The sequence below is a fragment of the Cornus florida genome, unplaced genomic scaffold (genome assembly GCF_030987335.1).
Source record: "Cornus florida cultivar Cherokee Brave unplaced genomic scaffold, ASM3098733v1 CherokeeBrave_3.0.0_Hap2_Chr04, whole genome shotgun sequence".
NCBI classification, from domain to species: Eukaryota; Viridiplantae; Streptophyta; class Magnoliopsida; order Cornales; family Cornaceae; genus Cornus; species Cornus florida.
This window is the reverse complement of record NW_026775574.1, coordinates 79,852,326-79,996,504: the sequence shown is the minus strand read 5'-3', so window position 1 is coordinate 79,996,504 and position 144,179 is coordinate 79,852,326. Positions and strand designations below refer to the sequence as shown.

General features: G+C 34.7%; 7 protein-coding genes and 3 pseudogenes across 7 annotated transcripts; 7 read left to right on the top strand and 3 right to left on the bottom strand.

Annotated features, from left to right (window-relative positions):
• The first annotated feature begins 28,217 nt into the window (after positions 1-28,217).
• On the top strand, positions 28,218-30,134 carry LOC132302281 (mitogen-activated protein kinase kinase kinase 20-like). The gene has a single exon (XM_059799127.1). It carries the CDS (start codon positions 28,943-28,945, stop codon positions 29,867-29,869), a length of 927 nt encoding a protein of 308 aa, XP_059655110.1. The 5' UTR covers positions 28,218-28,942; the 3' UTR covers positions 29,870-30,134.
• A 14,503-nt stretch (positions 30,135-44,637) lies between these two features.
• Positions 44,638-66,822, top strand: LOC132303623 (CSC1-like protein At1g32090). Its single transcript, XM_059800959.1, has 11 exons — positions 44,638-45,592; positions 52,081-52,233; positions 55,129-55,264; positions 58,402-58,503; positions 58,720-58,839; positions 58,996-59,076; positions 59,299-59,639; positions 60,740-60,985; positions 63,836-64,160; positions 64,784-65,017; positions 66,123-66,822. Exons 1-11 carry the CDS (start codon positions 45,279-45,281, stop codon positions 66,501-66,503), a joined length of 2,433 nt encoding a protein of 810 aa, XP_059656942.1. The 5' UTR covers positions 44,638-45,278; the 3' UTR covers positions 66,504-66,822.
• Positions 66,823-71,206: 4,384 nt separating this feature from the next.
• On the top strand, positions 71,207-76,912 carry LOC132303622 (4-coumarate--CoA ligase-like 6). Its single transcript, XM_059800958.1, has 6 exons — positions 71,207-72,530; positions 74,157-74,346; positions 75,188-75,333; positions 75,629-75,696; positions 76,375-76,477; positions 76,592-76,912. Exons 1-6 carry the CDS (start codon positions 71,430-71,432, stop codon positions 76,703-76,705), a joined length of 1,722 nt encoding a protein of 573 aa, XP_059656941.1. The 5' UTR covers positions 71,207-71,429; the 3' UTR covers positions 76,706-76,912.
• Positions 76,913-79,147: 2,235 nt separating this feature from the next.
• LOC132305586 (U2 spliceosomal RNA) lies at positions 79,148-79,286 on the bottom strand (annotated as a pseudogene).
• Positions 79,287-81,953: 2,667 nt separating this feature from the next.
• LOC132305588 (U2 spliceosomal RNA) lies at positions 81,954-82,083 on the bottom strand (annotated as a pseudogene).
• A 2,671-nt stretch (positions 82,084-84,754) lies between these two features.
• Positions 84,755-89,502, top strand: LOC132303619 (plastidal glycolate/glycerate translocator 1, chloroplastic). Its single transcript, XM_059800956.1, has 8 exons — positions 84,755-85,146; positions 85,235-85,550; positions 85,922-86,183; positions 86,297-86,412; positions 87,314-87,423; positions 88,096-88,273; positions 88,503-88,632; positions 89,281-89,502. The coding sequence occupies exons 1-8, from the start codon at positions 84,826-84,828 to the stop codon at positions 89,429-89,431; spliced, it is 1,584 nt and encodes a 527-aa protein (XP_059656939.1). The 5' UTR covers positions 84,755-84,825; the 3' UTR covers positions 89,432-89,502.
• A 2,561-nt stretch (positions 89,503-92,063) lies between these two features.
• Positions 92,064-96,304, bottom strand: LOC132303621 (phosphoribulokinase, chloroplastic-like). The gene is made up of 5 exons (XM_059800957.1): positions 95,668-96,304; positions 94,219-94,303; positions 94,054-94,138; positions 93,291-93,535; positions 92,064-92,667 (listed from the first exon to the last, which is right to left on the bottom strand). The coding sequence occupies exons 1-5, from the start codon at positions 96,201-96,203 to the stop codon at positions 92,416-92,418; spliced, it is 1,203 nt and encodes a 400-aa protein (XP_059656940.1). The 5' UTR covers positions 96,204-96,304; the 3' UTR covers positions 92,064-92,415.
• Positions 96,305-98,847: 2,543 nt separating this feature from the next.
• On the top strand, positions 98,848-100,316 carry LOC132302280 (AT-hook motif nuclear-localized protein 17-like; annotated as a pseudogene).
• Positions 100,317-104,901: 4,585 nt separating this feature from the next.
• LOC132303618 (putative disease resistance protein At1g50180) lies at positions 104,902-108,084 on the top strand. The gene is made up of 2 exons (XM_059800955.1): positions 104,902-105,760; positions 107,858-108,084. The coding sequence occupies exons 1-2, from the start codon at positions 104,943-104,945 to the stop codon at positions 107,925-107,927; spliced, it is 888 nt and encodes a 295-aa protein (XP_059656938.1). The 5' UTR covers positions 104,902-104,942; the 3' UTR covers positions 107,928-108,084.
• A 5,157-nt stretch (positions 108,085-113,241) lies between these two features.
• LOC132305186 (disease resistance protein RPM1-like) lies at positions 113,242-117,231 on the top strand. Its single transcript, XM_059802863.1, has 5 exons — positions 113,242-113,450; positions 115,394-115,799; positions 115,952-116,387; positions 116,468-117,063; positions 117,178-117,231. The coding sequence occupies exons 1-5, from the start codon at positions 113,242-113,244 to the stop codon at positions 117,229-117,231; spliced, it is 1,701 nt and encodes a 566-aa protein (XP_059658846.1).
• The last annotated feature ends 26,948 nt before the right edge of the window (positions 117,232-144,179 follow it).

Sequence of the window (144,179 nt, the reverse complement as noted above, 5' to 3'; positions counted from 1 at the left end):
TTATTTTCTACACCAGGCTAAAAATCCTTGATCCATGGACTTCCATTTGCCAAACTTGTGAAATAATGGTCAAGAAGTTAGGATTGATAACCTAAAAGTTGAAAATTTTGAAGGTAATGTTCCTTCTAGGAGTCAGTGTTCCAAAGGTAACAATCATAGATGAGTGGTTTGAAATTCCCTGGGGTAGGAATTGGCATTCAGATTATGGGAATGAGGTCATCTAAGCTTAATTGATGAGGACTCTATCCAGCTTCCTTGAGATGTTAGCACATCTAAAGCTCCCATTAAACCATATATAGAAGAAACCATTAAATCTTAGGTCTTCAAGCCCATTAGAGTTAAGGAAATATTTGAATTCCAATATACCAGGTGTCCATCTTAGAGTTCTAGCAAAAGAATCATTAACATGAAGAAGTACATTGAAGTCACCAAGAAGTATCAAGGTTCATTGGTGGTTGCATTCAGGTTAAGATTTCTCCACAGTGCCCTTCGATCCACAGCAATGTTAGTAGCATAGATGAAAGAGGCTTTACACTTTAGCTTCAGGTCCTTAAGGAAGATAGTACAGGTTATTGCTTGGCTGCACTCATTGGAAGATACAATCTCTAATTTATGTGAGTCCCATAAGATCCAAACCCTTCCCAAAATAGATGAGAAGTAATTGCATTTGATTTACCACTGGGGAGCAATATTTTTATGCACCAAGGTAACATTCCCACTGTTAACTTTGGTTTCTAAAATTGCCATGAGAGACAAGCCATTATCTCTAATAAAGAACCTAATCTCTTTTTGTTTGAGGGGAAAGTTGAGCCCTCTTATGTTTCAAGCTCCCCAAATCATTAAGATGAGGTTTTCAGGCTGTGTATACCTCTATACCCTTTGAGGGTGGTCAAACCTTTAGCAATTTTTGCCCTTTTGTCAATCTTGGAATGTTTTGAGTGAGTAGGCTTCCATGGTTTCATTAATCTTTCCACTGTAGGTGAGAATGCTGGATCATTACAACTTGGTAGGGAGTCTCCATCTGATGAGAAGGCAAGCTTTACTGAGTATTGTTTATCTTCATGCACATTCTCTTCTGTGAGTGCTTCAAATTGGTTAGAAGTTGCAACTGTGGAGTTGGGGACTAGCTTCTTTCTTGTGGTTTTAAGGTTATAGGGAGTAAGATCAATTACAAAGTTAATGGCTTTTGTGTTTGCTGCTGTTGCACCTGAATGTAGACTACTTGTGTGAGGTTTAGTAATGGGAAGGGTGATTAAAGATAATTAGATTGTCTTGTCAGAAGGGATGACTGTGTTTATCTTAGCTAGGACACTATAGTCAATTGAGGTAGAAGTGGGGATGACTTTGTTCATCTCAACTGGGACACAATGGTCAATTAAGCTAGAAGTGGATGCATCTTTAACATTCTTCTAAGGGCTAGATGGTGAGAATGGGTTGGGATGGGCTTATAAATAGACCTTCCATTACTCTTGGTTACAATGAGCCAGTTATTTGATTCAGTGTGTACATTCTTTGGGCTGCCCTTATTGTAATACCCCTAATTTGCAAAAGGATATAATTGGAATTTAATTATTTATTTCATGTGCACATTTTGTTTTAATTATTTGATTTCTTAGTTATTGTGTTTAATTGCTTATTTGAATTAATTGTTTATATGACTATTTAGAGTAACTTGTTTATTTCAATTATGTGCTGAATGATGTGTGTTATGTTGTATGAATGATAGGTGTTTATTTATAACTTGTTTGTTAGGAATTAAATGGTTATTTTATTTAGGTTTTATTTTATTTTAATGGTTGTGGATAATAAGAATGGACTGTCCAATTGAGTCACATGGACTACTTGGATATGCCACTTAATGGGTATGGATATTATCCGTGGGAAGTAATGCATATAGATATGGGTATATATGTATTCATGAATGTTGTTAGTTATTATCATTTTTTTTAACAAATATTTATATAGTTATATTTATCACGTAGCAGTTTATATAAAATATATGTATATCTTATATTTTCTTTTCTTTTCCTCTCCTTAGGATAGCTGACTTATTATTGGTTCGGGATTATGGTTAGCCTATGATATATATATATAAGGTTGTGTCTACCAAGGGTTTAAGAACCCTATTCACGTAATAGTGGAGGCAGAGAGAAAGAGCAGAGAGTTTGTAAGAGAAATGAGAGAGGATGAGGAGAAGGATTAGCCAAGAATCAAGGCTGAACCAAGGAAAGGAAGAAGCGGTTATTCGTGGGTTGAACCAAGGGTAATAGAGGGGTTGAAAACAATCAAGAGTTGCTGGAAAAAGTAGGAAGAGGAAGTTAAGGTTTCAATTCGAAACCTAAAAGCAAGTTCTATATCTTACTCCTTCCATTAGACTTGTGTTCGGTGCATGCTTAGATAATCTCCAAGACTTAATCGGACATTAATTGAACTTGCTTAAATGTTAATTCAGTGTTTAAACTTTAGTTTTGTGTTTTTAACTGAAGTTGATTTATTGCATAAACTGTTTCATTACTTGTGTTGTAATTATAATTAATGATGCCTATTATGTTTAAACAAATTTCTGGTTTTGTTTTGGACATAGATTAGATCTTAAGAACTGCATCAAAGGATTATAAAGAGGTTTAAACATCGCCGGAAGCGAGGAAGATGAGAAGTTTCGGCATAGGGCTCTTAAAGAAGGAAAGAGTCGGCTCCATGGAAGTGGGAGCTGGCTTCCTTAAGCAAATAGCTAGTTCCAGGTGATGGGGAGCCGGCTCCCTCATGAGTAGAGCCGGCTCCATGTGATGGGGAGCTGGCTCCCTTTGTGGTGGAGCCTGCTCTACATTTTTTAGAGCAGGCTCTCTTGTTTTGATGCGTAGATGAGGTGTTTTTAGGCACTGTTTGGATGTTTTGGGGTTTCCAGAACTATTTTGGGTTAATGAGGGGGATTTTAAATAATTTTTATGACATATTAAAGTCCCTTAATGCATAATTTATATCTATATGCTAATGGTTTGAATAGTATTAAAGTTTAAACAAGTTTGCATGCTGTTAACGAATATAAAGGATTTAATTGTTTAATCTTATTTTAGCAATTTAAATGACTGTGACATGATTTTTAAATCTTATATTGGATACATAATATAGTCATATGCATATCATATTTTTATTACGCTTATTCTGGATTATGATTGATGAAATATTTATTTCTGTTTTATCAATTATTGGGCTAATTTATGGATTATATGCACCGGTATGGGATGGTGGCATATTAGGGATGGATTAGCTTAAAACGCTAAGTTTTACCTATTCTGGAATGAGGGGATGGATTTACTAAAATGTTAAATCGTATTTATATTATCTATTTTACAAATTATTGGATTTTAATTGATGAGCAGTTTATTTCTGTTTTGTCAATTATATGGATTTTATGGATTCTATGCACCGGTATAGGACGGTGGCATACTAGGTACAGATTAGTTCCAAATACTAAATCATACTTATTCTGGAATAAAGGAATGTATTAACTATAATGTTAAATCCTACTTATATGTCGTGTCAAGGCAACGAATAGTTGAACGGCACTACTTTGGTTTTGGATGGATTTATATATATATGTATATATATAATTATGGTACCACAATATGAGCTTGAGTCTCAGGATAGATGGTTAGGGAACGTATATGCAATGGGATGCAAAGCTGGCTATGATGGTTGGATTGGTGTACCCTTTTAGGTCTAGGTACTCATACCCACTTCAGGTGCGTTTTGCATGTTGCCTACTATTCAGGTTGAGACCGCCTTGTAGTCCAGTGAGAGTCCTATAGTGTGTTTATATATATATATGGACTATGTAGTTATTGTTGAGTTGTCTAGGATGTATCTGCGTATCGAGTCTCTGCTTGGACTGTAGTAGAGTAGAACTTGTCTATGGGCCTGACTCACCATTATTTTTCAGGTATTCATCAGGAGTAGGGATTGTTCATACTGAGCAGGGATTGTCTACTTCATTCTTCTGGATTATATACATAGGAGTTCCCTTTGTGATTTTTGTATCTAGTTGTAGACCGTTGATTATTCAGTTTTGGTTTTCCAGGGGTCGATATATATAGATTCCCGAGTTGTAATTTAAATTGGAGGATTACTTGTATCAGAGGAATTTATTAATGGAAGTTTATTCTGAGAAATTGTTAGATTATCATTTTAGTTTCTTTTTAGCAGTTTGTTTATTCTTATTGATCATATTTGTATTCTGTGTTCAATAATTGCCAATTTGTTTTTGATATCCTCAGGTATTCTGGTGTGGGCTTGGCCAACCCTCATTCGGAAATCTGGGGGTATCACACTTATCTACCTACTTTGCACTATAATCATCATCATTATGACCAAAAGATAAGCATGAGCTACACTTTTGGGGAATCCATGGACAATAGACTCTAATGGTTTCCGTCTTGTTCCCTAGTCTCACCAGGAAAGAGGTTGGAAGTGGGGAAACAGGGGTAATTTCAACATATATCTTTGCAAAATTAAGCCTACTCCTATCTCTGGTGATCTCGTCTATATATAGGGGTTTTCCAATTACATTACCCACATATCTTAGACCTTTTGGGGACTAGTATTCAAAGGGAACATTGAAGAGCATGACCCAAATTGCTAGTGAGCTTGGTGAGGTATGAGGGTTAGTTGAGTTACCTGAATCCTGCTCCCATAATTTAAGACTAATTGGTTTACTTGCTAGGTACCATTGACCCCTGCAACTATTCTTTCATAAGTCTCAATGCTATCAATTTGAAAGAAAAAAGTACCTTTTGAGTTGGCCACCACTTTCTTGAGTCCTCTGTTGCCCCACAGCTTGTGAGTAGAGCTTGAGACCACCTTAAATGGTAACCTTCTCTGAAATGATCCTATAATACAGCGCTGCCAGTACTCAGTTCCTTCTAACATGGTATCTTCTGGTGGTTCTACTAGCACTAAGTCCTCATTGTAGATGGGTTCGTGGTAGTAGAGGTTCCAATCCATGGATGGAGATTGCGCAACTACAGCCTAGCTTGGTTGATTCTTTTCATTGCTGTTACTTGTGGTGGTTGTGTTGTTTGTGTGGCGGTTAATATGGTTTACATGATCTTGGGATTGTGGTGGGATCCATTGGGAGGGCGAGCTAGGGTTATGAGAGAGATTTGGGTGTGGATCTTCCGAGGGTAGTGAAATATGTGATTGGGCCAACTTGGTAATTTGATCCATGCTAGTTGGATCGTGACTGAAGTAGTTAGGTTTCAAAGTGCAAGATTCAGTTGGGTTTTGACTTGACTGAATCTGTGGGCTTTGACTTGACTGGCCATGCTGGGATGGTGCATGAAAAGGAGTTGAGATCTTGTCTGTATCTGTTTCCCTCCTTCTCAAATTTGAATTTGACGGGGGGTCAATCTTTGCTGATGGAAGGGTGAGGTCAGCGTTATATTTATATTTATTTATGATAAGTATTTTATAAAAGAAATTAGTAATATTGGTTTAGAAAACTTAAATAAGGTAGTTCTGTTGTATTAGGAAAAGGAAAAAAAAAAGTAGGTTTACAATGCGAGGTTCACTCCAATCAAGATTCTAAATATTACCTTTGATTAAACTATACTACCAGGCAGATAGTACAAGAGACTTTTTTTACATGGTCTCGGACCGTTAAACACTCGTCACACACAAGCAATTGTGCCAATTTTATTCAAAATTTTACTTGTACTGTCAATATGACTATCTAATAATTTTTTGTTACTCCCTCACCATTGGTCAGAGTACCCAATATTTTCCCAAAGAAAGGAATTCAAACATTAGAAATTTGCTTGAATTTTCTCCCAACTCTTAATATTATATCATATATAAAACTTTCCTTATATTAGGAAAACATATTCCTTCTCAGAGGCGAAAGGCAATTACATTCCAACTTATATTTTAATTTACCGTTCAAAAAATAAATGAATAAATAAAACATTCCAACTTAACTTCAAATGAAATGTCCGGGTAAAGCTATGGGATTTTGATTTTTTCAAACATTTCTCATAAATATATTGGTTCCATAAGAATTTATTTTTTTTAAGTTATAATTTGGCTAAAATATACCCTTAAAAACCTCCGGTAATTGGTGAACATGGGCTACTTAAAATATTGTGAGTTGTGTTTTCCAATTAGTTGTCCCAATCAAGGATGACAACCATTTCTTGGCTTGGCTTGTAGGGTAAATCAAATCATCTGATTTAACCTTGAAAACCACCTTGGGAAAGGTTTGATCCCTCTCTTTGGTTTTTCCAAGAGAAGTTCGGATGATTTCTCCAACTTGGATTATAGTGAGTACCATAAGGATTGTTCCCTTGGTTCACAAAAGATGCATTGACTTGTTCATTAGGTTCATTTTGCACTTGTCCGTAAAGACAATAAGAAGTAGAATGAAGACCACTAGAACAAGTCATACATGTTTCATTTGATGCACGATGAGAATGGTTAGGGAAGGAAAATACTTGGTTCGCCGAGTTTTGGTTAATCAAAAATTGATCAAACCTTTGAGAAAAAGACTTCAATTCGGCAGCTATTTCATTTGAGTGGTCGACTTGATGTAAGCCAACACTCTTCCTACCTTGTGAATTTCTACCATTCTTGAATGATAATGTTCTATGCAAAGAATTTTCACTCATGCTCTCATAAAGACGCCACACGTCATCCTCATGCCTATCAATGTATGAGCCACCCATGGAAGCATCAACCATGCCTTTGTAATTGTCCGATAAGCTCTCAAAGAAATATTGAACTAATTGCCATTTGGGCATGTCATCATGTGGACACTTCCTAAGCAATTCATTAAAGCGTTCCCATACCTCATGAAATGTTTCTCCATCCCCATGTGAAAATTCCCGAATTGAGGTTCTCGTGGCATTGGTCTTAGAAACCAGATAGTACTTCTTCAAGAACTCTTGTTGCATTTCTGCCCAAGAAGTGATTGAAAAAAGCCTAAGATTGTTAAACCAATTCTTTGCCTTATCTTTTAAGGTGAATGGAAAAAGTTTGAGTCTTAATACCTCTTCCGACATATCCGTATATTTTACGGTGGAACATACTTCAAGAAACTCATCCAAATGCTTGTAAGGTTCTTCACTTGGAAGTCCATGATAGTTAGGAAGCATTTGAATGGTTTGTGCCTTAATTTCATAGTGATGTGCTCTAAATGGTGGAAATTGAATACATGTGGGTGCATTATATTCATTAGGCACATAGTGATCTCTTAAAGCAAGTGGAGGATTAGCAATTTGAGGTGCAACATGGGCACCATGATTTTGATTTCCTTGAATGATGGGAGGTTGTGGAGCATACATTGGCCTTGGCATTCCAAATGGAACTTGGCCTTGTTATTGTTGTGGTTGGTGAATGAATGGCCTAGGCATGCCTAATGGTGCTTGAATGTTCTCATGATGCACATTTGGATGAAGGATACCTTGTTGGTTTATGTGACCAAGGTCCTCTACATTCTCTTCATTATGGCCTTCCATTGATGTAATGGATCGGGTAGAACTAGGATTTCCTCTTCCTCTAGGATTTCTAACTACAGATTCAAGATGCAAATCAAAAGGGACAAGAATTGGTCTTAATGATCTACGACCATGCATGCACAAGGTGAAAACACATAAACACAATGAATGAACAAACACTTCAACTTCACAACAATTTAATGAAACTTCCTCCAGAAACACTTAACCCATACTCCTATGCTTTAACAACAATGATGCAAAGAATAATTAAAAAAGCCTCCACGCGGGCTCACGATTTATCTAAGGAATTAAAAACAAGCCTCCACGTGGGACGGCGATTTAACTAAGGGATTGAGTAAGAAAAAGCTCACAAAGGTCCTTTAGCACTTCAACTCCAAATTTATAGCTTAGCTTAGCAATTTTTTAAAATTTTTAGCATTTTTCCTTGCTTGCTTAGCTCCTTTGCTTGCCTCCTAGCTCAATGCTCCTTGTCAAAGATGAACAAACACAATAAGTAATCAAAAGAAAAATAAAAACTAAGTAAAGACACGATCAAAAGAGTACTAATTCCTAATTGATTCCACAAATACGACGTTGCCTAATCCCCGGCAACGACGCCAAAAACTGGTGGTGCTCGTCGTCCTACACCATCAAGCTTAAGAGGGAGTATGCATTAAGGTGAGGGCCAAGTTTTACATTTATAAAAGCCACTACTACCTTCACTAAAAATATAGTTAGGGTGAGTAGGGATCGTCCCAAGGGATTGGAGTCGTACTAGTTTATGGAATCACAATTAGGGTTAGTAGGTCTAGTGATCAAACAAATGGTTGGTTGGTTGATTAAACTAGAGAGCAAATTAAACTAAATAATTGAATGCAATAAAGAGTAAGTAAGAGAGAGAGATCTTGGGGTTTAGAGGTCACCACCAAGCAATGCTTTTCTACACCCTTAACTAGTGACTAATGAGGGAAATGTGTGTTGCAATATTGATGTGTGTGTGTGTTTGGTTAATTCAATTAGCAAGGGTGACCAATTAAGCAAACATTGTCTAATCAACATGTGAAAAGCATAATATATCTAGCAATTAAGTATATATTGTCTAAATAGCATGTGAAAAGCACAATATATCTAGCAAGTCATTAATCCTTTCATTAAGCTCACAAGCCAAATACACCACAAGGTTAGAGACATATGCTACTTGCATTCAAAAGTATAAAACATCAAATAACAAGCATGGATTGTCCTCCTATCTAACAACTATGCTACCACTATACTACAATTAAGCTAATGACATGAAATTAAACTAATTAAGCTAAGGAAGAGGCACAATCCATCAAAAAATGAGCATGAACCATCTAGAAAATTACAAAAGCATTCCTTTAAGCACTATGTTTTGACAATCTCTAGATCTATAGCATTAATACACATAGACATGCATCAAAAACACAAGAAATAGAGACAAACACATGAACATCTATTATAGCATACATAAACATATGGATAGAATGAAATAATTAATTGGAAGCATTAGACCACATAAATCATTGAATAAACAAGATCTATATATATATAAGTGCCAAAACATGTATTACAACACTAATCCCTCAATAATACACAAAATCAAGATGTAGAAAGCATACTTGGGGCTAACTCTAGCCCCATGAGGTTGTCTAGCCACTCATGGTAGTGCTTCTCCAACCCTCAAGGGCTAACTCCATGGTAGAGATTTGATCCTTGGTTGATGTAGAGTCTCCAATGGTGTCTCTAGCCTCCTCCTCCTCTAAGCTTGCTCTCCAAGAGTTCTACAAGGTATGAGATGATATGATGTGACATGAGGTCCTCCCATGTAAAAAAGCAATCCTTATCCTTATATAGGTAGGTCAAATGACACCCAAAATGAGCTGGGGTAGTGCACAAAATATTCCCCAATGATTGGATAAAGGACAACTTTCAATGAGCTAGAAATTTAACTTTTTCGCACTGGAGGAAGTTCGATCAATCGAACCTTAGACTTGGATCGATCGAACATGGCTGAGATCTATCGAACTTAGGCTGGATCAACCTTCACTGGTGGTGCTTTTTGGATAAAGACAAATCTGAGATATTTTGAAGATATTTTTGGGAAAAGGACAAAAGTGGTTGATAGAGTGGTACAACTAGATAAGATCAATCATTTGGATAAGGACAAAGCAGTTCGATCGATCGAAGAATGATGTTGGATCGATCGAACTTTTAGGATCTCTGAAGATATCATCATAACTCTAATCCATCTTGAAGTGCTGAGATCGATCATGTTGGATCGATCGAACTTTAATCTGAGATCGATCGAAGATGTTAATTTCCACCTTTTTCTTCCTTTTGCTTCCACTTGGCTCCTTTCTTTGATTTATCCCAGAATTGCTTCATATCTGCTCTTATTTGGCTGAGTTAGCTTATTTTCGGGATAAGTGCCTGAAAATGGAAATAATACGAAATCAATCTAAAATGGTAAAGTAAGATAGATAAAGGTACTAGAATGCCTAAGCTTAAGGGGTTTAAATACGCACTTTTCAGCGCTCATCAGCATGAGTCAGTCTTCGATATAGACTTCTTCTCCCAGTCTGTTCTTACCAAAGCAGCATACAATGATATAAACCGGAGGGGCATCTCAGCCATACTAGCCCCTGTCACATACCCAATGTACCCGAGGTTGGTCCGGATGTTCTTCCAGAACCTCTGACCTGCCCCGAGTAACTTGAGGGAGCTGCAGACTACCATTGACGGCTACCCCATCCGTATTAATATGGAAACTCTATTTAGATCATGCCGATGTCCACACGTCTGCCCTCCCGATCTCCGGACTACATATCCTACTCTGTGGAGGCCTTCTTATGCAGATATGGCCGTGGCACTCACAGGTCACTATGTAGGTGGCGAGACTTTCGCCACTCGGACTTATCTGCCAGACGACCTTTGGTTCTTCGATTCGATGCTATTTCGAAATGTTTTCATGGCCGGCCACAAGATACGGAGGCGCGGTGACTACCTGACAGCTCTGTACACCTTCTACACAGGGCATTGGCTATCCATTCCTACGCTCATCTGGAGCGTTATGATGAAGTTGTATGTTAATCATATCAGCAAGGCCAAGCCCAAACGGGCTAAGTATCTCCCATTCGGCCATCTCATCACACAGATTCTGAGAGACCAGCGCTATCCCTTCCAGCCACGGAAGCGTATTGACTCTGAGGCCTACACATTCCAGAAGAAAGAGTGGGATAAGAGCTATAAGGCTCTTATCAAGAGTCTACAGGACGATGCTGTAGAGGCAACTGAGGAGCTTGAGAGAGGAGGAGATGAAGTACGCAGCAGCAGCTGCAATAGCAGAGCAGAGCAGCCGGCGAACGATGAACCAGTCAATTCGGCTGCCATGCGTATGGATATTGATTTGAAGCAGCCCGTAGAGGACCCGGAGCATCACTTTCCAGTTTAGTCGACCGTTCATGATGAGGAGCAGGCTCAGGATCATCATTCTCCCACTCCAGCAGCACCTGAGGCTTTAGTTCAAATACCCAGTTTCGGAAAGCGTCTTCAGACTTTGGAGGATGGCATGGTTTCCATCTGGGCTGATATTGCTTCACTCCGTACGAATGTCATAGCCGCATTGCGAGATCTATCCAGAGACATCCGCGGAGCACGCCGTGCCCGTCCTTCCTCCTCCACTTGATATTTCCATATCTTCTTCTCCTATTATATATCTGTGATATCTGCCATATTTTTGCTACTGTTATATACTTGCAGCCAGCCTGTTGGCCTAGACACTGGATGTACTGTACTGTACTTTATTTCTCTTTTATGCATACTTTGTTTTTGGATGTCATATATGCGTATTAATATATCTGTCTGTGATTGACTCTATCAGGTGCATCCCAGTGACTTCATTGAGAGAGAGAGTACTGTCCGAATTTTTCAGGTCCACCCTTTTCCCTCTCTCCTTACTTCAATTTCTTATCCCATTTACACTTACATGTCCACTGTGCACCTATTATTATCCCCCTTGTTGTCTAATGAATTTTTATCTAGTGCCATCTTTTCAGGACCACAGTTAATCCCAAGTTTAGGGGGGTTATGCCACTTACTTTGGATACTTGTGTCCCGGCCATTTTTTGCTTAGCTGCACTGGTATACTCTTTCCCTTTGTTCTCTTTGCACATTGAGGACACTGTACCATTTAAGTTTGGGGGGGTAATGGTGTTAATTACAGTATTTGCTTTAATTTCAAAATTTTGAGCATGATTTGTGTATTTGAGGAATTTTCTATGATTGGTCCACAACTAGCTATGATTTTAATCTTTTGAGGACTATATTGCTTAAAATTTAAAAATTGCTTGACTTGAGAGTCCAATACTCCTTGTATGCCTTGTGAATGCCATTTAGGAGTAAATTTTTAGAAAAATTGATATCTTGCTTGCACTTGTGGTCCACATCATCCTGATTTTGTGATTGTTTTGAGATTCACTCTAGTATTATACACTAGCACAGGCGCACACTAGCATTCATTTGTGGGGTACATGCTTTGTTGATTATTGAATTGGTTATATCCCAATTGGGCTAGTAGTGCATTGAAAGTTTTTATTTTGATAAAGGTGGATAACAACTTTTCACTAAATAGCCGGGATTCTAACCTCATCAAGCACTGAACTTCTTGCGCCGAAAGGTGGAGGGCCCAATCTCTATGTTAATAATTGTTTATTCAAAAAAAAAAAAAAAAAAAGTTGTAAAAGTAATAAAAAAAAAAAAAAAAGTGAGGACTTCTCCCAAAAGGTGAAAAGTAGGAAATGATTATATAGATGTTGTCTTGATTTGTAGCCTAGTTGATTTGAGCTTGTAAGTCCTTAGGGGTGTTTGAACACCTAGTGCCCTAAAGCCGTCTGGTTTAGAAGTCATTGACCTAACGCTCGACCTCATGGATCACTAGAAAGCTTAATAGATCAATACATTACACTATGTTTCTATCTTTGATCCTTGGGGATATAAAAAAAAAAACGAGTGAAAAGAATAAGTGCACCTAGATGAATAAAGCGTTAATAAAAGATCTACTCTTTGTCTTGATGATCGGTACTAGATTTGTGTGCTAGTTTAAGGATAAGGATGTGATCATTTCTTTAGTTGGCTAAGATAGCAACATACTTGATGCCAGTCCACTCAAAAAGGATTCTAGTGTTGTTTTGATTTACATGATCATTTTCTTGATGTGTGGAGGACTATACTTGCTTGCTTGATGTTAAAATTTTGGGAGATTGCTTGGAAAAGGTTGAAAAATTGCATACTTGAGGTAGTTTTCTCCCAATGCTTGTTTGCAATATTGGTGCCTCTTTCATGATATTGAGCTTAATTTTTGTGGGTATCATTTCTGGAAACCCTCACGAGACTTCACTCGTCCACTAGGGGTAACCTAAGGGTTTAAAAGGCTTGTTGCATATGCTAAATGTAATCATGTTCCCTACAAAAGTGGCGTTATCCGTTTATTGCTTTCTAATTCATACTTGTATAGTTGTTCATTTCATTCCTTTACATTCTAGTTCATTGCTAGGGACTAGCAATATTTAAGTTTGAGTGTGTGATGAGCGCTGAAAAATGAGCATTTAAACCCCTTAAGTTTAGGTATTCTAGGACCTTTATCCATCTTACTTTCCTATTTTAGATTGATTTTGTATTATTTCCATTTTCAGGTACTTATCCCCAAAATAAGCTAACTCAGCTAAATAAGAGCATAATTGAAGCAATCTTGAGAAGAATCAAAGAAAGGAGTAAAGTAGGAGCAAAAGGAAGCAAGTGGTGGAAATTCAGCAAGTTCGATCAATCTTAGGAAATATTTGATCGATCGAAAGTTCATCGATCTAGACATTTTAAGATGGATCCAAGCTCTTTTGTCCTTATCCAAAGATCCCACAAAGTTCGATTGATCCAACTTTCTTTCGATCGATCGAAAAGATTCCATCTTATCCAGTTATACCACCACACCTACCACTTTTGTCTCATTCCCCAAAATATCTCAAATTTGTCTTTATTTTAAAAGGCGCTGCCAGTGAGGATCGATCCAACCTAAGTTTGATAGATCTCAGCCATGTTCGATCGATCGAACTTCCCTAAGTGCAAGAAAATTCAATTTCCAGCTCATTAAAAGTTGTCTCATATCCAATCATTGGGAGGAATATGGGTGTACGAGCCCAGGTCATTAGGGTGACATTTTAACCTACCTATATAAGGAATATGAGCCATTCTATATGAGAGGAGACATACATACACTAGAGACACATTTTTCCATATCATATTCTTAGTGAGGAAGAAAAGAAAAGAGGAGGTTAGAGACACAAGCTTGGAGTTCTTTCATCAATCAAGAAAAAGAACAATCTCTACCATGGAGTTAGCCCTTGAGGGTTGAAGGACACCATCCATGAGTGGCTAAACATCGTCTTGGGGCTAGAGTTAGCCCTAAGCATGTTTTCTACATCTTGATTTATGTATTTTTTAGGAGATTTGTATTATGATACATGTTTTGACATATTTATATACATAGATCTTGTTTATTCAATGATTTGTGTGGTTTAATGCTTCCAATTGATCATTTCATTCTATCCATATGTCTATGTATGCTAGAATAGATGTTCATGTGTTTGTCTATAGATTTTGTGTTATTGATGCATGTCTATGTATGTTGATGCTATAGATCTAGAGATTGTCAAGACATAGTGCTTAATAGAATGCTCTTGTAGTTTATTTGATGGTTCATGCTCATTTCTTGATGGATTGTGCCTCTCCCTTAGTTTAATTAGTTTAATTTCATGTCATTAGCTTAATTGTAGTGTAGTTGTAGTTTAGATGTTAAATGGGAGGACAATCCATGCTTGTTGTTTGATATTCCATACTTATGAAAACAAGTAGCATATGTCTCTAACCTTGTAATGTGTTTGGATTGTGAGCTTAAAGAAAGGATTAATGGCTTAGTTTGATATATTGTGCTATCCACCATGTTGTTTAGACAATATATACTTAATTAGTCATCCATGCTTGTTGAAACAACCACACACACACACTATTGTCGCAATATATGTTTTCCCCCTCATTAATCATTCATTAAGGGTGTAGAAAAGCTATGCTTAGTGGTGATATCTAAACCCCAAGATCTCTCTCTCTTATTTTCTCTCTATTGCATTCAATTGTTTACTTTAGTTTAAATTGCATCTTAGTATAATTCAATCACCAACCAATCTTTTGATCACTCGACCTACTAACCCTAATCTCGATTCCACAACCTAATACGACCCACCAATCCTTTGAGACGATCCCTACTCGCCCTAACTATATTTTTAGTGAAAGGTAGTAGTGGCAAATTATAAATGTAAAACTTGGCCACACTCATCTTAGTCCAACATCACTTTTGCAAACGTGTGGTTCGACGACAACACCAATAAACACGTCCTAAACCATATTCTCTTTTTAGATTCTTGTGTAATAAAATACTTTTTTTAAATTAAAAAAAAACACTAAATTTAGTACCCATTTACAGTTGTGATTTGAAGATTTTATTTATTTTATATATAATACATGATATATGCATAATTTTATTTGGGTCAACTTTGAACACCAATTGAACAAATGACATCAAATTTGGACTTTTGCACAACAAGTTATAACCATTTTTCCTTTTTCTCTTTTCTAGCAACAACAACACAAACAAAATGACGCGATTGGATGAGAAGGAAGAATAAGAATTGTGATCGGTTGGTCAATCATACATCAACCTTCGCAATAGCACGAATCATTGTAAAATAGGGCTATTGGTCGGGTAAGTCGAACCACTGGTACTGCGCTAGTCTTAAGGCAACCTAAGTGTCTAGAATTGTTCTTAGAATGATAAGGGGTAATAAGGGTTTGTTTGATGGTCACTAAACTAGGAATTCAAATGTGCATAAAACAATAGTGACTTGCAAGAATTAGATGAGATAGAACAATAGAGAAGAGACTAAGGAAGAGACTCCACAACCATCAATAAGCATGCTAGGATATGATTTACTTAGGGGAATAACATATATGTATAACCATGGGATGCAACAACACAAATTATTACATTCCCTTCAAGAAATTTATGAAATCAATAGGTAAGAATAACCTATCAAAGCATTGCATGTTTTGGTTACCTAAACTAGGTTGTAACCTTAGACATACTCACTAAGCATAGAGTTATCAAGCCCTTAATCACATAGTAGAAGCACATGACATAGAATCCAAGAATAATCTATCAAAGGAAGATCCTAAGCAATAGATTATCAAATCTCCTAAATATCATGCCATTAACAACACTTCCATAAACTCCATTCCATTGTCACTATGAAAATGTAGCAATATAATCATAGGAGAAAAACCATCTAAGACAAGATATTTAACTCAAGATGATTATGTATAGGTATTGAAATTCATTACATCAAATGAAGAGCTCTAGTTCATGGAAGGATTACATACATATATTAACCACCAAATATAAATCAAAACAAAGCAAAGCTTACAAAATGGAGCTTCATCACCTCCCTAGAGGAGGTTTAGTTACCCATGGTGGCCCTAGATGAAGGAAGAAGCAAGGCTTTCCCCTCCATTTTCGAGCTTCCTCCTTGAAGCTTCAAGAACTCCTCCTCTTTGCTCTCTTCTCCCTCCTCTAATCTTGTAGAATGAAGCTTTCTAATTTTGTGTGGCTCTCCCCCCTTTATCTAGATAAGAAATCCACCCAAAAAGCCCTCTCTCTCCTCCAAGAAACATCCCCAACCAACTCATAAAGGAGAGCTTCCAAAGTAGGTAAAATCTGAGCACAAGTGGGCTGTGTCGTGTAAAATTCTGCCCTAATTTCGAGTGCTCGAAATAGGGCCTCGAGCACTCGAAAATTGGGCAAAATGCCCTATGCTTGGTTTGCTCTGCCCGGACCTACTTTGGTAAAATGGCCATAACTTTGTGCTCCAAACTCCGAATGATGAAATGTTTGAAGATTTAGAAAGCTGATTCAGAGATCTAAAAACTTCATGTTTTGGTGGAGATCCAATTCTCAAGTCTGATTGGTCGAAATTGAAGATCAAGGCAGAATTTCATTGCTGCCAGGCAGTTCTGCGCACCTCTGGTAACAAGGCCATAACTCTCTGCTCCAAGCTCCGAATGACAAACCGTTTGAAGATTTAGAAAGCTAATTCAGAGCTCTAAATCTGTCATGTTATGATGGAATTCCAGTTCTTGAGTTTGGTAGGTCAAAATGGTAAACAAAGTTTGGGCTTCACTGCTGCCAGAAATTCAGCTTTTGAGCACATTGTTGATCAAAAATCCACAAGGGCTTATTTTTGCTCCCTTTTTGCAATTAAACCTGAAAATGCATAAAAACACACAAATGAAGATAATCTGCAGAATTAAACAAACAACGGACTTAACTAATGCAATTTAGGGCGCTTGAATATACAATATTCGGCGCTTATCACACCCCCAAACTTACATTTTGCTAGTCCCTTAGCAAAACTATAATGAAAAACTTAATGAAAAGACAACCATGGGCATGCTACTACAAAAATATCATCCATGGTAAAATGAGATATATACATAGCTCAAAAATAACTTGAAACAGAAAAAGAGGTGGAGATAGGGTCATTGGGAAGACTACCTTGCATATATGAAGCATTGATACTAAACACATTTCAACATGCATGTATCAACATCATAGTCCATATAAATAACTCAATTTTCATCTCTTAAATGGAAGTCAACTCTAACTTCAGTGAAAGTGGATTGGATTCTCAACATGCGGCTTTTACTTTCTTTTCCAATTTCCAAGCACAAGTTTTCAAATCATTGAATTCCCCTTTAAATGAGGTCCCTAAGGCATGATTTTATTTACAAGACAACTTTTGTTGCTTGTTGACAATTTATTGTAACTCATAAGCGAAACATAGAATGGTTGTGCAATGCTGAAGTCCCTTAAGCTTTCTAACCAACCTATGTAGCAAGCGTTAGGCCAACAGCTCCCAAACCAGATGGCTTTAGATTGTTAAGTGTAGAGACACTCCAAAGGGCTTAATAGCTCAAGTTGGAAAGGCTACAAACTCTAGCAAACCATGTTTATTACAATATTTTTTTGAATGACCGTGCAATGTTTAAGTCCTTTAAGCTTTCTAACCAACCCTTGTAGCAAGCGTTAGGCCAACAACTCCCAAACCAGACGGCTTTAGGGTGCTAAGTGTAGAGACACTCCTAGGGCTTAATAGCTCGAGTTGGAAAGGCTACGAACATCAACTGGTCATTATTTTCTTTCTTTCTCAGTTTTTTTTTTTTTTTTTTTTTTTTTTTAAGACAACTTAAATCATGCCAAAGATATTCATTTATCAGGTTCATCAAATCAAATTAACTAGGTCAAGGTCAAGGTCGATCAAGTTGCATGCCTCACAGTTTAGTTTCCAATGTGCATTGTGAAGCTTAAAAGAGTGTCAAATCCAGCAAGAATCTAATTGAGACCTTTATACAGACTAATTTGAATCCACATGATCATTTCAACTCAAATTTTTCTTTATTTTCAAAAATGTCAATTGCTTCTATACACAAGGTATTAAACATATGCTTCATCTCCAACTAGTGTCAAGTTATACTATCATTGCTTAGCAAAAATTATGAAACCAAAAATGTCCTAATGCACCCCCAAACTTGAATGTCACGTTGTCCTCAATGTGTGAAGACAAGTGAAACAAAATAAGAGCAGAGAGGGTTAAAGAACAATAATACCAAGTCGAGTGAGGAAGGCAAAGGTTTCCATCTATGTGAATGTGCAAGTGCTTCCCCCAAACTTGGACATGAAGACCTAGCAAAACATAACTAATATACACATGTAAAAGCATAGGTTCTTAAGAAAAATCAAAACAGAATTAAAAACACTAACCTGAATTGTAGTGCAAAATAAAAATCCAAACAAAACAGAAATGCAGACATTAGCCACAAGTTTAAAATGGATAGCAAAAGAATGCCAAAAGCGTGCCATTTTTTTTTTTTTTTTTGAATGGCATGCATGAGGGTGTTGTGGAGGAATTGAGGATAGGGTTGATTGAGTGTGAAGGGTGGTGGGTGGTTAGGGAGTGAAGGTGCCGAGAGAGAGATGATGGCATGCATGGTGGGGTGAGATGAGGAAGTTTGGTGAGGTTGGTTGGATGGTTGGGAAAATAGAGGATGCCGAGAGAGAGAAGGCTTGTGTGAGGGTTGGTTGGTGTGGAGTTGGTTGAGTGTAAAGGGTGGTAGGATGTTGGGAAGCCGAGATGTGAAGTGTTGAGTGGTGAGGTTAGGAGGTTGGTTAGTTGGTGGCTGGTTGGTTGAAGATGATGAGGGGTTACCGAGAGGTTAGTTTGTGGGTTGAGGTAGTGGAAGTTGATGGTGCATGCAAGATACCGAGAGAGTGAAGTTTGTGGTAGCCGAGATTGGTTTATGGTGGCACCTGCATGGTCGCATACATGTATGGTGTGTGGTTAGGTTGCTTGGGTTTCATGAGGATTGCATGGTGGAGAGGGAAGTTGGTTTGTGACTCGGTTGGATGCATGGTGATTCATGCATTGTGGTTGCTTGGGTTAAGAGAGAGAGAGGAAGAAAGTTGGGTGGTGAGAGTGAAGTTGCCGAGAGAGAGAAGGTGAGGGTTGGTGAGGATGTGGGAGCTTGCATGCATGATGGGTGGTTTGTTTTTGGTTGTGAGTGGGAGAGAGATTGATGAAGGTTGCATGGTTGGCATGGTTTGTTGTAGAGGGGTTGAGGGTGGTGGACAGGAGGTTGGAGTTGTCTGCGAGGGCTCGGGATGTTTGGGCTGAAGGTGGAATGCAGTTGCGAGCACTCGAAGCTTGGCTTCGAGTGCTCGAAAAACAAACAGAGAGGTGGGCATGAGTATGGGATGAGACAGAGAGAAGGAAGGGTTGTGGTTGCATGGATGTGCATGGGTTTACATGGTTTATGGGTGGATGCCGAGAGTAAGGGAGTGTGAGGTTGGTTGGTGTGATGATGTGTATGGCTTGCAAACACGGTTGCTTGCTTGCATGGTGAAGTGGAGAAATGCCGAGAGAAGGTTGCATGGTTGTTGGCTTGGGTGAGAAAGAGATTTCAAGCACTCGAAATGGGATTTCGAGTTCTCGATTCGAAGACAGAGAGTTCGGTATGTTGGGTTGCAGTGGGATAGCAGCTGCGAGCACTTGAAGCTTGGCCTTCGAGTGCTCGAATTGGAGACAGTGGTTGCAGGATGTTGGGCTGAAAATTTAGAGCACTCTAAATGGAAGCTAGAGTGCTCTAAATGAAGGCAGTGAGCTTGGGATTGATGGTTCACATTTAGAGCACTCCAAATAGGAGATAGAGTGCTCTAAATGAAGGCAGTAGCTTGGGATGAGATTGGTTCACATTTAGAGCACTCCAAATGGGAGCTAGAGTGCTCTAAATGAAGGCAGTAGCTTGGGATGAGATTGGTTCACATTTAGAGCACTCTAAAATGGAATTAGAGTGCTCTAAATACAAGCAGCAGCCTCGGAATGATGGTGGAGAAGTTTGGAACAATCCAAATGGAAGCTAGAGCGCTCCAAACTTGGGCAGTGAGCATGCAAAATTGGTGTGGTAATTTGGAGCAATCTGAATGGGATTTGGAGGGCACGAAATTGGCTCAGTAGCTTGGAAATGAATTGGCACTTGGAGATTGAATGTTTCAGCCAACTTGAATGCATAGAAGATCTTGCATGGATAGATTTTGAGTGCATGGATGAAATGGATTGAAATTTTTGCATGGATGGAAAAAAATTTCAAACTTTGCACTGCACACAATGCATGTATGAGTTTAAGAAAATTTTCAAGCTTTTTGCAACATGATGCAAAATGGATAGAATTCTCAAAAATGAAAATTTTAAGCATAGAGAATTTTTGAAAATTTGCATGTCAGTCCTAAATTCAAGCCATGCATGGAAAATTTGAAACTTGACACATTATTCCAATCCAATGCATGGATGGATTTTGAGAAAATTTTCAAGCCTTAGAACATCTCTTCAATGCATGGATGGGATTTGGTCTCTTCAAATGCATGGATGAATGTAGGAAATTTTTTTTTTAAACCTTGCACTTCATCTCCAATGCATGAAAAATTTTGGGGAACCATGATCCAACAATGCGTTGAAAATGAGAGGTTGTGCACATGAGTTGCATGCCAAAGATCCTATGAAATTGCTCGAAAGCGATGGAAATTTTCGGGAATGAAAATTAGAGCTGAGAAGGTCTAAGAGCCATGCTAAAATTGTGGAACACAATTAAAGAGCTTGCCAGAAAAATTAAACTTTTGGCTTTTCTAAACCGTTTTCCAGAAAATTTCAAGGCACGAGCAATTGAAAAGATAGGGAAGCCTTGAAGTAGAAAGAATTGCTCCCCATGGGTGCTAAATTTAACGTCGATAACTAGATGCACCGAGATCAAGTTGGTCCTCCTTACCCTATACCATGTCTCTCTAGAGAGTCATATTTCCCCAGATAGGATAATTCTTTTAAAAGCGGAGGAAGACTTTGAAGACAAAAGTAGAAAAGAGGTAACGGAAAGACCTCAACCCACTCTTCATCCTCAATGAAGAACTTTGGATTATGGGGCTTATTTGGATCATAGGAAGATGGAGTAGGTGAGGGTGCACCTAGCAAAGGCTTTTGAAGGGTCATATTGAGCACGGGAATGCTCGACAACTTATCCTTCAAAATTTCAACATCCTCTTCACACTTATCCGGCGGTTTGGGCTCAACAACTTGAGACAACTCAAGTGAGGGAATGAGATGAGATGCAAGCTCCCAAGAGAGTGATACATTTGATGTTGCCCAAGGAAGAGAGTGAATAGGTGGAGGAATATCAAGCAAAGAATTCACCTCCCAAATGGAATTGGCAACATCAAAATCCGCATAATTAAAATGAGCTAAGCATGTTTTTAGAGGATCCTCCATTAAAGGAGGTGCATCAAGCAAGGGATTATGTAGGGGCTGTGCTGGATTTTTATAGGATACAATCTCATTATCATTATTTTCCTTATTTTGAACCACAATTACTTCATTTTGATGCGTGGCAACAACTTGATCTTCAACCACCATTTCATCATTTTCATATGTGATGACCACTTGATCATTCTCATGATGAAAGTTACTAGGAGTAATCTCATCATTCATAGAATTTTCTTTTGGATTGGCCACGAGTTCAATGGAAAATTCTTCTGCATTTTCATGATTTAGAGCATCAACCATTTGTTGAATTTGAGCTATTTGGTCATCTAACTTTACTCTAGATTAGGAATGAAAATGAGTAGTGGATTGCATGCCAACAATGTCATCCAACATTTGCTTATTGGACTCCATCATTTGCGTGTGGAAAGACTCCATCATTTGTTCATTGGCAGCAATAAATTCATCTAATGAAGACGGTGGACAAGGAGAAGAGGGCGGGAAAGAATGATCATTGGGTTGAAAAGGTTGCATATGAGATTGTGGGGTTGAATTTCCTATGTCATGCCACAAGAAGTTTTGTTGGTCTCCCCAACCCGAGTTATAACCATTGAAGTATGGATCACTACCCGGTTCAAAGAAATTTTCATTTGGTTGCTCTAGATAGAAGTCCGAGAATTGTCTCGTTAGAAGACATTCTCTTGTATGATGTGTATGACTAGAGCAAAATGCACAAAACTCATGTGGTGTGTAGAATTGAGTTGGAAGATAACTACCCTCCATCTAGGACTTAAACATCAACAACACACAACATAATCAACACAACAATTCTTTATCATCAACTCCACATACGATGATCTCTTTCTCCTCAATTATCAACAAGATAGGAAATAAATGGCCACAAAGAGGACCGATGCTTTGCAATATAGTAAAACAAAAATAGTCTCGACATGGGCTTCACAAATAAATTAACTGCTTCTAAGCTTAACACATGCACAATATCCACAATTCGAAACTAGAAGTCACGAGACTTACCTGGGGTCCTCTAGACTCACAATTTGCTAGCATTCCCACGGCGAGCTTCGAGTCCCTAGGATCTCACTTACAACTTAAAGATGATTAAAACACACAAGGAATATTCACAAAACACGATATTAACAATCAAACTAAAATTAACCCTAGAACTTTGGTCGCTAAACCGTTTACAGTCCCCGGCAACGGCGCCAAAAATTGATCGGTTGGTCAATCATACATCAACCTTCGCAATAACACGAATCATTGTAAAATATGGCTATTGGTCGGGTAAGTCGAACCACTGGTACTGCGCTAGTCTTAAGGCAACCTAAGTGTCTAGAATTGTTCTTAGAATGATAAGGGGTAATAAGGGTTTGTTTGATGGTCACTAAACTAAGAATTCAAATGTGCATAAAACAATAGTGACTTGCAAGAATTAGATGAGATAGAACAATAGAGAAGAGACTAGGGAAGAGACTCCACAACCATCAATAAGCATGCTAGGATATGATTTACTTAGGGGAATAACATATATGTATAACCATGGGATGCAACAACACAAATTTTTACATTCCCTTCAAGAAATTTATGAAATCAATAGGTAAGAATAACCTATCAAAGCATTGCATGTTTTGGTTACCTAAACTAGGTTGTAACCTTAGACATACTCACTAAGCATAGAGTTATCAAGCCCTTAATCACATAGTAGAAGCACATGACATAGAATCCAAGAATAATCTATCAAAGGAAGATCCTAAGCAATAGATTATCAAATCTCCTAAATATCATGCCATTAACAACACTTCCATAAACTCCATTCCATTGTCACTATGAAAATGTAGCAATATAATCATAGGAGAAAAACCATCTAAGACAAGATATTTAACTCAAGATGATTATGTATAGGTATTGAAATTCATTACATCAAATGAAGAGCTCTAGTTCATGGAAGGATTACATACATATATTAACCACCAAATATAAATCAAAACAAAGCAAAGCTTACAAAATGGAGCTTCATCACCTCCCTAGAGGAGGTTTAGTTACCCATGGTGGCCCTAGATGAAGGAAGAAGCAAGGCTTTCCCCTCCATTTTCGAGCTTCCTCCTTGAAGCTTCAAGAACTCCTCCTCTTTGCTCTCTTCTCCCTCCTCTAATCTTGTAGAATGAAGCTTTCTAATTTTGTGTGGCTCTCCCCCCTTTATCTAGATAAGAAATCCACCCAAAAAGCCCTCTCTCTCCTCCAAGAAACATCCCCAACCAACTCATAAAGGAGAGCTTCCAAAGTAGGTAAAATCTGAGCACAAGTGGGCTGAGTTGTGTAGAATTCTGCCCTAATTTCGAGTGCTCGAAATAGGGCCTCGAGCACTCGAAAATTGGGCAGAATGCCCTATGCTTGGTTTGCTCCGCCCGGACCTACTTCGTAAAATGGCCATAACTTTGCGCTCCGAACTCCGAATAATGAACCGTTTAAATATTTGGAAAGATGATTCAGAGCTCTAAAAACTTCATGTTTTGGTGGAGGTCCAATTCTCAAGTCTGGTTGGTCGAAATTGAAGATCAAGGCAGAATTTCATTGCTGCCAGGCAGTTCTGCGCACCTCTGGTAACAAGGCCATAACTCTCTGCTCCGAGCTCCAAATGACAAACCGTTTGAAGATTTAGAAAGCTAATTCATAGCTCTAAATCTTTCATGTTATGATGGAAGTCCAGTTCTTGAGTTTGGTAGGTCAAAATGGCGAACAAAGTTCGGGCTTCACTGCTGCCAGAAATTCAGGTTTTGAGCACATTGTTGATCAAAAATCCACAAGGGCTTATTTTTGCTCCCTTTTTGCAATTAAACCTGAAAATGCATAAAAACACACAAATGAAGATAATCTGCAGAATTAAACAAACAACGGACTTAACTAATGCAATTTAGGGTGCTTGAATATACAATATTCGGCGTTTATCAAATTGTAGAACAAGAAGACACAACCAAGAAAAGGAGTGGATAAATATGAGTAAATGCTCTATAATATCATTATCAAAAACATAATATTCAAAGTCTGCTTTCTACTTTACATCAACACCTATAAATATAAGTTTTCATCTTCAACATTACATTAAGGAGGCTTCAACTTCCAACTTTCAACACAAGACTTAAGGTTGACAAATAAATTAAACACAACTTACTAAACACAAAATGCTAAGAAATACAAAGATAAGTAGTCGGAAAATAAGTCTACTATTCCAAGCCACTTCCAAGATAACCGTTGATCTTCCCGTTAAACCACCGCCACCTCAGCCTCCATAATTTGTTGACATGGCTGCCATGTTTGCACTACATCATCCTCCCCAGGTGAGAAAGAACTCGTCCATGAGTTTGAAACAAATTGCCATGAAAAAATCTCGAATACAACTTTCCATCCTTCTTTATTATTTTATGCACTCGAATAAAACCTATTAATCTTTTTCTACCAACAAAGAATACATTTGCAATAGATTTTCCATGCCTTCTTTTCAAGGTGAACAAATTTGGGAAACATGATTGAACGCTTCCCGTGAAACAAAATTTAAACCTTTATCTTTACTTCCGTTGCACTCCTTTTAACTGTTTCACGCTCCGTGAACTCTTTCCAAATTTTGTCATAAAAGTGAAATTGATGTTCTTCCAACTCCTTGCATGCCAAAGTAGGAGTGTCGTCATGTTCTTCTCTTTTTTCCTCCATTGTTGTTGTGGTCATAACATTTTCATCATTTTCTTCCGTAAACTTTGGCAAAGCGAGAAAATTACTACCCTCCTCTTATGAAGTTTTAGGGGTTCTTTCCTCTTTACTTGGTAAGAGAACAACTTCCACTTTACCCATTTTTAAAGTGTAAGTGTTCTTATGACCATCATAGATGGCATTTCTATCATATTGCCACGGTCTTCCTAGGAGTATGCATGTGACACACATCCATAGGAACAACATCACACCATACTTGATCATTATAATTTTTGCCTATAGAAAATGAAATAAGACACCTTTTAGAGACTTTTACCTCATTTCCTTTCTTGAACCATGCAATCCGATAAGGCTTTAGATGAGGCTCGGTTTGGAGTTTGAGCTTGTTCACCATTTCTTGTGAGACGATGTTTTCACAACTCCCACCATCAATAACAATTGTGCACACTTTGCCTTGCGATTTGCAATGAGTCTTGAAGATATTAGACTGAAGCCAATCTTCATTGGATTCAACTCTAGGAGTGGCAAGTGCTTTTCGGATCACCAAACTTTCGCTTTCTTCGAGTTCAATTTTTTCACGTTCCAATTCATATTCCTCGTTATATATGGGCTGATTTGAATCATAAAAGACTTCTTCATCGTTGTCTTTATTACCAAATGCCACACGCGCATCAAATTGCCTCTTTGGACACTCGTTGGAACGATGCCCAACTTGGCCACATTTGAAACAAGAAATTGGATTGTTGCGACTAGATTGAGCTCCTTTATGTTTAACAGGGACTAATTTTCTAGAATTTTTAGTCACATTTTCGAACTTCAAATTAGTTTCTTCACTATGAGAAGATTCACCTTTTGAAGGAGGATAAAGGCTATGAACATCAACTGACTTTTAAGGACCATTACGAGCAAGCTTAGCCTCAACTTTCAATGCTAGTTGGTAAGCATCATTGACCTTCCATACTCAATGGATTTCTACTTTATCGCAAATTAAAATTTTCAACCTACTAACATATTTTGAAACAAGTTGTTCTTCAGTTTCTTGAATGTCATTCCAGGCCATGAGTTTGTAAATTTTTTCGGTCTAATCTAACACACTCTTTGAATCTTGGTGAAGGTTGTTAAATTGAGAAAAACAACTTTATGCAAAATCCAAAGGTAGAAATTTCTCTTTAAGCCTAGACTTCATTTCCTCCCGAGAAGTAATTTTAGGATTTCCCTTGCGAAGCCTCATCTCTTGAACTTTGTCCCACCATGCCGAAGCATAACCTTGAAGCCTTGTTGCCACAAGCTTCACTTTTTGATTCTCGGGTGTTTCTTTGTAATCAAAGAATTTCTCAATGGCACTAAGCCAATCAAGAAACTCTTCCGGCTAAAGAAGACCATGGAACTCCAGTAAATCAAACTTCACATCTTCATAATCATGATAGAACCTTCCCAACCATGGCCCGCAAGATTGGTAAAACAGTTCTCATCGGACTCGTCACTAGAAAACCCACACTTGATCTACCACGCTCGCATTGGCGTTCCAGCTGTAAGGTAAGTTGCTCAACTTGTCTTCAAAGTGCTTGAAGTTCATCATCTCTTTCATCCCTCAAACCTCCCACCATACAGTTGCCATTTCTTCCTCTAACTCTTCTACCCGCCATGAAATAAGAACAATAAAAGTCGGCCCGAGAGCTAGCGTAGCGCAAGCTCTGATACCAAATGACGCGGTTGGATGAGAAGGAAGAATAAGAATTATAGAACAAGAAGACAAAACCAAGAGAAAGAGTGGATAAACAAGAGAAAATGCTCTAAAATATCATTATTAAAACATAATATTCAAAATCTGCTTTTTCTTTTACGTCAACACCTACAAATATAAGTCTTCCTCTTCAACATTACATTAAGGAAGCTTTAGCTTCCAACTTTTAACACAAGAGTCAAGGTTGACAAATAAATTAAACACAACTTATTAAACACAAAATACTAAGAAATATAAAGATAAGTAGTTGGAAAATAAGTCTTCTATTCCAAGCCACTTCCAAGATAACCGTTGATCTTCCCGTTGAACCACCGCCACCTCAGCGTCCAAAATTTGTTGACATGGCTGCCATGTTTGCACTGCATCATCAAAGAAATCGAAAAAAGAGCCAAATCTGATTGCATTTCACCTCTTTAGAGTTCTGCAAGAGCATGGGCCAATCGATTACCATTATGTCGAACACGTGAAAATGAAACCTATGAGAATTTTTGAAAAGCAAACTGGTTGTCATAAATCATAGTGGAAATCTCAGTAAAACAAGAGTTTGTCCCCGTCAAGGTATCCACCACTAACCTGGCATCTGATTCAAAACATACAACCTGAAAATTGAACATTTGAGCTCAGGAAATAGCATTTCGAAGGAAAATTGTCTCAGACGCTAGCACCAGGTCGGAAAAGGTTAAAAATCACTGCCTGAACAATGGATCCAGAAGAGTCACGAAACACCGCCCGACCTCCTCCTAACATGGACAGCTTATAAAAACTAGCAGCATCAACATTACATTTTATAACCCCACCATTACCAAAGGGCGAACCCAACAATCCAGAGATGAAATCTTTTGTGGGTTTGGAAATATATTCCAACATTTCTGTTGCACATTCATGAATTCCCAAAACCGACCCATATCTAGATTTGCCACCATAAATGGATTCCAAACTAACTTCTCTTTTTTTTACTTTTTTTTTTTTGGGTTGTGATAACTCTCAAAGTAAGTTATATAGTGACTTTTCCCCAAATAAATAATTAAAAATAAAAAAATAAAAGGAAAAAAATTGTAACAAGTGAAACCAAAAAATTAATATAAAAATATTTTTATATTTTTTTGGTATTCAATAATTAAAATAATTTGACAATTTGTGTATATTTGAGTAATTAGGTTGGAGGTGTGTTAACTAACTCATTTAACACTCAACCACTTTATGACCCGTCATAAATGGGTTGATAATGGGATATTGACTCAGTATTGACTCGCCCATTCATGATCAGCCCAAAACCCATCCAAACCCACCCCTAAGTTTAGACTCAGAAGAAGATGACAGTGAAAGCATCCAATACAGGGTTAGGCATGGTTTCACACCAACTTCTAACAGGAGTACTCCACTTCTCAAATCTTCTTTCTTTGGTGATCCATGGAGGTACTTACAGTATTTGTGTGTGTAAAAATATAGATATACCCTTTGTAATCATTACAATATTTTTGTGGGTCTTTTGGAATCATCTTATTTGAACATTTTATTCTTCAATCAGATGTAACGGTTAACTATAGATAATTAATTTATTTAATTTATGTTGGATGTGAACCATTTAAGAAGCTAAAATTAATTAAGAATTTGGGTTTTTGTAAATATGTTTGTTTGAATTATTGATTCAATTAATGAGATTGATGAATTAAAGATGTGATGTTTTCAAACAACTAGCCGCATATATATAAAGTTACTATTATAATTTACCAATTAGAAAGGAAAAAAAAAACGCTACTATTATAATTGCTTGGGATTCAAGAAAAATACTAAATAGGAAACTAGGGCAATCTCCTTATGATACGGAAATTATAGATGTTGCATAAGACAGAGACCTTATAGGAGGCGGAGGCAAAAACTAGGGCAACAAAATAGGAAAGTAACTAGTCAATCTGAGAAGTTATTATTATTGCCAACGTAACAAAGTAGTACAATACTTCTTCACGAAATTAAGAAAAATACGTACTAGATCGAGAACAGACTACGGAGAGATGGAAAGGGAGATATCGTGGAAGCGAGGAAGAAGATTGGGAATGGGCAGATTTGGTGTCGTTTCATTAGCAGAGGCATATAATGAAGGTAGTTGCAATCCTCCATTGTTGATTGCTGTGAAAACTGCACAAGTGTGTCTCTCTGATTCACTTCGCAAAGAAAGAGAACTTCTTCGGGAACTTGAAGGTTGTCCCTACGTTGTTCGCTGTTTTGGGGACGAAGTTTCGACAGAGAATTGTGTTGAACTCTACAATATAATGTTGGAGTATGCATCGGGAGGAAGTTTGGCGGATTGTATCAAGAGCTACGGTAAAGGATTACCCGAATATGAAGTTAGACGATACACAAAGAATGTGCTGATGGGTCTAAGTTATATTCACGAGCAAGGTTACGTTCACTGCGACATAAAGCCCCATAATATCCTACTTGTCAGTGAGGAAGAAGAAACTGCCAAGATTGCAGACTTTGGGCTTGCTATGAAAATTGAAGAGAAAAGAAGCCCCAAGTTGAGAGGCACACCTATGTATTTGGCACCGGAGTCGGTTCGTCATCAAGAGTACCTACCTCCTTCGGATATTTGGGCACTTGGGTGCACTGTGTTAGAGCTGATTACGGGGGCAACGCCATGGCATTGCGAACCACATGCCGAGACTTGTGCTCTTTTGTATCGTATTGGTTTTGGAAAAACACTGCCAGAGATTCCAAGTTGGGTGTGTGTAGAAGCAAAAGATTTCTTGATGAAGTGTTTGGTCCATGACCCAAAGTCACGATGGTCTGCAGACATGCTCTTAGGCCATCCCTTTGTTTCAGCTACGGACAGTACTGCTAAGGATGTTAAAGAATTAAGAAATTGCGTTCTTCCAAGTGAAACAAGAAATGCAGCATGTGATGATCATCACTTCAGAGTTCATCACTTGATCTTCTAATAAAACATGCTATCAACATTATTGGGTAGGGAACAGAATTGCAGAAGTCTATTATTCCTTGGAATTGTTGTGGTAGGGTAGTCACTGTTGCTCTATTTAGGCAACAGAGCTAAATTCAGTTCTTTTTGTATATGATTCTGTGCCCTTTTTGCTCTATTATCCCTAAATTCTGTTCTTTTTGTATATGATTTTGTGCCCTTTTTGCATCCCTAAATTCTGTTCTTTTTGTATCCTTAATGTAACCAGCACTTTTTTGTGTGTGCTTTGCGGGTAATATTCAAATCTAAACTATTTTTGGTCCTTCACATAAACTTTATGAAGAGTGAATGATTGATGTTTACAAAGAAAGTGCATAACCTTTCTTTTTGGGACTCTTTAGATTCTTTCTTGGCTTGTTCTTTATCATCACTAGAGGACATCATACCTTAGTATAGCATAAAACAAAGGCACTTAGCTGACCCTTGAACCCTTACATTACTGCTATATCCCCAAGTCAGTAATAATTTTAAAGCTTCTTTTGAGAAACAAAATCTCTGCCAAACCAGCAATTAACACTCACATGATGCAGAAAAAACTGAAGCCACTTTTAAAGCTTCGGCCTGATATTCCTCAAAACTAAACCACCGGCCCACCACCACACTTTTATGTATTCCATGTGTTTATACCAATGGGTAGGGTAATCACTCTTGCCCTATTTAGGCAACAGAACTGAACAATCAGCCCTAGCAGCTTCAGAAAATTCTTGTAGCAGACAACCCGATGGTCCTATTTTCCTTTCTTGAAAATCCATTCATTTTGACATTTTCATATAGACCAGCACAGAAGAGAGCCGACGTAAATACGATGCTCGGAAGTTCTCCACAGGAAACCACACATCCATCAACTCGATGCACTATTGCTCCCATGATAGACCATTTGGTTGACTAAAATCGAGCATTAATGAACTTGGCTTCTACACTAATTGAGCAACAGGACATGTTGCTCAGGTCCACACACTTGACGTGTTGCATCGGCTGGCCTTCAACTGTTGCATAACAGGAAACCTCTGACGACAACTTTACAAGATGAAAAAATGAACCTTCCTGAGCATGTGAATAACCTTCCGAAATATACTTTCAATTATATGTAAATTCTTCATCAATATTGCAGCCTGCATCAGAAATCTTATTAGATGATGCCTTTTAATCTCCCCAGTACTTGAAGCACCCCAAACTTCAGTATGTCCACGTCCCATCTCACTTATAGGCAGCTGCAGAATCAAATTTCTGTCCCTCCAATTAAAAATTCTATTCACCATAACAAAATTTCGTTATTTGGCCGAGTGATTAATCAAATCACCTACCAAGTTAGCCTCTTTCCCTCAATGCGCAGAAGAAAACATAGGACTAAATTTATCTCTGGAAGCCAGTTCTCTATCCAGCAATCACCACACAAACCATTTCCAATTATCCATTGCATACCTCAAATCTTCGACATTTCTAAAAACCAAGACTCCCCTCTTTTTTTGGATCACATAATTTATACCAAGAAATCCATTTTATTTTGAAACCTTCCCTTTTTCTACTCCATCAAAAGTTCATAATCTTGATTTTCTCAAAAGATTGCAGAGACTCTTTGGCAATTTGAAGCACTGCATAGAGAAATTGGAAAGTGTGGAGAGGACTGATCTCACCAAATCCTCCCTTCCAGCCTTTGACCTCAACTCTCCTTTAAGCACCAGCACTTTAGAGGATAATTTCTCTTCCAAAAACTTGAAAGAATCAGTCTAGATCTTCCCAACAGAGTAGGGAGACCTAAACACTTGTTTCCCCAAATCTCACTAGTAATCCCTAGAATTCTTCTCAAATGTATTTTCGACTAATTAGATGGGTTAGGGCTGAAAAAAAAAAGGCATGTTTTGTCGAAGTTAAACTGCTTAGCTAAAGCAGCGTAGTGTCCAGGATGCATTTCAGTGTTGCAGCCTTAGTTGCAAATCCTTGTAAAAGAGTAAATGTGAAATTGCTTCCCCACCTCTGCTTACATACTCCATGCAATTGGTTTCTACTGGCATCATTTTCTAATAGATGAGAATGCCCTCAATGCACAACAGAAAAATATAAGGGGATATAGGAACCCCTCGTCTTAATCCCCTTGAAGGAAGCAAAAAATTTCCACACTCACCATTTATTTTCACTGAATATGAACTGATGTTAGGCAATTCATTACCAATCTGATCCACTTACAATCAAAACCCAATTTAGCCAATCTTATCCCCCAATCTCTTCATACTTTGTGCTGAGGGCTTGTCTTCCTCGTTAATGAATGAAGTTAATAGTGGCATTAAAGTTGGTAGAAGGGATCGAGTGCTGTCAAGTTTATTTTTTGCTGATGATTGTCGATTATAACCAGAGGTAGAAGAAGTGAATAGAATTAAAACATTTTTGGCATGGTATGAAATTGCATCAGGACAAATTGTGAACTTTGATAAATCTTCCTTATTTTTCAGTCCTAATACTTCTCCTTCAGTGAAGTATTCTTTGAGCAACTTACTTTGTATTCCCAGAGAAGGTGCTCGGGAGAAGTACTTAGGTCTTCCTTCAATTATTGGCAGATCCAAAAGAGAAGTTTTCAGCTTTGCTGAGAGGAAATTGACAGCTAAAATTAACAGTTGGGAGAGCAGTTTCCTTTCCCAATGTGGTAGGGAGGTAATGTTGAAATCAGTTCTCACTGCAATTCCATCATATTTAATGTCATGTTTTAACTTGCCATCTAATCTTTGCAACATACTGAAGAAACATATGGCTCGGTTTTGGTTGGCTGATTGTGATGCAAAACAGAAAACTCATTAGATAGCTTGGGATAAATTGGTCTCTCCTAAGAAATGTGGTGGATATATTGGGATTTAGAGACTCGGAGGCATTTAATTTAGCCCTTTTATCCAAATTGGGATGGAGATTGAGGCTATATTCTGCTGCATGGAATTGGAGCCTTGAAATTAGAATTGGTGGAATTGGAGAAAAGCATTAACTCAGAAAATTGAACTAAAATTTTTTCCAATTCCACCAATTTCAATTCATAGACTCCAATTCTATGCAGCCCAACACAGCCTAAAGGTTATTAAGAAGGAGGTTTTTAAAGGAAAGTGCTTTCCTTTCTCAGGTTTTGTCAGAGCAAACAAACACAATAATCCTTCATGAGCTTGGAGAGTGGAGTGTTAAAGATGCTAAATGCATTAACTGGTGGAGTGATAATTGGATCCCTCTGTCTGAGTGTTTTAGACCTTTGACAGTTGGTGAGTCTGCTGGAGTATTATATATTTATTAATGGGTCTCGCAGCTTATTGATGAGGAAGCAAAGTGTCAGAAAAAGTGAGAAGAAGACTATGGGGCCAATTGACTACTCAGTCCTCCATTGTTTATGGACCATGGCTGGTTGTTGGGGACTGGAATGCCACCAGATTTCACTCAGATAAACAAGGAGGTCACATGGTCCCTCAAAAACTCCTCGATGAATTTAATGACTGATTGCAACATACTGGTTTGATTGAACTCTTTGCTACCAATGGGGATTGGACATGGTGAAGGATTTTGGCAAAGCTTGATAGGGTTTTCACAAATGATGCTTGGCTGCAAATGTTCACAGGTACTAAAATATCATATTCTGCTTCATCATCCTCTGATCATTATGGAGTTTTTATAAACATTTTTAGGCAATTTGCAAGTGGCCCAAAGCCCTTCAAAATGCTAAAAATATGGTGTTTACATGAGGGCATATCTGAGGTGATTAAGAAAGCCTGGGATGAACCTACAGTTGGTACTCCAATACATATTCTTCTCAAAAAACTTAGAAATGTCAAAGCTGCTATCAAAGCATGGAACAAGACTTCATTTGGAGATATTGAAGAGAGGGTTTTTAAGTTCTAAACAGACATTGGAGGATATTCAAATTACACTTCTGAATAATCCTACAAATGATATGTTTGAAAAAGAAAATCAAGCTAAGGAAGATTATCATGATGCATTGTCTTCACAAGAGATCTTATATGCTCAAAAATCCAGAATTCTTTGGCTCAGGGACAATGACAGATGCACAGCCTTCTTCTACTCTAAGATGAAGCAGCAGCACCAGTTTAGCAATTACTTCTGTGGAATCTGAGAATGGACAGGTTACAACTGATACAGAGGAGATTAAAAAGGCTTTTGTTGATTATTATCAGGGACTTTTTCAGGAGAATACAGCTGAGAATACCTTTGAAGTTAACCCTAGACATTTCCTATCTTTAGAAGATAAATTGATTCTGGATTCCCCTATCTCAAATGAAGAGATTAAAGCAGTTGTGATTAACTTTAAACCAGATAAGCTCCTGGTCCAGATGGTTTTCCAGCTAGGTTTTACCAATCTTTCTGGTCTATTGTTCAATCTGAAGTATGTGCAACAGTTCAACATTTTTTTAGTGAAGGTTCTCTTCCAATTGGGGTGAGCAGCTCTTTCCTTACTTTAATTCCTAAAGTTGGCAATGCAGTTAAGCCTAAGGATTTCAGACCTATTGCATTATGCAATCTCATCTACAAAATCATTTCAAAAATTCTTGCTTCTAGACTCTCTTTGGTGCTTCCTAGTTTAGTAGGATTGGAGCAAAGTGCCTTCATTAAAGGCAGGAAAATACAGGATGCAATTATAATGGGGCATGAAATGGTAAGTGAATTTAATTCTAAACATCCAATAATGGCCTTGAAAGCTGATGTTTCTAAGGCATTTGACTCAGTTTCTTGGAGTTTTCTTCTGAAGATATTGACAGCCTCTGGCTTCAGTTCTAATTGGGTGAACTGGATTATAATTCTTTTGAACTCCACAAGATTTTCTATTTTAGTTAATGGTTCACCCACGGGCTTTATTCAACCCCACTCCTATTTACTCTGGTAGCTGACCAACTCACCCAACTCATTAACACAACAGTTCTAAATGGGAGACTTGTTCTGTCTAACACTGCCCAGAAAGCAAATTCTACTTGCTGTCGTACATTTTTTGGAGATAATCTTTTGATTTCTTGTAAAGCATTTATCTCTAATGCTAGAATCCCTCAAGACATCTTTAAAGGTTTTGGAGATCCTTCAGGCCTTAATATCAGCTATCCAAAGAGTAGTGTGATCTTTTCCAAATGTGTTAGAAGAAGAAGAGCAATTCTGAACCTGCCACAATGCAAGGAGGAACAACTTCCTTTAAAATACTTGGGGATCCCACTGTGTTCTACTGGTTTAAAATGATCTCACTGCGATACTCTTATAGATAAAATTTCTAAGAAGCTAACAGACCGGAGCACCAGGTTGTTGTCAATTGCACGCAAGACAGAATTGATAAAGAACTGTTATAACACCTACCTGTTTGTACTGGTGTAGTGTTTTCCACCTACCTATTGCAATCATCAATCAAATACAGAAGCTGTGCAGAGACTTCGTACGGGGTAGCAGGGATAACTTGAAGAAACTTCACCTTTTAAGCTGGGATATGATGCGTAGATCAAAAAGTGAGGGAGGGTTAGGTATCAGAAAATTGACGGAATTACAGGTTGCTTCCCACTGTATTTTGGCTTGGGATTTCTTACTTAGTAAAGATCGACTCTGGGTTCCTCAGTTTCAAAACAGGTATGCAGCCAGTTCAACATATTGGAATGCAGTTCCAAAGGTCTCTCATTCAATTCTGTGGAAAAACTTGACTAATGTTAGAGATACTATGCTGAATAACATTCAATTTTTAATTGGTACTGGGCAGCTTTTCAAGGTTTTATCCTTGGTGTGAGGGGGAAACTCTATTACAGAAATTTGGACATAGAATGGTTAGAAGGCTGGGGTTCTCATGGTCTTCTCCTTTGTCCAGTCTAATAATTGATGGAGGGTGGAATTTTGAACTCTTGCAAGAACAAATTTTCAGGCCTATTAAAGAATACTTGCATTTTCTGCCTATTCATGCTAGATCAGATAGGTTTCTTTGGGATGGTGGTGCCTTTGCTTTCAAAAAAGCTTGGCAAGGCTGTAGAGTTACAAATTCAGAGGTTATGTGGTCCAAAGTTTGGTGGGGGAAAGCTAGACCTCGATGGTCAATTCATGGAGTCTTTCATTCCAAGACAGATTGCCTACAATGAACAATCTGCAGAAGAGGAAAGTGCAGTTGGCTCCACGATGCTCTAACTGTTTACTACAGATTGATACCAGGAATCATGTGTTTGTTCAATGTCCTTTTGCTAGAAATTTCTGGAACTGGTTGAAGGATACTCCTGGATGGAGGCTGGATTTTAGCTCAATTCATATAATTGATGACATGCTGATATGGTTCTCACACCAGACCAGTAAAGTGATCCTAACCTTACTTGTTGCTGGCTTTTGGAGCATTTGGAAAGAGAGCAATCGTAGACTACATGGCCACAGTTCTAGTTCCGCCTCAGAGGTGGATAGGCAAATTCTATTAGAGTTCTTAGATGTTTATAATGTCTCACTTAGAGACATTCTTTAGATTACAATTTATTGTTTTCCTTTTATTTACTGGAAATGATTCTTCTTTAAGACTTTGTTCTTTCCAGTAAAATTCTGAGGGTATGCCCTCTGTGCGCTTGTATATACATATCTTTTCTTTTTTATACAAAAACCAATAATGAAAAATAAAATAAAATAAAAAAATGCTTCAGTGTGTTGGTACTTGTGGAAATCTCGGAATGCATTTGTTTTTCACTCTGAACTACTTCCCTTTCAGTTCAGCACTTTATGGAGTATATCAGTGTATTATGGACTAAACCTCAGTAAGGGTTTCTATAGGCCAATGTTAATGCAGCTGTGGTTAAATTGTCAGCTCAAATTGGAAGTGGTTTGGTCATTAGAGTTCACTACGGTTGTTGTTGTCTTTTTTCTTTTTTTTTCCTGTAGTTCAAGCGCGCGCACACCCATAATATTGCTCTTAGGGGGGCTCAAACTCTCAGCCTCTCCCTTTGACGAGGAGAGGATTATCCAAATCTGAACTAATGCGCATTGGTGCAATGGTTTTTTGATAGCTGCTGTCACTTTTTATGCTTCTCATATATCTCGAGGCAAGCTATGCTGCAAGTTAGAAGATGGGGGTTTTTAGTTTAGTGGTTTTCGAAATGGAAACCAAATCTGTGGTGCAAATGGTGAATGGGAAAGCATCAGTGTCCTATTTCTATGCAGCCTTGTGTTGAAGATGTTGTGCTATTGTTTGATTTGCAAGCTAGTTTTTCGGCGAATTTTGTGTATAGGGGAATTTATGATTCAATGGATTTGTTTTCATGAGATAACAAATGTGTCCTTAATTAATGTACTACCAAAAATCCAAAATTTTAATATCTTCAAATCAACTGCAATGTCTTCACTCAATGGTGTAGCAGATATCTGCCATTTTTGGTGATCTAGCAGATATTGGTCATCTTTGGTAGATACATAATGCTATATATAAACCAGATAAACGTGTAGTTTGCTTTTGTAAATCTTATTTAAAATTTATTTGAACCCAAAAAAATATTTCTTCTTCCCTTATAAAAGATGACATTAGAAGTTCATTCTTAAAATTGAAAAATACAAAAATGAGGCTAAGTCATAGTTTTGGACCTCTGGTACATGAATCTGTATGTACCTTGCAAATTTGAAATATATTTACCTTACAAAATCTATGTGGGCTGAAATTCTGGTCACCAAACTTGAGTCTTCAACTTTCATGATGGGCCACATCTTCTTTTTGGGTTTGTCCTGACACCAAAATCCGGCCCAACCAGCAGGAAGCTACAGGAATTGGTAACCGGGTAGCGGGCCATCCTTTGAATTTACAGTTCTAACCATTGGAAGAGACACCAATGAGCCATTAGTCTAAAGGTATCACCTTTCTCCTGTCAAGGAATTGAGGGAGCAATTTGTAAAATTTGTATGTGAGTACTTGCTTAACCATAGAGTGTTTTTTATTTTTTATTTTTTATTTTTTTTTTTTGCCAATAAAAAGACATCCCTACTCACGCTCGGGCTCGAACCATTCCCCTCGTCTTTGAGGATGTGAAGGTTATAGTATTGGGCTATATGCCTCTTCCGATTACAGTGAGAAAGAGTTAGCTTTCTCTCTTTTTTATTCTTTTTTTTTTTTAAGGGAAAAAAAAAAAAAAAAAAGTATTTGGACCACTTACGTATTAAAATGAATTGGTTGTTATTTATTAAAAGTGACAAGAATAGTTACCAGTTAATTAACAAATGATGTAATCAGTTCTTTTTGTCTAAAGTTGATAAAGGTATCAATTAGGCCGAAAGACACCATACTTTATATGTAAAACTCTTTAATTATAGCAAATAATACATATAAAAGAGAGAGAAGGATGCAAATCATAATTATACGAGAGGATGTCACGGAGAGAATATAGTGACCAGTCCATGAAGGGCCCGCGGTGATAGAGGGAACATTAACAACTTTCAATGGACCCACGGTGATAGAGGGAACATTAACAACTTTCGACTGTGTTTGATGCTTAATTCTTATTATCGATGGTATAGGCTGAGGAGGGACTTGGACAGAATGTGACAATGATAGGGTTATCAATAAATTAAAGGGTGGGGACCACCCAAAATTTTGTTGATGCGTGTAATAAACTGATTTCGCTTGGATCCACATGGCCCTATTGACGATTGTCATCCTCTTTCCCTTTCAAATTGAGTAAATAAATAAAATATTTTTGTAGAGTTGTAGAGTTATACTAGTTACAGAAAAGATTTAAGAGAGTGTTTGGTAAGTTTTGTATGAATAGTTTTTTTTATTTTCAGAAAAGCAGTACAAAAATTTATTTATGCTCTTTTTAAATTTCACACATATAAATGTGTAACTCTTCCTCCAATGATGACTCAACGTTTTTGTTGACAGACCCTTATTGGGGTATGAAACTTTTTTTTTTTTCTCTTTAGAATAGGCCTCACAACGTACGAAACCTCAAAGACTTAATTCCTAAATCTCTACCAACGTCACTATGCCTTGGGGACCGATATGAAACATGTAACTTCTCGTAGCACAAATTTTTCAATAGGGCTGGCAAAAAAAATATGTCAAACTTCTGAAAACTAAAAATTGAATTTTGAAATACAACATTTGAAACAATTTCATAAAATGTATTCCTTCCTCAAGTATATTCTTTTACTAAAATTTCATCTTTACTTGCAAAAACAATTCAAAAAACACTAACATTTAAATCCGTATTTCAATAAATAAAATATATATATATGTGTGCAACAAAATCTCTACTTTTTTGTGTCACTCAACATACCTATAATTAAAATAAGTTTTCAAATTAAAAAGGCTAGCTTTAACCATTGCAACCACAACTAAAATAAATAAAGGGAAAAGAAAGAATATATAAACTATTGGTAAATATTGTCATTATACACAATCAAACTCATATGGACATATATATTTTTAAAGAAATAAAATAAAATAATGGAACAGGGCATGAGCAACCTTTTTACGAAAGGGCTTGGAAATGAACAAACATTAAGTCGAAAACAGAAGATGTCACTAGCAAACACCCCACCTTTTTATCTTATCCGAGAATTCTGGTTGGAATTATATATAAATATATAAAAATTCCAATGTTGACTGCTAGGTTCAGATCAATAATCATATAAAAAGAAGAAGAAGGAGAATAAGTATTAATTAATGAGCTAGAACACACTCACTCATCACTCACACACATCAAAAGTTCAAAACCCATTTCACACCACCTTTCTATTAAATTATTAGTGACAAACCACCACTTCTTGATTATAAGGTTTAACTTTTATAAAACTCACCACCCCCACAAAATAATAAGGGTGACGAACATTTAACACTAATGTACTATTAACTCATATAATTTCTTATAACTTTTGAAAATTTATTAGAGTTTATTTTAGGGGTGAATGAGGTATCTCTCTTCATTCACTCGTTAATGGAGCAATAAAAATATTAAAATATCTTTTCTATAATTAAAAAATATATAATAAAAATTTTACTTAATGTAAAATGACTATTATGGCTTTTATGATACACATTCAGTTAAATAAGGACATTTTGGGTATTTAAGCACTAAAAAAATGGTAAACAAAATTCAATTAATGTAGAATTTCAGTTTAAAAAAAAAGAAAATCAATCAAAGAAGGACATTTTGGATACTTAATACAATTAATTAGTCCTCTGCCAGACAAGTGATATTTACAATATTTTTAAGGGAGTTATACCCAAAGTAAAAAAGAAGGGCGTTATTTGCTCAAAATGTAAACTTTGGAGTGTTTTATATATAATAAATAAATGAATAAGAAAAAAATATAAACTTTATGTAAATTCAAATTCAGAGCTCATTATTTTAAGGGAGTCGATATTCGCACTCCATTTTTCAATATTTGCACTACAATCTTAAATAAAATGATAATTATAATCTTACCTTTATAAGTAAATAATTATTACTTTTTAAATGGCACAACTGTCCTTTCATATTTTTTCTCCTTATCTCTAATCTTTAATATTTTAAGTAAATTTTGACAACACAAATAAAATAAAATAAATTTTCAATAAATTATTTTTAAGGGACCAAAAAAATAAATAAAAAGTTGTTATGTTGAATAAATTGCCTCTTTTGGCAGGATAAAAAATAAATAAATAAAAAGTAACCATTTAAAAAATTATTTCTTTTGACATGAAAAAAAAAAAAAAACCCAAAAATATATTTATTAAATAAATTATACTGTTGTCAAGATCCCAAAAATAATAATAATAATAATAATAAAAAGTACAAAAAGAAGATGATTAAAAAAATTATCTTTATTGAATAAATTATCTCTTTTGATAAGACCAAGAAAAAAAAAGGGTTATTTTTATAGAATAAATTATTTGTTTTGAGAGGACCCATAAAAAATTACCAAAAAATAAAGTTACCTCTTTTGATAAATTTGAAAAAAAATTCAATTTTGTTAAATAAATCTCTTTTGATTGTACCCAAAAAACAAAAAAAAAAAAAAGTCATTATGGATAAATTATTCCTTTTGACTGTCTAAAATAAAATTATTAGTATAGAATAAATTATTTGAGAGGTGTTCTGGAAACAACAACTAGAGAGGGAAAGCTATTGTTAAAATTTCATTTTATTTAGTAAGTGAAAAAAAAATTAAAAAAATTAAAAATAAAATAAAAATTTGTTTTAACCCTTTACATAGAAGAAAATTTCAATACTTAACTTCTGATTAAACCACCATATATCTTTATATTCTTATTAACATTTCAACAAATTTGGTATAAAAACTCTCAGTTTCTCAAATGACAGATGTGACAGAGAGAGGGCCCCACTTACTCTTGTATTAACTGGAGTGCAATATCCATAAATTAATAAGCTTACGTATTACCTTCAATGGACCACCTTAAAAAGCCACCTCATATTGCCCATCACTTTAAGACGAGGGTGCCTTGTTTGGCTCCTAATGACACGGGTATAGAATTGTTTATAAATTTATATTTTAAATTTGTCGTGGGCAGAAATTAATTTTGAGATCCGTCCTTCGTCCTATCCCGCCTTATATATATATATATATATATATATATATATGAGTTATAGATGTATGAGTTATGAGCACCACTCACTCATCACTCACGCGTCAGAAGTTCAAAACCCATTTCACACCCACCTTCCTATTAAATTATTAGTGACAAATCACCGCTTGATTATGCGGTTAGCTTTTAGAAAACATTTGTTTGTAAAATAAATAATTAATTAAGAAAATAAAATATAAACTTTGGATAAATACAGACTAATAGATCATAGTCTAATGACAACCTCTCCTCTCTTAAGAAGTGAAAAATTCGAGTAGTAGATAATTTGTAAAATATATGATTGTAAAATATGTATTTGAGTACTTAATTAATATATAAAAATAATAAAAGAAGTGTAATACAATTTAGTACTGTAATTGTTTATGTCAGGTGGACACTTGGGCCAATGTATTGTGCATAATTCTTAAATAATGCATACACATAACAATTAATACAAATATACTTTTAAGTTTTTCTCTTAAAAAGAATAGTGACACTTGTACACGTCATAACATGGAATTACACTTCCCATTATGACAAAATTATTATTATAAACCAATGTAGAAGAGTAATTACATATATAATATTATGATACTTTGAATTATGTGATATATTCTAACTGTTTTATTTAATAAATTATAAATAATAATTTATATTTATATTAGTAGTATCCAAACAATATTTGTGTTTTATTTTTTCAAAATTTGATGTCGGCACTATCCAATAAAATTATTATTTTATTTTAACAAAATCAATAATTTAGAATTCGTTTGGGGTTGATATATGTTGGAATAAATAAAAAATTCACTTTTATCAATAGAGCTGTAAAAAAAAATTACGGTCCCCGGTTAAAAAACCTACAAAAATAGGACATCAACGTGTAAGTCATTGTATGGGCCCAGTTGTTCCTTCTTTATATATATATATATATATATATATATATATATATATATCCTCCAAAGTAATCATGCATCATCTCTCTTCCAATTACAAGAGACTCTAATCGTACCTGTATATTCAACAAGTCATTAGATTCAACATCCTAAGAGTTGCAACTTGATATATTTTTTTTTCTTCCTATGAATCAAACTAAACTGAAATTAAACAATTCTCTATACCACTCAAATAGCTAATTCTAGAGAAAAATAAAAATAAAAAAATACATACGATCAATGATCTCAAATTCAATCTAGGCATGTATGACCCAAATTCAATTCAGGAATTGCCTCTGATTTGATGTTGTTTAAGTTGATTTTGATGTGACCGTTTGGCCTTCAGCGGGTATCGAATTCGACTACGAGGACTAGGGCGAGACAGTGGTGTTGTAGAAAACATTGAGTACTAGATCACTAGAAGGTGAGGTGGAGCTGGAGACGACAAAGGCTAAATTTGGTACTGAAATTGATCTCCAAGAAGGTGAAGAAGACGAAGAATGTGGTTATTTTCAGTTTAGTTTTATAGTCCTAATTGCTTATCAGCAGCTGTGGCGGCAGAGGAGAGAGAACAAAAGAGAATATTTATGGTTATTACCGGGTATTAGCTGACTTGCCATATTAGTATTTTTTTATTTGTGTTGGTTTTAAGTCATTAATAGATGTAGTCAAATTATCATTTTTCAAAATAAAATGGACAAAATTGTCAAATAAAAAAGAATTACTTGACATTCTTTAAAACGCAATTTTATAAATTAATTAAAGATTAATTCAAACACTATATTGAACTAAATTTGATAACCATTTAAGACACTTCTAATATTACCAAAAAAAAAAAAAAAAAAATGAATAAATATTGATATTTGATATGTAATACTCCATCCATCCTAAAGTAAGTGTTATGTTTTTTTTTTTTTTGTCCGTTTCAAAATAATAGTTAACTTTTTGTAAAAAAATAATATATTTTACATCTTTTTATATATATTTTTTGAATTTAAAATTTTAAAAAATCAATTGATAATTTATTAAACAGACAATGTATGAAATTACTAGTCCCCGTGAATGACATTTAAATTGAGATGGGAGGAGTATTTGATAAAAGCTTCTTTAAGCCATTCTGATGATGTTCCAAAAAAAGCCCTAATTCTTCACATGGGAAGACGTGTTGAACTGTTGATTGCCTAAAAAAGGACAAAGACAAAAAATGGATGTATCAATTCTTGTAAACTTTTGGATGGTTTGGTCAAAAGTCAAAAAGAAAATGAGATCAAAGGAAGTTGATTTAATATGATTATAATTAAATAAAAATAAATAAATTTGATTCCTACGAGGAATATTAAAAAATATATATCTCGCACTCTTGCCCATCCCATTTAGCCACTATAGTATATTGCATGAAGAAGACATAATTAAGAAATAATTAACTGTATATATTCAGTGGAGATATTGCTTTGTCATGGAGTAATTAAGTGCATTTATTTAAAATAATTTGGAAACATCCCTAAAATAAGAAAAAACCTGCCAAAAATATATTCTAAAATTAAACAAACTTTTGACTTCTTTGTCTTTATTGTAGAGCAAAAGGATTAATAATGTGTTGGGTAAAAAAGTAAGAAAAAATGTGAAGAGAAAATAAGAATGAGTGAACAACTTTTCTTAGTTCGGTAAAAATGAGATAAGGAAAGAATATAAAATAGGGAGATTATCATTCTTTTTTCTTTACAAATTTTTGTCCGTTAAAAAATGAGTGGAAGTAAGGAGAAAAGACTATCATAAATCATAAATTATACAAGTTTTAAATTATAATATTACCCTCTATAAATTATATAATTATAAATATTATTGAATATAATTGTAAAAATAATTAAAATTTTTTATTTCTTTATCTTTCAACTAAAATAGTAAATTATGAGTTTATTCTCCGAACATAGTAAATTATGAATTTATCATCCAATTTTTTTCTTTCTTACCCTCGGAGCATTAGTCTCATCCCCAAATCCATGAAAAATTGTGGACATTCCTTATTAAATTTAATAACATATATTCATTTTATTTACTTAACTTTTAAACACATTTATATTTTATGCCACTTTTCTTCAGCCTTAATTTTACTAATTTTCAATCATCTATAGAAAATAGAAAATAAATTTCAAAGAAATAAATTAATTTTCTTATTATTAGTATTTAATTAAATAAGAACAAAAAATCAAACCAAAAACAGTCTAAAAAATAAACAAATCTAACTCATTAAATATTTAATAACTAATACGTCCGAAATTCGAACCATTAAATAAAATATAAGAATGTGGATTTTTTATTTTATTTTTCATTATTCATCTATCTCATTTCCTTTTCAAATTCCGAACTCTAAATAATTTTTCTAGTACAATAAATAAAAAATAATAATTGACTACCCTCTACAAAGAAAAAAAAAATCTTAAAAAAATAAAATAAAATAAACAATTAAGGAAAGAAAATTGACTCAACATCCAGACTTTTACGCCAATTAATACAGCGATGGTCATGATTGCACGCTACTTTCAGTCGCGAGGACTAGAAAGTGAAAACAGTGAAAATTGATTGACAGCAAAAGATTAGATTAGCACACAGCGCATACAACAACACACACAAAGCATCACCTTCTCCCTCCAACACACCACTTCCATGAATAAACAAAACCCAGAACACCCAAAAACAGATCAAACCCATTAGCGAAGGAAATATATATATATATATATATATACACACACACACACATAAAGCAGCAAAAGTCATTGCATCCCACTTTCCGAATAGAAAAAGGCCACAATATTCTTTCCTTTTCCTCATCTGTTACTCCACCTTTCCTCCTTATCTCCCGCGCTTGATTCTTCTTTTTCTCTCTCTACTTTCTCTCTCTACTCCGCTCTCCCATGGCAACTCTTGGGGATATTGGGGTCTCTGCATTAATCAACATACTCGGTGCCTTTGCCTTCTTGCTAGCCTTCGCTCTTCTCAGGATTCAACCCATCAATGACAGGGTCTACTTTACCAAATGGTACATCAGTGGTGGGAGGACTAGTCCCAGGCACACTGGGAACTTTGTGGGCAAGTTTGTGAATCTCAATATCAAGACTTACTTTACCTTCCTCAATTGGATGCCTCAAGCTCTGAAGATGAGTGAGTCTGAGATTATCAACCATGCTGGCCTTGATTCTGCTGTTTTCCTGAGAATCTACATTATGGGGTACTCAATTTTTACTTTCTTATTTCTCTTCATATGTTTTATTGTTTTGGGTAGTGCTTGTTTTCTGTATTTTTTTTGTGAATTTAAACTGAATTTTACTTTCTGGGGAAGTCAATTTCCTCTTCTTTTAGTTTATCAGTGTTTTATGGTTGTGGGATGCTGTTTGTTTTCGGTGAAGATTCTGAATTGTTGACAAGTGATTATTGAAGATTATTTTTACATCATACTGTATCTTAACAGTTACTCTCTGAGGTAGTCAAGTTTTCCTCTTCTTTCTCAGAGTTTAAGATTGTGGCTGTTGTTTGCTTGTTTAGAAAATTTTGGGAAATGGGTTTTGTTGAATTCAATTATGATGTTTTCTGAAGTATTTACTTTGTATCTGGTTAGTTTTCCTTTTCTTTCTTAGTTTCTCGCAGTTTCATGGTTGGAACCATATGCTGCAGTTTGCATTTTGGAGTTCCGATTGACAAATTGAAATTGTCATTTTGGAATTTCAGTTCTATCAATGGGCACTTATTGCTTTATTGTGTTATTATTATTAAGAATTTGCATTCTGCATTTGCAGTTTTCTTTTCCATGCTTACTAATTTGTAGTCCTACGGTTGTGGATGTTTGTTTGTTGAGCAAACTGGAGATTTAGGACTAAGGTGTTTTAATTTAGGACGCAAAAAAAAAAAAAAAAAAAAAAAAAACTGGAGATTTAGGACTAATGTGTTTTAATTCGTATTTCTTCTATGAATTTAATTTATACATGCGTGGTTACTTTTGTAAGTTGTACGAGCGGAAATTACTTAGAAAGTTTTAGTTTGTTCTAGAAAACAAATCAGTGTCCTTAACAACTTTGCTTATTTTATGTTTTAACAATTAAACAGTTAATCACATGCAAATAAAATAATGCAAAGTATAAAGTTAGAGATGACACCAGGATTTTAGCGAGAAAACCCTAGTTGATAAAATACGTCAACTGTTATGGGAAAAACCTCGTGGACTGTGCAGTCCAAAGTAAATCAATCCACTATGCTTGAAATAAAGTATACTGAACTTTGACTTTGGCTCACACCCTATCGTTCTACACCACACCAACCGCTGACGATCCTCTTGCTTTGCGACTCCTCGTCCAGCAGCAACTTGATCTCAGACTGACACTTGATATTTGTAGAAGAGTAGCAGGTAGATCAGACAACACTCCACGAATGCTCCAACCCTTTCAAAAGTGTGATTGCGTTTACCTCTGTTCTTCAATTGTCTGAATGATATAGAAGAAGATCTGTTTCGTCTGATCGATGTTAATACAACTGTATGATCACGATTAGGATTCGAACTTCACAACTCTAACCTAACTAGGTGAATATGTGTATGTTCTAGGAAGACTATAGAAAAATCAATTTTGATTTTCTGAGAGGGATTAACTTCCTAAGGCTTTAAAAATATTGAATCTGTATAACAAAAGCCGTTAAATAAACCTTGTGTATGACATGGTTTATATAGAGGTTTGCAAAGTCCTATTCTTCTTAAAAATAAGGGAAATTTCGTCCATAGGACTTTATAAGGAAAGTGGAATCAAAAAGGGATTCAGTAGAACAGGAAACTGAAAGTTCGAATGCTGTCAACATCAACCCCACAACCACCACCCACCATCGCCCCCCACCAACCACCATTGCCACCTCCACCACCGGCCACCCCCTTCTCTTTCTAATCACAACCGCAACATCAACCCCACAACCACCACCATCACAAACATCAACCCCACAACCACCACCATCGCAACATCAACCCTATAACCACCACCCACCATTGCCAACCAATAGATCAAGCAAAATCCTTGACTTCCAAGCCACCGACTTATAGTTGTCGTGCGCGACCATTTCTCCTCTTGACTGTCCACTACTCGGTCACCACCGGTGAGCGTTAGATCCCTGTGAACGCGTGGTTGATCTCAAGCCTCACCGACCGTTGGGTAACCTACTCCTCTCTCTCCTCTATCGGCCGCCACTCATGCGAGTCCAAATCCGGTGGGACTTGAAGTTGAGACTTGTGGCGGAGGAAGGTAAGGCTAAACTTGATACTAATGATGGATAATGGCATGAAGTGGTAAATAATGGGTAAATTTGGTCCATTAAAATTAGTTAGAAAAGCGCATCAAGGTCACTGCATGATCAAAAGTAATTGTTGATTAGTCAAAAGGCATTTAGGTCTTTTTATAGGCCAGAAAGAGGTGTGGATGCAGGATTTTAAAACCCCATGGGGTGTCATTGTCAAAAAAAATGTTGACTTGCATCTGATTGGAATTGACCAAAACCTTAGGGGTGTCAATGCAATTAACCCTTTTATTTAATAATAAGAATTTTTCTTTTTATTTAGGGTTAATTGCACTGACATACCCTGAGATATTGGTCAATGCCACTTAGCGGCAGGTCAACGTTTTTTTGGGCAGTAACATTCCTTGAGGTTTTAAAATCTTGCATCCACACCCACTCCCCACTTAGAAAAAGACCAAAATGCCCTTTGACTAGTCAACAATTACTTTTTAATCATGAAATGACCTGAATGCCCTAGACAATTGCGTTTAATCCACCCTTTCCATCTTCACGGCTTCTGATAAAAAAAAAAAAAAAAAATCTTCATTGCTTCATCCCATCATCTATCATCAGTATCAAGCAAGTCTTGGTGGTGGGATTCGATTGTGCATATATGTGTGTGTGTATTTATGTCAACAACAACCTTGCCTTACCTTCCACCGCTCAAATTCTATGCCAAATTTATTATCAGAAGATGATAGAGAGAGTGAAACATGCGCGCGTGTGTATATATATAAGTATTTATGAGATTTTGGATTGGGGATTTAAAAGGTTTTATATATATATATAGATATATATATCTAATATCTCTCAATCCCATATATATATATATGAATTGGGTTAATTTGGGGTTCCTTGTGATTTGATTGTGTTCGTTATGGGCGGAGATGATGGTGGTAGATGGTTGTTGGGGGGGGGGGGGGGGGGGGGGTTGTCGATTGTGCTAGTCATAGTTGCAGATGATGGTGGTATAAGTTGTGGTGTGGTGGGGTGGCAGTGATAGATAGATAGATATATGTATGAGGTTTCAGATTGGGGGTTTATGAAATCTGGTTTGATTTGGGGTTTCTTGTGGTGTGTGGTGGCAGCGGATTCGATCTTGTCCTCTGCGAGGTGGTGGAGCAGTAGATGCTTACGGCAGCGATGCTGGTGGTAGTACTGCCACAGCTTGTATATGGTTCTCAATTGCTAGGGCTTTTTATGCGGTAGTTGAGGTGGCGATATTGGTGGGTGGTGGTTGTGTGGTGGATGTTGCGGTGGTGAGGAGAGAGAAAGAAATACAAAGGCGAATGGTGGTGGAGTTAATGATGGTGGGTGGTGGTGGCGATGGCAGTTAGTGGTGTGAATGGGTCGTCGATGGTGGGTGGTGGTTGTGGGGTTGATGTTGTGGTGGTGAGTGGAGAGACAAAGAGGCGTCCGGTGGTTGAGGTGGCGATGGTGGTTGGTGGTGGCGACACCTCTCTCTACAGAGCGGAGCTTTCTTTTCTCCCCCATCATCTTCTATGGTATTAAGGGGAAAAAAATTTCTTTTACAGAGGGGTTATTTTCATTAATTTACATTGCTGTTAGCCTATTATTCTGTGAATAAAATTTAATTAATAATTCAAGGGCATTTATGTCATTTGAAACCTCAGGGGGTGTCATTATCCAAAATTACGTTGACAAGCCACTGAGTGGAATTGACCAAAATCTCAGGAGGTGTCAGTGCAATTATTATTATTTTTTTTTTTGGTGGTTTTTGGCCTTAAATTTATGTCTTAATAAATATGGATGTTGTATCATTATTTAAAGTTAGAAAATTTGTATTTTCTAATTCTTCTGTTTGGATTTCTCCATCGCTTTTCTCTCTTATGCTTTTTCCTTATCAGTTTCATACATATCTGGTTAAAACTTTTTACTTTTCACCTCTTAAGTTTCTTGTTTATGTGGTGTTCATTGTTTGTGCAAATTATTTTGCACTTCTACCATCAAATAAGAATTTTTTTTTGGAATTGGACTGAAACTTGGAGTTCCTATTCTCCCTATATTTTTTCTATTCGATTCTTCTTTGTTATCTTCTCTTCTTCTTAGCTTTTCATTTCTGGTGTCTAAGCTTATGGTGCATTTAGTTTCCCGATTCCAGCCATCATCAAAATAATTTCTTCTAGTTATCATTCTCCTTATTGGAAATGAAGCAAAACATAATGTTAGCATTTCTTGTGGTCTCAAGAACTTTAGTACTTTGGTCTGGATAGCTATAAAATTTCCATTCAAGTATATACCATGTCTTCCCCTCCCCGTTTTCATGGGTGTTGATTGATCTCTTCATATTTTCTTTCGTTAAATCTTTTGAATCTGCGACATTATTTTTTTCTATTTATTTTTAGTTCACTTTTTAAACCATGATTTATTAATAGCTTGTTTTCTCATAGTAATAGCCGGAATTAATTTTTTTATTTCAAATGGCTGGAATTTAGGATGGAAACTGTAACGACCCACTCCATCACATGGTATGATATTGTCCGCTTTGGGCCTGAGCCCGCACGGTTTTGCTCTTGGGCTTTACCTCAAAAGGCCTCATACCAATTGGAGTGACACACCTACATATAAGCACTTTACCTTTCCCTTTCCCAGGCGATGTGGGATTGTGCACCTGTAGCTCGCCAGTGTGGTAGCCTGTCAGTCTCTCGCACCCGCCCATGGCACACCCGCCTACTGGGTCATCACAATTCACCCCCCTTGGAGGCCCAATGTCCCTGTCGGCACACTTCTGGCTGGGTCAGTCTCTGATACTATTTGTAACGACCCACTCCACCACATGGTATGATATTGTCCACTTTGGGCCTGAGCCGGTACGGTTTTGCTCTTGGGCTTTACCCCAAAAGGCCTCATACCAATTGGAGTGACACACCTACATATAAGCACTTCACCTTTCCCTTTTGCTCTGATACCATTTGTAACGACTCATTCCACCACATGGTATGATATTGTCCGCTTTGGGCCTGAGCCCGCACGGTTTTGCTCTTGGGCTTTACCCCAAAAGGTCTCATACCAATTGGAGTGACACATCTACATATAAGCACTTCACCTTTCCCTTTCCTAGGTGATGTGAGATTATGCACCCGTAGCTCGCCAGTGTGGTAGCCTGTCAGTATCTCGCACCCGCCCACGGCACACCCGCCCACAAGGTCATCACAATTCACCTTCCTTGGAGGCCCGATGTCCCCGTTGGCACACTTCCGGTTGGGTCAGGCTCTGATACCATTTGTAACGACCCACTCCACCACATGGTATGATATTATCCGCTTTTGGCCTGAGCCCGCATGGTTTTGCTCTTGGGCTTTACCCCCAATAGGCCTCATACTAATTGGAGTGACATACCTACATATTAGCACTTCACTTTTCCTTTTCCCAGGCGATGTGGGATTGTGCACCCGTAACTCACCAGTGTGGTAGCCTGTCAGTGTCTCGCACCTGCCCACAGCACACCCACCCGTAGGTTCATCACAGAAACTATATCTGAATTTGATAATGTACCTTTATTTCAGTTTTACTTGGTTGAAGTGGTTTTTTAACCTCAGTTTGTATAATGCGCTTTAAATTAGACATTTGATGTTTATTTCCAAGGGAATCTTGAAATTTGTACCTTCATTAGGCCACCTCTCTTGCAACAAATAAAAATTTCCTCCTGAAGCTTCTCAAGCCTGTGAAAATTCCTGAAGTTTCTCAAGCCTCATGTTCGCTGTACTGGGATTGTTAAACTAAACTTGCAATGCTTGAAATGGTGCTCAATTAGAGTTGATTGCCTTCTGATAAATAATGCTTCTTCTGCCCCAAGACTTTTCTTGAATCTCTCAGTAAACTATGTTAGAAACCACATCTTTGGAATCTTCCTGCCAGATTAGCACATCGCCCATCTCGTCACTGTAATTAACTCTCTTCTCCAAATTTGCTTCAAACCCGAAACTACGTAAATACATGGTAGAAAACGTTCAGAGATATCCTCAAATGTTTCACCTCACTCTACAAATGACAATAGTATATCCGCATAAAAAACCAATTTTTTTCATTGGTGTGGGAGACTAATGGTTAATTGTAAAGGAGTTCTTTAATTTTTGGTATAAGAACTGATTTTATTCATGCCAAAGACAAGAGAAAGGTCTTAAAGAAAATGGTCGAGGCTGTGAGAAGAAACAATTCTTGAGAATTTAACGGGAGATTTGGGGCAGACCCCGAAAAGTTCAATTGTGGGGTGGGGGGGCAAAGTAATAATATGATAATAAAGTTAAAATGTATGTACAAGTTGTTATAATGTTTCATTTATTCCCCCTCCCCCCCACGCGTATGGTGTTTGTTCATGTGTGTTTATGAAACTTCTATATCTATAAATTTGTTATTGTAGCTCTAACTATCTTTCCTTCTCTATGACAGCTTAAAAATATTTGGACCAATCGCTATTGTGGCACTCTTGGTTCTGATTCCAGTTAATGCATCAGGTGGAACGTTATTTTTTCTAAAAAAAGACTTGGTTGTCAGCAATATTGATAAGCTTTCAATATCAAATGTTGGTCCAAAATCTATTAGGTAAGTTTATTTTCTTTCATGATGGGGATAAATTTACTTTAAAGTTTAAACATCATATTGATACTGTATGTGCCTCAAAGTTAAAAAGAGTGCTGACAGCATGCTCCTATATATGCGACCGATTTTAGTGTTGTTTTCCTATGATTTAATTCTTTAACTACTATTAATTTGTAGGTAAATTCACTTTCCTTTTGATTCTCCAAGAACCTCTTTTGATTTTATTTTAATACTTTTGGCCATCCTATATTAAATTATATTACTTTCATCCTCTTAATTCTATGTTACTTTCTTTAGTCTAAGAAGTATCCGGGAGGAAGCATCTTTGTGTTAGATACCGACTCTTTTTGGAAGGGTTGCACACGGTTTGGATCTGGGATGAACCAGAACTAAACCGGTCCAACGGTTCTAGAAAATATTAGAACCGAACTGAACCGTTAGAATTAGTAGAACCAAATTGATCCGAACCATAAATGGTCGGTTTGGTTCGGATCGGTTCTGCGATTTTTCACTTTCATATTAATCAAATAAAAACCACAATATGAATATATGTATATATATGGTTATCCTATGAATTGTTGTGTATGGTAAGTTACATTCTCTACCAATACAAATCAAACATGTGTACTATATAATATATATATATATTGACCCCAAATTGGAACTGAACTGTTATCAGTGGTTCTGTAAGTTTTAGTACTGGAACCAAATCATTCTATCATAGGAACAATACAACCGTATGGTTCGGTTCGGCGCAGTCCGCTTTACTGGTTCTGACTTTTTTTGTGCACCCCTACTTTTTGAACACTTCTGGACAAGTATCTGACACTGGCACTGTTTTTGGCCCCTTTTGGACACATATCTGATAACTTATTGGATGTGTTTTTAATTTAAAATTAATTTTTTAATCTGAGACACATAGCTGACGATTTTCTGCAATAGCCAAATATTGTTAATGAACCTTAGACATGGATAAGAGTTTCTTCTAACATTGAAAAAACATAATTTGTAAAAAATAACTAAAACGTTATACAAAATTTACAAATTTGACAATATCAATAAACAAGTTATGTAGAATTTTATTAAAGGAGCAAATATGAGAGTAGGCGAGGAGTGGTGAGTCATCAGATTGTGTGTATATATATATGTACACATGCACACACACACACATCTTATGGACACACATATACAGTCACATGCATTTATGTTGTGTCCTTGTTGTGACTTTGTGTGGCAGAGATAACATTTTGTTGTCACTAAGTAATGTTTGTCATTTATAATGTATTATATATATATATATAAATTTATTAACATGTCCCTGCTGTTCTCATGCCCTACTTTGTTAAGACATGTCATGTTGGCTTGTCTGTATCTTGTATCTATGTCTAAATTTCTTAGCCTTTTAACGTGTATTATTAAATAGTTCTACTTTCTTTTCTTTAAATTTTCATCGTCTAGTTTTGAGGTTCCAAATCTCCACTTTCTTTCTTGATTGTCCTTTAGTGTGTATGTGTATTATTATCGCCTTATGTTTTTGTTTTTGGTAAGTAAAATTTTATCATAAAAATAAAGAAAGAATGTACAAAAAGTTTTAGGTCACGTTATTGGTTAAATAAGCTCCAAAGCCAGAAAAGTTAAGGAAACAACCTTTTACATCCCAGTCTATGAAACAACAAAAACACCTTGGCTTCTTGATTGTATCTTAAGATACAATGAGTTAGATAAGGCCTTTCGTTTTGAGAAGCTTGAGGAACTTCTTGGACTATCAACCTATATTGCAATCCAAGTCTAAAGGTCAGAATGTTCATCTCGTTTTAAAATAGGTATTGATATTCACTATGTACAACGGTGAAGTCTAGACTAACCTTCCATTGTCATTTCTATCTCCAAATTGAGTTCACCATGCATCATCCCATGCCCTCTACAAGTTTTATTATACTTTCTTTAAAGTCTACAATAAACAATATCTCTTCTAAGAGTGTTTATTATATTAATCCATCCATACATTCCCAAAATTGTGCTTTAATATGTTAGTTTAGTCATACTTCTCAATACAAATTTTACTAAAATTATCTGTCCCCCTCTTTTTCTTTTTGGTAGCCGAGCAGACACACCCTGCTATTGGCCCAATGTGGACTTGAACCCTTAGCCTCTCATGTAATAGGAGGGAAACCACTTGAGATAAAGCATTGGTGGTCTATCCCCTTATCTAATAGTAGTGATGTCATCTTCTTTTTTCTTTTCTTTTTAATTTTTAATTTTTTTTTAATTTTTTTAATTTTATTTATTTATTTATAGTTCGCATCAATGATTATCTATCACTTCAGGTGTAATAAAGTATGTATAACTTATTTTCAATTTCCTTAACTCTCTCCTGTCCAATTAGTTTCCTGTAGGCATGCTATATTAACATTCAATTTAGTTATAGTATCTACCAACTCCATCTCTTTACCTATTAATGCTCCTATATTTCAAGCCCCTAATTTAGGCCTACTGTTTTGGACTAACTTCTTTACCCATTTTGGCCCCAAAAAATCAGGAAACTTGCACACTTACCATTGCATCCAGGCACTAAAGGTAGTGTTATTTGCCCAATTTTCAGAACTAACGAATATTGATAGAACATGTAATTCAAGGGAGCACCCAAGCATTTATTTGGACATTCTTGGATTCATCTTCATAGGGGTCTTAAGGGTTTATGCTGGATTTCAGCTTTCTAATGCAATTCTTTTCCTTTTACACGTCTTAAACCGGCTTTATAAATATATCAGTAGACATAACCTATTTATAAACTTGTGATTACATTTGTCATGCTTGTTTCTGTATTTCTTTCTTGTGTATCTTATTGTAAACATTGCAATCCTGCCTTCAGAAAACAACTGTTATGTTTGAATTCAGGTTTTTTGTCCACATATCATTGGAATATTTGTTCACGTTTTGGACATGCTTCATGCTCTACAAGGAATATGATAGAGTAGCATCAATGAGGTTAAAATTCTTGGCTTCACAACACAGGCATGCAGAACAATTCACTGTGAGTTGAACTTCAAGTGCTTTTACAATAATCCTGAAGGAAATTTCTAGAATGTTTATTATTGAGAAAATAGAAATCTAAATTGTTTTTCATTCTGCCCCATAAAGATGCATGTTGAGGCTTATGATGTTTCATGCTGTCAAAGTTTGCAATGGCTAATTGTTGTCTATTTTATTGGTAGTGTTATGATTTTTCTCTTCTTTTTATTTTTGTTCTAGAGAAGATAATGTGTTACAAATGAAAGAAGTATACAGAGTACACAAAAGGATCCGAATTACGAAAAATGTATTGGAAGGATCAGGGGATAAAAGGGAACACATGGGGAATCGGTTTCTCAGAGAACATAATTAGAAAATCTATTCACTGTGTGTACTGCATCATCCCCCACAGAACTCACAATAGTAAAAAGGCCCTCCTCATCACTCTATATGTTGCAGTCTTCATAATGTTGAAATTGCTCTTGTTTCTCTTTCTCAAATGACCTAGCGCAGAGCTAGAGGGCTAAAGTTCCATAACCACCACTTCATCCAACACTTGGAACTCTTTAGCATAAACATTCTTTATCTATAAGAAGGAAACATGCAAATTAAGATGCTCCTGAGAGATTACATGAATTGACGAAGGATTAGGAGATGCTCGGTAGATTTGATGCTAATAAAATATGTAACATGCTGATTTAATTTTACTCCTAGAAAAGAAATTGTGGATGGTTCAAGTCCTGAAGGCAGCTTGCAATTGATTCAGTTTCTATAATAATTATAGCAAGAACGATATAGGTTCTGAAAGGATCTAAATGGCCCCTGTGATCATTTAAATTCTCTTTGGTGCACATTAAGTTTTATGAAAGCTAAAATAGAGATGCTGGGCAAGCCTTTTAAGTCTTAGTTTATGCCTCGTGAAATCAACTTATGAAAAAGACTGAAATCTTTTGATTGATCTGTGAATCAATGATTGTAATGTTTACATGCCATGTTACTGAAGTTTTTGCTTAAACTGAGATGAAAGAGATTTGAAAGCCAAATAATTTTGAGACAGCAGCAATCTTCATTTAAAATGGAGCTGTTTTCCTCCTGAACAACCATTGCTGTGCATATTAACAATTTATTGATCTGCCTTTATACGAGCATGATGCTACTGCACGTATTCTAGAGATGGAGACAGAACCCGAGCGTAGTAAATTGTTCTGTTGGTAAAAATAGTTAGATTATTAACTTCATGAAGGAGATGTTTCATGAGATTTATTTGGTTTGCTTTGGATAATGAAAAATCTGATGAAATGCCTTGCCTAAGTCTGAGCTAGTCACCAAGCTTTCCATACGTCACCAAACAAATCTAGTATTTTTACTCCTGTATTTTATCATGGAAAAGTCGCAAGTTTTTTTTTTTTTTTTTTTAAAAAAAATGTAATACTACTTGACTTGTATGTGACTAGCATTCTTAATTAGATTTTTTTTTTTTTTTTTTTTGATAAGTAAATTAAAAATGTATAAATAGCGTTCTAGAGGGGAACGCGTCCCTGGAATACACAAAGGCCGAAGCCAAAACCAAAAGCATTCTTAATTAGATTTTATGGCCAATCCATTAAGTCTTTTCGTCTATATGGTGGACTAGTTCACAAATTTACATGAGTAACTGTGCGTTGTAAATGTTAAAATTACTTAATTACTTGATCAAAGGAGCGGAGTGGGGAATTTTTCAATTTTTTTTTTATAGCCCCCCTACAAACAGTTATTTTTTAATTACTACCCAAAACTCATAAAAAAACTTAGTTTGCCCCCCCAAATATTTTTCAAAACACTGGTTTATTGGCCTTAAAAATAGCGAGTTTTGAAATAATATAATATGTATCTTCTCGAAAAATTTTAGTCTTACTTTTAAAGTCCAAATGATTTGAAACAAAAATATAAGTTCTTTATTATAGTAGTACTTACTTTACTAGATTACTCCATTTACATTTACATGTACACATGTACAATATCCATTATATGAATTCAAGAGAGAAAAAGGAAAAGTTACACCAATGTCTCCACATCTTTTAAAAAAATACAGAAGCTTTCCTTGTTATACATGTTTGTTAGAGTGTGTTTAGAAGAAAAATATCAAGAATCATATGTTAATCTCCTTCAGAGACTCTTGAGAGCATTGGGAAGAAGGAAAAACTGAAGTGTTATAAGACTAAGATGACTAAAATGCCAACAACAACAATGGTACTATATATGCTAATATTTTTAGTTGTAAAATTACATTTTATATAGCTACTCAAAGTTCCTTATTGTGTTCCTGATAATAAATACTTGCAATTTTTTGTTTAGTTAAAATGGTACATTTTTTTAATTAATCTTTCATCAAGGTTGGAATAAAAGTACTCAATTTGTTTTTTTTTAAAATTGTTGTTAAAGGAAAATTATTTATTTTTTTCCATCTCTATTTATTTAGGTTTTATTTTTCCCATTTTTTGATATATATTGAAATTATATTACAATTGATTGATTTATAAAGAAAAGAAGCCCCAAATCAAAACTTCTGTCTCTGCCCTTGGTTGATGAACTTCCTATCTAGCTTAGGCTTTCCCGAAGGCATTGTCTTTACAATTCCTGAAAATAAACCTCCTATGCTATGTGCAAATAAAACCTTCATCTATTGAAAATAATTGCAACTAGCACCCACGTGTGCAAAAATACCACTTGTGGTACCATAATTGTGCATATAGCTCCCTCTGTATTTGATAAGGTAAAGTGAGAAAAATCTGTGGAAGTAATATATTGTGGATATACACACCCATAATATGATTATTTTTTATATATGACCCCATTGTAATATGGATATTGTGCATATAACCCTGATATGGTGAAAGGGTATATTCTAATTGCAATCGCATATCTTTTGCACAATTTCAATGGTGCTGGTTTTTTTTGGCACAATTAGGGGGTTATATATTCAATATCCATACTACAAGGGGGTTTTGTTGCACATCACCTTTGAATTATTATATCATTTATTCAGTTAAGAGTTAAACCAGCAAAGTTTCCCCCTTAGCCTGGAATATGTAACAAATGATTTATTATTATTACTTGTTTGACTTTGACAGGGTTTTCAAATTCTTGTGCGCTATAATCTATTACGTACATAATTTTCAGGTATTAGTTAGGAACGTACCGCGTGCTTCTGATCGCTCAATTTCAGATAGTGTGGACAACTTCTTTACAACAAATCACCCAGATCACTATCTTTGTCACCAGGTAATAAGGTGCTTCGGTTGAATCTTCTTTTGTACTTGCCCCTTATTATTAGTTATAATATTTATTCTTTAATCTCAAACCCGTTGGTCCAACTAGGATATTTTCATTGTAACTTTTTTAGAAAAATGTGACATAATATTCGTGATTGTACTTACCTTGCAGGGCTTTGCTTTAATTTATCATGTAGTCATGTTAATTTCTTTAATCTTTTTTCAGGCTGTTTACAACGCAAACAAATTTGCCAAGCTTGTGAAAAAAAGAGAGAGGCTCCAAAATTGGCTGGACTATAACCAACTTAAGTCTGAAAGAAATCCAGACAAAAGGCCAACCAAAAAGGTAGCTTGTTTTATGCACCCAAATCATACAGGCAAGACATGTTGAGGACACACACATGGACATGGTTTTGTAATCCATTTAAGATGCTGAGCAGCACATCATTCATAGTTGTCTGGAATTTTCTATAATAAAATGTTTAACATTTTTATTGTTCAGAAAGGATTCCTTGGGCTTTGGGGTGAAAAAGTTGATGCAATTGAGTTCTATAAACAACAGATCAAGGATCTTGATAAAAGAGTAAGTAGTAGGAGCTACTTCATTTAAAATCTATTTGTCAGTCTGAAATTTTGTCCATTATTTTTTCATTAGTAATTATTTACATACTTGCTTCTTGTTAGTAGTAGTCTTTAAACCATGTTTGTTATTTATTTAATTTTTTTGGCACAAATATAATATTGTTTTTTCCCCCTGTCAAGTTGTTGTAATAAATTTAGTCTTGATACATGTATTGCTTGCTAGTTAGCAACGGAGCGCCAGAGAATTCTTAAGGACCCAAAATCTATTATGCCAGCTGCTTTTGTATCATTTAATTCACGTTGGGGGGCTGCTGTCTGTGCACAGACACAGCAAAGCAAGAATCCCACACTGTGGTTAACAAATTGGGCCCCTGAACCCCGTGATGTATACTGGAAGAATCTTGCTATACCCTTTGTATCTCTAAGCATCCGAAAACTTGTGATATCATTATCGGTGTTTGCTTTGGTGTTCTTTTACATGATACCCATTGCTTTTGTGCAATCACTTGCAAATCTGGAAGGGCTCCAAAGAGTTGCTCCTTTCCTCAGGCCGGTGATTGAATTGTAAGTGAACTTCGATTTGGTTTCGTATTATAATTTATTTTATTTACTTTCTTGGTGTGAATGAATTATAAATTGGATTCGATATTTGTATATCTTGGTCTAATTACGTATCATTTTCATTTAGTAGTCCTCATCTTTCGGATACTATTATATATATATATATATATTTATATTCAATGACTCCTACTTGCTCTAATTTGTGGTGCACAACAACACATGGGTGTGTTATGTCTTCTTTTTTCTTTGATCTCACAAACATAAGTTCTATGTCTTCTTTCGTGTGGTCATTTTTTCTATGACACCGGATATTTATTCTTTCTCTGGAGTTTTGCATATATCAGAAATCAAAGATACAAGTCAAAATTGTTGAAGTGACTACAATATACATGCACTTTGTACGTTTCATGGTTATGAATGCATGGGTTTTTTTTTTTTTTTTCCGTAGATTATGAGCTAATTGATAACTTGAAAGTTACCATGTGATCTGTCCGATTCATCCAATTTGGAGCAGCATCGTTGGACCTGCATGGATGGAACACCACCCCCAAACCCCCACACAAAAGAAAATGCTTAAGTTACACTTTGTGTTTCACCCAGCAGTATAGAGTTCCTAATAGAATGCTCTTTATAATTGTCAGAAAATCCTTGACTTGTATTTCTTTTCATACAACTTTTATGGCTTATTCTTAAATGATTTAAATTGTCAAGGATTCCAGCATGGATTAGAGTTTCTTCTGCTTTCGTTGTATCACCAGTCAGTTTGATTGTTTCATTGATGTTTCTGTTAATGATAACTTTGTTATCTTACAATCTTATCTTTGTGTTAAAATAAATGCTTCTACTTTTCAATGAGTATTAGTATGATTTTAAGAATACAAGTTAATCTCTAACATATTGGTAGACGATCCACTTATATCCTTCAAGAAGATGAAACTAACTGATCAATTTGTTCTAAACTAACTAATCCCTTTATCATGTCCTTTATACATGTCTTGATTTATGATGGTTTCTTTGTCAACTCTGATGTATTTTCATTTTACATATATCTTTCTAAACTTTGTCATTTTTATAATGATATATTCTGTGGCAATGTCATGCAGGAAATTCATCAAGTCATTCCTACAGGGTTTCCTTCCTGGTCTAGCTCTCAAAATATTCTTGTACATTCTTCCTGCAGTTTTGATGATTATGTCAAAAATTGAGGGGCACGTAGCATTATCTGTACTAGAACGGAGGTCAGCTGCAAAGTACTATTACTTTATGTTGGTGAATGTGTTCTTGGGGAGCATAGTGACTGGAACAGCTTTCCAGCAACTTCATTCTTTCCTTCATCAATCGCCTACTGAGTAATTTTCTATATCCTGTGAACAAAGTTCTTAAAATTTCTATGTTAAAAAAATAATACCCCCGAGCTTTTATGGTTCTATGTATTTTTGGTAGTTTCTTATGGTTTTATGTTACTTGCTTCTGTTAGTTTTTCACTTCTATAGTGGCACAAACTTAACGAGTATTGACATTGAGCACTATAGTAACACACTTAATTCACATTTATCTTATTGCCAACTGATTTCTTGTACTTCTAGAAATGTTACTATGTTTTCTCATTCAGGAATAATGTTTTTGGCTGATTTGACATTTCACGCATTCAGTTGACTCTACTGATGGGCATGCTGTTTATATTTTATTTAGAATTTCTATATTTATATTCTTTATGGTATGAGAAATATTATATTTTGAGTCTTTATAGAAGAAAATCTTTGTACTATTCAGAGAGGTGATATTTGTTCCATCTCTACCGGACATGATTAAAGTGCATGCTTTTGTTTTGTTTACGCTATGTTCTTTTCTTTTTTTCCCTTAACTTATTTCATAAGTTACATCTGTTGGTTTGCTATGTTTTCTGATTCATTTTATAATATGGTTTTATACCTTGAATATCGGTCTTGGTACAACTTTTAATTAGGCACAGTCCTGGGTGCACAGTATAGTGCCTAAAAGTTTTAACAAATTATGCTATAAATCATAAGTTTTATAAACTACACATGCAGAAAGCAAAGCTTACCATATCCATATGTTCCAAAATATTCATTGCATTTGCTATTGATCTAGTTGGTGATACAACAATGAATGGTTTAGAGAGCCAATATTCAAGAATATCCTGGAATTGTTGAAAACTAGATTAAAGAACCAAGTGTTCTCCTCTCATGTACAACCAGAAGATTGTCGGGAATTCACTGTGCCAACTCATTTGAAATATTTAAATAAGAGAAAATTATTTGGGAAAAAGTGAGTTTCAGTTATCTATTCAAAAGTGTGTTTATATATATATATATATTTTTGTGTGGGGAGGGAAAGAGAGAGAGAGATGTGAGGGTGGTAAGTCATAACCATATAGCTAATTCAAATCTCCACATTCAAAGCCCCCTTTTTTACCATTAGCAAGAACTTACTGCAGTTCATATCATAAGGAATTCAAACAACTGCTTGAAATTCATTATCCAGAAGTACCGCTTGTGGAACTTCAATATCTCTGTTATATATAAATAGTTTCGGGTATCACTAATAGTCTAATATTATTATGTCACATTGGCCGACGTATGATATGATTTGAAATAAGATTAGTTATTGAATATTACAGTACTACTTGAAAATGGTTATCTAAGTATTCAATTTTTTAACTTCAATTTATGTATCAAAATTTCAGTTAATGGGTGATACATTATAAACAAGGAATGCTACTGTACTGATAATTGAGAATGTCAAGTGGTAATGATCCCTCCATAATGCCCTTTGTAACCTTTATCTTCTCCTCTGGCTGGGAATCCTGGGATGGCTTCATCAGAAAATCTAATGTATTTACTTCAGCTTCATGCTAAAATTTAAAAATTGTTAGTGTATATTCTGTTACCTCTGGTAAGGTTTTCTTAAAGAAGTCTCTTAGCTGGCTCTAGTGAGCATTTGTTCATGTTCATCAAAATTCTAATTTTCTATTTTTTCTGTTTATTTCCACTATTGGGAGTGGAAACTTCTGAGTGGAAGTTTCAAATTGTAGCAATTTTTATACATGCACTATTACTTGATATATGATTTTATATAATATGTATATGTGCATAAAAATTTAAAAAACTTTGAGTCTTCTTAATTAGCAATCACGTGGAGCACTGCAGTCAACTTTCTACGCATTGACCAATGAAATTCCTAGTGAAATTTATATATGAAACAATATTGCATGAATAATTTAGTGAAAATATTAAGTAACATCTCTCTTTCCCTTGATATGTAATATGAATCTGAATAGGGTGATTTGCACGGGTTTTACAGATAGCAATGTATTAGCATGACATTCTCTTCATTAAACAGCCAAAACTAGACTGATAGTATTCATTTGCAAGATCCAATTTCACTTTGTAAACACTAGTGACATGCAATTCTAACCATATATTAGATAGTGGCATATCCATTTTCTTTTGTCATTCTCGGTGATAAAATAAGTTTCCTTCTTCATATATACCATTATTTTTACTTGTAATTATATCACTCCTAGGAATTTAATTCACTGCTGTTGATGTTATATTAGTCAAGGGCAGTTTGATATATTTGTGCTTTTAGTAGGGTTGTGTGATGTATTCAATTAACACCTTATTATTGATAATTCTTAGTCCTGAAATAAATCAACAAAAAAACAATTGTGTTTTTCTATATGGTGCTACATATATCAGTAACCTTCATAAAGCATGTCACAATTGAAAATTGTTTAAATAATATTTTGCATTTGATGTGTATAATGACAAAATATCTCAATGAGTGTCACGGAGTTTTCGCTGCTGGGAAAACGAGGTTCAAAACCAGAAAAATGAGTTACAATTTTCCACCATGTTGCAGTGGGAGAATTTGTTGAGTGATGGTGGTGAAGTTTATGGTTGAAATTTAGTTTAGGAATAAGGAGACCTCTATGATGTGAATTTGTCATGGCAAAAACTGGCATTTTTCCTGAACAGAGACGAGGATGCAAATGGTTACAATTTTCATTTCCTTATGCAACATAAAGCAGCCTAGTGCAAATCTCAAACACGAACAGTGCTTCCCAAGAAAATGGAGCTGATATTTAACTTCAGTTAATTTCTTTTGTTTTGTTGTTCTTAGTAACTTCTTACACATTCCATTAGTAAAATTTTTTATTTTTATTTTTATTGCAGCATTCCTAGAACTATTGGAGTTTCAATACCAATGAAGGCTACTTTCTTTATTACATATATAATGGTTGATGGGTGGGCTGCCGTTGCTAGTGAGATTCTACGTTTGAAGCCTTTGGTCATTTTCCACCTTAAGAACATATTCCTGGTGAAAACTGAAAGGGACAGAGAGAAGGCAATGGACCCTCACAGTGTGGATCTTCCAGAGACTCTTCCAAGTCTTCAACTGTACTTCCTGCTGGGTATTGTGTATGCCGTGGTTACTCCGATCCTTCTTCCTTTCATACTAGTCTTCTTTGCCTTTGCATTTTTTGTCTACCGTCATCAGGTTAGTTTCTTCATTGAATTTGGTTTTTATTTCTTATTAGATGGCTTAGAGCTTTTAATTAGATTCAAAATTGAAAAGCAGGGTTATGGAAATTCCAGTTTGATGATATACTAATATTATAGTGGGGTTCAGTAGACATTGACAGAACTGTACATTTTTTTTTTGGGTTTTGGAAACTTGGTGACATTGTCAGGATTCAGGAAGACAGAAGCCCAGGAATATTATTAGAATGCAAGAAATATCCACGGATTTTCGGAGAATGATTCAGAAAAAACTTTATTTAGGATGAAGTAAACTTAAGAGATGTAAAAAAAAAACACAATCTTTCTTCTCAAATATTAAAAAGCAATACTTAAAATTGCAGCTTTCCACTACAATTTTAGTAGTTATTTGGAGAAGTCCCAAAAATGTTCAAATTATCAAGTGGTGCTCATAAAATCATATTATTTGTGGTGAGTGAATGATTTATCTGTAACTCATAGCTGTTTTTAGAAATTGAGAGAATATTGTCATGTTTGAGCCTAATAATTGATTTCAGTTTACATCATTTATAATTGTATACCATGGTAAGTTTTGCCTGCATAATTTCACATTGAGATTTTCTACTCTGCTTGATCATACAGATTATTAATGTGTATCATCAACAATATGAGAGTGCTGCTGCATTCTGGCCACATGTTCACAGCCGCATAATAGCGAGCTTGTTGATTTCTCAACTTCTATTGATGGGTCTTCTCAGCACAAAAAAGGCTGCAAATTCCACTCCTTTGCTAGTTGTCTTGCCCATATTGACGTTATCTTTCCACAAGTACTGCAAGAACCGCTTTGAACCTGCATTCAGAAAGTACCCCCTTGAGGTCAGTTCCGTCCATCTAAATATCAAAATATAATAATTAGGTTGAAGTAAACTTTTCTCTAAATATTCATGCTAACATAGTTCATGTGTAATGTGGATAGAGATGCAAAAATAAAATTATGTTGTAAATATCAAGAGTTATTCGATCACCATAGTATCAACAGTGTACACAAGTCTAGATTATGTGGATCTGTAGAACATACCCACAATAGTATCAACAGTGTACTACAGTATCTGCTTTAGTGTCCGTGACTCTAGGGATTTTCTTTTACCTGATGATTACATTTGATAATATTCTAATTTGGTAACCTAGATTTGCTAATTGAAGGATTCAACCAAAATTTTAGAGAACTTTTTGCTTGTGTGCATCATATTTTATACAGACACATGCTGACCAAAGGCTTCAAATAAATGAGGGTAATGGCATTGTAAGATTCTGTGACTTGTGCTTGTGTTTGAGAATGTCTGACCACTAACAGTTGAGTTTTGGACAGTGTCTATATCTGAAGACATATATGTTTTTTATATTTTCCTCATGTGAACTTGTTTGTGTAGAATTGATGTTTAATGACCTGTGTGAAATAGTTGGATACCTTCGTGTGTCTTGAAGTAGATCGTCAAATAATTTTAATTGCCAAATTTGCCTTTGATAAGGCATTTGAATGACGAAATCAATCATATTATCCAGTTGTTTTTTACCAAGGGATTGAAATATGGCCTATTACCTTGTTTCTATAAGCATCCGGATGACCGAAATTCTTTCCACGACAATTGTGCAACCTAGGCATCTTAATACTTTATTGATATGCGTCTCATTTCTATTTGGGGAAGATGTTCTTCTTGACCTTGCCCTTCCCATGCTGCTCAGAACTGAAGCCGCAATGGCTATGTTAGAGAGAAATTTTTGGTGTTTGCTTGTAACATTATTAATAATAGTTGGCAAAAGGGCTTTGTTCTGTTATTGAGTTGTATCTAAAATCGTTGACAGAACTTGTACAAAATTGATTTGTGATATTTGTGCTTTGCTGATTGATACTTTACAGTATGCTTACTTTTTGTATTCATATTACTGATGGAAGTGTGTTTCCTCTTATTGCTGCCTTCAGGAAGCCATGGCAAAGGACACACAGGAACGCGCTGCTGAGCCTGCCCTCAACATGAAATCTTACTTGGCTGATGCATACTTGCACCCGATATTCCACTCATTCGAAGAAGTTGAGTTAGTTGAGGTCCGAGTGGACAAGAACCAAACTCACATCCCCAGTCCCTCGGCAAGTGAACCCTCTTCCCCCTCCCCACCTCATTACGCCCACCACTACGAAGAAGAGCCGCCCCACAATGTTTATCACTATGAAGTGGAACAATCCCATGATGGATATCATTATGAAGTGGAACAATCCCATGATGGGTATCGTTACGAAGTTGAGTCACCCCATAATGCCTACCATTACAATTATGAGTCACCCCCGAACGTCTACCATTACTGAAGTGAGTCTTTTTTATAGCTGAGATTTGAGTTGCTTCTGCTACCTTGAAGCCCTAACCGTCGTTTTAGTTATTAGACTGAACACTGTCTAACAAGGTATTTCCTGTTTGGCTTGTAAATTATTGTTGATCAAATGTTAGTGCCAAATAGTTTGAGCTTTTCTTGAAAACTAAAACACTGTCTAACAAGGTCTTTCTTGTTTGAATTGTAGTTATTGTTGATCAATGTTAGAGCAAATTGTTTGAGCTTTTCTCGAAAACTTAAGTCTCTATCATGGTCTATTTGGTTGTTAAATTTTTCAGGAAAACAATTTCTTTACACATCCCTTTCTTGTAATTTATATAAAGAACAATGCTATTCAGGCTTTGAAGACTTGGGCCGAATCACATGCATATTCCGCGACCAGCACATGCATCAATCGGCCCACTGAAAATAAATTTTTTTTTATAAAAGGGTAAAATGCACAAAACCCTTATCTGTATACTACAAAATATGCAAGAAACACACACTCCCGAATTTATATTTTAATACTGTATGTTGTAGCAAATTGCCACAGGTCAACAATTTTGACAATTTTTAAAATAAAAATTCCAAAATACCCTTAAGGACATTTTAACTATTTTGGTCTTCAATTTTTTTTTAATAAAAACTCCAAAATACTCCAATACCCCAAATTTTTTGTGAAAACCACAAATATATATATATATATATATATATAGATTCCAACAATTTGAAATTAAGTATTTTATTTTTATTTCGTCTTAAGGGCATTTTAGTTATTTTTGTCTTTAAATTGAATAATTGTCCTTATTTGCTCAATTTGAAAAAATGTAAGGAGATATTGCACATTTTGTTTATAGCAACGTTTTATTTATTTATTTTTTTAAACTGTACCATTTATATAAAAGAGGGAGGACAACATTATTAACAAGTTGGTACCCTTTTTTTTTTTTTTTTAAACCACGTCTGGGGCTGAATATCAGATTTTAGGCATGGGGTTTAGGAATAGACAAATAAGGTTTGCTGCTATTATCCTCGGATGATGACACAGTTGACCGTTGGACTAAATAGTACAGAATTGATCCCACATAAAAGAGTTATCTAAAAATTATAACTTAGTACTAAATCACAAAATTTTAAATTAATCATCATGCATGTGGCAGACAATAGGCAGAAGAAAAGGTTTGGATTTTCTGGTTCTAACTCGTATTTCATGGGATTTTTAGCTATTTATCATGTATCTAGATTTTTCGTAATCCATATATTATTTTCTTAAATAATTAAATCATTAATCTTATACTTGTGGCATATTTACATCAATAGATTTCTTGTGTTTTAAATCCTAGTTTGTAATCTATGTAGATGCATACCAAGCGACATTTGACAAATTAATAAGAATCGAAGTATCAATTTCAGAAGATTTTAGGGCCTTTTGGACTTGGAAATGTAGATTAAACATAACATATACAATGCTTATACTTGGCTTGCATGGAAACTTGCATAGATAAATTCGTGAATTGCATAGGTAAGAGGAAGCTACATAAAAAGTGACAGAGCCGAGCACATTTCAGGTTTTCAACTTTAATTCTCAGCCTATACCAAACTCAGCCTCGTAATAATTTGAATTCTTAGCAATCAAAGGATATTACAGCTAGAACTTAATGTATTACACTTGTTCTGAAGTTGGAATAAGATGTACACACTCAAGGACTAAATTAAGCAGCTTAAACAGCAACAAAATAGTTGCTTACATCAGGCTTATTTGTGCTGCTGTAGCATTCTGGTTTGAGGGGCAGTTCAGTAAATTCATGACTGACCCTTGTTGAATCTTATTCTCTCAGCTTTAATTCATCATATAACACATGCTCCAATTGCCACTTCTTAGTATTTAACAAGTTAATAACAAATCACAGCTCAAACCAAGCTTCACAAATATTTTCTGCAGCAGCACTGTTCTTAATGACAAAATTGCAATTTTGCAGTTGCACAGCTTAATTCTTGGTCGGTGGATATTGATGGGGATTGTGCATTTTAAACATTGATGGGGATTGTGCATTTTAAACATGTAGATTAAGTTGGCTTTTTAAATTTATTTATTTTTACAACCATTAACACATTTCTCTTAAATTTATGATATGGTAAATAATTACATGATCTCTTAATCATTCATCCAGCCAATTATTTATTGACATATTTTTGACATGTCAAATAGTGTTTGGCCAAAATCACTGAAAATTCACTTTTGTGATTAAAAATAAAAAAATCGTATTTAATAATTTTTTATTTATAAAAATATTTAAAAATTTTAATTTTTTACTTACATACTTAATAATGATTGCTCGAGACTAATGATCTCCAACCATCTAATTGTTTTTTATTAATGTATGATCTCTAGATATTGATCGGGATTGTGCATTTTAAACATGTGCCCGCAACACAGAGAGAGTGCCCTAGAGTGGCGTGTGTGGACCGATGGCCACCTTGGTTAATTGATTCTCTTTTTGTGAATTCTAATATTCTATATTTCTTCAGTCATTAGCACATAAACAATTGTGCCGAAAACATTTCTCTTTCATCTATTATATGATAAATTATTGCATAATTTCGGGATTATTAGTCTCGCCAATCACTTTTTGACATATTTATTTATGTATTTAATGGTGCTTGGTAAGGACTCCGAAGATTAACTTTTGCGGCTTTCAAAAGAAGAAAAAACTTTATTTAATATATATATATTTTTTACGTATAGAAATATTTAAAAAATAATAATAATTTTTTGCTTACATATTCAAAAGTGATTGGCCGAGACTAACTGTTTCGAGACCATATAAAACTTTCTCTTTAATCTAGGGTTCTTTCTAATTACTTTTTGACGAACTTTTGACATATGTCAAATGGTTATTGATTATGATCAATGAAACTGTAGAACACTGATCGGAAAGTCGAAGCCTTTCAAATATCCATTTTAGAGTTTTTTGTAAAATATTTTTTTAACAAAATTTCTGGAATAAATAAAAAAAAAAAGAACTATTTTTTTTTTTCTCTTTTTTTAAGTCAATCCCAAAGGATAAACTTAATTTTAAATGTACAAACAATAAATATATATATATATATATATATATATATATATATATATATATATATATATATAATTACATTATGTTCGCATGTAATTACATACTTATATTTGACATAATTGCACTTTACTTCGTAAGTGGTTGGTTTCAAGATTTGAATGTGCGCACTCATATTCGTCTTGTAGGCGTGAATCATGTGTTGTATGAAAGCATGCATGTGAAACATAGCGTGTAATATTATTCATAAATACTTTAGAGGCTTGCATATATGTATTAATTATTATTATTTTTCGATTTTGCTCCGATCCTCAACATGGAACTTTATATTGTTAAATTAATGTCTACTCTACTTTTTCAGAATTCATTCTGTTTAATTTCGATTAAATTATTCAAAATTCTATATTTTAGACATATTTTGTGAAATCGTTTTGGTGTTTTAGAATAAGATATATTATGGAGGGATGATTAATATAAATAAGGATCCTATATCTTTATATGGTTTTCACAAGAAACCAAGATAAGTACATTAATGACATTATACCAAAGTATATTCGAATTAAATAATTTTATGTTCATTTTCTGCAACAATAATGATTTGTACCCTTTCATTAGATCATATTAAATCTTAAGTTGAATTGAAATGGAATGAATAATTTTTATGTCAAATAATTTGTACTAGTATTGTTTAAGTAGATGCAAATGAGTCAATAGTCACATTAAAACTTAAGTTGAATTGAAATCCAATGCATTATTTTTGTTTTGACTTATCATTACTTTGATATTATTTGTCCAAATCTATTAAAAATATATTAGATTCGAATCTATTCGGATCATTTTTTTAAGTTACACCCTATCAAAAAAAAATACCCAATACTTTTTATATTTATTTATTTTTGAGTAAATGACAAATCTAACTATTTTACATGACTAGAATGACATGATAATGTACCAAGAGACTTGTGTCCTAATGATATTTTATTTACCTTTCAAAATGGATGGTGAATATTTGAGTTTTCAAAGAAACAAAGTGGGTGTGTGGGTGGCTAAGAAGCACATGTACTTACATGTCGAATAACGATATTCCTTGGATACTCATAAATACATGTCCGATACTTCTTAATTGTATTCATACTTTTAATATATATTTTCTATTTTCTAACATGTATTTAATACTTTTAAGATACTTTGATTGCGTATCTTATAATTCTCAAATACTTTATAACACATTTTAGACAAGTTTTTGAACATTAAAATGTATCTTTTCCAATAAAAATAACACAATATAACTTGTTAGAAAAGTTCAAATTTTATTAATTGATAACCGGTAATGTTTGTTTCATATGTCGGGAAACTAACTTCTATGTTATATTAGTGATTGCATTTCGATTCATAATATTTTCAAAAATTAACCAAAAATTATTTTTCTTATATATATAAAAATATAATTTATGATTTTTCCAATTACCTTATCCCCTCTTTTTTTTTTTTTTTTTTTCAGATTTGTGGTCTGTATTTTGTATCTGTACTTCTAAAGTGAGTGGTGTGCGAGTCTCTACTCAAGTATCTCTACTCATATAAATCAATTGAAATACAGACCACAAATCTGAAAAAAAAAAAAACATAAATACAAATATTTCTTGTCCGTGAAAAAAATAATCAAACAGCCACATTCACATAAAAATCATGTTCTCACCATCCACCATTTTTAATACCGAGTCAAGTCATCCCTAGGAACTTAAACCATGTATATACACAGACATTATATATAAGTGCATGTGTTACCGAATATCTATATTCTATACAAACAGCAAAGACATTCCTTGTTTCTTTCCTCTCCACAGAACTAGCTTATGGCAACATTAACAAATGCCAACCATATGAACTGCCACTTCTCAGAATACCAATCTACAGAGATTCAGACCCAACACCCAAAAGCCTCAAAAGCCCTTCCTGATTGGTACTCTTCAGAAACAGGAATATACCACAGCAAACACTCTCCTGTAAACCTCCCATCAGACCCATTTCTTGATGTTGTCTCCTTCATTTTCTCACACAAACACAATGGGGTCTCAGCTCTCGTTGATTCCTCATCTGGTTCTTCAATTTCTTACTCAGAGCTCCACCCAATGGTCAAATCCATGGCTTGTGGCCTCCACCAAATGGGTGTTTCACAAGGTGATGTTGTTTTGGTTCTTTTGCCCAATTCAATTTACTTTCCTGTCATTTTCTTGGGTGTTTTGTATTTGGGTGCTATTGTCACTACCATGAATTCCTCAAGTAGTTTCATTGAGGTAAAAAAACAAACACTTGACTGCCATTTAGCTTTGGCATTTACCATGTTGGAAAAGGTTGATGAATTGAAGAGTTTGGGTGTGCCTGTAATTGGGGTACCAGAAAATGTGAATTCCAATTCGAAACAAAATGGGTTTTCTGATTTCCACAAGCTCATTTCAATTAATCCCAATTCGGTTCAGAGACCGGTAATTAGTCAGCATGACACTGCTGCCATAATGTATTCTTCTGGTACCACTGGTGCTAGCAAAGGTGTTGTGTTAACACATAGGTGTTTTATAGCCATGATTGAGCTTTTTGTTCGGTTTGAAGCTTCTCAATACGAGGGTTTAGGTTCAGAAAATGTGTACTTAGCTGTTCTACCAATGTTCCATATATATGGTCTTTCCCTTTTTGTGATGGGATTGTTGTCATTGGGTACTACCATTGTTGTGATGAAGAAGTTTGATGCAAATGAAATGGTGAGAGCCGTTGATAGATATAGAGTCACCCACTTCCCTGTCGTCCCACCGTTATTGATGGCATTGACCGCTAGAGCAAAGGGAGTTGCCGGAAGTAGTTTGAAGAGTTTGAAGCAGGTTTCATGCGGTGCAGCTCCTTTGAGCAAGAAATTCATTGAGGATTTCATTCAGACTCTACCACATGTTGATTTTATTCAGGTAAGAAACTGAATTGATTATATCTTCTTAGAATATTATGTAAAGTCAATTTTAAACAATATTCCATAGTTACTAGATTGTTCATTCCATCTATTGTAGTAGTTGAGAAGCCCTTTACTTTCATGCTCTGACTGGTTTACAAGAAAATTTTGGTAAATATGAAATCTTACCTTTGGTTTAGTATGCATATGAATATGCTTTGATATAGAATGTCAATATTTACCCTCAAGTTTAGTAAATTAGTACTAAATACAAAACAAAATCTTAAATCCTTGTATTTACTTTACCACAAGCAAAAGTCCAATATGATAGAAAATGTCTCACCAAAGTTAGTAAAAGACACAAGGTGTGCCAGGAGCACATGGCACAGCAGAAGATGCGGGCTAGAGGGAAGCAGGGCCCGTGCGTGATGTCAATGTATATTACATATATGGACAATCAAAATAATTCAAGTATGCTACACAAGCAAGTAAAACTTCCGAAAAAGGACTTGCCCAAAACTAAAAAAAAAAAGTGATTTTTTAGCATGCAAATGTTTCCTTTCAGTTTGCAAATGCTTCATCTAAATTAAATACTGTTGGACTCATAATGAAGCACTAGATGTGTCCAATCCAACTAAATCACATACTCTAGTTGCCAAATACCTAATATGGTTAAACAATATGCTTTATAACAAAAGGCAATAATCAGTGGCAGAGCTACATGGGGTCCCCCCACTGGATTTTCTTATTAAGCAGTAGATGCATCCAATCCAAGTAAAATCACATGCACATAATCTAGTTGCTAAATATCTATATGATTAAACAATATAATCAGTCGAGGAGCCACATGGGGTCCAGTGGGGCAGCAGCCTCCACTGGACTTTCTTATTAAGTTGATTTTGTATGTACAAGTTTGGGTTTTTATAAAAATGCCCCCACTAGAAACTTAGGAAATTCTCAAAAGAAACCCAATAATATTCTAAAAGAAACTTTTATTAACTCCAAATTCAAAAGAGACACTTGAACTTTTCTCCTAACATTATCAATCTGTACTAAATTTTTGCATTTAATTGTTCTGGTTCATTTTATATATATATATATATATCTATTAAGGAAATTTCACCCCTGCAAGTGTGTATCCGGATTCGGCCCAAATAACAAAATTCTATTATAAAGGTTGCCCCCACTCCAGTAAATTCCTTGCTCTGCCACTGGCAATAATATGCATAGGGCATTATCGATCAATGGTCATTTGAATAAAAAAAAGGAAGTTGTGATTCAATGACCCAAAAAGGGTGCACTTTCTTGTGCCTACAGCCTACTTAAAACCACACTTGAGGGCTCTAGGCCTTTACACATGACTAATGAAGAGCCATTTCATGGTGCAGAATGGGGCGCTTTGGTTGTGCCTTAATAAGCACGGGACTTCTTTTGGACCTAGTCATGCCTTAAACTACCATGTTTTGGGATTCCCTATTTTACTAATCTTACATTTTGCTCGGGAAACAGTTGAAACATGACAAACATGATATATCACATGGCAAAACAAGGTTGATAAATCCAGTTTACTCTTCTTGAGTTTGAACAATTTTATTTTTGTTCTTATTTTACAAATATTTTTGTTGTATTTTCATTATTTTCACAGGGTTATGGCATGACTGAGTCAACTGCTGTTGCAACCCGTGGCTTTAATACTGAAAAGTTTCAAAACTATACTTCAGTTGGACTTCTGGCTCCAAACATGCAAGCTAAAGTGGTAAATTGGATTAATGGGTCTTCCTTGCCTCCTGGCTGCAGTGGTGAACTTTGGTTACGAGGGCCCGCTATTATGAAAGGTAATTATTCTTCTCAAGTCTTGTGGTTGCTCTTGGTATTTACCATAATTGGATTTGCCATCTTTTATGACTAATTTTGTTCTAAAACTCACGCCTTATCTTCATGATCATTTGGATATGGATTTTCCCTATAAGTTTCTTTACATGTCCATATTTCCCTTTGTAGTGTGTTGGCTGAGTTAAAACCGATTTTGCTTTCTCATCTTTGATCCCTAGCTATGGTTTTTTGACTTTGAGGTAATAGTTTTCACTTGATTTTCTATGTTCGTCAGATTCTATTATTGTCAAACCTAGTCCTTGCATCTAACTGCTTCCCTTGCAATTGGAAGCTCCAGATTTTATCTTTCTTTCATTCATGCAGTATATTTTTAATGAATGAACTTAGGATCCATCTGGATTGAAAGATTTGAAATGAATGGATTTAGGTTTATTTGCTTAAGGAGTATAACTTAACTTTATATTTAAGTCTCAACAATGTACATTGATTGAATTGAGCGCCTTATATATATGAACTTTATTAGTAGAACAATGATTGTAATAAAATATGTATTGCATATCTCTAAGATAACTTTCCTTATAATTCTATCAACCTATTCAAATCAATTTATTTATTTAAATGTCCCATTAATGCTATCAACCTCGTCTATGGTATTGGGAACCATTTAGAAGTGCCCATTGTCATCAAATATCACCTGAAGGTAAAATTTTTTGCTTCATCCAGACAGAAAAAAGTCTCGAAAGAGGGCCATGATACATATATATATTTTTTTCTTTCCCTCTTGACATGTTCTTACTTCCTCGTCAAAACTTGAACTTCGATGATTTTCCACTGGCTTGCTAGGTTTCTTGAACAATATGGGGGCAACTATGTTGACAATTGATAAAGATGGTTGGCTACATACTGGAGACATTGTTTATTTTGATCAAGAAGGTTACTTATATGTACTTGATCGCTTGAAAGAGATCATCAAGTACAAAGGCTTTCAGGTATATAATCAATCTATGATCCAAGTCATGTATAATTCTTCACCTGATTTAACTCTTCATCATTGTGAATGGCATATTAGTGAGGATGTTCTTCATTTGGCACAGTATAAAAGTAGTCGCAAGAATGATTTTTGTTTTGAGGTTTTCTTCTTTCACAGATTAGAGGACCAAAATATTAGTTAGACACGTGAGATTGACTTGCAAGCATGTTTCGGTCAAAACCAATTTCAACATTGTTATCCATTAAGTTGTTGCAGATAGATGCAGTCTAATGGATAGCATGTAACTTTTGCAGATTGCTCCTGCTGATTTAGAGGCTGTATTGATTTCCCATCCAGATATAATAGATGCTGCAGTTACGGCGTAAGTGTGAACATTTTATGAAAATGCGCTTGAATCATTGCTACAGAGCACATTAACGCATTGTTAAATGCTCACAAAATTTCCATAGCATTAAACAGTAGACCGGTGATTTAAAAAATATATGGGTTTACATGGAGCGAAATGAGAAAATGACCCATGAACCTCAACCCCCAATATAATGAATCATGAAGCTCAACCCCCAATATTTGGGTTTATTGAGTTGAGTTGAGTTGAGTTGAGCTGAATTGCTTTTGAAGGCATATAGAGATCTTTTACAAGTCGATCACTATCACAGTAAGATAATTGTGCTGCTGCTTTAAGAGGAATTATCACCAAATTACAATAAATTGCTAAAATGATTGTAGCCGAACAGGTAAACATTCTTTGCACCAGATTTCTAAAGTGCCTTATCAAATGCATATCACAACTACGTAGAGTGCTGAGAGAGACTGGAGACATACTTTACGCATTATTGTGTGCAAAGTGACTGTGTTAGTACTTAACCTTGCATGCAACTTCATGCTTGTAACAGATTCAGTTAAAAAGGGGGGAGAAGAAAAGAAAAAGAAGAAGGATAGAATTCGCATTGTAGAGCGGAATTGCATTTATTTCTGTGTAGCATCCAAATTCCAAACATCGTGTCCATATCTTGCGTGAATTTCAAATGTCTTTGTGCAGAGTCAAGGATGAAAAGGCCGGGGAGGTTCCGGTGGCATTTGTAGTCAAGAGGCATGGAAGTGTGCTTTCCCAGGCAGCTGTGATAGACTATGTAGCTAAGCAGGTTATTTATTTTGATCTTAATGACCTCCTACTCTTTCCAGGCTGTATAATCTTAATCTGCGAATTTTCTACCAAGTGTTCGCGCTGCTCATGGTTTTACTTTCACTAATGGCAGGTTGCACCATACAAGAAGGTGAGGAAGGTGGTGTTCACACACTCGATACCAAGGTCTGCTACCGGGAAGATTCTCCGATGGAAATTGACAAACCTCTTGACTTCTAAACTCTAAGGCCTCTTTCCAAAACATGCTTGTCTCAGAAGTAGCAGAAATGGCAATTCATCAGAATGTTATTCATTTTATAGTAAGTTACATTTGAAAAGAAAAGTTTTGAAAACTCAAAGCAGAAGAAACTAGTCATTAAGCATTGTGTAGATTCTTTTTAGGGATGTAACTTTATGTAATTGGTAAATGACTATTTGTCAAAATTTTGACACACACACACACACAAATATATTGAGAAGAAGAAAATTTATTAACAAATGAGAAGCAGCTTAACATAATAGGGAAGGCAACAAAATGATGTCATTAAAGTAAAAGAAGTTACTATTCAAAAATTTTAAGGATAGAAAAAAATTATTCTTTAAGGCTTGTAAAATATATATATATATATATATATATATTTTTAAAAATTATTTTTATTTTTCAGTGTTTGGCAAAAGTTTAGGCCGAGGTTGAGAACGAGTTCATTTGATGGGACGTGTAAAATAACTCTATTGAAAATTGATAATTTAATTATTTTTATTAGTTTTTAATTTTTTTCTTCGTAAATTTTACAATAACCAAACATAAAAAATAATAAGAGTGATAGGGAATCTGACAGTCGGACACATCCAACTAAATTTATGTGAGTAGAGGATGATTTCATGATGACATTATCATATTATTTCATTTGAGTAGAGGATGATATTATCATATGTAATGACGTCACGATGATATTATTCCCCACACTTACATTTGGGACTAGTTATCATTAATCAAATAAGGGTTAATTACACTCACACCCTCTAAGGTTTGTTCTATTGACAGATGAAAGTTAGTCCTTTTTTTAACAATGGCACCTCCTTAAATTTGGTAAAGTTAACAAAGGACCCCCAAATCATCACTGTCACATCCTATGCACTATAAAATGACCTAAATACTCTTTGAATTGTCAACAATCATATTTATATCATAAAATGACTTAAATGCGCTCCCTCTCACACTATATTAACAATCCATACCCACAAAATAGATATATATATATATATATATATATATATATATATTGTGAGACTCTCCATTGATGTTCTTCAGAGAGGGAGAATGTCCACCTCCATTGATGCTCTTATTAAATTTTTTATATATATATACACACACGCGTAATATTTTCTAAAAAAAAGAAAAAAAAAAAAGAAAAGAAGGTAGATTCACTACTTAATTCATTTCCAAATCATACCTCAAGCTTCATACAATGAACAAAGCTAGAAAGTGCAAAACCCATAAATAGAATCAAGCCGGTTGCTGAGCCTATCATCTGACTGACAGCAATTACAGAGCCTAATCGAACCCACCACTATCAACTATAACCAACCTTATAATGTGTATATTAACACACTTACATATATATATATATATACTAGTAAAAGGTACGTGCGATGCACGTGATGAATGTTTTTTAACTTATATAATTTATATTTTTATGTACTTTCTAATTGTTTATAGTTTTATAAAAAAAAAAAAAATAGACAAAACAATTTCAGACCCAAAATGTGTTAGAGAGTAATAGTTGTCACCTCAAAAGAAGCAAAATAAAAAATATAAAGGGTTGATGATTCTGTAAAACAGCAAATTGAAAATAAAATTCTATAATTTACAAAACATTCATAAATAAATACTATATAAAAATTCTATATATTATAAAATCCAAAAGGGTATTAACAATAAATTTTTAAATATTTATTAGTAGATATAAAAAAATAAAATAATTTATCTAAAACTCTACCACAAATTACCTTTTATTACGAGTGTAAATATTGATCTTAGCCTGATCTTAGCCAAAAAGCCGAGAAAGTAGTACTACACTTGATCTTAGCCAAAAGACCGAGAAATGTTAACCAAAAGGCAGACCCAAAAAATTTTAATACTACACTTGATCTTAGCTAAAAGGTCGAGAAAGGTTAGCCAAAAGGGCGAGAAAGGTGTGATTAATATTTCTTTAGGACTATATATAATTTGAAATATATTTCGTGTTAAGTTTTACTAAATATTTTATTTGAATTTTATTAGGTAATAATTTTTAGAGTTTTTATAATTTGAAATATGTTGGTAATTTGTAATTTGAATTAAACTATTTAAATAAATTTTTAAGAATTTTATTAGGTAATTTGTAATTTGAATTAAACTCTTTAAATAATTTTTAGGTAATTTTTTTTTATATTAAAAAAATTTGGTATTACACTTGATCTTAGCCAAAAGGCCAAGAAAGGTGAGCCAAAAGGCCGAAAAATGTTAAATTTAGTACTATACTTGATCTTAGCCAAAATACCAAAAAAGGTTAGCCAAAAGGCCGAGAAAGGTGTGACTAATATTTATTTAGGTCTATACTTTTATAAGAGGCTTCCATGTAATCCTTTATAACTCAAAACCAATGTGGGATAAGAAAAATGAATTTTATTAGGTACACTTTGATTTAGAGGGTGCACCAAAACTTGGTAGTAGTGCAACACCAAGGAAATGCTAGGATCACTAAAGTAGTAAGCTACTCTAGTTGACCGGACTCAAAAAAATTTAGTACTATACTTGATCTTAGCCAAAAAGGCTGAAAAATGTTAGCCAAAAGGTCGAGAAATGTGTGATTAATATTTCTTTAGGTTTATAGTTTTATAAAAGGCTTCTATGTAATCCTTTATAACTCAAAACCAATATGAGACAAGAAAATTTTATTAGATAATTTGTAATTTGAATTAGACTCTTCAAATAATTTTTAGATAATTTTTTTATATATTAATAAATAAATACTGAAATACTAAGGCTGAGAAAGTAGTACTACACTTGATCTTAGCCAAAAGGCCGACCCAAAAAAAATTAGTACTTCACTTGATTTTAACTAAAAAGCCGAGAAAGGTTACCCAAAAGGCCGAGAAAGTGGTACTACACTTGATCTTAGCCTGATCATAGCCAAAAGGCTAAAAAAGTAGTACTACACTTGATCTTAGCCAAAAGACCAACAAATGTTAGCCAAAACGTCGACCCAAAAAAATTTCGTACTACACTTGATCTTGGCCAAAAGGCTGAGATAGGTTAGCGAAAAGATCAAGAAAGGTTAGCCAAAAGGCCGCGAAAGGTGTGATTATTATTTCTTTAGGTCTATAGTTTTATTAGAGGCTTCTATGTAATCTTTTATACTTAAAACCAATGTGGGACAAGAAAAATGAATTTTATTAGGTAATTTGTAATTTGAATTAAACTCTTTAAATTAATTTTTATAAATTTTATTAGGTAATTTGTAATTTGAATTAAACTCTTTAAATAATTTTTAGGTAATTTTTTGTTTATAAAAACTCTTTTTTTATATTAATAAATAAATACTGAAATATTGGGACAAGAAAAATGAAGTTTATTGGGTAATTTTTAATTTGAATTAAACTATTTAAATTAATTTTTATGAATTTTATTAGGTAATTTGTAATTTGAATTAGACTCTTTAAATAATTTGAAAGGTTAGCCAAAAGGTTGAGAAAGTAAGACTACACTTGATCTTAGCCAAAAGGTCGAGAAAGGTGTTATTATTATTTCTTTAGGTCTATAATTTTATAAGAGGCTTCCATTTAATCATTTATAACTCAAAACCGATGTAGGACAAGAAAAAATGAATTTTATTAGGTAATTTGTAATTAAAATTAAACTCCTTTAATTAATTTTTATGCTGTTTAAATTAATATTTATGAATTTTGTTAGGTAATTTGAATATATTTCGTGTTACGGTTTTAATAAATATTTTATTTGAATTTTATTAGGCAACAAAATTTTATATTTTATTTGAATTTTTTTAGGTAATAATTTTTAGAGTTTCTATAATTTGAAATATATTTCGTGTTAGAGTTTTAATAAATATTTTATTTGAATTTTATTAGGTACTAATTTATAGAGTTTCTATAATTTGTGTAAGAGTTAAAATATATTTTGTGTTAGAGTTTAATAGAAACTCTTTTAAAATCTCTTTTTATATGAATTAATAAATATTTTTTATATATTAATAATTCTTGTCTAATTAGATTTTCTTTTATTAAAAAACTCATAATAAATAGATAAATAGCTAATTTATGTTAGAGTTTATAGAAACTATTTTAAAATTAACCTCTTTTTATATCAATTAATAAATAATTTTTATATTAATAGTCCTTGTCAAATTAGATTTCATTTTATTAAAAAACTCATAATAAATAAATAAATAGGTAATTTGTGTTAGAATAATTTTTAGACTTTTATGTTAGAGTTTTAATAAATATTTTATTTGAATTTTATTAGGTAATATTTTTTAGAGATTCTATAATTTGAAATGTATTTCTTGTTAGAGTTTTAATAAATGTTTTATTTGAAATTTATTAGGTAATAATTTTTATATTTTATTTGAATTTTATTAGGTAATAATAAGGCTGAGAAAGTAGTACTACACTTGATCTTAGCCAAAAGGCCGAGAAAGGTTAGCCATCGACCCAAAAAAAATTAGTATTTCACTTGATCTTAGCCAAAAGGCCGAGAAAGATTAGCCAAAAGGTCGAGAAAGTAGTAATACACTTGATCTTAGCCAAAAAGACTAAGAAAGGTTAGCCAAAAGGCCGACCCAAAAAAATTTAGTACTACACTTGATCTTTAGCAAAAAGCCGAGAAAGGTTAGCCAAAAGGCCGAGAAATGTATGATTATTATTTCTTTAGGCCTATAGTTTTATAAGAGGCTTCCATGTAATCATTTCTACTTAAAATGTGGGACAAGAAAAATGAATTTTATTAGATAATTTGTAATTTGAATTAAATTCTTTAAATTAATTTTTATAAATTTTATTAGGTAATTTGTAATTTGAATTAAACTCTTTAAATAATTTTTAGGTAATTTTTTGTTTATAAAAAATCTTTTTTTTATATTAATAAATAAATACTGAAAGACTAAAACTCTTTTTTATATCAATTAATAAATAATTTTTATATTAATAATACTTGTCAAATTAGATTTCATTTTATTAAAAAACTCAAATAGGTAATTTGTGTTAGAATAATTTTTAGAGTTTTATGTTAAAGTTTTAATAAATATTTAATTTGAATTTTATTAGGTAATAATTTTTAGAGTTTCTATAATTTGAAATGTATTTCTTGTTAGAGTTTTAATAAATATTTTATTTGAATTTTAGTAGGTAATAATTTTTATATTTTATTTGAATTTTATTAGGTAATAATAAGGCTGAGAAAGTAGTACTACACTTTATCTTAGCCAAAAAGCCGAGAAAGGTTAGCCATCGACCCAAAAAAAATTAGTACTTCACTTGATCTTAGCCAAAAGGCCGAGAAAGGTTAATCAAAAGGCTGAGAAAGTAATACTACACTTGATCTTAGCCAAAAGGCCGAGAAAGTTTAGTCAAAAGGCCGAGAAAGTAATATTACACTTGATCTTAGCATGATCTTAGCCAAAAGGCCGAGAAAGTAGTACTACACTTGATCTTAGCCAAAAGGCCGAGAAAGGTTAGCCAAAATGCCGTCTCAAATAAATTTCGTATTACACTTGATCTTAGCTAAAAGGCCGAGAATGGTTAGCCAAAAGGCCGAGAAAGGTGTGATTATTATTTCTTTAGGTCTATAGTTTTATAAGAGACTTCCATGTAATCCTTTTTACTTTAAACCAATGTGGGACAAGAAAAGTGAATTTATTAGGTAATTTGTAATTTGAATTAAACTTTTTAAATAATTTGAATTTTTGGGTGTTTGAGTATTTCAGTATTTCTTTTAAAATTAAATTCTTTTTATATCAATTAATAAATAATTTTTATATTAATAATTCTTGTCAAATTAGATTTTATTTTATTAAAAAACTCATAATAAATAGATAAATAGGTAATTTGTGTTAGAATAATTTTTAGACTTTTATGTTAGAGTTTTAATAAATATTTTATTTGAATTTTATTAGGTAATAATTTTTAGAGATTCTATAATTTGAAATGTATTTCTTGTTAATTTTTCTCTCTGCTGTTTGTCATTTTTGGCTACTGGAAATGTAATTTCCTTAGCCCGCACTATCATTATTGGGATGAATATTAGAGGTTTACTTTAGTTTTTACCACAAAAAAAAAGTAGAAATGCTGAGGTAAGGCTTATTGGGAGAACAAACTTCGTACCATAAATGAGCACATAAACATCTTCACAAAACACATGTACTGCTGAGGCATTATAAGGCTTCAAAACTATCACCAACTGATTAAGAGTTTTAATAAATATTTTATTTGAATTTTATTAGGTAATAATTTTTATATTTTATTTGAATTTTATTAAGTAATAATAAGGCCGAGAAAAATAGTACTACATTTGATCTTAGCCAAAAAGATTTAAAAAGGTTAGCCAAAAAGTCGACCAAAAAAAATTAGTACTTTACTTGATCTTAGCCAAAAGGCCGATTCAAAAAAATTTAGTACACTTGATCATAGCCAAAAAGGCCGAGAAATATGTGATTATTATTTCTTTAGGTCTATAGTTTTATAAGAGGCTTCCATGTAATCTTTTTTTATTTAAAACCAATGTGGGACAAGAAAAATGAATTTATTAGGTAATTTATAATTTGAATTAAACTCTTTAAATTAAATTTTATAAATTTTATTAAGTAATTTGTAATTTGAATTAAACTCTTTAAATAATTTTTAGGTAATTTTTTGTTTATAAAAACTCTTTTTTTATATTAATAAATAAATACTGAAATACTGAAACTCTTTGCAAATTTAATAATAATAATATAGATATAAATATAGATATATATTTCCATCTGCAAACAAGGACCCAAATTAGAGAGAGAAAAACCTTTCATTACAGTCTAGCATGCCTTGGAGATAGTTCTTTGAATGGTTCTCAATGAACTGCGCACTTGGCAACGGCCGGCGACAAAATAGAAACGTTAGGCTCGAAATTGAAGCACTGATTAGGCTTCGAATTCAGAGTCCCCAATTTCATGGTCGCATCACCATCGTCCATTTCTCTTGGTTTGCTCCAAACCCTAATTCATATCACAAAGCGGATTAAATAATAGCAAATGAAATCGCCAAAATCTGCCACAACTGATGCCCGAATATTCTTAAGCTTTTGTTGTCATCAACAGTTGTCGTCCTCGGAGTGTCTTCGCTGTTGCATTATCGTCGGAATCTGTTGTTGTCATCGTTGGAATCGCGTCTCGCTGTTGTCGTTGCCAATAACCACCGTCGGAAACCAGTCGTCATGTTGATTTGTCGTCGCCAGAGCTTTTTTATCGAATCTCCGTTGCCGGAATCTTCATCGCAACTTTCCCACGTAGCAAGATGTAGAAGAATTAGTGGGATCTCAATGGTTTTGACTTTTGGGGAAGAAGGGTCAGAAAAATTAGAAGTAAAAAACGAATATTAATATTGTATAAGGGCATTTCGGTCATTTAATTTTTTGATATTTTATTTTAACAATTAATAAGATATTAGAGGGTGAATTAGACATTTCACCTACTTTTAGGCTTTGTTTGGATCTAAAATCTGACAAGGGGTGTCATTGTTAAAAAATTCTCTAACTTTCATCTGGTTGTCAATAGAGCAAACTTCAAGGGTTGTGAGTGTAATTAACCCATTAAAATAATAATGGTACTTGCCCCAATCAAAAAAAAAAAAAAAAAAAAAAAGAAAAAAAAAGGAAAAGAAAAAAAGAAGAGTAATGGTACCTGTGAAATATTAGTACGATCTTTTTCAACAATGGTAACTATGGTTATGGAACTTATGGGTACTAATAATAATAATTAATTGAAGATTCTTAATTATTAAAAAAAAATAAAAAAGAAAAGAAAAGTTAATGATAATGGTACTTATGAAAGAAATATTACTATGTTCCTTCTCAAATATATTTAATAGGAATATATATATATATATATATATATATATATATATATATATATAATTCAATTTTGTGCGGGACCCAACGAACATAAGTGTACCTTTTCAAATTCCCGGAAATATTCCCATCCCCTTTGGGACGTGTGTGTGAGAGAGTCATCTTCTTTGTAACCGACGGCCATTTATGTCCATACAAATTTCACAAACCCATAAAAATGAAAATATCTTCTCTGTCCAAACTACTACTCTCTCTACTCCACTCTTTCCATGGCAGCCATGTCGGCTACTCCCACCGTCTTAACTTTCTCTCCTACCAATCACCACCATTCAGGAAACTTCCCCCAATTTTTTTACAATTCTCTGAAAAACTCCAAAAAAGTACCTCCAAAGTCACCAACTTTTGTTTTCAACGGCGTCCGAATCGTTCATAATCAACGCAATTTCCGCGAAACTTCAATACCCTCTACAGTTTTTAGACTTAATTCCCAGTTTCTTCAAGTGGGTCCTCAGAAAACTCACTCTACTCGAAGCATTTCGGCCAAATCAATGGGGTCGGAAGGCAATACAGCCTCCATAGTCCTACAAAATGTGGGTTTAAATCTTTCACTCATGGATATACTGTTGAATTGTTGTTTGAATTATTTGTTTTGATGGGTTTTATTGATTTGTCCGTTAGGTGTTCGGTGTATTGCATTTGATTGTTTCGCTTGGAATTATACTGGCAATAGACAAATTTTTGAAAAAGGCTTTTGTTGCTGCTGCTATTAAGTTCCCAAGTGCTCTTTTTGGGATGTTCTGTATTTTCTCCATTCTAGTGATTCTTGATTCTACTGTCCCTGCTGTGGCGACGAGCTTGATGAACTTCTTTGAACCTGCGCTTCTGTTTATTCAGAGGTGGCTTCCGTTGTTCTACGTGCCGTCATTGGTGGTTTTGCCTCTTGCTGTTAAAGATATCCCTGCAGCTTCAGGAGTCAAGATATGTTTCATTATAGGTATCTGAATTTTCAGCTACTTAATTATATAATGCATTTTCTATCTATGATTGACATGGGATGTAATTGTTTTATCTTGATGTCTTCTTTTGACTTCTTGTTTTGTGCTTACTGGAAATGGGGTTTTCCCATTTCAGTTCTGTAACGTGAGGGTATGCCCTCACTTCCATTTCAGCTGTATGTACCATCATTTGTTTTTTTATTTTTTAATTTTTTTATAACATAATTCCAATTAGGAAAAAAAGAAATTTGTGGAGCATTTCCATGTGTAGACCTGATATTAATTCCTTTTGAGTCTGTAGTCTTTCTCTGTGTATGTGTAAGCTGTTTCTATATGCAACTGCATCTCACTGTTTCTTGCTTTTCTGCAGTTGGAGGTTGCCTGGCTTCACTTTGTGTTGCAGGTTTTACAGCTATAGCTGTAAGAAAAATGGTAAAGACAGAAATGATGGCCGCTGAGCCTATGGCAAAACCTTCTCCCTTTTCTGCCTTAGAAGTGTGGACTTGGAGTGGGATTTTTGTTGTATCATTTGCTGCAGCATATTTGCAGCCAACGGCACTTGTAACAAGAGCTCGAACATGCCTTCCTTTCCTACTATCCTCTACTGTGTTAGGCTATATTGTTGGTTCTGGGTAAATTTCGCTTTCCTTGGTTTAGACATTCAACAATGGCAGATATTCTCATCAGAACAATTTATTAATTTCACTTATTGTGCCTGTTTAAGTTTGCTTCCTGTTGTCTTCAGGTTGCCCTCTGATTTGAAGAAGGTTTTCCATCCAATTATTTGCTGTGCATTATCTGCAGATCTGGCAGCATTGGCATTTGGATACCTATCCCGGTCTGGAATTGATCCCGTCCTAGGTGCATAGCAACTTATGATTATAGCACTTCTTATATTGATTAATGTTTTGACAAAATTCAGAGAAATGAAAAACATGTTGAATTTTATGACAATTGTTCCAGCTTCAGATGCTTGTAGGCTTTCAAATATTTCCACTGTTGTCCAGTCAAACACATGTAGTGTTAATAGGATTTGCTTTTTAAATTTTTACTGAAACTTTTTGCCAATAGCTTATTCTGAGCCACAACATTTTATGATCCTAAACACACATTTTCTGGACCTTTTATTTTATATTCTCGTTAAAAGAATAATATTATGGAAAGTTCCATCTTATTTGCTGTGCTTTGTATATCTTTCTAAGATTATCTTTTAAAAGTTGAATTGATGCACCTTACATGTGTCTCATGCTCGCTATTTTTATTACCGGGTTTATTGTAATGGTACTTTGTCATAAAGATTAAAAAAAAAAAGGGCTAGCCCAGAGCTCCCGCCATTGCGGGGTCTGGGGAGGGTCAGATGAACACAACCTTACCTCTGCAGGTGGGATGGCTGTTTCCATGATTCTAACCCGTGACCTCCTGGTCACAATGAAGACTTTGTCATAAAGATTGTTCTAGTTTTATTCTGTATTAGTGACTGGGGATGAGGAAAAAAAGTGATTGGACAGTCTTATATCATTTAAAAAGCACAATAAGTGGGTCACTTGAAGAGTGCAAACTTATATTTGCCACTTCTCTCATCTTGTATATATAATTCCGTGTATCCATGTCATGCTTTCCACCTATGCAGTATTAAAAATTCACAAATTAAACTCCAAATTGTGATTGTTTTAAATAGCATTTAGGGCCACGCTTTTAGCTTTGTAAATTCATAGGGTTGGTATATTGATCTGGTAACTCTGTTAACTTACATCATACACAGGATATTACCTTACAAAGGTCTCATCTAATCCTGGAGCTGGTGACATTTTAATGGGATTTTTGGGATCTGTTATTCTCTCTTTTGCCTTCTCAATGTTCAAACAACGGAAGGTAACTATTTTATTATACAAAATAAGCATTTATCTACAATAATTTTGTTTTAATTTTGGCAAGTTGAAACTGGGATTATCTACCAAAACACCTGGAGGAGGTATGCACTTTGTCAATAAGCATGTCCTGGTTCTGATTTCACCTTTTGATGTGTCCCAACAAGGAGATCGTTTTGTCTTGGATGTTATATTTGCATGCATCAGTTTCTATTTACCTTATTAAACAAGTGAAAATAGCAGAGAGTAGATGGCGATAGACCTTCATTTTGGTGAAAGAGATTAAGGAATTTGTACTCAAAATTGTGGTCCGCCATTTTTGTGCACCCCTTTTTTTTCAGATGGACATTGACCAACAGGTTGACCTCGTGGCCTAATGTTTACCTTACTTCACTGTTTCATTTCTGATCGTTCTTAGGAGTTTCTATTGTGAACAGCTCACATACCATTTGGCTATTTCTTTTATAATTGTTATTTCTCCAATTGACAACACATTCTCGCTCCCTACTACTACTAATTAACTATGTAACTATGTATTCTATGCTTTGAATTTTGTTTTGGGGTGGGGTTTTGGGGTGCATGTGCTGTTGTTGTTGTTTTTTTATTTTTTTTTTCGGCGTTGTTAGTAAATGTTCTTTTTAATGAAGTGATTGTTGCTCCACACCTTTAATTGCAGCTTGTAAAGAGGCACGCAGCGGAGATTTTCACATCTGTTATTGTCGCGACCTTATTCTCATTGTATTCAACTGCTCTCATAGGACGTCTTGTTGGGTTAGAACCAACTTTGACTGTCTCAATTTTACCCAGATGTATAACGGTGGCACTAGCCCTCAGCATTGTGTCTTTGTTTGAAGGTCAGTAATCTATTATAATTTTGAAGTTAGATGTCAAGTGGTCTGTGATTCATCTTTTACAGAAAGTAATGATGAATCCAGCATTGATTTATCTTTGATGATGATTATATTTTTTTTCCATAAATTAAATTGATAATAAAATGTTTAGGTGAATATTGGTGCATTTTATTCTTCAATAGATTTTGTTTATATCATTAATGGAATTCTCTTGTTTTCGTAATGGTTTTAGGTGCCAATTCTTCCCTCACAGCCGCTGTTGTTGTGCTAACTGGTTTGGTTGGAGCAAATTTTGTGCAAGCAATGCTTGACAAACTTAACTTCCGTGATCCCATTGCTCGAGGAATTGCAACTGCATCTAGGTATAACTCTGACTGCCCAACTATATATGGCATGATTCCTGGTTATGGTCCATCAAATGATTCTTTGTAGTTTGACATTTATCCAATCTAGGTAATTTAAATCAGCTGACATTGCAGCAAACTTGTTCCCTGCTTAAAACAGCATCTCAAAACTGCTAATTGGTTTTTGTTGAAATATGGACTTCGAAACAATAAATTCCACCTTCAATGAAACCTCAAACACCACTTCCATTTAAAATTGTCAAGAAAGCACTTATTGCATATGCAGAGTCACCATGTCAATGAGATAAAGGAAGAGGATATATGAGACAAAGCCATGGCCTTTTGCAAGTATTTTGGACATTTTAAGAATTGGACTCTGGTATTGTTGTTTTGGGTTGCATGGCTTATTCAGGGATTTTGTGGTTGTCATTATAGTCTTCTACAAGGGATTTTGAGTTTATTATATGTTTCCTGATTAGAAAGGGAGAAGATGAAACTGCAGTTGAAATAATTGACGTGTTCACCGTTCTCTAATAGCTTAAGCCTTGAGATTAGGCCCAATTTCTGACACCGATTTTGAAGCAGCTTGGCCTAGAGAAAAGAACCGATGAAAACTTTATCTGGTATGCAATTATGCTTTAAAATTTCTTCTTTTGGTTGTTTCAGTGCTCATGGATTGGGAACAGCAGCATTGTCAGCTAAAGAACCTGAGGCTCTCCCATTTTGTGCCATTGCTTATGCTCTCACTGGTATATTTGGTTCTCTGATTTGCTCAGTTCCAGCTGTCAGACAAAGCTTGCTTGCTGTAGTTGGATGAAGTTATAAGCAGCTCAATATCTACATTTGGTGATTGGCAGTTCTACCCGTCTTTTTTTATTTTTTTTTTTATCAGAATTCAAGTTTTCCTACAAGATTATTTTTGTCTATTGTGGAGAGAGCAAGAAGGCCTTTATGGCCTAACATACGGATTCTAGCCGTATAGTGTACATAATAAGTCAAACAAGCATTGTTGTTAAGCAATGCATCCATTCATTTCATTATATAATTCTTTTTTTTTTTAGTGCAATACATAGGCTTTGTCCCAGTAATAGAAACATCCATATTTAGGCATCAAGTCGCTTATGCTCAATTGAGGGTAGAACTTACTATATTAATAATGGCAGTGAAACGTCGAAACTGAATTAGGAAAATAAAAAATGTTGAAACTGCCTTAAAAATATTGAACTTAGTTAGTACACTGCTGTCGGAAGACATTGTCATTGTGGGAGGGTATCTTTCTTGTAGAAATATGCTTATCCATAAAGCTGATCCCAATTCACTGTAATATGAACTGATTTGTATTAGAAGATATTGAATTAGAATGTCTAGGCCAGTAAATAGTAGTAGGAGGTGTAAAGGAACTTATGGATGGTGATTCGGAGTTACTGTAAATGCTTCGATCTGCTTTATTACATTTTATCCCAATTTGGTAGTAAAATGTTTCTCTGGATTTGTGTTGCTTCTGGTTGGTTTTTTATTTATTTATTTTTTGATAAGTTGGTTGGTTTTTTATTTTTTTTCCCGTTTGAGAATAGAATTTGGATCTGCTAAATTTTTATCTAAGAACCTCTGTTTATAAACTTTACGTGCTTCCTGCTCGGCTTGATGCGTGGCCTTTTTTTCTTTTCCTTAGGTGCTTTCCACTTTCTTTCTCTCTTCTTTTTTGTTCTTTCAATTCTCAGGTTACCATTTCTTCATTTTACTTGTCCTCAAACTCATTATTGATTTTAGTTTATATTACAGTCAGTCAGTTATGGATTCATTGCTCTATGGGGAAGGATTCCCCCATGCTTTGTGTTGCTGGAGCTTTTATCCTTCTTCCTGCTTCATTCCGTACTAGAATGCATTTCTTTTCCAGATTGCTATTCCTCTTATGAGTGGTTGAACGACGACGACTCATAGATTTATGCCAGGGAGGTCTACGATTGAGGCTATTAGTTATTGAGGAGAAGAATGGAAGATAATGAGAAGAAGAAAGCCTCTGATACGGTACTTAGATAACAAATATGCAGGGTTTCAGGAAAGAAAAACGAGTCAAGAAGGTTTATGTTGACACGACGAAGGACATATACGATGGATGTGTGACTATAGTTAGGATGACTACTCGGGAAATAAGTGAATTGGAAAATAAGTGAATTTTCCAATTACTATAGGCTTACATCAAGGATTAGCATAAAATTCATATGTTTTTGCCTTGGTTATGAATGAACTGACTAGACACGCATTCAAAATGGATTCCATGGTGTATGATACTTTTTTATGATATTGTTATATTTGATTACCTAGAGGAGAAGTAAGTGATAAATTGAAGGATTGAAGAAAAATCTATAAGTCTTAAGGATTTAAGAAAAGTAGGAATAAAACTAGTATATGGAGTATAATTTTAGTTAGAAATACAAATAGGGATCTATTGAAGATTGAGGGTCACGAGGTACCAAAAAGCGAACATTTTCGTTGTTTAGGCTCAATTATCTATAATGAATGAGATATTGGAGATGATGTTAAATGGAGTTCGTCTACTATTTTGTGTGATTCGCGTATCTCACTAAAATTGAAGGGGAAGTTCTATAAAGCAGTGATTAGACTAGATTATCTCTCTCTTTTAATTCATTTTCCATGAAAAATAATAAATCTTACAATACACGTGAGGAGACTTGAACCCTTCACATTTCGCTTGAAAGGATAGAAAATATCACTAGGCCACAAGCATTGGTAGACCACATGTTTTTTTATGGGATAGGATACAGTTAAGAAACAATATATGCGTAAAATGAGTTTGGCGGAAAGAAAATTGTTGAGATGGATATGCAGTAAAGCAAGAACGGATTGAATTAAAAATGAGCACGTCCATAAGATTGTTGAAATATCATCAATTGAAGATAAAATAAGGAAAAATCTATTAAAGATGGTTTGGATATGCGCAAAAAAGACCAGTAAATGCACCAATTAAAAAAAGAGTGACGATCCATATTGAGGATGATGTAGTAGAAGAGAAAAACCAAACTTGTGCACAAAAAGGATCAATGTTAGTGAATTATAGATTCTTGAACTGTAAATTTAATTCTAAAGTCTTCTTTTGGGAAACAAAATCATCCTTTTTGTTCTTTTTATCATAAGCATTATTAGAGCATCTTTTTCTCCATGCTAAAGTTATATTTTAAGAGGAGCTTAGGTGCTAAAATGCTATATTTTAACAATTCTGCTCCAATGGTGTATTTCATTCAAAATGCTATAGCTATATATGAGAAAACTTTTGACAACCTGCAATATATGAGAAAACTAATGAGATTCTCATATTTTAAGAGGCTGTATAACCGATTATTGGAGTGCATCAGCCAAAGAAACCTGCTATATTTTGAGTTTGAGAGGACTTTTAAGAGGGCGTTGGAAACGCTCTTACAGGAGCAAAATGAGAACTTCAAAGGCGGTTGGATTGATGATGCAAGGGAAATCAAGTTACATGGAAGGAAAAGAGAAACAGTATGCCATAAAGGTATTTCTTCAGTGTTCCTTTATCTTCTGAACTGAATTTCTTTTTCTGCTTTTGATTCTATATACTACACATCACAGTCTCTTCAAGAGTTGCAACTGAAATTACATACATGTGGAGTGTTTCTCATTCTCTCTCAGAAGGAATATCCTAACACTCAAACTGAAACAATAAATAGGGAGGGGAAAATAAAATCTAAGGAAAAATTCTGGGTGGAAGGACAATTTTATATGACTTGGTGGCCCTTTGCTCTCAACATCTTCAGGGTCTTTTTAGGCTTTCGTGGCCTCCACCGGAGCCGCGGCCTTGCTGGCCACAAGTTGCTCGTAGAGGTCTCTGATCTTCAATCCGACGATGGTCTGGAAGAGACCGGTACCATTGCTACTGCCCGGGAAGTCAGCGTGCTTCAACATTTGCTGGGTGACTTCACCATAGAACTTGGAGGAGAGGTTGCTCAGATGGCTTTCGACGTAGATCAGCTCATCTAATCTGTCAAATTGCCCATCCATCTCCAACACAGACACCTGAGAGAAACAGAAAGAGTGGTACTATATCTCAATGATCACAGTATAAACATTCTGACAAAGCAAAAGCTATAAACGAGAACAGCTTTGAATCCACAAAGTATAGGCAAAGAGAACTCTGATACGTTATCGATGATTGAATGAATAACTTTGCTCTTGCAATACATGCGGAGAAAAACTAACCCTATCAGAATAATGAAACTAGCAGCATAAGGAAACTGCCCAAAATTCAAATTTCTCTAAAAATTACGAAAACATAGAATAAGAAACCTTATCACTAAAAAATACTAAATATAAAAACATAGTAATTCGTTTAGACCTCAACAAAAATTCAAAAATATTCAGCAATCTCCCATAGACTAAAAACACTATTCTAGGGTCTTAAATGATTGAATTTGGTTGAAAAAATGACATGGACCGCTAGCTTTAGGTTTTGTTCATTGGGTCGCTCTGATCGGGAACGAATATTCTCAAGTCAAAATGACCTAATCAGATAGAACCCGAAAAAAATCGATAAAACTGTCCTACATCACATTCACTTGTAGATTGTACTTTGGAGGTTTTTTTTTACGATGTTGATTAAGAAAATGAGTGTTTTGAAGAATGAAAGTTTGGATATATACCTCCTGGCCAAAGTAAGTGTCAGGGCCATAGGAGAATTTGATGCCAGGGTAAGAACAAGTCAGCTTCCTCCCACAAGGTATCCAGGAGATGGTGGAACCTTCGTCAAACAGGTAAACCGGGTCGAAGTACTTCACTCCTTCTTTCATGATCAACTTTACTCTCAGTACCTTCCCCTCGTTGTCTCCGGGAATGAGTTGCGTCGGCAACACCTCGATAACTGCATCAGCATATTGCTTCTGTGGATCTGCAGCAAGAAGAGGACATGAAAATGGATTGCATTAGTACTGTGAACAAGCAAACCCTTCATATATGGTAGAGAATGAGATCCAAAAACACAATGCAAGTTAAATAAGCATTGTAGGCAGGACGCTGGATCGATACAAGTTGAGGCCGAAACAAAACCTCTTGTCTGTCACAAAGCAGTCGAGAACTTGAAAAATGAAAAACTGTTTTTAGAGAACTATAAAAGATAATTATTTAAAAATTGACCTTTTTTTTTTCGAAAATAGTTCCAACTAAGCAAATTTTTGTACGGTTTTCAATTCCCAGAAAATAGAATCATAAAGGCCCCTTGGATTGTGATTCTTTCCTCACTGTTGTAACTATCCCATTCTATCCTTCCTAATTTTTCTTTTTAGTTTCTCCTCCTAATAATCTTTTTTGTTTTGTTTTGTTTTGTTTTGTTTTCTACACAGGTCCTTCTGCAACTACCTCAATGGCCTTAAGGTGGAGTTGGTAAAGGTAGGGCTAAAGAAAAATTACCAATGTAAGCGTCGAAATCTGGTTTTCGGGCTTCAATGCTGGCTTTGATGCTCTCGAGACTGTGTCCTCGCTCTGCCATGTCTCTCTGCAGTTTTTCGGAACATGATTAAATTCGAAACATGATTAAATTTACATAGTTGCAGAACATATTAGAAAATGGTGTACCTGAATTTTCCAGGCAAATTTAACTTCATTGCTGATGTCCAAGTAGATACTGAAGTCCAAGAGGTCCCTCACACGCTGATCATACCTAAATTTGGCAAAGTTAGTTGATTAAATGAGGCTTGGAATTGGAAATGCAAGTGAATTGCCCATCCGCCAAATAACAAAAAATGAGTAAAAAGAATACATATAGGCATTATATGTGAGGGGGGAAAAAAAAAGAAAAAGAAATATAATAAATGTTGCACTAAAAAATATGGCCTTGGATAGGAAAAATGAAAAAACTAGAGGCTATGTTTGGCAGGTATAGAATTGGAGTTTTGTAATTGAAATTAGAATTGGAGTTTTGTAATTGAAATTAGAATTGGTGAAATTGGAGAAAAATAACTCAGAAAATTGAGTTAAAATTTTCTTCAATTTCGCCAATTCCAATTCTGATGCTCCAATTCCATGTCGCCAAATACAGCATAATAGTTTTTCTTTTGATTTCCAATCATGTTAGATAAATTATGACTAAATATGTATATCATTTATATTTATAATTCTGAGGGTGGCCATTAAAACTACCAGTTTTTTCACAAGTTTTAAGTTGATAGGAAGGGTTCATATACTTATTAAACAATCCCTTATTTCAAAAGTTTAAGATTGAGAGGGTTTAACTTGACAAGTAATTTTTATATTATTAACTGGAAAAAAAAAAGTATTTTTATTTTATCAGGATGTTGATATTAATGACCTTATCTGATAGGGTTTAACTCTCAATTGTATCAAATGTTTTTTTTTTTCTTTTTTTTTTTCGGGTAATTAATTGTTTCAAATGTTTAGGATGATAAGGAGGTTAATATAAAAAACAGAAAAAAAAAAAGAAAAAGAAAAAAAAGGAGGTTAATATGGTTGAACTCTCTCTCTATTAATTATAAATTCATAAGGATAAAATGGGCCCAAGGCATCATCATATAAGGCCCAAGAAGAAGAAGCGGCAAGGAGTGTCCTCAGCCATACAATCAAGTTACCAAGATTGCTCAATATCTCTCTATCAGAATAATAAACACTATATTTATTTAGCATCCATAACTCTACATTCATTTTATTGAGATTGAGAAATGAAATTAAAACATAAAAAATATTATTAATTGAACATAATTTTCCTATATAAATTTCCGAAAAAAAAAAAAAATCATATGTATTTCATATACATATATATATATAGAGAGAGTGAAAGAGTACTTGAAGAGCATTATATAGCCACAAACTAAATGAGATTTTCTTTTTCTTTCTTTTTTTTTTTTTTAATTAAAAAATCTAATCACACAAGAATCCATATATATTATAATACCACAATAAGTCTCATGGAAATTCTTTTGCAAAAAAATTAACAGGAATTTTAAGGAAAAAAAAAAAAAAAAAAAATTCCAAATGTTATTGAATCATCGTATATGTTATAAAACTTACATTGGATGCAACCCTTCAATGACCAGAATCTTGGGGGGCTTAATGAGCTCAGGAGGGTCCAAGAGGCCACTAACATGGTTATAAATAGGCTTGTCAACAGCAGTCCCAAACTTGAGAGCCTTGACCTGCTCATACATGAGATCAAAGTTGTTGGCTCTAGGGTCAAGAGCAGTCACACCTTTCTCTTTCCTCCCCGTCCGATCAAGAGAATGATAGTCATCCAAACATATCACGGTGGTGGTGTCACTGATGAGTGTGTTGGAGTCCGGGTTGCCACCCTTGGGTGGCGCGGCCGCCCCTCCGAACACACTCGTCAGCCTCCTCATGAAGGTGCTCTTCCCGCATCCGGAGTCCGCCGCCAAACCTATCACCACCGTGTTTGCGTCGGCGGAGCACACGAAGCCGCCTCTCTTGCTGGTCCTCCTGTAGAAAACCACCTGTTTTTGGTGAAAACCGAAGTGGGTTTTGGCGGGTGTGGAGATTGAAGCTGTGGAACTGAGGGATTGGATCGTGTAGACTGTGCAGACACCCGCCATTTTCAGAGGATTTTGAGAGAGGGTTTGATGGTTTTAGTCGGTTTTTGGAGGTCACATGAAATGGGCTTTTGATTTTATTTTATTTTATTTATTTTTCTTTTCTTTTCTTTTGTTTCTTAGGAATAATTATTTTTTTAATTATTAAAAAAAAAAAATGAAAGAAGTGGTTATGCTTAAAGAGTAGGCAGTTTTGAAGGATAGGAAGGAGTTAGATTTGATGAGGGGAGGCTGATGTGTCACTGATTATGGGTTTATGTGACACCCTCTTAGTTTGGACAAATTTGGAGGTGATTTTAAGGTGGAAAATGGGAAGACACGGTTGGATTTAGTTTTTGTGGGGTGAGGGTATATCTGTCATTTAAAGTACTTCTCTTTCAAATGGAAATGTTTTTGATGGAATTGTTGATTGGAAAACATAGGGGATGGAGAAGCTTGGTGGTTATTTGTTGCAGTTTGGATATTTGCAATGCCACGTGGCAGTAATAGGGTGGCTGGTTGAAGATGAGGGTTGGAGGGTGTGGAGTGGAGGAGATTTGGACCCAATGTAATCTAAATTGAACTTTGGACACTATTTGTGAGAAGTCAAGATTTTGTGTGTGTGTGTGTGTGTGTAGTTTCACAGTTAGTGAATTCATCATTAATTTAAGACCACATCTTCACATCTAAACCAGTGATGGACAAAAAGATGGAACATAATAGACTATGATTCTTAATTAAGAAAACATTTTCGGACAAGTAAGTTCAATAAACCATCGCAGTGTTTGTAATGTTTGATTACTCCACAAATTTTTTTGGTAGTGAAAAGTGCATCGAATCATATGTTCAACACATGCAGGGTATATTTATAAGAAAATGCATAACCAGAAGTGAAATAATTTGTGTTACTTGAAAATAGGGTATTATCATTATTATAGACCGAATTTGTAAATAATAACCTCTTTTTAGATAGAAATTATTGTTTAAATTACCGGTTGGCATTAGTCTAAATGGTATGATCTCTCTTTGAGTGCTCAAGTCTTGTTAGGAATAATATTATGGATGTGCGCGCGTTTACTTAAACTTGACAATAACCTACTATTAGAGGTCACTTTAAAATTCTAGGCTAGACAATTAAAACAAGCATTATGTTGGAGCTTGTTAGTTTGGCATTCAATCATTTCTTAAGAGTAAGCAGTTGATTGTTGCAACGTGCAAGTACAACTTACAGTGAGAGAAGGTTTTTCCAAGCTTAAAAAGTAAGTCCGAACTGTTAGGAGAAGGGAAATGCAATGTATTTGGACCTCACAATATTATTGTGGGACTTACAAAATTCAACGGCTGACTTTGTGCAATTACGATATAGTTGCCGTGGCTATTTGGATAGCCAATCTTTGGAATCCTAACTCCGAATCTTGCAAGGCAATGTCCTAGAAATTGTGTTTTGTTAGGATTGTTTACTACCTCTAAAGGGGAAGAAACAACTGAACATTCTCGGGAAAACATTTGACTCTAGAGGATCTCTGCAAACAAATAGAGGACGGTATTAGGTGCAAACTTTATGTTGCTCGGCTCTCTGATTGTACTACTTCGAGTTCTGTTGTTGCTGATTGGAGCCTTTCAAGTTCCGTGATTAGTGCCAAACCTCCATAATTTTGTACTTTGTACGTAGCTGCTCTGAGTTTTTGTTGCTTCACTGAGCTCTGCTGCTGCTTTTGGGTGGTAACCGCTAGTTGGATGGGTCGGCTTTTGAGGCCCTTTTGTAATTGTTTTTGGGCCTTTAGGTCATTGGGCCTTTTCCCTCCTTTTGTACAGTTTTTCCTTTTTAATACATTTAGTTACCAAAAAAAGGGAAAAAAAGTTGACAAAGTTATTTCATAAAAAAATATTTAGGAGTTAAGTCACGAGAGTGCAAGCAAATTAAAAAACAATTGAAAGGGGCAAAATTTAAGCAGAATAAGAACGGAATCGAACATTTGCAGAGCGTGTGAGCGGAAGGATGTGCATAAGTACATTATTGGTTTTTCATTGTTACTTGAACCAGATTTTCTGTTTAAAAAAGCAACGTCATGAAATATTGAAAATTTCTGTCATTAAACTAAAAAAAAGAGAGAGCAGAAGCGTAAACATAAAAGCGGCAAAATTTAAGTCTAAAATGAAAAAATGCAAGAAGCATGATAGTGACACCTATTTAGAAGAAGTGGATGTAATCCATCCGATGTAAATTAGTAACAAATGAATACGCGTTCAATTATAAAACTAGAAAAATAAAAAAATAATACTTAGCATCACAAGAGTCATGATGAGCTCAAGGGTCATAGCAGGTTGAGGCGTGCATCCTTCAAGCACCCACCATGTAGAGTTTAAAATAAAATTTGAAGCCCAGCCCAATATGTGGACCAGGCTTAGTGTTGGGCTCACAGGCGGAGGCAGGCCATATTAATGGGCCACATTATAGGGTAAAGTGCAAAAAACCTCCCTTCAACTATTGGCCATGAAGCAGAAAACCCCCCTGATCTACTAATTTGACATATAACCCCTATGAACTAACCAATTTGGTGCAATAAACCCCGTCCGGTGATAAGTCGGTTGAATTTAACTGTGAAGACGCACATGATGGGTCACGTGACTATCCAAATTTCTTTAAATGACCATACAACCCTTTAAGCTAAGCGAATCAAATGACACATATACCCTTATTATTGTCTAGTCCCGGAATAGTGCTCGAGCCACAACCAAACAAGGCCTAACTATCTGTTGTATCCTATTGTAAAGCCCAAACACAATATACAATCCAAAAAATGATAAAAAAAATAAAAAAAAAACAGATCCAAAATCGAGCAAGAGGGGTTAGCTGTGAAGAGCTCGTCCGAGATGGAGGGGTCGGCTATGAAGAGGTCGTCCGGTGAGGGTTCGGCTGTTATGGTTTGACTGGCGATGGAAGAAGAAGCTCGGCTGTGAGATTGCGGCGCGGCGCGGCTTGGCGGGATGGAACGGCAGTGGCTTGCGGCGAATCTGAAATCAACAGGTACGAGCGTAGAGAGAGAGAATGAGCGATTATTAGTCGGCTGTAATTGCCCTTCGCCTCAGCTATGCCTGAAATTACGTCGTCGCCACCACTGCAGCAGATCGATTTATTGATGACGATTTGGTAACAACCTGCAAATCAAGACCGGTGGTCGTGTTGTGAGTTCTTGGCTTTCATTTTGGGGTTTGGATTTGGTGGTCGTGGTCGTGGTGGTGGTTGTTTCGCAGTTCAGTTCTTCCTCGATGGCACCCTCATACAGACCGGCTAACTTGGCTTTTAAGCTCACTCTTCTCTCTTCTACTTTCTCTCTCTACATAATAATAATACTTACTCTCATAACAAACCAAAGTTTTCAACTGGCCAACCCTTTGAATATATTGTCTAATAGAGATATTTACATACAATTTGATATCGATTTAGAGAGAGAAAGAGAAGATGAAAGGCGAATACGTAGAAGAAAAGGATCGCCCAAACAACATGTTCACCAAGCTCAACCAGACCTACAATTTCCACCACCACAATCACTTCCAACTCACCTAAACTTCCGAGGAAGCCGACAGCCGTAGTCCGAGTGGCGCCATCACACCCACTGTAAGAGGCGGCGATGCAGCCACCATCGAGGTGGTTCGTCGCGCCAGAGGACGACCTCCTGGTTCTAAGAACAAACCCAAACCACCCAGCATCATAACTCGCGACACTGAGCCTTCCATGAGCCCGCACTTGCTTGAGGTCGCCGGTGACGTCGATGTGGTTGATGCCGTGTCGCGGTTTTGCTGGAAAAGGAATATGGGTCTTTGTGTTCTCACCGGTTTGGGCACCGTAGCGAATGTGACTCTCAAACAACCGTCAACCACTCCTAGAGCTACAGTCACATTCCATGGCCGTTTCGACATACTTTGTCTCTCTACGAAAGTGCTCCTATTTGATCTACTAATTTTTCTTAATCGGGTTCGTTTACCTGTGTCACATTGGTTCTGATCCAGCTGCCGGAATTGCGAGGACTTCCAGCAAAGCTTTCTAAGGTTCCTTTTTGTTGGGATTACAGCCTCCATGTCACCATGGTCACAAGGTTGCTTTTTGTTGCTGAAATTTTAACTGAAACGACGTAGTTTTTACCTAGTTTTTACCTAGTTTTTATAAGGAATAAAATTGTCTTTTACTATTTCTGTTTACACCAATTGGTCGGAGATCTCACATTGGGGGTTAATTGCATCAAATTCAATAGTTCAAAACGGTAATTTGTAATTCAGGGGGTTAATTGCACATGGCCAATAGTTAAATGAGGTTTTTTTTGCACTTTACCCCACATTATATAACTACTTATATATTATTTATTGAATTTGAATTTATAATTGATTATTTCCTTTATATTGCTGGTATATTATATCAATGACTTCTTCTATAATAATTATTTGAATCGAGACAAATAATTATTAACCACCACACCAACACAAATTAGAGTAATATAATAAATAAAAATGAAACAAGTATATGTCCCAAAAGAAAATTATAAAAAAATAAAAAAGGGAGTAAAAAGTTAGAAACACTCGTTCCGATTCTTACGGTGGGATGAAAATGATTCCATTTTCTCACTTGAAGTTTTTATAAACTAAAAAGAGTGGAGATGTGAGGGATTTAAATAGAGGGAGAGAAAAGAAAGAAGTTTGGGGGTATGATGACTAAAAAAATTATATGAGAGGGAACAAACTTATATAATGGAGTTTTGGTTTTAATTTCAGTAGGGCAATGTTAAAATTTTATGTTTTTATAATACTCAAAAAAAAAAAAAATTTAGAATATATAAGACTCAAGGTTGATAACTTTAAATTAAACATAACTTAGAAAAATCAAAATACCAAAAAAAATATAAGTATGAGTAGTTGGAAAGTCAAGTACCCTCAATTGCATGTTCCTTTTGGAAACAACTCTTTATTCTTCTAACTAATTACTTAAGCAGTTACATGGTGTTCGGATTTGGACTGGATCCGAATCCGATAAGCATTTTCTCTATCCGATCTGATTCGATAAATGAACGGATATTTTGTAAGTAAATTCGAATCTGATTTGTTAATAAACGGATATTTGATCCGATAATCCGATCCGATCTGATAAAAATATAGTTTTTTTATAATAAAAAAAAAAAAAAAACCGATAGATTATAAGAAAAAGATATAAAATAAAAGATAAGTAAAATATGAAAGGAAAAGAAAAATTTTTATTTACTCTTTGTTAATGAATAAAGAGTACGATATTATATATATTTATTAATATGTGGATGAGAACACCACACCATAATACATATAATATTATGATTTTTTTTTTTTGGTTTTTTGGATTACCTTTAATACAAATCTGATAGGAGTATTGATATATATATATATATGTGTGTGTGTGTGTGTGTATGTAAAATTATTGATAAACAATTATTTATATATATAATTTTATTCGGATCGGATCGTCATAATCCATATCCTACGATTTATTAGGCTAACGGATTATCGGATTTGGATCGTAATGAGGTTATTGGATTTTTTTGTTCAATCCATATTCGACTAATCGGATCGGATCGGATCGGGATCAGGATCCGCTTCATTGACAGGTCTAGCGTTGACGTGACTGCCATGTGGGCACTGTATCACCATTGTTTTTATAAAAAACAGTTATAAAAAACTTTGAAGATTAACAACTGTTTTCCATTTTTGTAATTGAATTCCAAAAAACTTGTGCACATTCGCTTGCATAATTGGGTGCGCATTTTATCAACTAGGTTACTGAACAATGTCCGAGTACACTTGTGGTTGGAGAGACTAAAATCCCAATCCTAATGGTTTAGAGTGCTGCTTGACAGGTTTTTTGGAGGCTTCCCAACCACCGTAGTCTTTACATTGTAGTGCTTCGCACCTGATCATAATGCCGGGATTGGTTTTTTGGCAACTCTATCTTCTTATGGTGTTTATTTGACACCTCATTTTAAAAATCAAGGACACTTCTATTATTTTTATTTGTAAGTATCTGATTCAGTCCAAAATGATACGATGGGAGGGTTAATGGGTTTCGGTCAGCCTTCTCTTTGTCAAGTTTTGGTTCTGACTTCTCTCTAAGTTGTAGCATCATTTTTTATAATTTCTTCTTGAGCTGTTGATGATTAATAATGTGTGATATTTTATAATTGGTTGTTGTACTGTGTTGTTACTTGTTGCCTATTAATCATCACCATATGCGAGAGACCATTTAGAGAGAGAGTAAGAGAATCAAAGAGCATTTGTAGTGCATATATATATGTATATGACCATCGTACGTAGAGAGCCAAATATTTTGGTATGAGATTTGGTACGGTCTCAGAAAACTATGTAAAGGGGACAATAAATTTTTTTTTTAGTAATGGGGGATAGTAATATTTTATGAATATACAATTTAAAAAAATAAAATAACAAGAGTATATTACCATTTTAAAAAATAAAAAACAAATCAGGGGAGGCAATTGCAGAGAGATCGCAACAGTCAAGCCTCACTTTCTCTCTTTCTCCCTCTAAAACAAATTAATATATATATATATATATATATATGAAGAGCCAACTCAGTCAGCACCGTACCAGCGGGTGCGGGTTGGGCTGGCCGCAAATGTGAAGAGCTCAACCATAACAGAAATGCCATGAAAACAAGATAATTAATGTATAAATGTTGATGGGAGGAGAGATAGTAATGGGAGTTTAATACTTGAATTCTCTTCAATAACTTTCTTTTTCTCACGATTTTTCGGTACAATTTTATCACAATTATCTTGAAATTTCACCACTTGCAATCAGAGATGGATCTAGAACTTTAGGTAAATGGTGCAAGACTGAAATTTTGTAATAATTTTAAGGGGGCATTAGCAATACTTTAGGGGTATATATTAAAAAATAAAAAATAACATGGCATATTACTAAAAAATTTAAAATTCAGCGGCGGGGGCGGGGGGATTGGCCCCACTGAATTTTTTTTACTAATATGCCATGTTATTTTTTTATTTTTTAATATATATCCCTAAAATATTGCTAATGCCCTCTTAAAATTATTACAAAATTTAAAATTCAGCGGGGGGAATTGCCCACTGAATTTTTTACTAATATGCCATGTTATTTTTTAATTTTTTAATATATACCCCTAAAATATTGCTAATGCTCCCTTAAAATTATTACAAAATTTAAAATTCAGCGGGGCAGCGAGGCACCCTGCTGAATTTTAAATTTTGTAATAATTTTAAGGGGGCATTAGCAATATTCTCGCTGCCCCGCTGAATTTTAAATTTTGTAATAATTTTAAGGGAGCATTAGCAATATTTTAGGGGTATATATTAAAAAATAAAAAAATAACATGGCATATTAGTAAAAAATTCAGTGGGGGCAATTCCCCCTCCCCCAAAAAAACATCTTCACTTAGTAATAGGTTCGTCCCTGCTTGCAATGGTTAATTACACCAACATGAACTTCCTCATTTTGAAATTTATCTAAATGACAAATTTCAACATCTTATGAGTTTCACCGCGAAGAACTTTACTAATTTTGAAATAAAAAATTTTAAATGGTGAATTTGACCATTTTTATAGGTGCGTAAATATTAGCTGAAATTTTAGCATTATAGAAGTGAAATTCACAGTTAAAAGTGGTAAAATGAAGTAAATATGAAAAAGTTGCACAGCAGAAAACCACTGAGAGAATAGTTGGGACAAAATTTTGATTCATTCAGTCTTTGCCTCTTCAGAAGGGAAGTGCTGGAATGCTGCAAGCAGTGTTCATTGGGATTGCCTAACATAACCTACCTCATCAATTTAGATAATCATTCTCAAATGGATTCTAGTTTAAAAGCATAAATAGCTGATTTCATGAAGCAAACAAGCTAACTTATGTTTTGCATTATACCTTTCTTTATCAATTCATTGTATTCATTTCTTCTTCTTTAATTTCTGAATTCAGCTTTTCTTTCTTTGCTGTTTCCATCTTTACCTTTAGGAAACTTGAAGCTGATGCAAATAATAGATTCACTCATGCTTTTTCTTTTCTATTTCAGTAAGCTATCTACCTATATTGTGGGGTAGTGTAGGGCCCAAAAGTTGATGCTGCAATTAGGGTTCATAGACAATTATGCTGTATTCCTTTCTTTATTGTTTACATCTTTATCTTTAAGATGAAACTTGAAGCTGATGGAAATAATAGATTCACTCATGCTTGTTCAGTAAACTATTTATGTAAGAAATATATTCCTAAGTTCAGTATTTGATTAGTGTGAAATTGAAGCATTTGAAATTACAAGTAAGAAAAATATTCATCTTAAGAAGTAAAAAGTATCGGGCATATACTTCCAAACTCAATATTTTAGAAAATAATCTGAATAAATAACATGGTTCATCTGTTTAACTTCTTCAAAGACAAGAATAAGTTTTCTCAGGAAAAAATAAAATGGTTTTAACTTATTTGTTTTCGTTCTCTCTTAAAATATTTTATTCTAAAATGTATCCTCAAAGAGAGGTATCCATTCACTGTCAAAAGAAAGTAATCACTTTGATTGACAATAAGAATAGGTTCTTTTGCTTTTTACAGAACACAACATGAAGTGATGAATCAAAGCAAAGCATAATTATATTCCAAGCAAAGCACAATGACTTGTATTTATTGAAATTCATACTGAGATTGGGGAGCCAAGCCATCAAAACCTTCTGTCTTTATTGTTATCTGAGAGAGAAAAAAGAGGAGAGAATGGCAGAGAGTGCAGTAACCTTTCTGATCAACCAGCTGACACCGCTCCTTCTAGAAGAGGCCAAACTTCTGGGAGGAATTAAGGAAGATGTCGAGTGCATCAGAAATGAATTGGAGGAGATGAGAGCTTTCCTGAGGGTTGCTGATGCAAAGGAAGAGCTTGACCCACAACTTCAAGTATGGGTTAAGCAAGTGAGGGAAGTTGCTTATGACACCGAAGATGTCCTTGATGAATTCATCCTTCGCCTTGCTCATCATCACCGGGATGGATTCTATGGTTTTCTTCGTAAGATTTCTTGTTCTATCAAGAACTTGAAAGCTCGCCATCGAATTGCTTCTGAGATACATAAAATAAAGTCCAGAGTCGAAAATATACATCAAAGATACCGTGATAGATTTAGTATCTCAGAGCATGGATCAAGCTCCACCACTGTCAACAACAACGCATGGTATGATCGTCGAGGTGATGCACTTCTACTGGAAGAGGCTGAGCTTGTTGGCATGGATGGGCCCAAGAAACAGCTGATTGGGTGGCTTCTGGAGGACAGTCCAAGACTCAAAGTCGTTTCGGTGGTGGGGATGGGGGGTATGGGAAAAACCACCCTAGTAAAGAAAGTCTATGATGATATGGAGGCGAAGAATCGTTTCCAATGTCATGCTTGGATCACTGTTTCTCAATCATTTGATCTCAGAGAGCTTCTCAAATACGTAATTCGAAGACTCTTCGATGAATCCAAGCAAACGGCCCCTCAAAGTTTGGAAACCATGGACAGCAATGACTTGAAAGCACAAATCAAAGATTTCCTCCAACAGAGAAGGTACGTGCTTGTTTTAGATGATGTCTGGCAAATAGATGCATGGAATGCTTTTAAATATGCATTGCCTGACAACAATAATGGCAGCCGAATACTGCTCACGACCCGCATTGTTGATGTAGCTTCTACATCTTGTGTAGAATCTCCTGATCATGTCTATACTATGAAACCATTGTCCCCACAAGAGTCTTGGACTCTGTTTCGTAGGAAGACATTCCAAGGCAACCATTGCCCTCAACATTTAGAGAAAATCTCACAAAGTATCTTAGAAAAGTGTGAGGGCTTGCCACTTGCAATTGTGGCAATTAGTGGTGTTTTGGCTACAAAAGACAAAAGTACAACCCATGAATGGGAATTGTTTCACCTTAGCCTTGGCGCTCAGTTAGAAGGCCACGGCAAACTTGAGAGTGTGAAAAAGATACTCTCTCTGAGTTACTATGATTTGCCTTACTATCTAAAAATATGTTTTTTGTACTTGGGCTTATTCCCTGAGGATTACGAGATTGAGCGCATGAGATTGATTCGACTGTGGATCGCAGAAGGATTTGTGGAAGTGATAGGGCGACTGACAATGGAAGAAGTTGCTGAAGACTATCTCAACGAGCTTATTAATAGAAGCTTGGTCCAAGTGGCAAAGATAGATGATACTGGAAGGCTCAAAGAGTGTCGCATCCATGACCTTTTCCGTGAAGTAATTACTTCAAAGTCAAGAGAACAAAACATTGCAGCCATGGTAAGCAAAGAAAGCACAACGTGGCCGGAAAAAGTTCGGCGCCTGTCAATTCAGTACACCTTGGGGAACTTGCAGCAGATAAATCGTTTTCCTCAACTCCGTTCCTTGCTCATGTTCTCGGTGGAAGAACCTATATCCAAGTCGTTGAATCCTATATTATTCAATGGGGGGGTTAGGTTGTTAAGGGTTTTGGACCTGAGGGGTGCTTCTTTGAAGATACTTCCAAAATCCATAGGTAAACTATTTCATCTCAGGTATTTAAGCTTGAGGAGAACAGAGGTTAAGATGCTTCCAAAATCCATAGGTAAGCTTGAAAACCTTGAAACTTTGGATCTCAAATACAGCAATGTAACTGAGTTGCCTGTTCAGATTCTAAAGCTCCAGCGTCTTCGTCATCTCTTGGTGTACTGCTACGGTTTGATGAAAATATATGGCTTTAAAGCAATAGTGGGAATAGAAGGTTTGTCTTCCTTACAACAACTCTATTTAATTGAAGCGAGCAATGAGAATGGTAGAATTGTAATGGGAGAGCTAGGGAGACTGACCCAGTTGAGGAGATTGGGGATTACGGAGTTGAGAAGGGAGGATGGGAAGGCTTTGTGCTCCTCTCTTGAAAAGCTGAGTAACCTTCAATCATTGGACATAAGTTCTGTAGAACGGATGGAGGGGATTGTTGATATTCAACAATTGTCTTCTCCTCCTGGGTCTCTTCAACGGCTCTATTTGAGGGGACGTTTAGAAAATTTGCCGCATTGGATAACTTCTCTTCATAACCTGGTGAGACTGCAGCTTCGGTTTAGCAAGTTAAGGGATGATCCATTGCAATCCCTTCAAGATTTGCCCAATCTGATAGATATTGGACTTGTTGAAGCTTACCAAGGGGAGGAACTGTGTATCAAAGCGACAGGGTTTCAGAAGCTTAAGAGATTACAGCTTTGGGGTTTAGAAGGATTGAGGTGGGTGAGAATGGAGAAGGGATCATTGCCTCATCTTGAAAAGCTGATTATTTGGAACTGTAGCTTGGTGGAAGAGGTACCCACTGGCATTCAACATCTAACCAACCTTAAATCCCTTGATCTGTCAGATAAATTGAAAATGACACTGGATCCGCACAAACAGGGTGGGGATTATTGGAAAATAGCACACATCCCCAATATTCACATTTCTTGAACTTTCCTGGATAGTCGTTGGGAAGGAGATTATGGAGAGAGAGAGATGGAGAAGAGTCCTTACAAAGTTGAGATGATTAGTACTGATCAGGTCACCTAATATTTGCTTTTATTTTATTTTAATAGGATAACTGATTTGTTTTTTCTTTATTTATTTATTTTTCCTTTTTAATATATTATGTTATTTTATTTTTATAGGATAACTGATTCGGGGTATTCCTGGAAGGTAGTTGGGAAGGAAATTATATATAGAGAGAAATGGAGATGAGTCCTTGCAAAGTTGTTGTTAAGATCATCACTATCTAATGTTTTGTTTTTATTTTATTTTTATGGATAACTGATGTTGTTCTTCTTTTCCCCTTTTAAGTGATTTAAGTTGTTGTATATTGTGTTACATTATACAATTTATTGTGTTTGGAGGAGCCCTTCAAAGAGTAGTACAAGCAACAGCATTTCATTTATTGTGTTTTTGGAAAATGCAAAGTTGTTGTTGAGATCATCACCTATTGTTCTGACTTCTGAGTTTATATTTATTCATTGTTAATTTTTATGTAATGCATTTCATTTTATAGAGACAATGTATAAAAAAAGTCAAATCCAATAACTTGGACTCCAACAACACTAATAAGGTTGTCCAATTGTGTAATATGGATAAATAAAATGTTGAACAAAATAATTATATAATAGAAGGTTCCAGTTTTTGTCTTTGTTGTTTACTATTTAAGGTAAGGCAGTGTTTGGAGGAGCCCTTCAAGGAGTAGGCACTTTGATACCAAACAAGCAACGTTGGAGTACATGGAGTGATTGAATAGTCAAGTTCAAAAACTATTGAAAATTAATTCAAAATTCAAACAACAATAACTTTCAATTCGGGTGCAGTTCACATGACCCATAAGATACCATGAAAAGCTTGAGACAAGTTCTACAATTTTTGCCAGCCTCATTTACAAGATTATAGCTGTTTTCAAACTCGAAATTAGGTTGTTTCAATCGCATTACTAGTGATATGGCAACTTTTTGACCGATGATATAACAACTTAACTTTGTGTATTTTGAATACAATTTTGTCAAGCGAATACATGGTAAGTTTCAGAGAAAAAATAGGATAAAATTATTTATGATAAAATTTGAACCCTAACATAACACTTTTGATAAACGTTTTAGGGGTTAACTCTTTTTCTTCAATAAAAACCTAAATTTCTAAATCAATTTTTATGTGTGAATAATTAAATAAATACAAAATCCACTTAAAGTTTTTTAAAACTATATTTCGAGTCCTCTTTCTTTTGAATAAGAATCTTAATTTCCTCAACGATCTACATGTGTGAATAATTTGATAAATTGATCAATAATCTTCATGTTTATTATAATTATAAAGCCAAGAGTGCATAAGAGTGTGTGTATATATATGTGTGCGTGCGTAAGAGTGTATTATGTGTGTGATAAAAGTAGAGAAAAGAAAATTAAAGAGAGAAACTTAATTTAATGTTTGTTCTCAATTCCCCTTCAACAAATAATTCATACAAATGTGTATATACATTATTCATCTTTGAACTTATCTGGTTCCTTAATTTAACTATAACTTAAATACGTTAATATTTCCACAAGAAAGAAAAAGTGTAATATCTATTAAAATTAAAGACATATTTGTCTTTCAAATTCGAGATACATACCATAAATTTTCGAGCCATGTAACATTGCTCCAAAACATACCAGATTTATATGTAAGAAATCTCAATGAGAAAAAACCACAAAATTAATAATCCATATTAAAGCAGTCTACTCGATTAAATCAAACTTGACATAGACTTATGCTAAAACCACATTGCTAAACTCAAACACGACCAAGCCGAGTTGCTCTAGACCTCAAACTCACTCCCACCATCTTGCAAACGAGTCGCTAACCTAAAAAACAATTGCTTCGCAAACAGCTTACTCTTTGTAGTGATTTAGTAGATAAGTATTAAGCGTCAAAAAAAAAAAAAAAAACAAGTAAACAAGTATCATCCAGAAAGAAATCTTCCATAAGTATTTAATGTCTATCAAGATGAATTGACACAAAATGATGAAATGTATATCAAGATTGTCCAAACAATGGTTATACCATCATGCATAATTTTGTACCAACCCAACTGTGGCACATTAGGGTAAATAATTTAATTAAGCTATGTTAGGGAGCACTGCATAAGCGTAAAGGGTTTCAAAATTGAAATCAGAGAAATTTTATTCAAAATTTAAATTAAATTTTCTTTAATTTCAATTACAAAAAAATTAGTGCTTCAAAATGCAACATTATTTTCAACCATCTTTGTCACAAAAACAAGGGGTTACCAAATGCAACATTATTTTCAACCATTCAAGCTTTATAAACTCTTAGATTATGTTGGCTCGTATGATTCATTAGGTTGCCCGAGGAAGGATTGTGATCCCCCAACTAATGGCTGTCTGACCCCAAATTAAATAGACTTGAAAACTCAATTTTGTATATGTGTGTGTATATATCTATATTGCAGTTACTATATATTATGTAACTTGAAGCTGCTCATAATAACTTATCCTGTCCAACTTTCTACCCATTAACTGCCAAATTTCTTACTAATTGTCATTTTGGCCTTGAAATTGCTCTAAAAAAAAAAAAAATGAACTAGATTTAATTGTGTCGATATTTAATATATATCAGGACACTGTAAGGCCAAAAAGTTGATGATGCACTAAAGGACTAGACTTAAATGTGTTGTACTTAATAAATAAAATTCAAGAACTCAAAAAATATAAAATAGTTTTGAGAGAATTATAAAAGACAATTCTATAAAAATGAATAAGGATCACCTCTTGTTGCAACAATGTTGTGTGTGTAAAAGACATTCAATTGGTAAGGGTGACTCAACGAGTGCAAATTGTCTCAATCAACATGTGTGAGGCCACAATACATCTATTGGTAGAGGAATATATTGTCTAGACATCATGTGAAGAGAACAAAATATCAAATCAAGTCATTGAACCTTTCATTAAGCTCATAGTCCAAGCAATCCATAAGGATGACTTAGTTAAACATGCATTATCTAAACATCATGTGAGAGGCCACAATTTATCTATTGGGAGAGGAATAAATTGTCTAAACACATGTGAAAGATACAACATATCATAACTAGTCATTAATCCTTCATTAAGCTCACAATCCACATGCAACACAATATTAGAGGAATACGCCATTTGGACTCACAAGCATGGAACATCAAATATCAAGAGTAGATTGTCCTCCCATCTAACATTATACTACCACTACACTAAATCTACACTACTAGCATGAAAATAAAGTTATCTAGACTAGGGGAGAGGCACAAGCCATCAAGAATAGGCATAAACCATCAAATGAACCAAAATAGCATTCATTAAGCATATCATCTTGATAATCTCTAGATCTATTCCATCAATATACATAGACATGCATAAAAAACACTAAATCTAGAGATAAGCACATGAATATCCTACTTTAGCATACATAGACATATGGGTAGCATAGAATAGTCAATTGGAAGCATTAAACCATACAAACCATGAAATAATCAAGATTTATATATACATGAATATCAAGATGTATCATACAACACTAATCCCTCAATAATACACAAGATTAGAGTATAGAAAGCATGCTTGGGGCTAACTCTAGCCCCAAGAGGATGTCTAGACACTCCTGGTAGTGATGATCCAACCCTCAAGGGCTAACTCCATGGCTGCTCCTTGTTGGTGAAGATCTCCTCCAATGGTACTTTAGCTTCCCTCCTTCCTCCTCTCCAAGAAGAGCCTCCAAGATGATTTTCAATGTGTGCCAAGAGACTCTAGACCCCCCTCCAAAAAGTGTATCATATTCCTTATATAGGTAGGTCAAATACACCCTATGATGAGCTGTGGTCGTGCAAGGCATATTCTCCAATGATTGGGTGAAGGACGGAATAAATGAGCTGGACTTAACTTTTTCTCGCTGGAGGAAGTTCGATCGATCGAACCTTAACTTGGATCGATCGAAGATGGGTTCGATCGATCGAACTGCATCTTGGATCGATCGAAGTGGTCTGACTCCTCCGGATAAGGACAAGGCTGAGATATTTCGAAGATATTTATGGGGAAAAGGACAAAAGTGGTTGGTAGGCGTACAGCTGTGGATAAGATCAATCATTTGAATAGGACAAAATAGGGTTCGATCGATCGAAGGTGATGTTGGATCGATCGAACTTGGAATTTCAGCAAAGGCCAAGGTTGGATCTATCGAGAAGTACTGTGATCGATCATAGATGTTCGATCGATCGAACTCTAAGTTGGATCGATCGAACTTTTCAGCTGCACAACTTTGATTCCTTTTTGCTCCTTTCTTTCTCCACTTTGCTCCCTCCTTTGGTTTATCTCAGGATTGCTTCAATTAAGCTCTTATTTGGCTGAGTTAGCTCAATTTTGGGATTAGTGCCTGAAAATATAAATAACACGTAATAAGTCTAAAACGGCAAAGTAAGATAGATAAAGGTACTAGAATGCTTAAGCTTAATGGGTTTAAATGCGCACTTTTCAGTGCTCATCACCTCTTATGTTTGGATCTTCTGCTTACACAAACAATACATTGATTACGCGAACAATATATCAGTTACAAATCAGCAATGTAAAGTTGTTACCTAAGCGATGTGAGTTAATTGTTACATAAGCGATGTAAAATTGTTGACTAAGTTATTGTCTTGACAAGATATCCTAAGTTTTACTGATGAATAATGAATGTCATTGTAAAATCAATAAATGCGAAGAAAAAAAAACGGTTAACCAAAATTTGAAATTCAAAGCAGATTTCATTTAAATGTCTTGTCAAGATTTTTTGGAGCAATGCCCATTTTACGGCTTTGAGCTGGAATCAACCTAAATAATTACCACATACCAATCCGGTTGTACCAAAATTTGAAATTCCATCTGGAAAGTCTGGCAATTGAATTCTATTTTTTATCTATTCTTCTCTGGGAGAAATTAAGAAGATAAGAGAAAATGGCTGAGATTGCACTAACTTTTGTATTCGACCACCTGACAATCTTCCTTCGAGAAGAGTCAAAACTCTTGGGCAGAATAAAGGAAGAAGCTGAGTGCGTCAGAGATGAATTGGAACGCATGAGGGCGTTCTTGAGAGTAGCTGATGCAATGGAAGAGAGTGACCTTGAACTTTAAGTATGGGTTAAGCAAGTGTGTGAAGTTACCTACGACACTAAAGATGTACTGGACGAATTCATGCTCCGCCTTGCTCGTCATCATGGGGACAGATTCTATGGTGTCCTTCGTAAGCTTTCTCACTCTATTAAATACTTGAAAGCTCACCATCGAATTGCTTCTAAGATACAAATAATAAGGTCTAGAGTGAATATAATTGCTGAGTGACATTAGAAATACCGTTACAAATTTCCAAGACTGTCAATAACATGGTATGATCGTCGCGGTGATTCACTGCTACTGGAAGAAGCAGATCTTATGGCATTAATGGGCCCAAAAAGCAGCTGATTGTGTGGCTTTTGGGCAACACTTCAAGAAGTTTTTTTAGTTCTGGTAATGGGGGGATGGGAAAAATAAAGAAAGTCTATGATAATATCGAGGTGAAGAATCATTTTAAAAGCCATGCTTGGATCACTGTTTCACAATCCTTTGATCTCAAAGACTTAATTCAACAACTCTTTAATGAAGTCAAGAAGCTGGCACCTCAAATATTGGAATCCATGGACAACAATAATCTGAAGGCACAACTCAAGGATTTCCTCCAACCGAGAAGGTATGTGCTTGTTCTTGATGATGTGTGGAGTATGAATGCATGGGATGCTTTAAAATACATTACCCAACAATAATTGTGGTAGTCGAATACTACTCACAACGCGCATTAGTGAAGTAGCTTCTATCTCTTCCATAGAATCCCATGTAACATCTACACTATGGAGCCACTATCTCCAGAGGAGTCATGGACTCTGTTTTGTAGGAAAACATTCCAAGACAACAGCTGCCCTCCACATTTAGAAGAACTCTCATGAAGTATTTGTAAATAAGTTACAGATGTGGATCATCCTTCAGCTTGTGCGTGGTGGGGTTCCATTATTATTTTTATATAGTATTAACTACAAAATACTATAGACATATATCTATTATATATATTTATGACATGATTCAGAAAATATATTCTATAATATATATGAGATTAACTTTTGGGATTGGCAAGTGGGAAAAGGATGGACACATGTAAAGTTGATTGATGCCAATATATGACCTCTAGCAGTTAAACGTGGGAACAAATTAAACTGATTTGACTTTTTGGAGTTAGTACATTTAGTACAATAATATTTATATTCAGTATACAAAAAGAGTAACAATCAAAAGGGTGTGGATGATGAATTATGACGAGGAAGTGCGGATGACTCTCACCTGCAAAGGTAATTGGGTGAGTCTCATCCACGTGTCACTATAGGTAACATTCAGTTGCATGCTTGAAATCAAGGTTGTTAAAATCGGAATTCTACATAAAATCATTTTGGGCTCCGTAAAATCAGAATCGTAGAATCGGATCGAGAATCGTAAGATTCTACCAACTAGTGAAAAAAATAATTCAAACTAACTTGAACAATATAATGTGTAAAATATAACAAGAATAAGGCCAAAATACACACAATATATATATATATATATATATATATATATATATATATATATATATTAAGGTACCATTCCAAAGTTCAAATATAATATAAAAGAGAATGTAGCTCAAAAGGTAGAGCTCTCATGATAACTACGCAATTTGTAAGTTGTGAAGTGTGTGAGAAGATGAAGGTTTGAATCCTAATCCATAACATAAGTTCACAAATCCCAAATCCTAATCCAAACTTCCAACAGCTCCCTTAAAAGAAGAGAACACAAATAAAATAGAAAAGGAATTAAACATAGTTACAACACATAATGTAAAGAAGTAAAGAACATAACAGAATTAAAGGGTCAATTCTTCATGCTTAAAAAAAAAATTGAATTGGGGATTAGGGCTAAATAGTGTTTTTTTCTTATTTATATGGACTTTTTTTCGGCCCCAAAACTGTGGACCTTTCTTATTTAGAGAACCCAACACTTAATAAAGTGAACCAGGTTAAAAAAAAAAGCCCAAACAAAAAATATCTCAAAATCTTCTGTTTGCGATTCTACTATATGATTCTACACAGGGAGCGATTTCTATACGAGTTGACTCGTTTGGGGTTGGTAGGATCGTAGAATCGTGCAATTCTACAATCTAGGAGCACAATTTTGACAACCTTGCTTGAAATAATAGTAAGGGAGGAATCTGTCCATAGGACCATTAGAAGATATATATATATATATATATATAGAAAGAGAGAGAGAGAGGAAGTGCGGTGACTCTCACCCGCGAAGGTACGCGGGTGAGTCTCATCCGAGTGTCATTGTAGGCAACATTTAGTTACATGCTTGAAATAATAGCAAGGGTGGGGTCCGTTCATAGGACCATTGGAAGATATTTACATATATGTGTGTGTGTGTGTGTAAGTAAAGGAATTTATGATATTTTAGGGATGAGGAAATGGGGTACTCTCCCTCGCGGGTGTATTTGGAGAATCTTTAAATATGTTGTTCCGAAGGAAGGAATAAACTTATAAAGAAACTCTTGGTACATCCCAGAACGGAAGTTACACATTGAGGCAGCGATTATGCGGTTATAATATGTAGTTTTAGGTTGTCGGCAGAATTAAATTCACCAGATTCAAATATGTTTTTGCTTTATTCAAAAGTCATTGGCATTCCCTCCACCCAAAGGCTTACTGATAAAATTCAAGAGAGAATGGCTAAGAATGCAGTAACCTTCCTGCTCAATCACCTAACCATCTTCCTTCAACAAGAGTTAAAACTCTTGGGAGGAATAAGAGAAGATGCTGAGGGACATCAGAGATACCGTTACAAATTCAACATCTCAGAGCACAGCTCAAGCTCCAACACAGTCAACATCACATGGTATGATCATCGAGGTGATGCACTTCTACTCGAAGAAGCTGAGCTTGTGGCCATTGATGGGCCCAAGAAGCAGCTGATTGGGTGGCTTATGAAGGACACCCTAATACTCAAAGTTGTTTCGGTGGTGGGAATGGGGGGACGAATCAATTTCAAATCCATGCTTAGATCATTGTTTCTCAATCCTTTGATCTCAGAGATTTAATTTGACATCTCTTTGATGAAGTCAGGAAACCGGATCCTTAAAGATTGGAAGCCATAGACAACAATAACCTGAAGGCACAACTCAAGGACTTCCTCCAACAGAGAAGGTACGTGATTGTTCTCGATGATGTGTGGAGTATAAATGCATGGGATGCCTTAAAATATGCATTGCCTGATAACAATTATGGCAGTCGAATACTGCTCATAACACGCATTGGTAGTGTAGCTTCAACCTCTAGCGTAGAATCCCATGGTAACATCCATGCTGTGAAGGCATTGTCGCCAAAAGAGTCTTGGATTCTATTTTGTTGGAAGACCTTCCAAGAGAAATACTGCCCTCCACATTTAGAGGAACTCTCACAAAGTATCTTGGAAAAATGTGTGGGCTTGCCCCTTGCAATTGTGGCAATTAGTGGTGTTTTGGCTACCAAAGACAAGAATAGAATGGATGAATGGGAAATGGCTATGCGCAGCCTTGGTGCAGAATTGGAAGGAAGAGACAAACTTGAGAGTACGAAATACTTTCTTTCAGTTACAATGATTTGCCTTATTATCTTAAAATTTGTTTCATATACTTCAGCATATTACCAGAGGATTATCATATTAAGATAATGAAATTGATTCGGCTATGGACTGCGGAAGGATTTGTGGAAGCGAAAGAAGGGATGACTTCAGAAGAAGTTGCTGAAGGCTACCTTAATGAGCTTGTTAATAGAAGCTTGGTCCAAGTGGCAATGATATGTTATGATGGAAGGCTTAGAAGGTCCTGCATCCATGACCTTTTTCGTGAGATTATTATTTCAAAGTCAATAGAACAAAGCATTGCAGCGATCGTTAGTGAAGAAAACACAAGGTGGCCGGAAAAAGTTCGCCGCCTATCAATCCACTATACCTTGGGAAACTTGCAGCAAACAAATCATTTTTCTCAACTTCGATTGTTGCTAATGTTCAAAGTGGCAGAGCCTCTATCAAAGTCATCAATGCCTATATTATTCAATGGTGGTTTGATGTTGTTAAAGGTTTTGGACCTGAGAGGTGCTTCTTTAGAGACAGTTCCAAATGAAGTAGCCAAATTATTTCATCTACGGTATTTAAGCTTGAAGAGAACTGACGTGGTAGGTGACATGGCACAACTACTAGCACCGTTGCAGAAAGTGTCTAACGTTGCACCAATGTTCACATGTCAGGTGACGTAGGGTGGATCTGTGAAAATCTTGGAAGTAGATGCGGAGCATGAATAGTTTGACGTTGCCAACCCCTATGGTAACTACTATAAACTGATGGGTGATAAATTTGTGAAGATTCACCATGTTAAAGGCACATGTGAGCACATGATGACTACTGATGGTGCGTAATGGCACGGTGTTGGAGCTGATCCGACACGTTGAGGTGTGGGATTACCACTGGTGCACGTGAAGGCGCATGGAAGAATGGGATTACCACTTGAGGCGCATGGTGGTGCAGTGACGGAGCTGATCCAATACGTTGAGCATCTATGATCGAGACATCGTTAAACAACGAGGCTTCCCTAGGCGGGGCTTCTCTAAACAAGGCATCTCGTTGGGTTTCCCGACGGAAGACTTAGATAACGAGGCTTCCCTGGACGAGGCATATGAAGATCTTTATGAAGATAATAGAGTGCGGAAGCGTGTTGGTTGACCGCCGCCGCCGAGGATGGGGCTAATGGTGCCATCTCTGGCGATGACTATGATAAACTGGTAGATTGTTTCCAAGAGATCGAAGGCTCTGATACCATGTTAAATACAATACAGAGTTCTATCTTTTGTATTTAACAAGAACAAAGATCAGAACTCTTACCAACTCCATTGGAAAACTTGAGAACCTTGAAACGTTGGATCCTAAGGACACCTATGTAACGGAGTTTCTTGTTTAGATCCTAAAGCTCCGACGACTTCGTCATCTCTTGGTGTATCGCTACACTTATGAAGCTTATTAACTTTTCCACGGGATACTTGGTTTTAAAATGATTGTGGGAATAGAAGGTTTGCCTTCCTTACAAAAAGTTTGTTCTATCAAAGTGAACCATGATAATAGTAGAATTATAGTAGGAGAGCTATGGAGGCTGACCCATCTGAGGAAATTATGTATTACAATGTTGAGAAGACAAGATGGGATGGCTTTGTGCTCCTCTATTGAAAAGCTGAGCAACCTTCGCTCATTGAATATAGGTTCAGTAGAAGAAGATGATATCATTGATATTCAATCTTTGTCTTCGCCTCCTCAATTTCTTCAACGATTCAATTTAGAGGGACGTTTAGAGAAGTTACCACACTGGATAACTTCTCTTCATAGCCTAACGAGACTATGTTTAGGTTGGAGCAAATTAATGAATGATCCTTTAGAATCACTTCAATATTTGCCCAACTTGGTAGAGCTTGAACTTCATTAGGCTTATGAAGGGAGGGAATTATGTTTCAAGACTAGAAGGTTTCAGAAGATAAAGATATTGTGGCTCATAAGCTTACAAGAATTGTCAATGTGGAGGAAGGCTCAATGCCACTTCTTCAATCACTATATATTACTAGCTGTGAATTGGAAGTGCTCTCGGGCATTGAACATCTAACCAACCTTAAATTCCTTTGCCTATATGATATGCCCGAGAAACTTATTATGGCATTGGATCCTCACAAACAAGGTGTGGATTACTGGAAAATAGAACACATTCTCAAAGTTTGGATTGGAGCTTTAAAAGATGGTAATTGGGAAGGATATTACCTATAGTGAGAGAACAGAACGACATAGAAATAGTCACATGACCAGGTTAGTATGTGTGTGTATATATGTGTTAATTTATTTATATGCATACGTGTATATGTTTGCACATCATTTATATGATATTGATTGTTTTCAGTTTCAATAGCAAATGAATGGTAAGTTTATCAAAATATATTAAAATTAGAATTGGAATTCAATAACAAATCAATTCCAAAGTTGATTTAAACGATGAATTTGGGATTACATTGTTGAACTCCAGTTCAATGAAATTGCAGTTCGAATGTAATTTCAATTCTGCATAACTAAACACATGCTTAATGAAAAATGATGTTGGAGTGTCGTCTTGATTGCCCATTAAACCTAATAGGATATATATTTAACTTTCTCCAAGTATATGTTTTTTAGTTTATTTCCTCAACCTTAACATCTTAATATACTTGGAATATGACTATGAAAATGACATTGTCTCAGGAACAGAAGTTGTGGAAAGAAGGTATTGCATTGGAATTAAAGGATTCAACATTAGCCAATTCGTGTTCTGTACACCAGTTGTTGAGAACTTCATGTCCTTTTCGTGCTCCAAGTATTTAATTTGGCAATAGCTTTGAGTATTTTATCTACTTTTGTTCAGAGTTGGAATATACGTAATAATGGAAATCTATATTTTCATATTTTGAGAAGCGGTAAGATTAATCGTTCTGTGGGATTTAACCTTGGATGATGCTAAAGTTTGCTTTAAAAGTGTGCTGCTTCTTCTTGAGTTGTTTCCAGGAGCGGCCAGCATGCTATTCTATCTAAGTCATCTATCTTTGAGTGGTCTGTTATTCCATCTCCTGTGGGAGATTCTCTGTTTGTTTTTCTAAATAATACTAATAATTGAAGCTTGTTTAAAGTCACTATGATAGTAGTCTGCAGCTACATACATACATGATCATTATGAAAATCATGTAGTTCTGTTTACCATAGTTCACTGGGGAATGTTATGAAATAAAGAAATGATTGATATTATTGCAAAGAGGGTGGGGCGTGTGTTCCTATCTTTGCAATGTTGTTAATTGGATGAATTTGGCACACAGAGAGACCGAGAGGGGCGCGGGGAAGATAGAGTTACTATGAACATGAATATTTGAGGCAAAGTTGTTTCCGGCTGCTTCTTATTAGTGCCTAGCTTTGGACTTATGAGGCACATTTAAAAAGTGACCCAATACAGCTTCGATATTGATTATTTTCACCATATTTTTGTGCATGTCTCTATCTTGCTTCACAGTTAGAGTTCCAAATGAAGCCAATCATCTGCACTATGGCATTAAAACCCAAAGCAGGTTTTGAAGTCAAGTTGTACAATGAGGTCCATAAGTTGTATTTATGCCTATATTTAAGAATTGTTTTGTGGTAGCATGACAAATCAATTTTAGCCATCACTTTAGCGTGCTTATTTAATCTAAAAGAATGTTATGCTCGAGTCTTTTGAGTGTTGTTATTTCCTTATTATACCAATTGGATAAATTGATGTATCTCAAGATCAAGCCTAAGGTTCCAATGAGAATGTGAAATGTTTTTTTTTGTCCAGAAGTTAAATATGATGCTAAAGTGTCGAAAACCCTAATGTTGCATTTGGTATGTAGGAATGGAGTGAAATGTAAATGGGAATGGAATGAGAATAGGAATAGAATGGAATGATTATTCTCATTTTATTGTTTAATTGCAAATATGAAATGTTATAAAAATTGAATGATAATAATCATTTGAGTGTTTGGTTGGACCAATTTAAAACCTAGAATGGAATAAATTTTAAATTCGACTATCCAAAATGCACCTCTTAATGACAAATAAATTAAATTAACAAAATAACATTCTTTTTTAATTTCTAAAAAGAAATGGTGGTGGCAGTGAATGGTGGTGGAAGTGGAAGGCGGCAGTGGTGTAGGTGGTGGTGTTGGAAGCGGTGGTAATGGTGGAGGAAGCCGGTGGCAAGGCGTAAGTGGAAGGTGGCGGCAATGGTGGTGATAATGGTGATGGTGGTGGTGCCAATGACGGTGGTAGAAGACGGTGGTGGAAGGCGGTGGTGGTGGTGGTGGTGGTGGTGGCAATGACGGTGGTGGAAGGCAGTGGAGGTGGAAGACGATAGTGGTGCCCATGATAGTGGTGGTGGTGGTGGAAGGTGGGAGTAGTGGTGGAAGGTGGCAGTAGTGGTGGTGGCAGCAATGACGGTGGTGAAAGACAGTGGAGGTGGTGGTGGTGGTGGTGGAAGGTGATGGTGATGGCGGTAGTGGTGGCAATGATAATGGTGGTAGGCTAACAAGAATCAAACAACCAAAATTTATTAACTGATCCAATAAGTGGATTATAAATTTATAATGTAACAACAGAGTTCAACAAACCGGAACCACAATTGCAATTTCTTTTTTTAGAAATAAAATTTCAGAAACTCATCAACAATTCCAAAATTAAAGGTTTATAGTTTCACATCTTGACCTAAGCTAACCTAACTACAAATCAAATCAGCAAATGGTCCGAATCTACCGAAAAGAAATTATAAAATTCCTAAACAAAATCGAGTTAACCCCAATTATCCAATGACAAATAAATGGGTGAAACCTTATGAAAGTTTCCTAGTATCTAATTTTAAATTAAGCATAGCTTCACAAATCAAGTATTGCCATCTCAGAATTTAGCACCCAATAGAACCAATAATGAAAATAGGTAATTTATGTTGGGTCAAGTGCAAAAAACACCCCTATAGTATGCATGTAGTGCATATTACACCTCTCTAGTGTAAAAAACACTCCTAAACTATGACATTTGTGCAAATTGGTCCAATTTATAAAACTTGGACGAAAATGCCCTTAGTAACACATTTTATAATATATATATATAAAAAAATATATTTTGTGAAATTGGCCCTTCTTCTTTTTCATCGTTACTGCAGCAGAGAGGGGAGTGTCCATTAAAACCGGCAAGCTACGACGGTTTAATATTAGGAAGATTGCTATAAATTCCTTAATTCCGAGTTTGCACCATAGGAAAAAGAGGCATGGTACTGTTGCTCAAAATTAACACCGAATCCGACAAGAACCTTTCTGGGCTTGATCTCTCTGGCGTCCTCGTCGCCGACGTGGGTCACCTCCGCTACGTCCTTAACCTTCTCTGGTCCACCGTTGCCCAAACATCATTGCCAAGTTCCTCATTGTTCGTCGGCACTATCAGCGCTCGGCCAACCTCTGTCCTCAGTCGTCTTCTTCCTCAAATCGCAGACCCATGCCCTTACCAAAGTCAATCACGCTCCACGACAGCATCGTCGTCGTGAACACTATCTCACCTCAGCTAATCTGGGATAAAAATAGTAAAATAATTTTTAGGAATAAAGAGCAAAATCGGGACTATGTATCATAAATAACTTAAATTGTCCAAATATGGTCCTCATCAAGATAATGATTCATTTGAGTTTGAGTAGAAATAAATGATTATCCTATATAAAGAATTATGTTATCCAATATAATATTTATTTACACATACCTCTGCTGAGATAATATCAGTTAAAGAAATTTACAAGTTTAGAAAAACTGTACATGTGTAACCTAAGGAAATAAAAACAACAACAGCAATGACTTTGTTTTGTAATTGAAACACACTGTATAATTATATATACTCCTCTATAAGCTCCACCCAGAAACAGTTGTTGCATATTTCAGTCCCACCTTCAAAAGGTGAAAAATCATCCCCTCTAAGCTATACAAGGAAGAGAGGAAGAACATTTCCGTATAGATGAAAGGAAGCCACCATTGACATTTCACCAAAAACATTTCTCTGGAGCAGACTATGGCTTCAAATTAGCCAGCCTTTTTTGAAGTATTGCTTATATTTAATACAGCACACGCACTCAAAATAAAGAAAAACTTTCCAATGGTTGGAATAACGGGAAAGTCGTACCTGCTGCTCGACTCTAATTTCCCGTATCAGGCCGAAAATTTCAGTTCTTGCTGTGAGCCCATCCCCATAGTGGAACCTCTATCTGACCATCGTCTCAACTCACAGACAATTCTTTCTTGCCGGTTCAGCACCTCACAAGAATCCCCGACCCTCGTTGTCGCACAAAGCTCGCTGCACCTCTCACCGGTTCCTTCCTTGGTAGCCTTGCCAACCCGCTGAACCATCTCATCGGTCTCTGTCGGCACCTCCTTTGGAGAAAGAGAAAGGGTTAAAAGAGAAAATCAGTGTAGGGACATTTTTGGAAGAGTAAAAGGGTAAAATGGGTATTATATTAATTGAGGGGTGTTTTTGCACAAATTGAAAAGAATAGGGGTGTTGTTTGCACACATTTTTAAATAAGGGGTAAAAGTACTTTATAAAAGTATACTTCAGGGGTGTTTCTTACACTTACCCCAATTTATGTTATATATATTTGGTTCAAATCAAAATCAAATTATTAAGGAAATGGATAGAGAAACATGTGAATTAATTAATACCCAGATCAGAAAATAAAGCAATCTATTAAGAAAATGAAATTTTACACAAACTGTAATGCTAAGTAATATAGAGAGATTAGAGAGGTGCTTACAAGTGCACTTTGAGTGCAACAGTGACCACAGAGAATCTAGAGAAGATACATATCCATCATTCTTGGGTCTTCACCTCCCAAAGTAACAATTCACTCAAAAGGGTATTCTCTGGTCGAGGTTACATCTCTCTCTTCACTTTCTCTCTCTAGACTGTAGAGAGAGAGTGTGCATGCCAGGGCGGATGATGAGGTCACTTGGCGTGATGGGGCTCCGTTCGAATTCTGTAAGTATTCCAATTTGATTTGCTGCAGTGAATTATGGCAACTGAATGTTTTTATTGGTTATTTATGGAAGTGTAGGGCCGCATTTTTTTATTTATTGCATAAATTACTAATTTTTTTTTTTAAAAAAAAGTAAGTCTGATTACACTTAGCAACAAATTGGTGTTAAGTATCATTTTTCTTTGGATAGTGGATGTGCATGTATATTGTACTGGTAATTTGAATGAAGCATAACTTCACAAAGTGGAGTTTTCTTTCGAAGAACATGAGTTCAAAGAAATGTATCAGGAGGGTTGAACTTGGAACCCGTGCGTGGCAAAAAGAGTGTGTGAGAAGGTGTAAGTCATAGTTTTTAAGATAGAAAATTATTTTGAAAGAGAGAGTATATATTTTCCAAGATTATTGTATTTGTAGTGGAGACTCAAACTTTCTAAGAGCAATTTTAATGGTGTGTGTTATATGGGTTGTCATTTTTAAAATATAGTAGGTAGGTTTAAAATGGGCTCTCCAATGGACTGTGAATTTTTAACTTTGCCAAATTTAGTGCCAAATGTGGCACAATAAATACTTTGTATTATATATATATATATATATAAAATATCATAAAAAATTTCACCAAATAGGATTTAGTTTGCAAAACATGAATTACAGATCTTGATTCGTTGATTTAGAAAAAAAAAATTTAAAATAAAACCCATACATACGAGTTAGCAGATGCAGAAAGAGCTTCTGATTCTTGTAGATTTTGTACTTTGCAGTTGGAGAGAGAGAGAGAGAGGGCAAGTTCAGAGTCAAGAACGAGAATAGAGATGGAGGCGATTGGGGCGGCTGAAATGATTTGCCCTATGTTTTGATAGGGTTTGCTTGTTATGTAAATGATAAGTTTACACATTTATTTTTATATAATTTACATTCTTATCTTTTACATTGGATTTGATAATTAATTTTTTTTATTATTTTTAATCAGGCAAATAAGCTAAATAAAATACAAACACTCACCAAAAAAAAAAGAAAAAGAAAAATGGTTATTGAAAATTGGTAATTGGAAATGGTAGTTGGGAAAAAATGGTTGTTGTATAAAAAAAATATAACATTTTAGATAAAATACACCATTGGAGCAAAGTTGATAAAATATAATATTTTGACACTGTAATTCCTCTCCTCTCAAAATATAGATTTGGCATGCAAAAATGGCATTTTACATTAGACATGTCTAACTTTTAGATTAAAATGAAAAAAAAATACAACATAGGCAAAAAATGTATATGATTGGGTGTGTTTCTTGTCAAAGTAAAATAATATATATATATATATTTTCACAAACAGTAACTAAGTGTCACATTTGGAGAGGCTCGAACTCTCTAACTTTTATATTAAAATGAGAAGAAATGTGTTTAGGCTGTTATTGGGGTATGGAATTGGAGTCTTGAGATTGAAATTGACGAAATTAAAGAAAATTTTATTTCAATTTTCTGGATTATTTTTATTAAATTCCAAATCCAAAATTTCAATTTCGTACTTGAAAATTTTTCATTACAGTGGTAAGATTCGAAGTACTCTCTCTGTCCCAAAATAGTTGGACACTTTGAAAATTGTGACTCACAAAAAACGTCAGGATTTTGATAAGTGAATGAATTGATGAAAACTCTATTTAATTAACTGTTTCAGAAGAAATACAGAATAATTTTTTTTATTTTCAAAAAGCTATTATACATATTGAAAAGGAAATTGGCATCGTACTAACTACACTGTCATCTCTCTCCCCAACACTCTCTTTTGTTTAATTTTTGTCACAAATCAACTTTTCAAGTTTCCCTTACATATTATTATTATCTATTATTTGAAAGAAGAAAGAAAGAAAAAAAATAAAATTAAATAAATAAAAAAATCCCTTTGAATTGCACTGGAGGATTGAAATTGTAAAAGAGTTTGGGCCCTTGGAAGGAAAAATGAATTAGAATGAATGAGCTAAACTTTTTTTTTCCCTTTGATATATATATATATATATATATATATATATATATATATAAAATTAATTTACTTACCATACAAAATAATTTACATAGTTTTTATATTGTAATGTGCTGTACACATGCAAAATCAATAATGCAACTGTATTGTGATGAAGTAATAGTTTTACATATTCATATTAAATAGAAGGTGCACTTGCCTTTTTTTTTTTAATGCCTTCCTCTTCTTTTTCTTTTTTCACTTTTTGTCTCTTCATTTAATTGACAAAAATATTCCTGACATTTACAATACAATACAAAATAAAAAAATTTATTTCTCGACCTTAATAGGAGGGCCGAACTGTTGCGCGGAAGGAGTATAGTAGATATCCCGACTCATAAGACACGAATTAATGATAAATCTTATTTATTGTATTTTTTTTTTCTTACTTACTACTCACACACCCCTTTCTCGACCATATTTATTGTATTTTCATACAAATAAGAAAAAAATATGAACTTGTTGATAGATTTTCGTTACTGACTAGTGTGAAAATAATTAATAGAAATACTTTAGGAAATAGAGAGCATCTCTTATCTATCGCTACGGAGGATCGATTTTTTTTGCGCGACTTTCCAAGATTACAATAAGAACATATTTTATTTATGTTGAATAATAGTTAATACTAGGGATGCACACGGTTCCATTTTGTGCTGTTCTATGTGAAATTGGAATCAGAACTGTGAGAAACAGTTCCTTAAATTTTGGAACCGAAACCGCTAGGAACTGGTTCTTGCATTTGCGATTCCAATTCCTAACGGTTCCTAACCAAAATTCAGAACCGGAACCGTTCTCCAACGGTTCCTTAATTTTGGAACCGAAATTCGAATTGGAATCGCTACGGAATCGGTTCTCGTGATTCTGGTTCCGGTTCAATTCTAATTCTGAACGTTCTGAAGTTCTCTTGTACACCCCTAATTAATACTAATCACTTTGAAGAGTTAACTTTAACGGTTTAAAAATAATACCTTACAAAGCATTTTAAGTGACAATTGGATCCCACTTGTGAGTTGTGAAGTTAATCCACAAACCAAATGATACCTTATAATTTATCTCCATTGCATGCAACTCATGTAATCCACCTCCATCTGATTTGAAAATGTTAAATATATGTTTTCATAAAAGTCATATCATTTAATTAAATTTCATAAATTCTCCTTTTAATTTGGACCGTGTAAAAAGGAACCTCTTCCATGTTTTTTTAAAGGACACTGTGAATGTATTTCTTACTTAAATTATTATCATCTCATTTTTATTATTTTTTCTAAGTTTAAAAGTAATGACACAAAGACACTTTATTTTTAAATAAAAAAAAAATCAATAATTAACTTATTCGTTTACTACTCGCTAGTACTTTGGACTCTTTGATAGTTTGCAAATTTCAAATATGTGCAATTATTTATGTTATGTTTGGCAATACCGAATCGATACTTTGAATTTGAGATTGGAGAAAATTTAATATAAATTTTGAACTAAATTTTCTTCAATCTCAAATTCAAAACACCGATTAGATAGTTCCAAACATAAATTTTTGAATTTTGTAGTAATCGAACTCAGTGCTTCAAAATTTACGATTCATAAAAAATGTGATATTGAGAGTTTTTTTGTGAATGAACATAAGGGGAATTCGAATGCGAGCATATAAAACTGTATAATATTTTTCGTAAAAAATCAATTTTTGCAAATGAGAAGAATAAGTGGCTAGGAGAACATGATGCATGTGCCATTTTATCTCAAAATTCACATTTTTTCTCAATTCATATTACCTAACTTTATTACTTAAATTGTGCTTTATGTATTTATTGTAATTGTTTTATGTATTTAATTTTTGTGTTTTATTAAACTCATAAAATTTCCTTTCATAAGATGTCCATTATCATCATCCAAATTACAGTAATGCTCCAGATTCAAAATTCTCCAACTTTCCACTCCTTTCTTTGAACAAAAGAAAATAATAGGAGAGACTAGAGAGGGGTTCCTACCAATTTTATTGAAGAAACGAGGGTTGTGAAAACTAAAACCTACCATATTCAAATTGGGTTAAGTGCAAAAAACTCACATGATATATAGACTTTGTGCCGAACAAGTCCCTATTTTTTGAAAAAGTGCATTCAAGTCCACAAAATTCAAAAAAGGTGCATAACCGGTCCCTCTGACAACTTTTTACAAAAAGTAAAACTTAAAACCCCATTTTACCCTTTTGTTTCCCATTTTGCCCCTCACCATTTGTGCATAAAAGTCCCTCAGCATTGTGCATAAAAGGCCCCAGCACCTAATCCCAATTCGTCTCTCTTTCCATTACAAAGTAAAAGCTGCCTATAAGAAAAAACTCAAGAAATCCAAATTTCATGACATCAGTGAGGAAAATCCACTCTTAAAGGAATTTGATTGTAGAACTATCCAATACTGGCTCCAGGAATTTCAAGACATTTACATCAAATATTGGAATGAAATTGTCAACAGTTTTGCATCCTTTGCAGCAAAATCATCATGTGGGATTAGCCTTAAGCAAAGTGTGTTGTTTAGGAAAATCTCGTTAGGCATTTTGATTGGATATTCTACTGGCATTAATAAAGATGGATGTGAGCTGCTGCTGCATTATATTGTAACTGGTTCCATACTGTAGTTGACAGAAACTCAGACTGCTGGATTGAACCATCGAAAATGGATTGCTGGAGAACAGGAAGACTTTGAAAAGTGTAATTATTGGGTAAGCGGGATGATATTCACCTTGTACCATGTCAGATATCCATACACACACACACACACATATATATAAGTATAAAATGGTGCATCCCTATTGTGTGTGTATTTAACTAAAGTCAGCCGCAAAAAAGAAGAGGTTGGCTGTCGCGGAGAGATGGTCATCGAAGAGAATGGCCGTTATAGAGGCCCTCGTCGCCGCCGATCCAAGGATAGCCGTCAGTATGTTTGGAGCTCACCTGAATTGGGTCACCCAAGGCTCGCCGGAACTGTGCTCTGTATTCATCACCGGACTGATACAAAGGGAAGCTTGCCGGACTGTACACTGAAATTCTTCACTCGTTTTGGGTTTTCAATGGTGTTCACCGGAGATAGAACTGAAACATATAGGAAAGGACCTATTCACAATGATCGCCTGAACTGATTGCTAAGCCATGGTCGCCAAAGCTCTGTAATCTCATCGGAGTTTATCTCTAAAATTTTCTATGTTCTTACCAGCGACCTAACCAAGAAGATGTGTTAAAATTTTGAGGAACAGTTGGCTGAATATGGTTGTTACAGGCTTAAAAGTTTTCATCCAAACACAATTTGAGCTTAAATCGAACTGATGCTAGAAAAAGCTTGCAGAGAAAATCTTTACACAGAGACAAAAATCTAATTGTCAGTTATTGTTTTCACACACATCAAACCATGATCGGATGATGTTAGGCCTCAATTTTGATTCCTTTCATCTTCCTTATAAAATCCTCACATTTCTTGTTCAGTTCCTCTGCACTCAACAACCCAATTCCTTCTCCATCTTCTTCCATATCATGAAACTATGCTTCATCTTCAACTTCATCTTGTGCAGTCAAGAGCCCATTTTCATCACACTTTGCCGTAACCGAAATTCCATTTTCACTTCCATGATCTTCTTCATCTTCCACAATAACAACTTCATTAACTAATGCTTTTGGTTCAAAAAATTCAGGCACTATTGATCGCCGATCTTCACCGTCCTTCTTGATGTGTTTGCCATCAACATCACTACCCAGTTGAGGGTTAGTGATCAGGCCAGAGATGGTGATCAAAAAAACAAGAATTCCATTGTAGAGGAGGAATATGTAGTTCCTGTGAATGGTAAAGGAAACTATTTGGATGGAAAATGGAGTAACATCATGATTGAAGGAATGGAGAAGGAAATGAAGTGGTGAGTAGTAAGAAAACAGGAAGGAAAATAGTGAGAGTGAGAGTAGAATTGGGATGGCTTTCATCAAGAACCATTGGCTGAATTGACTCACATCCATGGAGGCGGAGGCTGAAATGATTTACCCTAAAACCCATAGATTTGCCCTAATGATATATGGTGTGCGCGCGCACACACATATATATATTTTTATATATATATTACAAATTTATTTATATTTCAAAATATGAAAGGGCATGTTTGGTTTTAGATTTAATTATATTCAGGTTTAGGTTATTCCAATTTTATACAATTTGAGATTTATATTATCCTCCTGCCAAACAAACCCCATTTTATACAAATTTGGACAAAAAAGTCATTTTACATGACCTGTATTTATAATCATTAATTTATTCAACTAAGTGAGGGTATTATCGTCATTTTACACCACCAGGGACCCAATCGCACCAAATTGATAGTATATGGGGGTTTTTTACCACACAGGGACTGATATGCACTATATCGATAGTAGAGGGGGTTTTTTGCACTTAACCCTATTCAAATTATACCCCATGATCTAAATAAAAAAGTTGCATTACGAAATTTCAACACCCACCAATTTTGTAAAATAAACTGCCCATGAGTCGGGCCCATTGATACATTTTATGCTCTGTTTTTTTTTTTTTACCCCATGATCGGTTTTTTTTACTAAATGGTAAACTTTGAATTTTTATATTTGTTAGCACGAAATCGATGTGTTTTTTTGGAATATAAACCAATTAAGAGTTACAGTCAACTTGTATATATCTTTAAAAGAAGAAGGGTCAAAGGGATTTAATTGTTTACTTACTTATTTTTTTATTTATCAAAAAGTCAATGTGTTGTTTTATCCTTTTTGCATTGAACTCATAAAAACAAATCATTCTTAGTTTTTATTTTAGGGAGTAAAACATTTTAAGGTAACATGCAATTATTGCAATATTCTCTTATAAAATTACCAAGTCATTCTTCCCAAAAGTAGGTCAGGGGTTTAAGTCTCAGTAGAGACATATGTGTGGGAGTACTAATTAGGAAAAAAAAAATTTAAATAAGTGTATTATTAAGTTGAGAAATTTTTGTAAAAGTTAAAGGGTAATTATGAAAGGATAGCTTTTAGTTTGTTTTGAAAAAGTAATGGGACAATTAATTTGAGACATTTCTACAAAGAAAGGTGGACTACTAATTAAGATCTTGTACAGTAAATGGATCTTAATGTACCGGTGCTATAGTCTAAAAAGGAATACATATAAATTTTTTTGGTGGTGGTTGATGTCCAAACTTCTATAATCAAAACGAATGTTAATTTTTCTTCTTCTTCTTTTTCAATTTCGACATTTGAATTTACATTCTTAATTACATAGTCATATGATGACGGGAGACAATAAATTCAAAGATAAATATCAAATTAATTTCTTATATTTCTTTGATATGATATTGTACTTTGATTATGTCATTTCTATGGTGAGACTCACGTATTTAAGTATTGTGTTTGTAAAATTGCATCTGCACCTAAACATTCCTCTTTTTAAAAATCAATAATGCAAATTCATGGTGCCTCCGAACGAAATTGACCATTTCACGTCCAATAGAATTTGCGTGCACTAAATCATGTCAATAGAATTTGAATGGATTAAAATGCTTCCAACAAAATACAAAACGCTGTCATTGTCTCTTCCTTTAATTTTATGGTAACACGTTGCCTTGTCATCAAGAAAAATTTATATCTCAATTTCTTAGCAAAAGTATGTACACTGTGAGGGTGCAAATTGATTTGACTTGCTTATAATCAGAACATGCTTTAAAGTAGGTGGATGATGGATCATATAGAATTGGCTCCGAATATATATATATATATATATATATATATATATATATATATACACTACAAATCAACAGCAAATCAAAACAATACTACAAATCAATAGCCCTACAGATGAGTCGATGACAGACACAAAGGCCATTGATGGGTTACTTTACTTGGGCCGGGCTTGAGATCCATCATGTGTTGACTTGGCATATTAGTCTCCTCACAAGCCTGGTCATAGATAATCTTAACCAAAACCCACTTCACTGTAGAGAAAGAAGCTGAGTGCATCAGAAATGAATTGGAGCGCATGAGGGCGTTCCTGACTGTAGCTGATGTAATGGAAGAGAACAAGGGATTGCGGTAACAGTTAGCGGAGGAAGCACAAGGTGGGTGGAAAAAGTTCGCCGTTTATCTATCCACTATACCTTGGGGAACTTGCAGCAAATCAATTGTTTTTCTCAACTTCGTTCATTGCTTTTGTTCCGGGTGTCAGAACCTCTATCCAAATCATCGATGCCTATGTTATTCAATTGTGGTGTGAGGTTGTTGAAGGTTTTGTAACTTAGAGGTGCTTCTATAGAGCCACTTCCAAATGAAGTTGTCAAACTCTTTCATCTTAGGTATTTAAGCTTGAGGGGAACAAAGGTTAAAATGCTTCCCAATTCCATCGGGAAACTAGAAAACCTTGAAACATTAGATCTCAAAGACACCTATGTAAATGAGTTGCCTGTTCAAATAATCTTAAAGCTCCAACAACTTCGTCATCTCTTGGTGTATCGTTACAGTGTTGAAGATTTTCTACCATTCTTGTGGTTTTAAAGCAATATTGGGAATAGAAGGTTTGTCTTCCCTACAAAAACTTTCTCATATCGAAGTGAACGATGACAATGGTAGAATTGTAGTGGGAGGGATAGGGAGCTGACCCAATTAAGGAGATTAGGAATTAGAAAGTTGAGAAGGGAATATGGGATGGCTTTGTGTTCTTCCCTTCAAAAGCTAAGCAACCTTCGATCATTGTCTGTAGGGTCAGTAGAAGAGGATGAGATTGTTGATATTCAAACTTTATTTTCACGGTTTCTTCAACGACTCTATTTGAAGGGGTGTTTAGAAAAGTTGCCGCACTGGATAACTTAATTCCCTTAATAAACTGGTGAGATTACAACTTTCGTCTAACAAGTTGAGGGATGATCCATTGCAATGGCTTCAAGATTTGCCCAATCCGGTGGAAATCGAACTCATGAAGGGGAAGAATTGTGTATCACCGCGACAGGGTTTCAGAAGCTTAAGAGATTACAACTTGCAAATTTAGAAGGATTGAGGTGGGTAAGAGTGGAGAAGGGATCAATGCCTCATCTTGAAGAGGACTGTAAGTTGGTGGAAGAGGTACCCACAGGCATTGAACATCTAGCCAATCTTAAATCTCTTAATCTCTATGGTATGTATGATAAATTGATTATGACAATGAATCAAGAAGCGGAAAGTGGGGATTATTTTAAAATAGCACACATTCCCAACGTTTGGATTGGAACTTTCCTACATGATTGTTGGAAAGGTTCTTCTCTATAGAGAGAGAAAGATTACCATCACCCTATTTTTAAATGTATTTTCTCTTGTTTTTGTAGACCAACCAATTTGGTTTTTTCTTTTCATACCCTTTTAGGTATATAGTTTGCTGTATATCCATTATCTTCGTCACAAGAAAAAAAGAATTTGCAAGCTTCCTCTTGACATGAGCTATAAATGTTTGTTTTCTCTTTATTTTCTAAATTTTATGGCAATTCATATTCAACTCTTTAATATTTTCCGGAAAAATGTGTATCTCCTCAATTTAGTTCTAAGAAATACACTTCCAGTTCCAGTGATAAATATGCAAATAATCAATTTCACCAGTGACCTTGATAACTGAAATAAAGATACAATGCCAAAGGTTTTGGTGAATCTTCGAGAACTCACAGATATTAATTACACGTGTGGTTTCACTATCTATAAAATAGATAGTGAGTTTATCCGATCTAGGTAAAAGCATAATTCAAATTAGACTTGCTGAATCTCTTGTTGTGAATCTAATGTAAGGCCACAAGAGAATTATTTATTTATTTATTTATTTTATTTATCAGACAGAGATTCAACGAGCATACTTTTTGTGGTAAAAGCAATCTCGTTTGGTTTCCATTGTCTGGTTACTTCGACTGTAATGAAAGGCATCTGAAGCGTCATCCTTGTACTGAAACAAATGTGACCTCTAGATATACCTGCAGCTGAGGTGATGGGTTGGGGATGGTTATCCGGCCACAAGCAATCGTGGACTACATTTTAGGGTCACTTCGCTCAGTAGGGTTGTTTCTTGATGGGCTGATCACCTACACTGTCTGGCCCTTTTTTATTCTGTGCGTTATGTCTGGCCAAAAGTGTTGGGCTTGTTGCTTTTTCTATTGGAGCATTGTGTCTCGTTACGAGGGGGGGACTACTAAGGTGCTAAGAACGGAGGCCTTAGTCATGCCTCTTTCACCTTTTGCATCGTCGTGTCTTGGTGGAGCGAGTGCCCATTTTAGGTACCAGCAACACTAACGGGCACTCGGGAGATAAGATTGTGATTCAAAGCTATTTGCTTGTGCACGTTGATGGATAATTTCGTATTTCCAAAGGGTGTTATTGTAAGTGAAAAAAGAGATAATTGTGGAGAAAAAAAGTGAATGGAGTTTGTGAGAAAAAGTGTATAATCAAAATTTAAAGTAAAGATAATCGTTCTTCGCTCGTGGATGTAGGTAATTTGTCGAACCACGTAAATTGAGATTATTATTTTGTTGGATCTCTCCCGTTGATTGTAATTAATTTAGCATGGTGAAATAAAAAAATAATAATAATAAAATAAAATAAAATTGAGAATAACGTTGTACTGATTATTTTATGGACAATACTTGTCTACTCACCAGTGAGCAGAAAGTTCATACTTACCCGTGGCGCAAAAATGATGTGGCAAGTGTTCGTAAAATAGAAAATAATAAAAATTAAAAAAATTGAATGCTTATAGGATCAACCCAAAATGATGCAAATCAAATCATAATTTAACTTTCTCTCCCTCTCTTTCTCTCTCTCAAACTACTCTGCTTAAATCCTAATTTGCTAATATAAGAAGTTTTGACTTTTATCTTTTATGGTTTAATGTGTAATCCTTACATATACTTATCAATTGTTTTTATTTAAAGTACACCCAATTATATAAAATCTGATTCACATGGTTTAATAGATGTTTAGTTAATTGCATGATATATTTTTATTACTTATTTCTTGTCTTCTTTTTTCTTTTAGCGGATAACAAATATCCATGTATCATAACATTTATAGTTCTTTTTTTTGTTCGTCATTCAGAACTTGTTTGTATCTTGCAATATTATTTTATTTAAGAATTTTAGCTTGAAATATTTCTTCTCTGACTAAATTTTTTCTCATTCACTCTCTGGACAAAAAGAAAAAACCGAAGTAACATGAGAAGGGGGAGAAAGGGAGGGGGATTTGAATCATATTGGGTTTAATCCAGATAACTTCTCAAATTTTTTAATTTTTATTAGTAGAGATATATATTCTATTAATTTTGCGCCCCATCAAGATAAATATGAGCTTTCTACCTGCGAGTAGATTGCCCTTATTTGATTAGTGGGCATCCGATTTGAAGCTATCATCTTGTACTGATAGTAAAAGTTTAAGGAATGAAAAACAATTGAATAGAATAGTTGTCAGGGGAAAGAAAAGTCATGATAATAAATAAATAAAAGAAAGAAAAGTCAGTGACAGAGAGGGAGGTTGCTAATTGCCGCCGTCAACTTTCTATCCAACCAACTGGCAAATTTCTTACTAATTCTCACCTTCAACTTGAAATAAAATAAAATAAAATAAAATAAAATAATGGTTAGTAAAATTGATTGCAAAGTTGAAGGACAGTGTAGGGCCAAAAGATGATAATGGCACCAACGAACCAAACTTAAATTGTGTGATATTCGAATTTTCCCCTCAATTTCATATAAATATGTGACAGATTCATACTCTTGCTTTAAGCTGATTTTTCTCCTCTTTTTATTTACTTTCATATTGAGAGATTGGAGAGTTTGGCTGAGTGCAGTAATTTTTTAACAAAATTCATAACTGTATGTCAATACCATTTATTTTTATTTTCTTCCTTTTTTTTTCTTTTTTTTTTTTTTTTGTTCTTTTCACAAAATTCGTGTTCTTGTAATTTTATTGTCAAGACAATTAGGACTTTATTTATCAATGAGGTGAAATTAAAGATTCAAAGAAATTCCAAATTAGTTCTTAAAAATCATATAAAAAAAATTCTAACAAAACTCAAAGTATAAAACATAAAAGAAAAATTAAAAATAAAATTCCATTCCCATCACCATCCAAATTAAATCTTATTAATCGCATAGAAAAAAACAAAAAAAAAATCTAAACTTAAACTCAAAGCGTAAAACAAAAAAGAAAAATAAAAGAAACAAATTACTATTTTCATTACCATTAGCATTAAAGGAGTTTAAAGGTTCATGAAGTTTTAATTGCTATTCAATGTTTTCCATACTAACAAGATGATTGAGTTACTTCGTTCAATTCTATTATTTCTTCAATTGTGAGATCTTTTATTATTATTTACAAAGAACAATATCAAATCCTACTAAGACAGAGTAGAGAAAGTTAATACAAAGTATTGAAAGAGTTGAAAGAGACGAAAAGCAAGAGAAAAAGATGGGTTAACAAAAAAAATACAAAAACGTTAATTAAAAAATGAAATGACAAAAAGATTTTACCATAATTGAAAAGGATAATTGTGATATTTGAAAAAAAATAATTATTAAATTGTAAGGTTAGATTTAAATTGTAATTATTAGGACCAGCTGTAATCCCTCACACTTGTGATTGCTTCACACATAGGACGGAGAACGCACATCGTTCATCTTGTGCTCGTTGATTGATAATTTGGTATTGTGAAAGGGTGTTATTGTAACTTGAGATGAAAGATAATGTGATAGAGGGATGCTGGGTCAACATGGGTGTGCTCTCGGAATTCCAAACCCATCTATTTCCGCCTACATAAATTTGGTCCCCATCCATTTATTTCCACTAACACAAGTTGGTCCCAATCCATCTATTTTCACTGGCACAAGTTGATGATATTAGTCCAGTCTAAAGCAATTTTCCAAACAATTCAAAACACTGATTGTCCTTAGCAATGTTAATTAAGCTACATATTTTGTAACTTCAAGCCCTAACCAACTTATCAGGTCCAACTTTATATCTAACCAACTGGCAAATTTCGTAACTTGTTGCAAAAAACATGTATGTATTAAGACAGATACGGCCATTTGATGATTGTAACATTGCAGGACAGTGTAGGCCCCAAAAGATGATAATGCACTAAAGGACTAGACTTAATTGTGTGGTATTCAATTTTTCGCCTCAATTTCATTTTTCATCAATCATTTAAATATATGACAGGTTCATACTCTTGCTTTAAACTGCTAAATTTTCTCCTTTTTTAATTAACTATATACTGAGTTTGGCAATTGAAATCTATTGTCTGTTTATTGTGTACTATTGTCAAGAGAAAAGAATAGCCAGTGTCAAAAAATAATATCCAACCACCAACCAATATCAGGATCCTCTATTGTAACTAATCCTTTTTGCACGGTGCGAAATTTTTTTTAACACACTTCAATTTATTTCTAACACATTTATTTTACATTTCAACAATTTTATTCTAAATTTCAACAGATGTATTGAAATAGCGTTGAAATACGTTTTAACTTTCTTAAAATCTCTTTTAACATCATTATTTATCGTTTCAACACATTTACTCTATATATTGAAATTGTATTAAAATATAAAACAAATATGTTGAAACATGATTTAGATGTATAAAAAGACATCACAATACGTGATAGAGGACTTCCAAATGCATCTATTTCCACTCACACAAACAATATGTCCAAATGCATCTATTTCCACTCACACAAGCAATTTGTCCAAACAATTCAAGGCAGATTAATGCAGTTCATTCAAGATTGTCCTAAGCATTGTTAACGTATAGAGGACCCACTTTTTGCTTTTGAGATTCACTGATTCAATCTACCTGCATAATTATTGCACACCTATATAATTTTAACATTTGTTTTGTGTAACATTACAGTAAAAAAATAACCTCGTGAGGTTGATCAAGTAAAAAAATATTTAGTGGACCAATCACGTCTTAGAACAAAAAATAAAAAAGAAATAAAAAAATACAATTAAAGATAATTACCCCTTGAATGTTGCATTATGAAATTTCAACCCCAACTACATTGTAGAAAACTGCCCATGATGAGACGCCCTTGATAAATCATTTACTCCATTTTTTAGCTCAGCGAAAGCTAAAGCCTTTTCCTAATACACAAGCACAAATTTTAAGCTGAAGATACAATTTTTACTACCGTTTTAGTTTTAGATTCTAGAAAATGATCAAAATTTTCAAACTTTTAAGCTGAAGATACAATTTTTACTACCGTTTCAGTTTTAGATTCTAAAAAATGATCAAAATTTTCAAACATGTATTTGAAAAGGCTGGATTTATTCCGTTGCATGGAATTGAAATTAAAATTAGGATTAATAAAATTTGAGAAAAATAATTAAGAAAATTGAAAAGTTATCATGTACATGTTAAGTGATAGTAAAAATTTAAGGGATGAAAAACAATTGAATAAAATAATTGTCCAGGGGAAAGAAAAGTCATGGAAAAAAAGAAAAAAGAAAAAGTCATTGTCCGAGAGGGAGGCTGCTAGTTGTCATCTTCAACTTTTTATCTAACCCAACTGGCAAATTTCTTACTAATTGTCATCTTCAACTTGATTGCAACGTTGAAGGACAGTGTGGGGCCCAAGAGATGATAATGGCACTAACGGACTAGACTAGACTTAAATTGTGTGGTATTTGATTTTTCTCCTCAATTTCATATTAATATATTACAGATTCATACTCTTGCTGTAAGCTGATTTTTCTCCACTTTTTATTAACTTTCATATTGCTCTGCGCCCTAACTATGTTGTTTCTCCTATTGTTTGTTATTGATGTTTCGTTTGGATAAAAAATAATAATAATAATAATAATAATAATAATAAATAACTTTCATACTGAGAGATCGGAGAGTTTGGCTATTCAAATTAAGCAGATAAGAGTGAACGGCTGAGAGTGCAGTAACTTTTCAACAAAATTCATAATTGTATAACAATACCAATTTTTTTTTTCTTTTTTTGTTCGTTTCACAAAATTCATGTTCTTATAATTTTATTTATCAACAAGGTGAAATTAAAGATTCAAAGAAATTCCAAATTAGTTCTTAAAAATCACATAAAAAAAAATTTCGAAGTATAAAACAGATAAGAAAAATTAAAAATAAATTTCCATTCGCATCACCTTCCAAATTAAATATTATTAATCGCATAGGAAATAAAAATTCTAAGCTTAAACTCAAAGCATAAAACAAAGAAGAAAAAATAAAAGAAACAAATTACCATTCCCATTACTATTAGTATCAAAGGAGTTTAAAGGTTCATGAAGTTTTAACTGTTATTCAACGTTTTCCATACTAAGAAGATGAGTTACATCGTTCAACTCTATTATTTCTTTAGTTGTGAGATCTTTTATTGTTATTTACAAAGATTAATATCAAATCCTAATAAGAGAGAGAAGAGAGAGTTTATACAAAGTATAGAAAGAGTTGAGAGAGACAGAAAGCAAGAGAAAAAGAAGGGCTAACAAAAAAAAAAAAATGTTAATTGAAAAAGGGGATTACAAATAGTTCTTACTATGAGATATATATTTGTAATTGGCTAATTTCAGTGTTTATAAGATACTACACTTCGAGATGATGAGAACAATGCTCCAAGAAGTTTTGAGAGGCAATGAAAACATTTAGGAAGGGTTTTGGAAGGTTCGGAAAGAGATTATACATTCTGGCCATTTTGAACTGGTTCAACAGGGCTGAACTGGTTCAACTTTTGCAGAAATTTCAAACTGTCCATCTTGAATCGGTTCAAGGGGGTTGAACCAGTTCAAGAACCAAAGTTGGCCACGCTAGAAACTTTCTGGCCTTCTTGAACTGATTCAACCCCTCTGAACCGGTTCAAGGTCTCCTGGCAGCACTTGGATTTTAGTTTCCTTTTTCTTGTTTGATTCCTTTTTGATCCCAACTTCTTTCCAAGTCCTATACACGAATTTTTCATATTTTCTAAGGGATTAAGACTTTATAAACTCTATATAAACCTTGTTAGTCTTCTAGGTTTATTCATGGCTTTAGGAAAAATCAATTCTATATTTTGAGAAAGCCTTTTAGAAAGAGAAAATTCAAAAAATCAGATTTGATTTTTCTGAATTTATTTGTGAGAGCATACACATATAATCATGAGGGATTTAGTAGTATTATTCTCTATCTCATCGAAATTGGAGTAATATTGAAGATTCAGAGATTTCGTATGCAGAGCAGGATTTAATTCTTCTACATCATGTTCAGATCTTGAAGAAAAGAAGTAAAAACGATCACACTTTGAAAGGGTTGGAGCATTCAAGGAGAGTTGTCTGATCTACTTGCTACTCTTCTACAAAGATCAAACATAAGCCTAAGGTCAAGTTGTTGTTGGACGGGGAGTCGCAAAGCTAGAGAATTGTCAGCAATTAATGTTTGGTAGAACGATAGGGTGTAAGCCATAGTCAAAGTTCGGTGTACTTTGTTTCAAACAAAGTAGATCGGTTTACTTTGGACTGAACAGTTCATGAGGTTTATCCTATGCAAACAGTTGATGTATTTTATTAACTGGGGTTTCCTCGCTAAAAATCCTGGTGTAATCTCTTTAAACTTTTACTTGTTTTACTTTACATAAATTTGTGATTGTAGATGTTTAAATTGATTATATAATTTAATCAATCATAAATTGAGCAAGTTGACCTAATAATCAGATCTAGGTCACTAAAAGAGTTAATTACAATTAAAATCAACTAACAGTTTTCGCACCCCACGTAACTCTATTTTCACATATTAGTATCAAAGCGGCTTACTCGATATATAGAATAGATCATATTTGTTGATTTTTATTTCATCATGTCTGAAAATTCATCTTTTATTAATGTGTTGCCTTTACTTCCTTTTTTTTATTCTGTAACAAGCATGCAAATTGAGTGGTCCAAGTTAAAAAAGGATTTTAAAAATTTGTTAGAGAAATTGAATCTTGCTGAACTTGATAGAGATATTTATAAGTTAGAAGTTTCTGTCTCTATTAAGAATTTGGAAGAAATTGGCCATAAGAATTTGAATCTTCTTCATAAAATTGATTTTCTGAAAAATGAGCTTAAGAAGGTAAATTTGTTTAATAAATCACTAGAATTTAAAATTGATAATTTGAGTAGTGAATTTGTTAAATCAAAACATTCTTTTCAGAAAATTGATATTGACACTTGCAAAATTGATAAGTTGAAATGAGTGGTTGAAAATAATAATCATAACAAAGAATTAGCTTCAACTTCAAAGGATTTGTATTTTCAAAAATCGAAAGATATTTTTGTGAAAGTTGAAACCAAACCTTATGTTATTTCTAGTTCTCCTAGACTTATTTCAACATGTCATTTTTGTGGTGAAAAAAAACATATCAAGTATAAGTGTCAGAAAAAATAAATAAAAAAAAAAAAAAAATTTGAACTAGAAAAGAAATTGAAAAATCTGAAGAGTTCAAATTTGAGGAAAAAGAGGATTAGGACTATTGAACCTTGTGACACTTTGCCTAGAACAATAAGGAAATCATTGCATAATGAATCTAAAATTGTTTGGGTAAAAAAAAAGAATTTTAAATGCCTTGCCATGCACACTACACTTAAAGCACTTGGTCCATGTGGTTGGTACTTTGATATTGGTTGCTCTAGACATATGGCAGTGGATAGAACATTGTTTACCAATTTTAAGGAATATTCAGTTGATACAGTTACTTTTGGTGATGGTAATGCTTCTACTGTAAGTAGTAAAGGTAAGATCAATTTTCTAGGAATTGGGGAGTTAAAAATATTCTAGATGTTAAAGGTTTAGATGCTAATCTATTGAATATTAGTCAAATCTGTGATGAGGAGTTTCAAGTCTATTTTACTTAACAAGGGTATTTTGTAACTAATGAAAAAGGTGAATGTATCTTGAAAGGAACTAGAACTTCTGATAATTGCTATGTTGTGTTTTAAATCCTTCACTAATATGTTTTTCTGCAATTACTAATAAGGTAGTTTTATGGCATAAAAGACTTGGACATGTGAATTTTAATGATCTAGTGAATTTGTCTAATAATGATCTTGTTCGAGGTTTGCCTAAATTGAAGATGCCTAAGAATGAAATATGTGGTACATGTCAATTAGGGAAACAAACTAGAGTGTCATATAAGAAACTTATTCATAAAGTCACTTCTCGACCTTTAGAATTAATTTATATGGATTTGATGGGTCGCATAACACCTGATAGCATTGGAGGAAAAAGATATATGCTTATAATGGTTAATGATTTTTCTAAATTTACTTTTGTTGCATATGTGAGAGAAAAATCTGATGCTTTTGTGAATTTTAGGTCTATTTGCCAACTTATTCAAAATAAGAAGGGATATCGAATTAATCAAATAAGGAGCAACAATGGAGGTGAATTCGAACCTAAGGAGTTTATTGAATACTATGATAAGAATGACATTAAGCATGAATTTTCAGCACCTAAAATACCACAATAGAATGGTGTAGTGGAAAGGAAAAATAGGACAATTGCAGGTATGGCACGTACTACGCTTCATGAGAATAAAATTGCAAGTCATTTTTAGGCTGAATCAATACGTACTGCTTGTCATATCCTAAATAGAGTTCATCTTAGGCCTGGAATAAAAAAGACTTCATATGAATTGTGGTATGATAGAAAGCTACTGTTAAATGTTTTAGAGTCTTTGGAAGTAAATGTTATATCCTTAGAGATAGGGAACACTTAGGAAAATTTAACTCTAGAAGTGCTGAAGGTGTGTTTTTGGGTTATTTACAAGCAAGTCGGGCTTATAGGGTTTTTAATCTTAGAACCAAAGTGGTCATGGAGTCTATAAATGTTGTATTTGATGACACAAAATTAAGATAACCTCTTCTCAACTTGATGAAGAAGAAACTAATTTTGAAATTGCAGGAGAAAGGAAATAATTTACAATTCATGAGGAAGAAAGAGTTGAGAATTTAGATGGAGAGGTCAAAGAAGATGATGATGAAGGATTAGAGGTCATCACTGATGAACCTATAGGAATTCCTGCACCATCCTTAGATATTCCCACATCTAGCAGTTCTAGAGTTCGATCAAATCATCGAGTTGACAAAGTGATAGGTCCATTGGATAAGTATGGTACTAGAAGTACAGTCTGTGATCATTTAGGACACTCATGCATTGTAGATGATATAGGACACTCATGTCACGTGGCTCAGTTTGAACCTAAGAATGTTGATGAAGCTCTTCAAAGTTTTGATTGGCTTATGGGTATGCAAGATGAATTGCTTCAATTTGTGAAAAATGATATTTGGGAACTGGTGCCTCGACCTAGTGATGTTAATATCATAAGGACCAAATGGATTTTTAAAAATAAACTTGATGAACATGGTCTTGTGATAAGAAATAAAGCTAGATTGGTTGCACAAGGATACACTCAAGTTGAAAGAATTGATTTTGATGAAACTTTTGCACATGTTGCTAGACTTGAGTCTATTCGACTTCTTTTTGCTCTTGCATGTCACTTTAAATTCAAATTGTTTCAAATGGATGTGAAAAGTGCTTTTCTAAATGGAATTTTGCAAGAAGAAGTTTATGTAGCACAACCAAAAGGTTTCATTAATCCACATAATCCTGATTTTGTGTTTCATCTTAAAAAGGATCTTTATGGTTTAAAGTAAGCACTTAGAGTATGGTATGAGAAGTTAACTTCTTATTTAATGCACAAGACCTTCAGAAGAAGAGAAGTAGATAAAACATTGTTTATTTTCAAGAAAGAAAAAGATTTTCTTGTTGCTTAAATATATGTGGATGATATTATTTTTGGTACTACATGTGATAATCTTGTTCATAATTTTTCTAAAGATATGAGTAATACTTTTGAAATGAGCATAGTTAGAGAACTGACTTTCTTTTTAGGTCTCCAAGTGAAACAACGATGATGGAATTTTCATATCTCAATCAAAATATGCAAATGAGTTAGTTAAGAAGTTTGGTATGAAAGATTCAAAGCATCTGCAAACCTCTATAAGTACTTCATCCAAATTGGATAGAAACTCTAATTCTAACAAGGTTGATCATTTCTTATATAGGAGTATGATTGGTATCTTGTTGTATTTGACAGCAACTAAGCCATATATTTCATTTAGTGTAGGTGTTTTTGCTATGTATCAATCTGATCCTAGAGAACAACACATTCTTGCAATCAAGTGCATTATTCGTTATGTCAATAGTGCATTAAATTATGGATTGCATTATTCTTCTGAGTCTAACTCTGAGATTGCAGGCTATACTGATGATGATTGGGCTGGTAATAAGGATGATAAAAATAGTACTTCGAGTGGTTGTTTCTATGTTGGTACTAATCTTGTTTCATGGTACATGCTTCTAGATTATGGAGTTGATCAAGGTATTATTGCTATCTTTTGTGATAATACTAGTACAATTAATATTTCAAAGAATTCAGTTTTGCATTTTAGGACTAAACACATTGACAATCGACATCACTTTCTTAGGGAACTTGTTAAACAAAATGTCGTGTCTTTTGAAAAAGTGCAAACTGATAAGAATTTAGCTGATATTCTCACTAAACCATTAGATGCTCCTAAGTTTTCTCATTTTAAGAAATCTATTGGTGTCTGTTATCTTGATTAGATGTATTGCAAAGACATAGTCTAAAAAGAATTTTCATGCATATCTTGAGAGTTTAGATTATGTTCTTAAGAAATTAAGCAAACCATATTGATTGAGTATGCTAAACACAAGGAGTTTAATGACATATGGATTATC

What these genes read in the sequence shown, in the direction of transcription:
- LOC132303619 (XM_059800956.1), top strand. Translation starts at nt 84,826, where the DNA reads ATGGCAGCCATGTCGGCTACTCCCACCGTCTTAACTTTCTCTCCTACC. An exon ending in CCTCCATAGTCCTACAAAAT is followed by an intron (nt 85,147 to 85,234) that starts GTGGGTTTAAAT and finishes TTTGTCCGTTAG; the next exon opens with GTGTTCGGTGTATTGCATTT. An exon ending in TGGAATTGATCCCGTCCTAG is followed by an intron (nt 86,413 to 87,313) that starts GTGCATAGCAAC and finishes CATCATACACAG; the next exon opens with GATATTACCTTACAAAGGTC.
- LOC132305186 (XM_059802863.1), top strand. Translation starts at nt 113,242, where the DNA reads ATGGGAAAAATAAAGAAAGTCTATGATAATATCGAGGTGAAGAATCAT. An exon ending in GATTTCCTCCAACCGAGAAG is followed by an intron (nt 113,451 to 115,393) that starts GTATGTGCTTGT and finishes TATAATATGTAG; the next exon opens with TTTTAGGTTGTCGGCAGAAT. An exon ending in TACTCAAAGTTGTTTCGGTG is followed by an intron (nt 115,800 to 115,951) that starts GTGGGAATGGGG and finishes AATAACCTGAAG; the next exon opens with GCACAACTCAAGGACTTCCT.
- LOC132302281 (XM_059799127.1), top strand. Translation starts at nt 28,943, where the DNA reads ATGGAAAGGGAGATATCGTGGAAGCGAGGAAGAAGATTGGGAATGGGC.
- LOC132303618 (XM_059800955.1), top strand. Translation starts at nt 104,943, where the DNA reads ATGGCAGAGAGTGCAGTAACCTTTCTGATCAACCAGCTGACACCGCTC. An exon ending in GATTTCCTCCAACAGAGAAG is followed by an intron (nt 105,761 to 107,857) that starts GTACGTGCTTGT and finishes TTATTTTTATAG; the next exon opens with GATAACTGATTCGGGGTATT.
- LOC132303623 (XM_059800959.1), top strand. Translation starts at nt 45,279, where the DNA reads ATGGCAACTCTTGGGGATATTGGGGTCTCTGCATTAATCAACATACTC. An exon ending in CTCAGGCCGGTGATTGAATT is followed by an intron (nt 59,640 to 60,739) that starts GTAAGTGAACTT and finishes AATGTCATGCAG; the next exon opens with GAAATTCATCAAGTCATTCC. An exon ending in TCAGAAAGTACCCCCTTGAG is followed by an intron (nt 65,018 to 66,122) that starts GTCAGTTCCGTC and finishes TGCTGCCTTCAG; the next exon opens with GAAGCCATGGCAAAGGACAC.
- LOC132303622 (XM_059800958.1), top strand. Translation starts at nt 71,430, where the DNA reads ATGGCAACATTAACAAATGCCAACCATATGAACTGCCACTTCTCAGAA. An exon ending in TCAAGTACAAAGGCTTTCAG is followed by an intron (nt 75,334 to 75,628) that starts GTATATAATCAA and finishes TAACTTTTGCAG; the next exon opens with ATTGCTCCTGCTGATTTAGA. An exon ending in ATAGATGCTGCAGTTACGGC is followed by an intron (nt 75,697 to 76,374) that starts GTAAGTGTGAAC and finishes GTCTTTGTGCAG; the next exon opens with AGTCAAGGATGAAAAGGCCG.
- LOC132303621 (XM_059800957.1), bottom strand. Translation starts at nt 96,203, where the DNA reads ATGGCGGGTGTCTGCACAGTCTACACGATCCAATCCCTCAGTTCCACA. An exon ending in ATTGAAGGGTTGCATCCAAT is followed by an intron (nt 94,304 to 95,667) that starts GTAAGTTTTATA and finishes TGCCAAATTTAG; the next exon opens with GTATGATCAGCGTGTGAGGG. An exon ending in ACACTTACTTTGGCCAGGAG is followed by an intron (nt 92,668 to 93,290) that starts GTATATATCCAA and finishes TGTTTCTCTCAG; the next exon opens with GTGTCTGTGTTGGAGATGGA.